Below are 144,179 nucleotides of genomic sequence, written 5' to 3'. Positions count from 1 at the left end.
TTAGATTTGTCAATGTTATCTATGGGTATCCTATGTACAGTATCGTATGTTGATTCAGCTAAAGATAATTACTGTCTTGTAAAGGCTAAAACTACAGGGAAAGTCTATTGGAAAGTAACTGCCTTGAACTTTTAGGAACAACTTAATCTCAGAGAAATAATATCTTTCAGAATTATGTGTACTTTGTTCAATATAAATTAACCAAAATAATAGAAAGTAAAATATACACTTATACAAAGGAGGAAACATAATCTAGGGGCTTAGATTTATGGCATATAGATAGATTAGAGGTCTAGAGTGGGAATCAAACATAGGGTTATCGCCTGAGTGAGAAAATGAATTTACAGGATTTTCTTCATTCTGTGATGCCACCAAAAGTTTACATCCTTCCTCTTGCTAAAGGATGTGTGGTGGGAGTGCCATGGTGCATGAGTGCTCCTTATTGAATGTGAACGTCTGTTGGGAGAGAGCAATATTCCTGTTTCTTTTCCAGTAATAAAAAACAAAGTAGAGTTCATAACGTTTAGAGAATATATTAAGTAAGTGCTTCCACTCCCAATTGCTTCTAGTATCTGTTAAGGCCCCAAGATGTTCTCTCCTTTTAGGGATAAGCAGATTACAAATTAAACTTACAGTCAAGAAGGTATTCCCAGATTAAGTGTGTGGAGCCCAAATTCTGGTAAAACTATGGTATAGTAGCTTAGTCTGAAAAGAAACAAGAAGAGAAGAAGGCCAATTTCTGTGTAATTAAGGAATTTACAGACTTGAAACAAGATGTCAAAGGCACATGGGTATTTGTTAGAGCTCTAGAAAGCAGGCCCAGGACTTGGAGAAAATGCCAAATTCTGCCTGTTCTACAGGCACAAAATAAGCCAGGAGGATGTTGCTTTTCAGGGATACCCTCTGCCAAAGGCAACAACACATGCGTCTTGATGCATATGATGCATAGGATATGTTTTCTATTATAAAAATTGTATATATACAAATTATATGTATATAATTGTAGTGTGATATTTAGCCAGGAGAATATCAAGAGAAAGTGAAATTTCAGGTCTTATAACAATCTCTAGACCAAGTCATTTCTAGCTACGGGTATGAGACATGGTTAATTTAAGTTGACTGTTCCCCTTCAGGCTCCCAGAAAGAAAAAGTAATTCTTACTAGAAAGTATAAACATTTTCCTTCATGAGTATAGAAGATCATAGAAGATACATTATTATTGGGTCAATAGACACTTCTACAAACTACAGTGCACCAAGTGCGTAGTGCAAACACAATGAAATAGTTGTTTTAGCCATTAGGAAAGTCACTTAGTGTATGTTATTTTGATTTTAGTGTTTTTAATTTTGTCAGATTCTTTACCAAAATGTATTTAAACCTTTGCCAAAAATGCTTTTAATCAAAGATGTGAACCAAAAACACAAAGGCAGAGAACCACTTATGGAAGTATCACAATGCACAATTTTAAAAAAATGAAAAAAAAATACCTATAATACTGGGTCTGATCATAGTTTTAACTCCTTCATTATTAATAATTTTATAACGTACTATATAATGAGATAATGGAAAAACAAGAACTGAATTACTGGAGTTCTAAAATTGGCTTGAAAATCACTTTTATATTTTCACACCAACATGTTACATTTATTTTCTATCCATAAAAGATTGTTCACAATGAACTACTGTAGTCAGCAATCTGGTTGGGAATATAATTGGGCCAGTTATCTTTGGCATGTTTTTGAGACAAGAGTCTGTTGCATACCTTACATACATTCATGCTAGAATTATTTACTTTGTCATATATATATTTTTTAAAACATCTTTATTGAAGTATAATTGCTTCACAATGGTGTGTTAGTTTCTGCTTTATAACAAAGTGAATCAGCTACAGATATACACACGTTCCCATATCTCCTCCCTCCCACATCTCCCTCCCTCCCACCCTCCCCATCCCACCCCCCCAGGCGGTCACAAAGCACCGTGCTGATCTCCCTGTGCTATGCAGCTGCTTCCCACTAGCTATCTATTTTACATTTGGTAGTGTATGTATGTACATGACACTCTCTCATCCTGTCACATCTCACCCCTCCCCCTCCCCATATCCTCAAGTCCATTCTTTAGTAGGTCTGTCATATATTTTTAATAATTTTCAGAATATGTTGGTGACTGATTTTAGAAAAAAGAGGTAAATTGCCCTACACATTGCTATTTTCTTTAAAGTGTTCTATAATATTATTTCAACATCCTCTCTTGGCTTAAAAAACAAGTAAACAAAATAATATAATGTTATCCAAAAAAAAAAAGAAAGAAAAAAGAAAAGAACCTTAACTAACTCACAGAAATCTTTAACTTGTTCAGAAATGTGTAGGGATTTTGCTTAGAGTATGTCAGAGAAAATAGTGCAGTAGGGAATTCAGAAGTCCATCCCTCCATAAAAGCAACAAAATCCTGGCAAAAACTGTCAGGATCAGCATTCTCAGAAATCTGGAATCTAACCAATAGCCTGCAGCAACCAGTGAAATGCTTAATAAAAAACAAACAAACAGGGCTTCCCTGGTGGCTCAGTGGTTAAGAATCTGCCTGCCAATGCAGGGGACACTGGTTCGAGCCCTGGTCTGGGAAGATCCCACATGCCGCGGAGCAACTAAGCCCAGGAACCACAGCTACTGAGCCTGCGTGTCTGGAGCCTGTGCTCCGCAATGGGAGAGGCCGTGACAGTGAGAGGCCAGCGCACCGCGATGAAGAGTGGCCCCCGCTCGCCGCAACTGGAGAAAGCCCGCACACAGAAACGAAGACCCAACACGGCCAAAAATAAATAAATAAATTAATTAAAAAAAAAAAAAAAAAAAAAAAAAGCAACAAAAAAACAAACAAAAAACCAAAACTGAATTTCAGTAAGAACACAGAGCATTGTGTTGTTTTAATTCAGTCAGGTCCCATTTCCTACTCACCACCTTGGCAGTGGCCTTGAGGATAACAACCCACACTCCCTGTACAGATGCCATTTCTGGAGGGAGGAGAATGAATCTCATTTGCAAAGGATTGTTTTTGTTTGTTTTGATTTGTATGGTGCCTGGCTAAAAGGGCAATGTTTGTCAAAAGCATTTACAAGCAATGTATTAGTTGCCGCTGCCTGGGGCAGTGGATGAAAGTTGGGGCAAGAAATAGCTTAGGAGCAAAGTCTGGGGAATGAGATATTTGGGGGAATAAGAACTTTAAAAATCTTTGACATATTCCTGGGGATCTGCAAGGTCATGTGTGTGCCTAGGGCTGTGCACTTACTCAGGGAAGACCTGAGGAGGTCCTAAGCTCTCACCTCAGGCTGACCTTCAAGTTCTGCACAAGCAGGAAGTGAAGACTAAGGCAGAGTTCAGACTAGCTGAGCATTAAAGTCATGTCCCAAACACAGAGTGGGTCTACAGACACCATCCAATCACTAGCTGACACTAAGCTAACAGAAGAGAGACTTCAGTGGCTAAATATGACAAAGAATACAGATGTTACAAAATAAGTTCAGAAAAATAACTGAACAAACAAACAAATACAGTAAGTAGCAGAAAACAAACCCTGGGAAAGGGAGAAAATAGATTTTCAGAGTTGTCATTTCATAATGTTTTAAATATCCAGTTTTCAAAAAAAATTACGAGGCATACAGAGAAACAAGAAAGTGTAGCCAATACACAGCAATTAATAGAAACTGTCTCTGTGGAAGCCCAGATATTGAACTTAATACATAAAGACTTTTAATCACCTATTTTGAATTTGCTCATAGATAAAGGACACCATGGCCAAAGAACTAAAGAAGACCATGAGAATTAGGTTTCACCACATAGAGAATATCAGTGAAGAGATAAAAATTTTTATAAAAAGGAACCAAACAGAAACTCTGGAGTTGAAAATACAATAATTGAAATGAAAAACTCACCAGAAGAGTTCAGCAGCAGCACTGAGCATGCAGAGGAAAGAATCCGTGAGCCTGACAATAGGTCAACTGAGGTTGTCTAGTTTGAGTAACAGAAATATAAAAAGAATGAAGAAAAATTAGTAGAGTCTAAGAGACTTGAGATTGTCTAGTTTGAGTAACAGAAATATAAAAAGAATGAAGAAAAATTAGTAGAGTCTAAGAAACTTGTGAGATACCATCAAGCCTATTGACATAGGTATAATGGGAGTCCCAGAAGAGGAGAGAAGGGGGGCAGAATGAATATTTGAAGAGGTAATGATGAAAAACAAAGACACCTCATACTCAAACTGTCAAAAACCAAAGACAAAGAGAATCCTGAAAACAGCAAAGAGAAGCAACCTATCACATGAAGGGGAGGAATCCTCAATAAGAGAATAACACCTGATGTTGCCTCAGAAACCATGAGGTCAGAAGGCAATGGAATGACATATTCAAAGTACTGAAAGAAAAAACTGTCAACCAAGAATTCTATATCTGGTAAAATTATCCTTTTAAATTGAAGGAGAAGTTAAGACTTTTTCAGAAACATGAAACATCCAGAATGGGCAAATCCAGAGGTAGGGAAGTCCAGAGACAAAAGTGGTTGCTCAGGGTCAGAGAGAAGAGGGAATGGGGAACGGCAGCTTAATGGATATGTGGTTTCTTTTTCAGATGACGGAAGTTATCTGGAATTGGATAGTGGTGATGGCTACACAACATTTTGAATATACTACAAGTTACTGAAATGGTACATGTTAAAATGGTGAATTTAAGTTATGTGAATTTTACCTCAAATTAAAAAATAAAAAAACCTACAGTATTCTGCTTGGAAGAAAAACCTTTGCTTCAGGCGTTCCGTCTTCTTTCTAGGTCCAAGGTGCCCACAGCCTCCTCCTCAATATTTGACATTTTCCTACGAATGACTTCCAAAAAACGAACTGCTTTTCCAAATATCATTCTGCTAAAATTCAAGGAAGTGAGAGTTTCCTGTTGTGCTTTGAATCAGTTTGAGGTATATTGTGAAAATGAAGTAGGTTTAAGTAATTCTGAATAAATTATTGTAAAATAATGACCTTATTGTTGGTTAAGTGCAGGGAAAATTGTGAACGACTGAAGTTGGATCCATTTAATTTGCTCTTTGTGGTAGTTGCCAGACTAGCCAGTTCTGTACCATAACTTCCTCAAAGTTTCTTTTAGCAAAAAATTTCTTTCCAACTTCTGAACAAAGGACTCCATTTGGCAAACATTCACAAAATGAGTATATCTGTGCCTCCTCCAAAACACCTTCCTCTGCAGTGTTGATCAGACCTTGTCATCTTCTAGTGGCTCTGCTCAAAAGCTACATTCCAAATGGGTGGTCACTTGAGTTTTAGCCAGTAGACACTGTCCTGCGTCTTCACCACAGTACTCTGAGCAATTTATGCTGGGTGACTTCCAGATGATCATATCTCAAGTTCATTGAGCTGACTCTGTTTTAGCTCCATTCTAATGGAACAGATTACTCTGTTAATCTTTCCTTTCTCACTTGTATTACTCTAGTCTCTTTACACCCTCTTGAGGATATGTCAAAATATTTTGCAGAATTTTTTTTCTATCTTGAGACACAATTGCCACTATTTGAAGTAGAAATTTATTAATAGTGTAGATTCATAATATATTTTTCTCAATAGTTAGAAGAAGTAAGGATTATAATAATTAGTGTAAAATATTTTAGTCACCAGATAGATACGCCTTTCTCTTTACACCAAACAGCCACAACAATTTTTTTTTTTTTGACCACACATTTGGTCCTCTCAAAAAGCATGTGTATTTTGTATCCCACAAAGAAATTTATTGACACATCAAGAAGCAGGTTATATTTTATGAGATTTTGGACTTGGACTTACTTTTTCTTACCAAGAAAAAAATATATATAATTGTAAATTCCTTTTAAAAAATAATTTTATGAAGACAAATAGCTGTTTGATTTGAAATTTAATTTATACTGTAGTAATGAGAAAAAGTTAAATGTCATATGAGTATCTAGGGATAGCCTGTAGTCTTAAGTAATTAACGAGCTGTTTTGGAGATAAATAATGTTCTTAAACTGAATATTCTCTTTTTGTACTAGTTCAATACCATCTTTTAGTAACTGAAGCAGAAGGGTCCCAGAATATTGATGAGAACATCTGGGGCTAGAGTTTTGCTTAATATTAAACACAGTCAATAATAAAGTGACATTTAAAATAAATTCCCTGTATATGTTTTTTATTTAAAGGAACTGCATTACATACTTATTTCTAATATTCTATACTTACTACTGCTGTTATAGGAATATTACATTAAATAGTTACATGTAAAGTGTTGTTATAGGAATATTACATTAAATAGTTACATGTAAACCCAGAGAGAGCAAAATCTATGTATGCAATTCTGAATAATATTCTACTGGCTCTTTATCAAATACAACATTCACAATTACTTATGTGTAAATTATCTACATTGTCTTTTGTCTAAATGTCTCACTCTCACTGCACTGATGGGTCTTGGTAGAATGGGACCACCATGATAGTGAAACTACCTTCCGGATGGGAAGATAGGTCAGAAAATACAGTGTGATTGTGTAAGTGTGAGTGGGTTTGCTCTTGCTTTTGATTATGGATTTTGCTAGCCAAGACATTTGAGAAGTAGTTTACAATGGTAAAAATATGTGCAAATACTCTCTTTCATCAACGTATTTGCAAATATTTTCAATGACATCTTTTGATAATGTTATTGACTTCCATGGGAAAATCCCTATTATTTGTAACTGACTTAACTAACGTTTTTTTCTAAGCAAGCCCATAGTATTAAAGAGTGATTTCTAAGGGTTTTATTTATACGGTTAAGTTAGATTAATTACTAGACTGTAAACTATTTAAGAAGGTCTTACTCATCTTCCTATTCTCCCTGTTGCCCACAGTGGGCCGTCACTATTTGCTGAGCACAAGTGAAATATTTTATAATCACTACATTATCATGTCTGTTTGGCATAAATAGATTTTTATATGTTAGAACTGCTTAAAATTGTGTTCAAAACAGAACTCTATTTCTATGTCACAGAGCTACGCAATTTGCTTTCTAAAGACTATTTCAGTGAACCAATATTCTATTTTACGTCACAGCTGAGCACTGAAGTTCACTCCTTTAGGTGATAGCACTGCTAATTCCCTGACCATCTTCCCCAGGAAAGGAGAATTCTTTTAAGTCTGGTGCTGCACTGTAAACACACTCCTGTTTATTCCAGCTAATGAGAAACAGGCTGTCTGGAAATGTGTCTCTGAGGAAAATGCTGAGCAAATCTTTAGAAAATGAAGCTCACGAGATTGACTGAAAAGATAACATTTGATAACGTGTTGTAAGCAAAACATAATATCAAGCTGGAAAGGAGGCAAATCAGAGACGAAATTTACTTGGATGTGTCCTCTTGGGCTGCGGATGGAGCAGGTAAAGGCGTTGAGAGAGGTGTTTGCATATATGGAGGCTTCGTCCCTTTCCTCTTCCCCTGCAGCCTTATCATGGCCTCCCCCCCCCCCCCCAATTCTGCTGCCTTGCTGGGAATCCTTCCCTGGTCTTCTTATCTCTCCTTGGGATCAGTCAGGCTGTCTCTTCCTCTTGATCTTCTGTTATAAGGTGTCTAATAGTTTGTACCCTTTTTAATTTTCTGGTGCTTCCTGTAGACAGTTTCAAATAGCTTCTGTAGCTGCTTTAGATCCTTTAATTTGAAAAGCCACGAACTTTTGAATAATAGTCTTCACTATTGGAAAGTTTTGCAAGGCTATGCCTTACTGAGCATTGATTTTGTGCTTGGAGAATACTTTTATCCAAAATATAAATTATTTTGCTTAGGGTAAAATTTATAATAGAAAATAAGGCCTGTTTATTTTTCTGTGGCTTCTCATCAAACTCCACATCTCCTGAATCTCTCTTCTCTATGTTCTTCAACTCCTTGAAAGTGCATGAACTACTCGCTGGTCATTAACTTATGTGTAAATGCAAGTGGAACTCCCATTTCAAATAGATTCACTCGTTCATTCTAATCAGTCCTCTAAATTTATTTCTTGCATCTATTCCTTTCCATCCTTTGCCGTCACCAAATGTTGGGTTGTTTTCCTGATGCTACCAAAAGGGCAGTATCAGCAGTGACTCCACATTATCAGGTAATCTTCCTCTAGAAAATATTAATGGGTTTTATTTTTCTATAAGAAGGTGAGAAAGTCTATATCAAACTTCATTTAACCACTATTACTATGTGGTTTCCCCTAGTAAAAAATATCATGTAGTATGATAGAAATTTTTCACTAATTTAAGAATTTGTTTTCCATTTGATAGCTGAAGAACACATGAATTTTCCAGTGTTCACATATGCCATGCAGGGTGTAGGTCCTAAACAGAACTGGAGTGTAGAAAAATAACTTGGTCACCTCCCTGGAAGATTGCTCCTACTACCACTACTACTAGTATAATTTCACATTTTCATGGCAGTTTCTCTTTCCATAGCTTCTATTGCTTCCATTGTGGTAATGAAAAAGAACCAGACTTTTCCTTGTGAATTTTTTAGTGCTTGATCTCATTTGTACTTCACAATTGCTTAATGATAGAGGAACAGCAGGTAATATCAGTGATATTTCAGTGGAGTCTCTAAGAGGTTAAATGAATTACCTGATCAAGTTTACTAGGTTAGTAGCAGACATCTGCTGATTTTGGAATTTGTGATCTACAAATGGCTGGCAGATACAAATTTATGGGCCATGGACCTTTGGAGTTCTGTAGACTTATTTCAAAGAGGTTCATGTCCGCACATACATATCTTTAAATTAAATACATATTATAATGATATCTTTATGAGTATTTTTCAATATGATAAATAAAATACAAATTTATTTTAGGTATTATTGGTTTTAGAATAAATTTGCATTATTATGTATTTCTTAAGCAATAATTACTAAAGATAAAATCAGGGCCATAGTGTCTAGATCCTTTTTTGTTGTTAAGAAGGAATCTTCATATGAAAAAAATGTCGGGAACCACTGCACTGAATCCCGGTTGGGGTCTCTGGGCTGCAGAGAAATCGGAGGAGAAGGAAAGGACCTCTCCTGATCATAACTGAAGAAAGCAAAGCTTCTTTTGCCCCCATTCACCTTTCTTATAGCTTCTCTTCTCATCTGTCACACCCCTGCTCCCTGTCTCTCTTTCTTCCTTCTCCCACTAGGAAAACAAACAAACTTTAGTTTTATTTATTGAAAGTTACCTACATTTTCTACTGACAGTATTTATAGAATGTCTATTGCAGACCTCACCATGGGCTATACACCTTCTATACATCATTTCATTTTATTCTTGTATCGGCCACGTAAGGTGGATATAATTATTCATGTGTTGCACACGAAAAAACTGAGGTTCAGATAGATTAACTTCTACAGGATTACAAAACTGGTGAATTATAAATTCATGATTTAAAATCAGATCTAACAAATCCCAATGCCTACATTCTCTCAAAGATAAATCTTTGAATTTATATAGTTTGAAGCTTAAGTATGAAGCAAAGTAGCCAAGGTAGTACTAAGGTAGTACTAGAATATAGGATTTCATTTTCCTACTTCAAAATGAGCATCTGTTCTTTGAATTCAGGGATTGTGTCTTTTATGTTCATCCTTGTATCTCCAGCACAGTAGCAAAATGTCTGGCATGGACCAAATGCCCAGAGAAGCCTTTTTAACTTCTTTCTCATTCTTCCCACTTCATACATTCAGTTGATCAAATGATGCTTTTGAATCTGTCTCAGAAATGTCTTTCAGATGTTATTTCCCTTTATTCCCATCGCCCCTTTATTTGTATAAGTCCTCGTTATGAACTGAATTTTGTCCCCACAAAATCCATATGTTGAAGCTCTACTTCCCAGTGTGACTGCATTTAGAGGTAAGATCTTTAAAGAGGTAACTAAGCTTAAATGAGATCATAAAACCATATTGGTCTAATCCAATACGATGGGTGTCCTTATAAAAAGAGAAAGAGACCCAGGGAAGCACATACACAAAGAAGAGGCTATGTCAGGACACAGTGAGAAGATAGCCATCTGCAAGCCAGGGAGAGAGGCCTCAGGAGAAACTGAACTTGCTATCACCTTAATCTTGGACTTCCAAGCTCCAGAACTATGAGAAAATACATTTCTGTTGTTTGTGCCACCCAGTCTGTGGTATTTTGTTATGGCAGCCCTAGCAAACTAATACAGGGCTCATAATTTATCATCAAAGAAATTGAAATCATTTTCTAATTTTTCCACTCTCCTATTTTATTATTAGGAGGGAGCCTCTAATTCCCTGGTCTCATGTTTTGATGACTTCCCACTGAGGAGCACAGCTGGCTGCATGTTGTGTGATTAGCAGAGCTCCGTCTCCTATGACCATTCCAAGGAGGGGCTCAGGACATCAAGAAAAAGCTGACTCTGGGAGATGCCTGGAGTCCCTTAGATAGGTGTTCCGATCAAGCTCTGCCTGTGTCTTTTCTTACAGTATCTTTCATTGACACAGACATTATATATATATATATTTTCAACATCTTTATTGGAGTAGAATTGCTTTACAATGGTGTGTTAGTTTCTGCTGTATAACAAAGTGAATCAGCTATACATATACATATATCCCCGTATCTCCTCCCTTTTGCATCTCCCTCCCACCCTCCCTATTCCACCCCTCTAGGTGGTCACAAAGCACCGAGCTGAGCTCCCTGTGCTATGCAGCTGCTTCCCACTAGCTATCTGTTTTACATTTGGTAGTGTATATATGTCCATGCCACTCTCTCACTTCATCCCAGCTTACCCTTCCCACTCCCCGTGTTCTCATGTCCATTATCTACATCTGCGTCTTTATTCTTGTCCTGCGCCTACGTTCTCCAGAACCTTTTTTTTTTTCTTAGATTCCATCTATATGTGTTAGCATACGGTATTTGTTTTTCTCTTTCTGACTTACTTCAGTCTGTATGACAGTCTCTAGGTCCAACCACCTCACTACAAAGAACTCAGTTTCGTTTCTTTTTATGACTGAGTGGTATTCCATTGTATGTATGTGCCACATCTTCTTTATCCATTCATCTGTCGATGGACACTTAGGCTGCTTCCATGTCCTGGCTATTGTAAATAGTGCTGCAATGAACATTGTGGTACATGACTCTTTTTGAATGATGGTTTTCTCAGGGTAGATGCCCAGTAGTGGGATTGCTGGGTCATATGGTAGTTCTATTTTTAGTTTTTTAAGGAACCTCCATACTGTTCTCCATAGTGGCTGCATCAATTTACATTCCCACCAACAGTGCAAAAGGGTTCCCTTTTCTCCACACCCTCTCCAGCATTTATTGTTTGTAGATATTTTGATGATGGCCATTCTGACTGGTGTGAGGTGATCCCTCATTGTAGTTTTGATTTGCATTTCTCTAATGATTAGTGATGTTGAGCATCCTTTCACATGTTTGTTGGCAATCTGTATATCTTCTTTGGAGAAATGTCTTTTTAGGTCTTCTGCCCATTTTTGGGTTGGGTTTTTTGTTTTTTTGATATTGAGCTGCATGAGTTGCTTGTAAATTTTGGAGATTAATCCTTTGTCAGTTGCTTCATTTGCAAATAGTTTCTCCCATTCTGAGGGTTGTCTTTTGGTCTTGTTTATGGTTTCCTTTGCTGTGCAAAAGCTTTTCAGTTTCATTAGGTCCCATTTGTTTATTTTTGTTTTTATTTCCAGTTCTCTAGAATGTGGGTCAAAAAGTATCTTGCTGTGATGTATGTCATAGAGTGTTCTGCTTAAGTTTTCCTCTAAGAGTTTTATAGTTTCTGGCCTTACATTTAGGTCTTAAATCCATTTTGAGTTTATTTTTGTGTATGGTGTTAGGGAGTGTTCTAATTACTTTCTTTTACATGTAGCTGTCCAGTTTTCCCAGCACCACTTATTGAAGAGGCTGTCTTTTCTCCATTGTATATTCTTGCCTCCTTTATCAAAAATAAGGTGACCACATGTGCGTGGGTTTATCTCTGGGCTTTCTATCCTGTTGCATTGATCTATATTTCTGTTTTTGTGCCACTACCATACTGTCTTTATTACTGTAGCTCTGTAGTATAGGACACAGACATTATATTTTAGAAAGCATTTGTATACAATTGTCTCATGTGACTTGAGTCTTAAAACAAATCTGTAACATACATAATATATAATGATGCAATGCATAGCTGACAAAAGAGATGTAGAGGCCAGGTAAATTACTCAATGTCTGATGGACACTGAGGGGCAGAAACAGCCTAGAAGGGCTCTTTTCGAAGCTCACTGCTCTTTCCATTTGATCACATTTAAGAAACACACCAGATTATATTCATTTGCTGTGCACAGTGGAGTTGCCGCAAACATATATTTAATTTATTTGAATTAAACTGCGGGAGAAGGCCCAAGGTAGAAATCATTTAAATTAAGCATAGACTATTGTGTCAGATATCTTACTCACAAGCATATGCCCCAGCCAAGGGAGTCAACCAGGTGGGAAAGAGTAATTTGGGTTTGGTGAATCCTATGAACAGAGATGTTTAATTCATTTCCGGGGGTTTCAGCCATTGATAAAGAAGTAAAATGTGTTGTCCAACCTTAAGTAAGTTAGTGATGATAGAGAAATTGAATACATTAATTTAGGGCTATAGAGAAACATTGATTAAGGAAATGATATTCTGATATTCTGTGTAATTGGTTAATTAGAGCTATTCTCTCTCTGTAAATTTCCCTTGGAAAATTAACAAATTGACCTTCTGGTCTCTATCTTCTCTTTCGAGTGAGATTGTTTGAATAGTGTAAATAGGTTTTCCAGCGCTGGATCACCTCCTCCTATTGAACCAGAGTAACTTAAGTAATCAGGTTCTCATCCTGTGAAGCCAAGGACTGGATACTGGCTCCATGTTAACTTGCCAAGACGTAAATACCTGAATAATAGGAATTCCTCTTTCTTCTCTACAATAATCAAGTCTTCAAATAGAGAAGTTTCCAACCAATTTTTTTTTTTCTCTTACAGCTGTGATGATTAATTTTATGTGTCAGCTTGACTGGGCTAAGGGGTGCCCATGCAGCTGGTAAAACATTATTTCAAGGTGTGTCTTTGAGGGTGTTTCCAGAAGATATTAGCATTTGAATCAGTAGAATGAGTAAGGAAGATCTGCCCTCACCAGTGTGGGTGGACATCATGCAACCAATTGAGGACCCCAGTAGAACAAAAAGGTAGAGGAAGAGCAAATACTCTCTCTGTCCTTGAGCTGGGAAGTCCATTGTCTACGGCCCTCAAACAAAGGAACTCCTGGTTCTCAGGCCTCGAGGCTCAGACTGAATTACAGCCCTGGCTTCCTTGGGTCTTCAGCTGCAGCCAGCAGATCCTGGGATTTCTCAGCCTCCGTAACATGTGAGCCAATTCCTATAATAAATCAATATGGAAATTTATCCTATTAGTTCTCTTTCTCTAGAGAACCTTGACTAATATACAACTATTCTGCTTGTTATTCCAAAACTATTGCTAATGCATAATGCTTATCTGCTCTACAACCTGGCCCTTGGATCTTTGATATTGGGGGCTTTAAGATTACTGTTTCAATAAATAATGAGTCAGAACAAACACAGAGGGCAAAGCCATTTTATGAATTTACACATACTTTGGAAGAGTATGTGTAAACATGTCACAAACCACTGGAATGGTATTAAAAAGGAGCTAGCTCTTCCTCCTTTCTACATGTCCCATTTTATCTCTCTAATTTGTTCTTGTAATTAAGGATATGGTTCAATAAAGAGCAACAACAAATCTTTATCTCAATCTGCTTTGAAAATATTTTACTGCATGCTGAGATTCTCCCTTTTCTGGGCTAGCCAATTGTTGTATATCATGATTAAATTGAAAGGCAATGAAATGTTAGTATAGTTAACCCGTTTTCATTTGATTCAGTTCTCTTTATTTTTGTCTTTAGCCAGAAACAAACAAACAAACTAAAAGACAGTTGTGATTTTCCAATTTCTTTTTGTGTATTTTGATGTCTTTTCTGGATAGATTTCATTTCCTATGCCTGAGTAATTATCATAATGGACAGTATAATTATGTATTTTCTATCTCAGCTATACACGTGAGCAGTGTGAAGGGCATCCATATCTAAAGCCAGTGAAATAATTTCCCTGTGAATGCTAATTTTGTGATATTATAAATGGAATTATTATTACTTAGTGAGAAAGTGTTCTAAATGGACTACAGTTATTTATGTAAGTATCCATAAATGGCCATGAAAACATTATGTTAGATACTGAGCAACTTGGTGGAGAATATCAGGCATTGTTTAAAAACACTAGAAATATAAATTATTCCAGCTATTAGAAGAGGAGTCAAAGGAAAACTATGCTGAGTAGTATGGATACCATTACAGTGTTCATGAGAGAATGCGTCCAGTGATTTGTGACTAAAGTAATTTTGCCAGCACATTAAAAAAAAAAAATCCACTGAATCTCAAGAATGATATCATTTTAGAAGCTTGACTCACCACTATAAGGAGAGGATTGTTTATTTTCATTTTAAACCCATTGTGGAATTATTCATGCTTAAATATACCAAAGTGTTACAATTTTAATCCAGCATAAGGAGTAGATCACAAATGGCTCAAAAAGGGATCAAAAGTAGAATCTAAATTATTGACTGCTTTACATCTTTTTATTTAACAATTCTCTCATGTAGATAAATTCAGTTTTAGGTTACCTTTGCATAGTTGCCAATTGCAACTTTCTATATTTAAAAAAAAAAGGAAATTAAGCATGATATGCTTGACATCTTTTAAAGTGCATAATGACTCTACCTTTCTGAATGTTGGTCACAATGTTACATTTCTAACCGCTTTATTTCTTGAGTTTCCAAAATTTGTTAGTGAAGATTTAGAAATAGTTGATTAAAACTTGTTCTTACAGTTATTAGAATACTAATAGTTATATCAAATTTGTGGGTGCGATAAAAATTTGCTCGCCAAATCTTTAATTAATCTGACCATAATGTAAAATTTTGTTTTGAAGGATTATCTTGTAATGTGGCTTCCCATAACTGAGAATGACAGTAATGACAGTGATTAAGACCCCATTTCTTAGAACTTATGGCATGAATTGCACCTAAGCTTTCACTGAATACAGTAATAATCATGTCACTTATTTCCAGCTTAAAGCATTCCACTAGAATTCCTCTGTTTCTTTGTTTGTGGCATAATCATGGGAAGTTCACCTAAGGTAGAGTAGTGAGTGTAGAAAATTCTGGCTGATTGCAACACTTGGGGACAGTATTTGGCCTTCCAATAAAGGATTACTTGGTCCAAAAGTTTTAGCAGGCAGCATCTGGTATTCAGGATAACATCATGTTTTTCTAAAAACCCTTGTCAGAGTTCTGGCTGAGTAGCATCCCAGAGTATTTGCAGTACTTCTGCCAGCTTTTCTTGCCCAGGCAAAGCTGCACTGTCCTCACGCCAGTGGTATCCAGTTAATACCTGTTAATAGCCTACACACTCTTGTAGGCTTGAAAAAGTGAGACCTTTTTTTGTAGCTTGGGAATAGATGTGAACATAAACTATAATTAATTAATAGCCCACGTGGATTGGCATGAAAAATAATAGCTTCATGGGTCCTTCAAATCTGATCTAGTGGCAAACTTTCAGTGTCAGAGCAACCTCTTGAGAGCCACTTGAGTTAATTTGAAATTAGATGAGTTAAGGAGAGCACGTAAGCTTTCCTTTTATTGAATATAAATCAACTTCTAAAGCTTGGAAGATAACCTTCCCCAGGGTGCTGTGATTGGGGATCCCAGGGGAAAACTTGTTCACACGTGTTTAAAATGCTGATTCAGTGATGGATAATCTTTGAAGGCTTTTATTTTTCGCGCCCCTTGGAGCATCTAATTGTGCAGTTATTCTTAGAGAGTGTTTCTGCATATTTTACCCCATCTTAGGCTCAGCAGCAGCAACAGCAAAGGTCCTTGGGTCAAGACAGGCCTGTGTTTAAATTCTGTATCCCTGACTGGTGTCAACCACTCTAGATGCCAAGTTCCTCCTCCTAAAGTTGGGTTGATACAGGTGTACTATCCCTTATTCGCAATTCTGAAACCCAAACACCACTGAAATTTTTTTTTTCTTATTTGGCAGCAGAAACCTGGCTTGACCTGAATCCGTTGTCAGCAAACCTGACCAGAGCTGACATGAGGTTATTGATAGTTTTTCCTTATTTCGATCTGTGTAGGAATTTATACATTTCACTGAGGTAGTATTAATATTGTGGATTACTGGGAGATAACCTCAGACCCTAAAACTTGAAGATTTCTGAATTCTGAGACATATGTAGCCTGAGGGATTTCACTCTAAAGGATTATGGACCTGTAATAATAACTGTGAGTGTTGATATTCAGAGTCAAAAAGCAATGAGTATTGATTAACAGTGCCCGGACGAAGTAGGGATGCTGCAGATACTTTCCCCCTGTTCCTTCCCAGAGGAATGTCCTCTAAAAAATTATATTCACATGAGACAATTCATTTCCCTCCTTATCCCCCCAATAAAAATGTGATGACATCATTAAAAAAGGATAATTCCGGTTCAGATCTATAAGATGTAACAAACAAACTGCAATCATTAATTTTGGAATGTTTCTACCACAATATTATACTTTTAACAAATTTTATGCCAAGGACGATTTCTTATTGCCTTGCCTTACTGGATACTCAGAGGATATGCCGTGCATTGTGAGCAACATATATTGGAAGACCACAGGGACCCTGAAAAACTGGAAATAACTCCAGAAAAAAACAGAAAAAAATGGAGGAAATTATTTAGAGGGAAAGCCTAAATATTTCAGCTGTCTGTTTGATTAAAAAAAAAATGGATAAAGAGAATGGGCTAAATAGCACCTATTTGGAAAACTGCTAAACCAAGATCAGTGAGAGAACTACTTAGTACTTAGTACTAGAGTGAATAACCTTAAAGACATGTTATTCTCATCCATCAGTTCCAAGTGATGATAGGACCATTTATCATTCTGCTTTCAAGACTGACCATTTTCCAAGTGTATCTTGGCTATTGTCTTATTCATATGAGGCTCTAAATGCCGAAGTCAGAATCAATTGTCTGAAGATACATGATGAAGCAGTAATAGCAGTGAGCGATGTTTGCTTCATCAATGAAGTTATTGCTCTTGCCATGAGTATGAGTAATAGGTTAAAAATGTACAAAGAGGAACTTAGCAAGGAAATTAAAAAGTATTTTCTGAGAAGTCTGTATTTCCAGATACACTATGGCATAATAACAATCATGTCAGTAGTAGTAGTGTTTGGCCAATTAACACGTCAAGAAGAGGACCAGAAAATCAATATAGAAAAATTCATACTGTCAAGAAATGGGACATGTAGGCTTGTTATCTCTCCCCAGAGAGGAGAAGAAATACTACATTTGATGCATGAGATTTTCATTGAAGATTATATTTCAGTGTTAAAGAGATCACTCTCTCTCTTTTTTAACAACATAGACTTGAATAAATGATCCAACTATAATCAGAGGACTATTAACAAGTTCTAAAATGGTGAAAATTGGACAATGACATTTTATATCCTGGAGAAAGAATGTCATGACCTATTCTCTGAGTTTTCCTTTACAGAATGTCAGGACAGTCTTTCTGTATCACTCTAGATAGTAGACAAGAAGAAGCTAGATGGCTGCTTATGAGGGTATTAGGCTGATATTAAAAGAGAATGGAAGTTAAATGTTTGTGGGAGTAAAACAATGCAAGAGAGCAAAGTAGAGGACATCAGTCTATCTGGAAAGAGATTTTACCAAAAAAAAGGTTGTAATTAATGCCCATCATTTCCTTAACTTGGTGACTAATACTTATATCCTCCTAGGAACATCTTAACATGTACTTTGGGAAATAGTGTGCTGTATTAGTGTGATGGTTAGTTTTATGTGTCAGTTTGGCTAGACTATAGCGCTCAGTGATTTAATCAAACAGTAATCTGGGTGTTGCTATGAAGGTATCTTGTCCATGTGGTTAAAATCTACAATCAGGTGACTTTAGGTAAAGGAGATGACTAGGTAATTTGGGGGAGCCTCATTCAATCAGCTGAAAGCCTTGAGAGAAAAACTGAACTTTCTTTCAGGAAGAAGAAATTCTGCCTCAATCCTGCAGCAATAACTCTTGCCTGAGTTTCCAGCCTACTCTTTTGCCCTACAAATTTCACTTTTGCAAGCTCTCATGATCCCATGAACCAATTCTTTAATTCTGTTTGTCTGGAGACCCCAGACTCATATCACTTTCAGTCACTGTATTATGTGCCCTATTTAGGAAATGTATAGACAGAAATCAGAAATTTTCAAATGCCTGGCAGTTGAACCATTCTCAGTCTTTGATAGTTGTAGATTAATACCGTAACTTTGTACTGAGAAGACAGGGACCTACATAAAAAGAATGTTGGTGTATTATTCATGCTGACTGATGACTGAATAAGATTATTGAGGACTTGATTAATTAAAATTTATCTTCCAAATACAGAAAATTTCTTCAATCACGTGATCTTTTTAAAATGGTGACAAAAATTGGAAACTCAAGTCCCTGGCTATATGTATATAATGCCAAACATCTGCAAGAAAACGAAACAGTCAATGGAGATACATAGCATTGCGTTGGTCCAGCATCCAAATAATGTAAACATTGCTATAATTAGTTCCAGGCAAATTAGACAGAAAGACGTTTTTTAAAAGTAGCCTAGTTTCCAAAGGTCTTCTTGTTTAGCTTCGCTATTCTTTAGAGTCCAACACAAATCACAAAACACCATTCATGCTGCCTTTCTTGGCATTGCTCTGTATATGAGCACGAGAGAAAGTTTTGAAATTGAACGAGTATGGGGTTGAATTCCACGTTGCTGCTTTCCATCTGGGGTAATTTGAGATGATCAGTTGGTCACTTTGAGTCTCAGTTTCCTCATCTATAAAATGGGGCTAATGGCACCTACCTCAAGGTGCAGTTGTGAGGGTTGATGAGCTAAGATATGTAATCAGAACTTAATAATGATAGCTTTTAATCTATTTTCTTACCCTAATTATTGTAATTTGCTAGTTTTACATCTGTATTTAAGATCAGTGGATGCAAGGCCAATGAGTGCCGTGAGAGCATCTGTCACAGGAACAAGTCTATACCTTCTTGCAGACAAAATGCCTGTGCTTCTTGGTTCCCTCTTTCGCCTTCTGTCCACTCTTCCTTGAACTTGGTTCCTTTGCACGTAATTTTATTCTGGTACAGGTGTGTCTCCGCATCTCCTTTTTTTTTTTTTTAAGAATCAATTTTATTTATTTATTTATTTTTGGCTGCGTTGGGTCTTCAATGCTGTGCGTGGGCTTTCTCTAGTTGCAGCGAGCGGGGGGCTACTCTTCATTGTGGTGCGCGGGCTTCTCATTGTGGTGGCTTCTCTTGTTGTGGAGCACAGGCTCTAGGTGCACGGGCTTCAGTAGTTGTGGCACGTGCCCTCAGTAGTTGTGGCTCGTGGGCTCTAGAGCGCAGGCTCAGTAGTTGTGGCGCATGGGCTTAGTTGCTCCACGGCATGTGGGATCTTCCTGGACCAGGGCTCGAACCCATGTCCCCTGCATTGGCAGGCAGATTCTTAACTGCTGCGCCACCAGGGAAGTCCCTCCACATCTATTTTTAATCCTCCTAAGAGACATTGACATCTGAGCTCAGTTCTACTGTGCTGGACTTTTTTGCTGCCTCTTGTTTTGTTTTTGTGTATTATTTATTGTTTATTATGTTTTATTTATTATTGTTTTTCCTGATGCAATGCAGCTAAAATGTAGCTCAAGATGCAAGACATTTAAAAATAAATTTCTGTTCAAGATTATTAAATTAAAACTTAATCATCATAACATTCTTGCTTTGTATTTCATTACGAAAAAGCTCTAGATTTTAAATATTTGAAATAAGTGGAAAATGCAGGAGCTAAACAAAGGTCTCATGTGTATACTAATGAGTAAAGTATGTTCTGTGTAATCTCTACAGTGGTCACATACCATATATTTACATATGTCCTAATACATAATGTTTAAATTGTGTGTGTGTGTATATATATATATATAATATATACACACACATATATATAAATATATATAACAAAAACTTTATTCTTATCAGCAGCTACAAAACAACCTTGTTAATCATTTCAACAATGACAGTATTCCCTTTTTTCCTTAGAAAATGTCTTCTTAATGGTGAGCATTTTACTTAGTATGGCTAAAATAATACTAATAAGCAATTTATTTAAGATAATGCAACAGCCAAGAACTTCATGAAATGGCGTCATCATTTCCTGCTCATTCTTTCTCCTTATATATTCCTCCAGCATTAGTTGCCTTCAAATTCAGTCCTAATTTGATTAGAACTTTCTCAGTCACCTATTCCTCATATTCCTATGTATACTAGCCAAACTTAGATAAGGAAAATTTTCTTTGAGTGAAGGGAGTCCATATCTTAAACCAAAAATATTAAATTTACTGCTAAATCTCATGTGAGCAGTAAATCATGTGATGCTCATATGATCATGTGAGCATTAGATTATTTCTTGGGGAAGACATTTCTTTTTTCTGGTTCAAGTGACGTCAGGGCCTTTGCTCTCCAGGCAATAGGTAACTTCCTCCAGCAAATGACTTAACAGTGGAGACTCAGCCATAATCACCAGAAGCTTTAAAGGTCCCGCCAGGCCTTGCAAGTAAGGTGGGGTGATGTTGTCCTGGCTTTGATTTAAATGGGAATGAGCTTCTCAGGGAAGCCTTATTTACCAGTTCAAATAATGCTTGAGAAGTCATCTTACATCCGATGTGCAAAAACTGTAGTACAAAAGAACACTGAACATATTTTAGTGAAACTCCGGTTTTAATGTTCCTTTCCTGACTGAAGAGCTATTTCATTAAAATGTAGTCACTTCACAATTCTCCGTGATAAAATCATCAGAACGATTATATCTAAAATTCAGTATCAATTTGCTATACATTTGTTTTAATTGAGTGGGAACTAGTAGTTTTCTTTCAACCTGTAATGGCTGAATTGTTGATTCAAAAGAAAAGAAAACTATTTGAAAAAGAAGTTTTTCCTTTATTGTTGTTTTTGTCATCAAAAAAGAAGGGTTTATCTTAGAGAAAGATCGGATGAGTGGGTCGAGGAACCATCAGGAGGAAAGTATACTTTGCTTTAATGTAGCATGGGGCGGGGACAGGGAAAGGAAGAAAGAAAAAGAAACAACTATGTTCAACATCCTACACGCCTTCCTCAATTAACCTGTGACAGCTAAATATTTCGTAGGCTAGTTTGGGAGAATAGCATCACAATTTTATTGATGAGTCCATTGACACAGCTAGATTTGTAATGGTTTACTAGAAATTGCACAGTGAATCAATAGGAAAGATAAGGCTGGCTGCAAACAAGCTCCCTGTTTCATCGAGTCCCAGGATATCTGAAAGTAAGGACTAAGAAGATTTTGTTAAAAAGTCTGAGAAAACCACATGAGAACTAGATTACTTGATTCAACCAAGAATCACTACAAAGATACTATAACTAACATAACAGAAGGAAAGAGGGTAGTTTAAATTATTATTTTTAAAATGCAGGTGTTTTAAATAGCAAATAATTTATACAACTTGGTTCACTTGTAATGTACTGCAGATAACTAAATTTCTTTCTCTAGAGTAGAAAAGAAAAGAATATTTTAAGTGGTGATAGGTCTTAAAGTCTTGGGAAGGAAGAAAATATGAAGGTTTATGTCTTCAGCCTTATGTTTGAAGGCATAGTTGAAAATTTCTAAACGAAAATTTAATTGAGTATAATTTTCCACACTTAACAGCTCAAAATCCCACTTTAGTGATCTAATAAATTAAACAACTTTCTAAATAGATGTGTACAAGAATTTATTTTGTTTGCATCTTATTTAGGTAAAGGAAGTTCTTTTTTGCTAATGATAATCTTTTGGGGCAAGTAAAATGTATCATGTTCTCTCTTCTCCCCCAAGATGCTACAAAAATATCACTAGTTCCTAAGGAATGAGAAATGTTTGAAATCAGAGCTAGCGTAAATGCTGCATACCTGTGTTTTTGGCAATATTGTTTAAATGCCATTTTGTGGCCTCCATCCTCTTATCCATTATATCAAACTGCTTGAGACTCTTTTAATCAGGAACACGTCATTTCCTTCTTTGAACAGAGAGGGAGTTTAAATGTTGACATCTCAAAGAAAAGTAACCAACAGTGGATTAAATTTAAGATAAGGTATAATATCTGACCTTAGAGTTTACTAATAACAAGTGTTTCCTAAGCTTACAGGATATTGTAAGACTCACCTCTCATCAGGGTTTGACTCTTAGGGAACACATTCATAGGAGTGACAGAAATTTAGAACTAATAGAGAGCAATGGCTAGCAGCGTGAAACTATCTCACAGTTCAGGGTTTGGGGCAAAATATGTTGGAGGGTATGATTTCAACCTGAAGTCTAACTAGGGATTTACTCCCTTCTCATTCTTTAAGACGTGTGAGCCCACATGTGCGAGCCTGACTTGATTTACCTGTCATGGGCCCAGTGAAGAAGCTGAGACGGAGAGGCAGAGGGAATACGGTCTCCCTCTCCCAGAGCCACCACTTTGGAAAATATGGCTCAGGTAGAACTAACAGATGGAAACAGGAAGAATAAAAGGATCCACTATTTTTCTTACTGATTCATCAGTCAGGAAATTAAAAAAGAAGCCAGCCTGGAACCTATTTCCTAATTGTCAAGTAAAATAACCATAGTACCAATACAAGTCAGATTTTGTGTATCTGAGACTGTAACATCCAGGGAGAGGAGCAAATAAGGTGAAGAAATGCTGGTTAAATGTGTTCACTTCAGTGAATAGTGAAACTATGGTTGTTCTTAAAAGAACAGGTGAGGAGGGAGGTATAAACATTCCTCCTTACCCGATAAGATGAGAAAAAATGTTCTGTCGTGAATAAGATTAGGAAAAATTACTTAAATTTAAACGTGTTTCCTTCCTGCAAGCTTTTTCAAAGACTATAAAGGCTAAACTACTTTGTGAACCTTCCTGAGGGGGGATATACTTGGGGGTCATGTTCAAACTTATTTGGCCATGAAACCCTTCCTTGAAGAGCATCTCTCAGGAGCAATGAATCAAGGGATGCAGTCTGGGAAACACATCACCAATGGAGAACTTCCCTCAGCGATAGGATGAAGAATGTGTGAGTTACCAATCCTTCTTACTCTACGATTTGCCTTCCTCAAGAAGCAAACACTGCAGGGAAGCTCTTGTAATGTCAATGCAAGAGATGAGGGTGGCACGAGCTGTCAAGGCCATTACATTGGGCAAACTCTAGGGCAAGATTCTCATTGTATCCCAAGCGAATGGTGTCCTGGAAGTCGTGGAGCGTGGAGCATCTGAAGGCACTAGAAGTCGATATGGTGACACATTGTTGTGATTTAAGATATATTTTGAAGGCTAACCCAACAGAATTTGTTTTAACTTGGATGTTGAATGTGAGCAAAAGAGAGGAAGGAATACAGGATGACTCGAATGTCTGGCGGAAACATCAGGGTGAATGGTGGTTCACGTATTGAAGCGAGGAACACTGTGCGAGAAGCAAGTTTTGACAGGGACAGGAAATACAATTCAATTTGGGGCTTCGTAAGTATTAGAGTCACATCCAGGTAAACATGTCAGCTGTTCAGTTTGATGTAAGACTCTGATCTGAGGGCCTGTGGAAAGGTTGGAAATATATATTATACTTGTGAATCATCCGATTACAGGTAGTATTTAAAACCACGGAAATGGATATCATTACCTGGGAGGCAGAGTATACAAATGAAGACTGAACCAAGGACTGAGATGGGGGACTCTCAAACACTTAAACATTAGGACATGAGAAGAATTCAGAAAAGCAATTTAGTTGCAGTGGACCAACATAGTAGGAGATAAATTTAAAAGTATGGTATCCCAGAAACCAAGTGGAAAAGAGTTACAAGGATATATGGGGAATCAGTATGTCAGATGATGCTGAGAGTTAAGTGGAAATTATCGACGACATTAAGAGTTAGAGAAATGATGCAGACAGGAAGCATAATATCAAGAGAATTGAGTGAAGAAACATAAATAGCAACTAAGAAGAAATATTTTGAGAAGGTTGCCATGAAGGGGAGCAGAGACCAAGGAAAGGATAGTGAGCCTGTTACTGACCAGGGTTCTTGGCCTCCTTAATCCATAGAAACTGAGTAGAGGCCAGACAAGAAAGTCAGGCAAGGCTTTATTAGGGCCCCTCCTGCAGCAGGGGGGAAGGAGAGCAAGTAGCAGGTCCCCTTGCTTGCTCAGCTCCCTGAGGGGTGTTGAGCTGGTTATTTATATGGGGTGAAGGCAGGGGTGTGTCCAGGGGGTCAGGCTGGAGGTGTGGCTTAGGTGGTCTGCCCGCCCCTTAGGTGGTGCTGTGTGCAGGGGGCATGTGCAGTGCCCTGCTTTTGCTCCAGACCCCCTGTTTTTGCGCCCAGCTCTTCAGAAGTGGCATTTGGGTTTTTGGTTTTTTTTTATCTTTTTGTCCATAATTTGCCCCAACTGCACGTGCACACAGTTATTTTTAGTCCCTTATAGCTTGTATTTTGTATCTTTGTGTTTCATTGCTTGAGGAGAGGTGTGTCCAGGTACAAGCACTGTAGCAAAGGGTCCCAGGTCCCAATCTGTCTGAAGCCTAAGGGTTTTCTTTTTAAGATAAAAGAGATTAAGGCATGTTTATATGCCGAAGGGAATGGTCCAATAAAAAGGGAGAAAATGATGTTGCAGGATGGAGCATAGCCCTTGATTTAATAGGAGGCCATGGGATCTAGTCCACAAGTTGGGGATTTGGTCTTAACCAGGAGCAGTATAGTAGCTAAAAACTACAGACTCTGGTGTCAGATGGCCTACTTTAAAATCCCAGTTTCTTAAAACAACAATGAGATGCCAGTGCACACCTATTAGAGTGGCTAAAATGGCTAAAATGCAAATCACTGACAACACCAAATGCTGATGAGGATGTGGAACATCTCATTCATTGCTGGTGGGAATGCAAAATGGTGCAGCCACTTTGGAAGACAGTCTGGCAATTTCTTACAAAACTAAACATACTCTTGACATGCCATCCAGCAATCATCCTCTGGTATTTACCCAAAGGAATTGAAATCTTATGTTCACATAAAAACCTGTACACAGATGTTTATGGCAGTTTTATTCCTAACTGCCAAAACTTGGAAGCAACCAAGATACCTTTCAGTAGGTGAATGGGTAAATAAACTGTAGTATATTTATACAATGGAATATTGAATATTATTTGGCAAAGAATGTAATGAACTATCAAGCCATGAAAAAGTATAGAGGAACCTGGAAAGCATATTGCTAAGTAAGAGAAGCCAGTCTGAAAGTCTATATCCTGTGTGATTCCAACTATATTACATCCTGGAGAAGACAAAACTATAGGGATGATAGGGATTTGGGGCAGGGGGAGGGAGGGATGAATAGGTGGAGTGCAGGGGATTTTTAGGGCAGTGAAGCTATTCTGTAAGGTACTGTAATAGTGAATACATGACTTTATTCATTTGTCAAAACCTATAGAACTGTATAACACAAACGGTGAACTCAAAACTATGGAGTTTGTTTATCAACTATACAGTTGATAATAATGTATCAATATTGGCTTATCAATTTTAACAAACATACCACATGAATGAATGAAAGTTGTTAATAGGGGACACTGTGTGTGTGTGTGTGTGTCTGTGTGTTGGAGGGAAAGGTGGAATTTGGGTGCTGTCTGTACTTTCTGCTTGATTTTCTATATACCTAAAACTGCTCTAGAAATTGTCTATTAATTATTTCAAATTCCAGTTCCTTGGTTCACTAGCTGTGCAGCCTTTTGGCAAATTACTTAATCCCCATGTTCCTCAGTTTCCTTATCTGTAAAATAGGGATAATTATAGCATTGAGCTTAGAGTATTATTGCAGGCTTAAGTAAATTTATGTATGTAAAATACGTGGATCGGTATTAGTACACATGAAGTGCTACAAACGCATTGGATGTTGCCAGGGTACAGGTAGAGTAACAGAAAAGAAGTTGGAGGCTGATTCCAGAAGGAGTTAGTATGCAGCTGAAGCACTTATTTTCTAAGTAGTGCTATTTGCTCAAAGGTAAAGATCAGAAGCCATCAGTATGAGGAGGGATGCTGATAGTTTGAGGGGAAAAAAGAGAAGGTACAATAGAATCATCTCAGAGCATGAAAGAATGAATTAATGAGGGAGAGTTAATTGTAGACTGCGCTGAGCGTCCGGTTAAATCTGTGATCATTAATTTTAAGTGGATCAGTCAATACGTTTGGCTTTAGGTGTTTGGGTCTAGGCACAGAACAAGTGGAGACGTGATTTGAATTTGTGCAAAGCAGTAGTTTTCCAGGTGATGGTGACTGAGGGGTGATAAGGTAAATTTCAGTGGTTACGCATATAAACACTTGTTATAGTGGTCTGTGAAATACAAACTGGGGAAATGCCCATCAAAACTGAGGAGGTCATGGGAGACAGAGGCCAGAGTTTGGGCTCAGTCATCTACATGTATTGAAAGTCCCCAAACTGAAGTTATTGGTGAGACAGTAAAGCAGAGAAAGTGGCGAGCAACATGTGTAGCTGGCCGTAAGAAGAACTGAGTGACATAGGCTGTGGCAGAATTGCTTCAAAACCACTGAGACTCTTAAAACAGGAAGGACACTAAGTAGAGTGCAGGCAACAAGCAGCCAGGAAGCATCTTTCCCACTTTCCGATCCTATCCTATGTGGATATGAGAGAAGAAGACTCCCCACTGTTGAGAGGATGAGAGATAAACAGTGTTCTCGGGGTATAAGTTGTAATTCCCATTAGAATATTAATCAGAGACTGTGCCAGTGAATCAGATTTTAACCAGTCAAAACCTAAGTATCGTATGAAGGCTTTATCCCAATTATGGTCTAGAGTGTGAGGAAGGGAAGTATTAGGAAGCAGACACTTAGAAAGGTTGAGGTCAGCATAGAGCTACTTTGCCATGTAGAATCTTCTCAGCAGTTTATTTGCAAAGTGAAATATGTATTTGTCGAAAGCATACCGTCAGAATCTTATTCTCTAGCTGTTACCGGTTGTGTTAAACATGGATTATTCCACCTTGTTATTTAGGATATAATTTATCTAAGATGCTATGCACACATAGTTTTATTTTATGTCTCCTCTAATTACCCTAAAAGGTAATTAAGCTGAATCTTCACACAACACCGAGTTGCATGTAGCAAACTAGAAACCTTCACAGTTATATTGAAAACTGACAAAAGCAAGACTGTGAAACCTTTAGTAAAATTGAATCTCAAAGGCTTTCCTGGTATGAGGAACAAAAACAGGCATAAATATTGTGACTTCTGCTAATATTAACAATTTGTTCTCAGGGTGAAGTACAAGTGGGAAATAATAGTATTAAATAGCTATCACATCAATTTCACATAATGTATGTGACGTTTTACATATATAATTGAATTCATAGCATGCTATATTGCTCTGTTTTTGCTATTTTTTATAAGTGATGAAGTGAGAATGAAAAAGATTAAGAAACATGACAAATATATACATAACTTTTGTAAAGATGGAATTCAACCTCTCAGAATAATTGGGGGGGATAAAAAATGTATGTTATAATGTAAGGTTTGTGAGATGGGCTTTTGAGGGTATTTAAACAGTGATGGCCAGGATTTAAGAATAATTGAATTGTATCCTGCCAGCTGTTCCCTTTCCCAGAGATTTTCCTGGGGAGTTAGAATATGCAGAACATATATGACACTGGGGATATAAGATTAATACATACATACATACGTACGTACATACATACATGCATACTTTACATTCCTTCCAGATGCAGTCTGTAGAAATTAAAACTAAATTAGACACCATGTACTCCTTTTTCTATTTGAGGAAAATGGTTGATGATGGACCATTTTGATGGCTCTTGGATACTCATGTCATTAAAAACAATAACACTAATAAATCTCGTGATTTCCACTTCTCGTCAAGATGCAATAACAAGGACTGAATTTTCCCTCCTGCCTAAAACAACCATTAAATGGGCAAAATGTATGAAAAAATGCTTTGCAAGACACTGGACATCACACAAGAGACAGTGATTTCTGAGAGACAGGAAACAAACAAGGCAGTCTTGCAATTAACTCAGTGTATTGCTGTGATTGCGTTTCCATCTGCAGTGCAAGGAGGGGAAACCCAGGCAGAACACTGCGGAGCCCCTAAGTTGAGGAGACCAAGTTAAGAGACCATGGAAACCAAGGTACCTAGAGTTTTGAAACAGAATATTTACCAGGGAGAACAGAACTGAGCAGATAAAGAACTCTGGAAACCTGGGTAGTTCTCCCTTGAGTGTTCAACAGAATACTGATCAGAGTGTGTCTACGTGTGAGCAGACTTTTGGAGTCTGGGGGGAGGGTCATGAAAAGAACTGAAGGGGCTGGAATAGTAACTGCCACGCCAAGCAAACTGAAAACGTCAAAGATTTATGGGGCATTGGGCAGAGTACACAAAAGAGCCTTGCCTCTGTAGGGTGAATAATTTAGACCTGGACTAAGCATGGCTCTATTCCCCTGGAAAAAAAATCTTAAAAACAAAACCTGAAAGGATCAAGCTGTTTCCAAGTAACTAACTGTGTTCCATAATAAAGCACATTTATAGGATTATAAAAAGGTCTAGCTCCCAGTAAGATAAAATCACAATCTCTGGCCATAAAAAATTACCTGGTGGGCGCTTCCCTCGTGGCACAGTGGTTGAGAATCTGCCTGCCAGTGCAGGGGACACGGGTTCAAGCCCTGGTCTGGGAAGATCCCACATGCCGTGGAGCAACTGGGCCCGTGAGCCACAACTACTGAGCCTGCGCGTCTGGAGCCTGTGCTCCACAACAAGAGAGGCCGCGATAGTGAGAGGCCCGCGCACCGCGATGAAGAGTGGCCCCCGCTCGCCGCAACTGGAGAAAGCCCTCGCACAGAAACGAAGACCCAACACAGCCATAAATTAAAAAAAAAAAAAAAAAAAAAATTACCTGGCATGTTAAATGTAGGAAGGCATGACACATGAGAAGAAGAATCAGTTGATCAAAAGTGACTGAGAACTGACAGAGACAGTATATAATTAGCAGGAGGATATTAAACAGTTATTGTATTTATATTATATTTGTACAATATATTCATATATATTGTATTTGAAAGTTAAGTATAGAAATGGAAGTTATAAAAAAGTTATGATGAGATAAAAATTACCCTGCAGAGGATTAAGGGTAGACTAAACTTTTCAGAATAAAAGATTAGTACACTTGAAGACATAGCAATAGAATCTACACAAAACAAATACATAGAGTGAAAAAGAATAAACACAGCATCGGTAAGCTGTAGGACAATTTTAAGTACACATGGTTAGAGTTCCTGAAGAAGAGAAGGGTGTGGGGCAGGAAACTATTCGAAGAATTAATGGTTGAAAATTTTCCAAATTTCATAAAACTGTAAACTCATATACCTAAGAATATGAATTAACCCCAAGTATGGAAGATAGTATGGAAATTCTTCATAAAATTAAAAATAGAGTTACCATATGATTTGGCAGTCCCACTGCTGGGTATATATCCAAAAGAAATGAAATCTATATCTCAAATATCTTCATTTCCATGTTTGCTGCAGCATTATTCATAATAACCAAGATATAGAAACAACCTAAGTATCTGTCACCAAGTGAATGGATAAAAAATATTGATACACGCACACACAGAATTAAACATATGCCAACAATAGCTCAAAAGTTAAGAGAGAAAATACTAAGATTTTTAGGCTAAATGTGAAATGGTGTAGTATCTCATGAAGGTAGACTATAAGTTATAGATGTATACTATAAATCCTAAAACAACCCCTGAACTAACCAAACACAAGAGATAAAATGGTATCATAAAACATATTTAATTAATCTGAAAGAAGGCAGGAAAGATGGGAAGAAGGAATAAAGGACAGATAGAAAAATAGAAAGCAAATAGCAAGATGATAGATTTAAACTTAACCATATTAATAATCACACTAAATATAGTTGGTCTAAATACTAGAAATCAAAGTCAGAGTTTCTCAGGTTGGATGAAAAAGCTAGACCTGTTATTCATAATATTTCCCTACCACTCTAATGCTATATTATAGGTAGGCTCTGCAATGATGTCATCTCTCTCATTCCTGATATTTGTAATTTTTTATTTTGCCTTTTTTTTTTTTTACTGATCAATCTGATTAGAATTTTATCAGTTTTATTTATCTTGTCAAAGACTTTTAGTTCCAATGATTTTCTCTTTTCTGAGGGAACAGGGAAGAATGTGATTTATTTCCCTCCTATTATTAGTTTGCATTATATGACATAGGGAAGGGATTTTGCAGATGTGGTTCAGGTTTCAAGTCAGGTGACTTTGAAGTAATCATAAGGGAGATTACCCTGGGTAGGTCAGACCTAATCAGGCGAGACTCAAAAGAGGTGGTGCCCAGCCTTAGTCGGGGATTCAAAGTCTGAGAAGGATTCGATTGCTGGCCTTGGGGACGTGGGCTGACATGTGGTGAGAGGGTCTATGGAGGGGGCCATGTGACAAAGACCTAGTGACATTCTCTGTGAGCTGAGAATTTTCTGGCTGAAAAATAGCTTATAGGACTGTCTTCAGTCCTACTGCTTCAAGAAATGATATTTTTCAAATAGTTGATACTCTTATATACTGCTGGTGGGAATGTGGAATGGTACAACACATTTGTAAAACACTTGACGGTGATGCATACAGTTATCATATGATCCAACAATTCCATTCCTAAGTATTACCTCAAGAGAAAGGAAAGCATATGTTCCTACTAAGAGCTTCACATGAATATTCATAGCAACTTCATTGTAATAACCAAAACCTGGATACAACCCAAATGTCCATCAGCTTGCGAATGGTTAAACCCACAGTTATAACTCCACACAACAGATTACTTCTTAGCAATAAAAAAGAATGAACTGCTGATATACACTCTAACAAGTTAATCTCAAAATAATCATCCTGAGTGAAAGAACCTAGGCCACAAAAAGTACACATTTTATAATTCAATTAATATAAAATCCTAGGAAATGCAAGGTATAGTGACAAACAGCAGATTAGAGGATGTCCGGGGACCAGGGAGGGGTAGTGGTGGAGTGGAGAGGGGCAGGAGGTAAGAATTCATCAGAAGCACAGGAAAGTTTGGAGAGTGACAGACATGTTTATTTTCTTGATTTTGGTGATGGTCTCATGGGCAGATACTTATACTAAAATCTGTCATATTGTACACCTAAACAGGTACCATTTATTGCATTTCAATTTTAACTTTAAAAAACCGTTTATAAAAATAATGCTTTTTTGTTTCAATCCTTGAATTTGCTATTTTTCTGTCTCCTGAACAGATTCTTGGACTCCTTAAAGTAAAAACAGAATATAAGTACAATAACTTGATCTATACCGAAGTGTGGCTTAGTCTAGTTAAGTGGTGAAAACCTACTATTTGCCTTTGACTTCAGCTTGACATTTGGAACTAATAAGCTGAATGCCTATTTAAGTGCTTTTTTTTTTTTTTAACTTAGCTGAACTTACTCTGCGTGATCAGTGATTGTGAGATATTATAGGTGCCATCAAATTAAATCTCAGGAACAAGAACAAGGCATGTCATGCAGATTTATCATTAGTATCTGACTACACACTTTCAAATTTAGGTACTCGTTCTAACTGTAGCTTGGGATCTGCTTCATATATTGGAATTTTATCAGTCAAATGAAGTATACATAAATGTTATTGTAAAGTCCATAATAAGTGATGATGATTATGAAAGCTGTTAATTTTTATACAAATTAATTATTGAGAACTTTCAAGTAGTCAAGTAAATAGCAAAATGCACTGGCAGTTAACTTGTATATAATGAAGGGAAATATAGATAGAAATTCAATTTTTGTTATCATGAAATCCAATTTAATTACTCCTTTGCTACGTTGCTATATCCAGGATTTACTGGTTATCTTTTTCCCAAATGATTGTGTGAAATAGGAAATTCAAGAAGAAAGTAAGATAAAAACGAACAATCTAAGTGAAGGCAATAATCTTAAATTTGCTGCTGAAATACTTAAAAAGACTTTTCTTCAAACAGGGCAGAAAGCTTCAGTGTGTGGTATTGCTAAAGAGAAATTGTATCATTATCATTAACCCAATCTTCAGCTTCAACAAGAATTAGAACAGAAGTAAGTCTACATTAGTCACTATTCTTGAAGAGAGAAAGGGAAATATAACATCTCAGTGAGAATATTACCAAGAACTCTGCTCTGTTCTTGAGGATGCCTGACCCTTGTAAAGCTCCTTATCCCTGCTTTTCATTTGCTGCTTTTTCTCTGCAGAATCTCAGCCCCTTTGCCAAACAGGGAACCCTTCTTAATTATTGTTTAGTAGAGCAACCAAATCCCTTGACTCTCTTGCTAAATCTCTTATCCCCTTCTTTCTCAGTGAGTAGTAGCAGTATACAGTTATTGCCTCCATGGGCGCAAGTGACAGACTTCCCAGCATTGTTATGATGGTTAATTAAATGAATAAATATATGCAAAGCAACTAGAAGATGGGCGATAAAAAAAAGTATTTGCTATTACACTTATGCATAGGTACTTAATATGTTTTAGATCTATCTGATTTGCATATTTCTATCCAAAAGTCAGCACAGAAGGGAGGCAGGGGAGGTTTTATATTATGTTATTGGCAGGCATTATTTTATTTCAAAATTAAGATAAAATATAGGAATGTACCATGCACATATTATGTGCCTTAACCTTTTTTCATGCTGTGGAAAATAGGATTTAGAATTAGGGAACCCGAATGTGAATTCTTGAATTTTGAGAACTTATACACACACAAAAAATTCATCTCTCAACCTCATAGACTTCCTGTGAAAATGGGTATAGTAGCACCAGATTTGTAGACTTAGTGCCAGGATTAAGTGAAATAAAACATACAAAGAATACGTAATATTTTTTTTAAAAAAGCTATTTCCTTTCTTTTTTCCTCTTTCTTTTACCTTTGTAGGCCTCATTTTATTTATCTGTAAAATCAGGAAGTCAGATTAGATTATCTCTAAGTCCTAAAGTTTATTTGTTTTTTTTTCTTTAACATCTTTATTGGAGTATAATAGCTTTACAATGTTGTGTTAGTTGCTGTTGTATAACTAAGTGAATCAGCTATACGTTTACATATATCCCCATATCCCCTCCCTGTTGCGTCTCCCTCCCACCCTCCCTATTCCACCCCTCTAGGTGGTCACAAAGCACCAAGCTGAGCTCCCTGTGCCATGTGACTGCTTCCCACTAGCTATCTATTTTACATTTGGTAGTGTATATATGTCCATGCCACTCTCTCACCTCGTCCCAGCTTGCCCTTCCCCCTCTCCATGTCCTCAAGTCCATTCTCTACGTCTGCATCTTTATTGCTGCCCTGCCCCTAGGCTCTTCAGAACAATTTTATTTTTTTTTTTAGATTCCATCTATATGTGTTAGCATACGGTGTTTGTTTTTCTCTTTCTGACTTACTTCACTCTGTATGACAGTCTCTAGGTCCATCCACCTCACTACAAAGAATTCAGTTTCGTTTCTTTTTATGACTGAGTAGTATTCCATTGTATATATGTGCCACATCTTCTTTATCCATTCATCTGTCGATGGACACTTAGGTTGCTTCCATGTCCTGGCTATTGTAAATAGAGCTGCAATGAACATTGTGGTACATGACTCTTTTTGAATGATGGTTTTCTCAGGGTATATGCCCAGTAGTGGGATTGCTGGGTCATATGGTAGTTCTATTTTTAATTTTTTAAGGAACCTCAATACTGTTCTCCATAGTGGCTGTATCAATTTACATTCCCACCAACAGTGCAAGAGGGTTCCCTTTTCTCCACACCCTCTCCAGCATTTATTGTTTGTAGATTTTTTGATGATGGCCATTCTGACTGGTGTGAGGTGATACCTCATTGTTGTTTTGATTTGCATTTCTCTAATGATTCGTGATATTGAGCATCCTTTCATGTGTTTGTTGGCAATCTGTATGTCTTCTTTGGAGAAATGTCTATTTAGGTCTTCTGCCCATTTTTGGATTGGGTTGTTTGTTTTTTGATATTGAGCTGCATGAGTTGCTTGTAAATTTTGGAGATTAATCCTTTGTCAGTTGCTTCATTTGCAAATATTTTCTCCCATTCTGAGGCTTTTAAGTTTCATTAGGTCCCATTTGTTTATTTTTGTTTTTATTTCCATTTCTGTAGCAGGTGGGTCAAAAAGGATCTTGCTGTGATTTATGTCATAGAGTGTTCTGCCTATGTTTTCCTCTAAGAGTTTTATAGTGTCTGGCCTTACATTTAGGTCTTTAATCCATTTTGAGTTTATTTTGGTGTATGCTGTTAGGGAGTGTTCTAATTTCATTCTTTCACATGTAGCTGTCCAGTTTTCCCAGCACCACTTATTGAAGAGGCTGTCTTTTCTCCACTGTATATTCTTGCCTCCTTTACCAAAGATAAGGTGACCATATGTGCCTGGGTTTATCTCTGGGCTTTCTGTCCTGTTCTATTGATCTGTCTTTCTGTTTTTATGCCAGTACCATAGTGTCTTGATTACTGTAGCTTTGTAGTGTAGTCTGAAGTCAGGGAGCCTGATTCCTCCAGATCCATTTTTCTTTCTCCAGATTGCTTTGGCTATTCCGGGTCTTTTTGCGTTTCCATACAAATTGTGAAAATTTTTATTCTAGTTCTGTGAAAAATGCCACTGGTAGTTTGATAGGGATTGCACTGAATCTGTACATTGCTTTGGATAATATAGTCATTTTCACAATGTTGATTCTTCCAATCCAAGAACATGGTATTTCTCTCCATCTGTTTGTATCATCTTTAATTTCTTTCATCAGTGTCTTATGGTTTTCTGCATACAGGTCTTTTGTCTCCTTAGGCAGGTTTATTGCTAGGTATTTTATTCTTTTTGTTGCAGTAGTAAATGGGAGTGTTTCCTTAATTTCTCTTTCAGATTTTTCATCATTAGTGTATAGGAATGCAAGAGATTTCTGTGCATTAATCTTGTATCCTGCCACTTTACCAAATTCATTGATTAGCTCTAGTAGTTTTCTGGTAGCATCTTTAGGATTCTCTATGTATAATATCATGTCATCTGCAAACAGTGACAGCTTTACTTCTTCTTTTCCAATTTGTATTCCTTTTCTTTTTCTTCTCTGATTGCTGTGGCTAAAACTTCCAAAACTATGTTGAATAATAGTGGTGAGAGGGCAACCTTCTCTTGTTCCTGATCTTAGTGGAAATGGTTTCAGTTTTTCACCACTGAGAACGATGTTGGCTGTGGGTTTGTCATATATGGCCTTTATTATGTTGAGGTAAGTTCCCTCTATGCCTACTTTCTGGAGGGTTTGTATCATAAATGGGTGTTGAATTTTGTCAAAAGCTTTTTCTGCATCTATTGAGATGATCATATGGTTTTTCTCCTTCAATTTGTTAATATGGTTTATCACATTGATTGATTTGCATATACTGAAGAATCCTTGCACTCCTGGGATAAACCCACTTGATCATGGTGTATGATCCTTTTAATGTGCTGTTGGATTCTGTTTGCTAGTATTTTGTTGAGGATTTTTGCATCTATGTTCATCAGTGATATTGGCCTGTAGTGTTCTTTTTTTTGTGACATCTTTTTCTGGTTTTGGTGTCAGGGTGGTGGTGGCCTCGTAGAGTGAGTTTGGGAGTGTTCCTCCCTCTGCTGTATTTTGGAAGAGTTTGAGAAGGATAGGTGTTAGCTCTTCTCTAAATATTTGATAGAATTCGCCTGTGAAGCCATCTGGTTCTGGGCTTTTGTTTGTTGGAAGATTTTTAATCACAGTTTCAATTTCAGTGCTTAGGATTGGTCTGTTTGTGTTTTCTATTTCTTCCTGGTTTAGTCTCGGAAGGTTGTGCTTTTCTAAGAATTTTTCCGTTTCTTCCAGGTTGTCCATTTTATTGGCATAGAGTTGCTTGTAGTAATCTCTCATGATCCTTTGTATTTCTGCAGTGTCAGTTGTTACTTCTCTTGTTTCATTTCTAATTCTATTGATTTGAGTCTTTTCCCTTTTTTTCTTGATGAGTCTGGCTAATGGTGTATCAATTTTGTTTATCTTTTCAAAGAACCAGCTTTTAGTTTTATTGATCTTTGCTATCGTTTCCTTCATTTCTTTTTCATTTATTTCTGTTCCGATCTTTATGATTTCTTTCCTTCTGATAACTTTGGAGGGATTTTTTGTTCTTGTTTCTCTAATTGCTTTAGGTGTAAGGTTAGGTTGTTTGTTTGAGATGTTTCTTGTTTCTTGAGGTAGGATTGTATTGCTGTAAACTTCCTTCTTAGAACTGCTTTTGCTGCAACCCATAGGTTTTGGGTCATCATGTTTTCATTGCCAGTTGTTTCTAGGTATTTTTTGATTTCCTCTTTGACGTCTTCAGTGATCTCTTAGTTATTTAGTAGTGTATTGTTTAGCCTCCATGTGTTTGTATTTTTTACAGATTTTTTTCCTGTAATTGATATCTAGTCTCTTAGCATTGTGGTTGGAAAAGACACTTGATACGATTTCAATTTTCTTAAATTTACCAAGGCTTGATTTGCGCCCCAAGATATGATCTATCCTGGAGAATGTTCCATTAGCAGTGGAGAAGAAAGTGTATTCTGTTGTTTTTGGATGGCATGTTCTATAAATATCAATTGTCTGTCTTATTTACTGTATCATTTAAAGCTTGTGTTTCCTTATTTCTTTTCATTTTGGGTGCTCTGTCCCTTGGTGAAAGTGGGGTGTTAAAGCCCCCTACTATTCTTGTGTTACTGTCAAGTTCCCCTTTTATGGCTGTTAGCATTTGCCTTATGTATTGAGGTGCTCCTATGTTGGGTGCATAACTATTTACAATTGTTATATCTTCTTCTTGGATTGACCATTTAATCATTATGTAGTATCCTTCTTTGTCTCTTGTAATAGTCCTTATTTTAAAATCTGTTTTGTCTGATATGAGAATTGCTACTCCAGCTTTCTTTTGATTTCCATTTGCATGGGATATCTTTTTCTGTCCCCTCACTTTCAGTCTGTATGTGTCCCTAGGTCTGAAGTGGATCTCTTGTAGACAGCATATATATGGGTCTTGTTTTCTGTATCCATTCAGCCAGTCTATTTCTTTTGGTTGGAGCATTTAATCCATTTACATTTAAGGTAGTTATTGATATGTACATTCCTATTACCATTTTCTTAATTGTTGTGGGTTTGTTATTGTATGTCTTTTCCTTCTCTTGTGTTTCCTGACTAGAGAAATTCCTTTAGCATTTGTTGTGAAGCTGGTTTGGTGGTGCTGAATTATCTTAGCTTTTGCTTGTCTGTAAAGGTTTTAATTTCTCCGTTGAATCTGAATGCGATGCTTGCTGAGTAGAGTAATCTTGGTTGTAGTTTCTTCCCTTTCATCACTTTAAATATGTCCTGCCACTCCCTTCTGGCTTGCAGAGTGTCTGCTGAAAGATCAGCTGTTAACCTTAATGGGATTCCCTTGTATGTTATTTGTTGCTTTTCCCTTGCTGCTTATAATATTTTTTCTTTGTATTTAACTTTTGATAGTTTGTTTAATATTTTTCTTGGAGTGTTTCTCCTTGGATTTATCTTGTATTGGACTCTCTCTGCTTCCTGGACTTGATTGACTATTTCCTTTCCCATATTAGGGAAGTTTTCAACTATAATCTCTTCAAATATTTTCTCAGTCCCTTTCTTTTTCTCTTCTTCTTCTGGGACCCCTATAATTAGAATGTTGGTATGTTTAATGTTGTCCCAGAGGTCTCTGAGATTTTCCTCAATTCTTTTCATTCTTTTTTCTTTATTCTGCTCTGTGGTAGTTATTTCCACTATTTTATATTCCAGGTCACTTATCCGTTCTTCTGCCTCACTTATTGATTCCTTCTAGAGAATTTTAAATTTCATTTATTGTGTTGTTCATCATTGTTTGTTTACTCTTTTGTTCTTCTAGGTCCTTGTTAAACGTTTCTGAACCAACCTTACCCACTGGGGGCAGACACCAAAAACAACAGGAACTATGAACCTGCAGCCTGTGAAAAGGGGACCCCAAACACAGTAAGTTAAGCAAAATGAGCAGACAGAGAAATACACAGCAGATGAAGGAGCAAGGTAAAAACCCACCAGATCAAACCAGTGAAGGGGAAATAGCCAGTCTACCTGAAAAAGAATTCAGAGTAATGATAGTAAAGATGATCCAAAATCTTGGAAATAGAATGGAGAAAATACAAGTCCTAAAGTTTTGTGATTCTGTACGAACACTCAGAATGACCTCTCCCTTCTCTGAACTTTCAGAGAAGCACTTTAAATATACGTAACCTTGTATCATTTTGCACTTAAATATATGTGGCCTGGGGTCATTCTCTAGTAGTGTCATGTGAGTCTCTCATATCTTTCTCCAAAAATGGGCACTATATTGATTATTTCTCTTGTATAGTTTGCCATGCCAAACAGTGCTGAGCATACACTAGTCAAGACCTACTTATTGGCTTATTTAGTATATAAACCTATAACCAGTGAATCAACATCTACTGAAAGGTACAAATACTTTGAAGAGTTGCTAGTGCTATATAAGTGAAAGATTAATTCCACTCTCTTCCAGGCATTCCTGAATACTTTTCTTGGGTCATTGAACATATTTAATGTATTCATTTAAAAGCATAGCAAGGGTGCCTCTTTTCAAGGTCTTAGTGATGGATTTAATGAAGAGTATATCAGAGGAGTCTACAGGGCTGACTCTCAAGCAGGAGATAATAGAATGCAGCTGAATGCATTAAAGCTTCCAAGACTTTACATTTTCTGCCTTACATGACATTATATCATTTTACTCCAGCTCACTTAGAAATTGTTCATTTTGAAAGTGACTGAGGTTGGTATTTTTGAGAAATTGTTTGTTACCTCTTGTTTCCTAATCTCCGTTCTTCCTAAGCTCAAAACATGAAAATATAAGACATAAAGGATCAAGCTTTCTGATGCATAGATATAGATATATAGAATCTCTTTCAATGATTTAAACCTGTGGAGTAGGTAGACCAGGAGACTCCAGATTTATTACCTTTAAGTTTGTGCAGATACTTCCCCCTCTCTCACACTCTTTCAATGCTTAAATCCTAATGTTGGACCTCTTACATCATGCATGATATCTAAATGGGGTAATAAATCTTACTGTAGAGCAAGTAAAAATTGTCAAAATTTGAGACAATATGGATGGACTTAGAGGGTATTATGCTAAGTGAAATAAGTCAGACAGGGGAAAAAAATGCTGTATGATCTCACATATATGTGGAATCTAAAAAAACGAAGAAGCAAGCAAACAAAACAAAATGAAAACAGGCTCATAGACACAGAGAACAGATTGCTGGTTGCCAGAGGGGAGGGGATGGTAGGAAAGGGGCTGTAGGAGAGCAGAGTAGGGCACAATGCCCAGTTAAGAGACTGTGGTAATATTCTAGGAGAGAGATGAGGGTCTGTTGGAGAAAAGTGTCAAAGAGTTCAGAGAAAATTGTCTAGAATCCTGAGATATTTGGGTGGTAGAACAGACAAGACTAGATGATGGAGTCCAGGTGAAGTTTGAGGGAGATAAAGGGATCGGAAATGGTGCCACATCTCTAGCCTGAGTCACTGAATACAGGATGATACCTTTCACTGAGACAGTAAACACAGTAGGACGTTTGGGGGCAAGAAGATAGGATTTCAAGTTTGGACATGATATCTTTGAGGCATCAAAATGGGATTTTCTAGTAACCAGTCAGATATAGATGCAAGGAAAAAATCTGGGTGGAAGAGTGAGTAAATAGAGGGCAAATGATAGAATCCTGGAAAATACCAACATTAACAGGGATAAACACAGGATGAGGAGACTTTGAGGAGTATTCTGGAAAAGGACTCTGAGATTAAAGGGAGAAGAGGCTGAAGAGCACGTTGGAAAGGAGAACTTTAGGAACGTTATGGACTTCTCTCGCTAGATCAAACAAGACATGTCCAGAAACATGTTTGGCGAGACTGGGAGGGACAGAGCGGGAGGAACGGAAGTTGGACCGTGGGGGCCAAGAAAAGACTGGCAGCTTCTTTTTTCTCTGTACATTAAGAAGGGAAATTATTAACTGGCAGGGTTAAAATAGCCTTCTGGAGACCTGAAAATATGCTGAGAAGAGAAAGGGAGGAGCTGGGCAGAACCGAACACCCATGTGACCTTAGAGTCCGTACTTTTAGTGTGACAACAGTCTGAGCAGGTGGCTTATTTTTATTTATTTATTTTTTTGTTTGTTTATATAATATAGTTCATTCGCCAGACCAGAAATATCAGTTAGATGCTTTCTTCTTCAGGTAACAAAAAGCTAAATTACTGTGGCTTAAAGAAATAGTAGTTTATTTCCCCTCGTATGCTAGGAATTCTGTTTGTGGTGCCTGCAGGAGTAGGTTCAGCATCCCCCTGGGGTCAGGAATGGTGTCTTGGTGGTTTCCTTGGCCTTTGGCTCAGGGTTAAAAGATGGCTGCTGCAACTCCAGGCATCACATTCGCATCTAAAGGAGGAAGAAGGAAGGGAAGTATAGGCAATTTTTTTTAATCAAAAAAGCAAAAGCTTTAGCAGAAACTACCTGTTATGTCTAACTGGCCAGAGTTATGCCATATGACACTTATAGATTCAAGAAGACGCAGGAAAGTAAGTATCTAACTTTTCTATAACAAAAACAGAAAAGGGAAATGAGAATCGCGAATGGGTGTTGAATGAGCCCAACCCAAAGTGACATCCACACCAGGTGTCAGTGTGGGGAAGGTGGAGAAGTGGGTAGATTCAGGTTTGGGTTTTTCACGTAGACCCCATGAAAGACAGATAGAGTAAGAATATAAAGGAAGCAGTCAAGAGAGTGTTTGAAATTATAATTTATGGAACTTAAAAGACTAGAAGAGGATTTATCCATAGGTAAACAGTAAAGAAACTAGATGTTTTCAAAAAGCCAAGAACAGCAGTAGTGAGATCAACTAAGTGAGAAAGTTGGATGGGATAGAAGTGTGGTCTGTAAAAGTAGTTTGAATTCGTGATCTCAAATGCTGGAGCTGGTTTATCAAGGTCAGTGATAAAGCAGTAGAATTTCATCTTTGTATATAAAGCAAGTAGAAGCCATTGTAAGTTTTCAAATGGATGAATAGGGAGAGAAGAAAGTAATATGAAACGTCGTCTGTGGGCAGCCTATTCTGATAGCTCGTGACGAAGTATTTTGGAAGCAACAAAGAATAGAATCAACTATGGAAACGTAAGTTATAGCATTTGCTCATAGACTTTCATCGAAGGCCATCCAAGTATTATAATATATTGAACTAGTGCTCAATAAGAATAGTTTCTGCTTTAAAATGTATATGCTTTTCTCATATCGTGAAGTCAACCTTTAAGCCATGTCATTAAATGCCAGTCACACTGATCCCAGATGGAAACGATGGTTGATCCATTCCATGGGCACCTAGTCTTCAAGCCACATCATCCATGAGCTTGGTACTCAATAACTGAGCTCTAAGGCGTATGTCAGTGAATTAGACTAAGCAGATGTGGAAGACCAGTGTTTTAGCTTGTCTTAAATTAAGCGGACCTCCTGATTAAGAATCACAACTCGTTTCCACAAGTGTAGTTTTGAAAGGGAGTTCTGTATAATGATGCCAGATCACTTTTCATAAATCTTCAAACATTGTCAACAACTGGTGTCTTTTATGAAGTCAACAGTGCTTGTAATTAGAGAAGAATTAGCAGAGACCTGCCCGAGGCAAAAAGTAAACTGAAATTGACTAGGAACTGCAATCCCCCTGGGTAGATTCATTCAGAACATTAGAGAAAGATCCTAATTCCTTGAGATTTTGAAATCACTCTTTACTGTTAGTTTTAACAGGGAAACAAATTCAATGCCCTTAATGAACAAGCCAAGTCTGTAGATTTAAGATAAATATCAAATTCCCACTTTTTATGAATTTTTTTTTCAGGAAAAAAAAAAGTTTATCAGGGAAAAACAAAAGAAAACAGCAATCAACTTTAGCCCAGGATCCATTTTCAGTGACAGATATTGCATTAGCTCACCCACCTTCTGTTTAGTGGTGTGTAAACTAATTGCTTCTTTGGCATGCCTTTCCCCAGATTTTATAAAGTTAATGAATGTAAGGTGATGTAAAGGCAAACTGCTCAGCCCTGGAAGCTCAAGTTTTAAATAAGGTTGTTTGAAAGACTATTTCTATTAGTTAAAAGAGAAAGACCTTTTCACAGGGAGATCTAATTTCTTCTAATCTCTCTTGTTTGGTCTCTCCTCATGAGTTTTTCTAGAATTACTGTTAGTTCAGGCTCTGTTTGTCTTACACTCACTTCCCTAGTCTCTACTTTGATTTTTTCATTCAAATAATTGGATCTTAAACTGTAATAAATCCATTTTAACCAAACTTCTTGTTGTTGTTTGTAAAGTTTTCAACAACAGTGTAAAAAAGAATTGGCAAAGCTTGTAACTTGAGAAGTCTCACTTTTTAGATACTAAGCTAGGAAAAGGGATAATAAATTAACTTCTGAGTATGAATTGGGCTTGTCCAGTAGATTGAATCATTATTGAAAAATCTGACCACCTCTTTCCCCTCAGGACTCTGCCTTGATTCCTGTTCAGCCTACACATTAAACCCAAGAATCTCATCTCCAGCTTTCTTTGTGTCTTTGGTTTATGCTTATACGCTTAGCTTCTTCCTCTGTTCCCACTGAACCCCAACTAGGTAAACTTTACAGCAAAAGATTATTTCCTTCAACTCCTTTTTGCCTTGACAATTTTTCAATCATCCTTATACTTGCTGCACACTTTTCTTTTCCCCTAAATTTAGAGAAAATCAGAGAAATTTCCATCATAAAAATAAAATCTGTCTTCTTCTCTAAAGCATTCCCTAATTAAGTGGAAGTAAGAAATATTTCAAAATATTAAAAGTCTTACAGTATGTGCCTGTAGTTCCAAAACAACAGATTGAAAAGTGGGAGTTCCACCCATCCATTTGCAAATTTTTGCTAGCATTGTTTGATTTTGTTGTTACTAAGTTGATTGATTTGGCAAATTATTTTATGGTCTGGGCAAGCCTGTGTTTTCACGTTGCCAACCAACTGGTTAATCCATTAAAGAATCCCTCTGATGGATTTGTTCACGTCATGAAGACAAAATAAGATCGGCCTTTTCATTTTTAAGTCAAGATGTTGGGTGTCATATTTATATCAAAGATATATGTAATGTTTGCTTTTGCTATAACAAAAGATATTTTAAGCAATGTAGCAATGTTCTAGCTTTTAGAAAATTTCTTTAGGTGTTGTACAATTGTTTGCTTGTAGTGTTTCCATTTCTTATAACTATTTGTTTTCAGGGAGCTTAGCACATAATAGATGCTTACTATTTATTATGATTCGCCTTTTCTTGCTGCTGTTATCTATTATAAACTTTAAACTGCTGGATAATATCTGTTAAAATGCTTTCCAGATTCCTAAATAAATAAATTCTGAGTCTTTGCCTCATACAGAGAAATATTTCATCTTATGTATTAACAATGATTCATCAAGAAGGTCTTCAGCAAATGCCAATTACATGAATGGAAACTTTACCTGTGCCATATTTTACTAGTTTTACAACCCTTACATCTTACAGATGTGAAAATTGAGGCTCAGAGAGGTCAAATGAATTGTCCATGGTCATATAATTAACTGACAGTGAATGCGTGTAAGCCTGGGTTTTCTCGTTGTAAGTTTAGAGTAACGTGGGAATAATAAAGCAGTGTTGTTTGACTTCAAAGAAGCAAGAGAACATTTTGTAATGTACCTATGAGGGAAAGGTTCATGAAGAAAGTGGTACTATTTAAATTGATGGGCAGGATTTCAAGAGACAGGAATAGTGTGTATGAGTGTGTATGTGTGTGTGTTTTGGTGGGAGCACACCCAAACTAAAAGGAACAGCATAAGCAAAATCATGGTGATGGGAATATATGTGGCAACTTTGCAGAGACATAATCGACAGTTCGTATTAGATAATATTGGGGAATTGAGCTTTAAAGAAAAGTTGGTTTTAGATTCCAAAGTGCCTTAATACAAGGTGAATGAGTTTAGACTTTAATTAGGAGGTAATAAGGAGTAATCAAAAGTTTTAGATTTGAGGGGAAAATATGATGAATGTTGTGGTTCAGGAGTACTCATAAGATCCATTTGGACTGTGAGACACTTGAGAAATCTAGATTAGGTGGCAGATGATTGCAGTCATGTGAGCTTTAGATGATGGATGGCTGAACTGGGTTGATGAGAGTGACAGGGAGAAAGAAGGACCAGATGTGCCAGAGAGCCCGAACGAGGCCGCCTGTGGTAGATGGACAGAGCAAAGGGTCACATGCATTTTGAACCTGTGAGACAAGAAGAATCATGGTCTCATTTCTAGAATTTAGGGAAATATAGGGGACAGAAGCTGATTTATGGAGGGAAGGTGAATTTGCTTTGAGATATAACTCTTTGGAGTTACTAGGACTTAATGTTAGAAAGAGCAAGTGAGAGTTTGTATTTCTTTACAAAGTGGTTTTGTAGTTAGCGAAATATTTCACCAGGTGACGCAAATGTTGACACCTTGTCCATTTCCACCTCTACCTCTTGGCAAACACCTGTGCCTTCGTTCCATGCATCTTCTTCTCTCATTTCCTCTTTTTCAAGTCCTAACTAAACCACAAAGACTCCTCAAATCCTCACTCTATCATAAAGCTTCTCCTAGTCACCTCAAAGTGTTACCTCCCTTTGTTAATCTTTTTTTTAAGAGTCTTTACTTTTTTAAAAACAGTTTTAAGTTTATAACAAAATTGAGAGGAAGGTACAGAGATTTCCCATGTACTCCCTGCCCCCCACCCATGCATGGCCTCCTCCATTATCAACATCACTCACCAGAATGATACTTTTTTTTTTTTATCAAGGATAAACCTGCACTGCACTGATCATAATCACGCAAAGTCCATAGCTTACCTTAGGGTTCACTCTTGGTATTGTACAATCTCTAGGTTTGGATAAATGTATAATTACGTACATCCATCATTATAATATCCTACAGATTTTTTTTCACTGCCCTAAAAATCCTCTGTGCCCTTCGTCCATCTTTTGTATGATTTAGTGTTTATGGAATTCCTTGGAAAATGAGATAAATGTATTGAATTCTAGAACTGGAAGGGATATGACATTTTATATTTTGCTAGTAAATTTTCTTTCTCATTTCCTGTAATAAGAAAAGTATCTTCTTTATCTCCCCCAATAGCATCTATTCACTGCCAACTCCCAGCTGATGATCACACTTCATATTTTCTTGGGAAAATAGAAGCTATCAGACAATTATTATCTAATCTTCCCAACACCAAATCCACTGATAAACCTGCATCTACCTTAAACTTTATGAAATTCGAGAAATAATTCTATCTTTTTCACAGTTACATCTTCTTCTTGTGACAGTGTTTTCTCTTAGCTTTTGTGAAATCACCTACTGTCTCACTGGCTACTCTTTCTTCATCCCTTTGGCCACCTTCTTTTCCACTGCCATATTGATAAATATTGGGTGGTCCCACAGCTCATTCTTGGACCTCTTTCTCTAGATATACTCACTTCTTAGAAAATCTCATGAGTTCCATTGGCTTTAAATCAATGTATGTGGATTTATACCCAGTGATATATCCATCCCTTAGTACTCCCTCAAGTCCAGGCTTAGATATCAAACTGCACACCTGACACTTCCATTTCCATGTGTGATGATAGATATCTAAAATATCCAAAACAGGAGTTGTGATCCCACCAACTCCTGACAAACTCTTCTTCCTCTGTTATTACCCATCTGTATTTATGGTATCATCATCTACATACTTACTCTAGTCATGAATCTGGGAGTCAGCTGAGATTCCCTTTCTTCCTTCTACTTCTAAATCTGATCTACCAGAAACAAACTTACGAGTATTGCTCTGGCTGCTATATGAAGAATAAGGGACAAGGGTAAAGCAGCAGGCAGTTGAGAGATTTTGCACGACCGTAATCCAGAGGAGAGGTTATGGTAGTTTGGACCAGGTTGCTACTGCGGTGGGGAACAACTGGTCAGAGTTTGTATACATTTAATACGTAGAGTCTATAGGTTCTTCCTGGAGAAGTGTAGTGAAACAGCAAGGCTTTTGGTGTTAATAACTGGAAATGCCTTTTTACTGAGATGGGGAAAACCTTGGGAGCAACAGGGTTTGAGAGAGAAAATAAGGTATGGATTTCAGACAAGATTTCTTTTAGACATTTAAATGGAGAAGTCTAGTAGGTACTGATATGATTCTGGAATTTGGAAGAGAGGGGGGGACTGCAGATAATCATTTATGAGGTGCCAAGTGTACAGGCGGCATTTGAAATTGAAACTGGATGCAACTACTTAGGGCCTAAATATGGATGGATAAGAGAGGAGGTGAGGAATGACTCCTGGGGTACCCCACTATCTAGGGTTTGGAAAGATGAGGGGTAACGTACATAGACATAATTTCCTTATCTCTCTTGACTTACTTATTGATATAGCTTATTTTCTATTTCATCATGGGTATGGTGAATTTCTGGGTATTATCCTTGTTGGCCTCTGTTTTTTCAACTTCCTAATTAATAATCAAAATGAATCATCCTTAAATTTATATAGGCATTTATTGCCTTCTATTTATTTATGATTAACATGATTTTAAAAAATTCCTTTCAAGCAACAGTTAAAGATAGAATTAAAACTAAACACACGATTGAATTGTTATAAAATAAGTAACTTTGAGGGACAAATCCTAAATCTTCAAAACTGGGGGAAAATAGTGTACATCAAATAGATTTCCATGCAGCCACTGATGGTCAATTCCCAATTCATACACTCTACATACTAGGTAAAAGTTGTATAGTACTAGCAATGTATACTCATGAGAATAATGCAACTCATGAGTTTTTTGACCTGAGATCTACTACCATTGGGAGGTCTTTTCCAATAAATCCATAAATTCATTGAAATTGTATGTAATATTTTGTGTTTAAGGGTATTTTTAGCAGAGAAGAGCTACATAGCTTCTTTACATTCTTAAAGAAAACCATAAACTCTAAAACATTATAAACCACTTTAAACATACAGCTTTAAAGTAAATTCTACATTTCTTCCAAGTATAGGCCACTGGAAACTTTAAAAAGGCAATGTTATATTCAGAAGACATAGGGGATAAGGGAACAAAAAGGATAAGAATTCAGTCTTTACTGAATTTCAACAATAGGCATATTCTGAAAGAAGCATGGGGAGAGTTGTTGTTTGAGGGATAAAAGATTAGATTCCACATGAAGGTAAGCACAATGTCAATTCTGGTGTTTTGTGTGTTACCATTTTGTTTTTCATTTTTCTTTTTGAAAAAGGGCTTAAGTTTTTCCTTAGTTGATTTTAGGAGAACATCCCCATTAAATATGATAGAAGGTGAGAAGTTATTTTGCGCTACAGTAAACTATACAGAATGCTCCAGGGTCTGAAAGATCTTGCTTGGCTCTTCTTAACGATGTCCACATTGTGGGTGGGGACAGCCTGGGCTAGAATGGAGAGTTGAAGTCTTGACTAAGAGATCAAAAAGTGGATAGGACAAAAATGTAATGCCTGGGAATCTGGACAGTCGGTCCATCCTGTATTAAGACGAGGATTTGTTCTGTGATTTGCACTCAAGGGAGTTTTCTGCTGCATAGCTATTTATCGCCAGTGTTTTCAGAATTTCATTAAAAATTGCACATGTTAAGCGCAGCTTCAAATAGTTGTTCTTTTGGGAAACAAGTTCTAACTTTACGCCATTTTGCTCTTTTGGAAGACAGTTATGTCTGACTTTACATTACTTTAAAGGAACATTCCCAATTTCAGAAATCTCTGTTCTAGCACGGTGACTAGAGCCCACAGCAAGCAGCGTGAGGTGGGCTGGCGCCTGAGCTTGTCGTTCATTGGGTTTCATGGCAGTATCACAGCTGCTTCAGTAGACAGGCTTGAAATGCTGTCTTTGGAGACCTCTGTGTTTCCATTCTTTTGTTAAATTAGGCGCTTTTAACAATCCAGGTTTTTTTTTTTTCAAGCAATAAATTTGACTACACTTTTTGGAAGTTCTCTAAAATTTTAAAAAGTTGATTTAGGTAACTTTTATTAAAATTTAACATTGTATTTTATTTTCATTTCTTTATAATCTAAGGTTTTTAAAACTTAAAACTTCGTAAATAAATTTACCTGTGGAAATTCTGTTCCTTGACTGTCGGGATTCATGGATATTCTGGCGTGGAAATAAACACATACATAGAATCCAAAGAACCTAAAACAAAATATTTAAAGAACAAAAGTCTTCAAAATATTTAAAGAACAAAATAAATTAAAATGGTGTCTTAACCTTGACTACTAATAACCAATGTTAGAACCACTAGTTAGACCTTTTAAGTGGATTTTGGAGTACACTCTATAATCTAATGCTAATTTGTTTTGTAATATGGACAGCAGTCTTACAAAATGAAAATATATGAAAAACAAATCCACCCACCTGGCTAGTGTCTTGAAGTCACTTATAATGATGAGCTCTCGGAGGTGTTTTTCTGAATGTTCTCTAATGGACTTTCATTCAGAAGTAAATGATTTGGCAGATGGAATATTTTCATTCTTGATTTAATATACCATATTTCAGAATTTTCTTCACTATGATTTCTTTTGCCAGTTTTAGCAGACAGTGGCAGCTGTAGAATTAATTAATGTGCACTCACTTTTGAGCCAAATAACATTAAAAATGGAAATGATAACACCTATATTCACTTATTTAGCCAAATGAAACCTTTAGAACAATGCCAAACATGGAAGTTAAGCAGAAAAAAATAAAGGTTCTCTAAGCAGATGAAATATTCATTATAAAGCCATTATATTATATCTTTCTGCTTTTCTGTGAGAATCTTTTGGACAAATGGTCTGGATAATAGCACATGTTTAGCAGGTGCCAAATGGATGACACTTTATACCTGATGCTAAGCGACCCCTTTAGTTGACTTTCTGGTCCACAGAGAATGAACACCAAAGGTGTTTAAGGAGATTAGGGAAGAAGGACCTCCTAGGGAAACATGTCTGTAACGGGGCTGGGGAAGGGAGAAAAATTCATAGTCTGAGAACAAGGGGAAAAATTAGAAAAAAAAATATTAAAAAAAAGAAATAGATATGAGAACCACAAAACCAAAACAGTTTTGGACTGCGTAATATAGCTTAAAAACATCCTACTGGCACTGAAAATAGCACAGAGTAAAAATATATGCCACAATGACGTTCTTGGTTCATATTAAAATTTAATCATGTTCAGTGTTTCTATTTAACCCAAAGACAACTGATTAATGCAAATGATTCATACACTGAGAATCAGCTTATCCTTAATGGAACTAACCAACTTGGTAGACAGACAGGCTAGATTTTACTCTGAAGGCAGCCATATTCCATGCCAGTGCTGTCCAGTATAAACACAATGTGAGTCCATATGTAATTTAAAATTTTCTGGTAGTAAAATTTAATTTAATTTAACATTAAATTAAATACAGTGAAATAAGTAAAATTACTTTCAATAATATATTTATTTAGGGTATATATCCAGAATATTATCATTTCAATATATAATCAACATTAAAAATCATCAGTGAAATATTTTACAAATTTTTGCCATTCAGTCTTTGAATCCAGTGTATGTTTTACACTTACAGCAAAAATGTCTCAATTCGGATGCTAAATATTCACCTGAAATACTTGATCTCTATTTAGACTTATAAAACTTGCAGTTGAAAGGGAAACTCACGTACGGAAATTGTTCCAAACACACTTAAAAGTTTTCTAAAAATTGAATGGAGTATCGTTTTTAAGTTAAATTTAGGTTACTTTGAAATTAAATCAAATTGAAAATTCACTTGTTTAGTTGTCTTAGCCACATTTCATGTGCTCACTAGCCACATGCAGTTAGTGGTGACAGTATTGGATGGTGCTGCCCTATATGGATGTCTTTAGATGAGATTCTAAAGCCCAAGTAAAAATGGATATCAAAACCAAGGATTCAAGGTTTGGAAGAATTAGATGTATTTATAAAGGACCTGTCATATACTCGTGACTCAATGAATGAAGGATAAATATTTCCATATAAAATCATTTACATTTTTTTATTTTAAAGAAATAAGTTGTAGTTTTTTTTTTTTTAAACATCTTTATTGAAGTATAATTGCCTTACAATAGTGTGTTAGCTTCTGCTTTATAACAAAGTGAATCAGTTATACATATACAATATGTTCGCATTTCTCTTCCCTCTTGCATCTCCCTCCCTCCCACCCTCCCCATCCCACCCCTCTAGGTGGTCACAAAGCACCGAGCTGATCTCCCTGTGCTATGCGGCTGCTTCCCACTAGCTATCTATTTTACATTTGGTAGTGTATATATGTCCATGACACTCTCTCACCCTGTCACATCTCACCCCACCCCCTCCCCATATCATCAAGTCCATTCTCTAGTAGGTCTGTGTCTTTATTCCCGTCTTGCCACTAGGTTCTTCATGGCCTTTTTTTTTTTTTTTTCCTTAGATTCCGTATATATGTGTTAGCATACTGTATTTGTTTTTCTCTTTCTGACTTACTTCACTCTGTATGACAGACTCTAACTCCATCCACCTCATTACAAATACCTCCATTTCATTTCTTTTTACGGCTGAGTAATATTCCATTGTATATATGTGCCACATCTTCTTTATCCATTCATCTGTCGATGGACATTTAGGTTGCTTCCATGTCCTGGCTATTGTAAATAGAGCTGCAATGAACATTGTGGTACATGACACTTTTTGACCTATGGTTTTCTCAGGGTATATGCCCAGTAGTGGGATTGCTGGGTCGTATGGTAGTTCTATTTGTAGTTTTTTAAGGAACCTCCATACTGTTCTCCATAGTGGCTGTATCAATTTACATTCCCACCAACAGTGCAAGAGTGTTCCCTTTCCTCCACACCCTCTCCAGCATTTATTGTTTCTAGATTTTTTGATGGCCATTCTGACCGGTGTGAGATGATATCTCATTGTAGTTTTGATTTGCATTTCTCTAATGATTAATGATGTTGAGCATTCTTTCATGTGTCTGTAGGCCATCTGTATATCTTCTTTGGAGAAATGTCTATTTAGGTCTTCTGCCCATTTTTGGATTGGGTTGTTCGTTTTTTTGTTATTGAGCTGCATGAGCTGCTTGTAAATCTTGGAGATTAATCCTTTGTCAGTTGCTTCATTTGCAAATATTTTCTCCCATTCTAAGGGTTGTCTTTTGGTCTTGTTTATGGTTTCCTTTGCTGTGCAAAAGCTTTTAAGTTTCATTAGGTCCCATTTGTTTATTTGTGTTCTTATTTCCATTTCTCTGGGAGCTGGGTCAAAAAGAATCTTGCTGTGATGTATGTCATAGAGTGTTCTGCCTATGTTTTCCTCTAAGAGTTTGATAGTGTCTGGCCTTACACTTAGGTCTTTAATCCATTTGGAGTTTATTTTTGTGCATGGTGTCAGGGAGTGTTCTAATTTCATACTTTTACATGTACCTGTCCAATTTTCCCAGCACCACTTATTGAAGAGGCTGTCTTTTCTCCACTGTATATGCTTGCCTCCTTTATCAAAGATAAGGTGACCATATGTGTGTGGGTTTATCTCTGGGCTTTCTATCCTGTTCCATTGATCTATATTTCTGTTTTTGTGCCAGTACCAAACTGTCTTGATTACTGAAGCTTTGTAATATAGTCTGAAGTCAGGGAGCCTGATTCCCCCAGCTCCATTTTTCGTTCTCAAGATTGCTTTGGCTATTCGGGGTCTTTTGTGTTTCCATACAGATTGTGAAATTTTTTGTTCTAGTTCTGTGAAAAATGCCAGTGGTAGTTTGATAGGGATTGCATTGAATCTGTAGATTGCTTTGGGTAGTAGAGTCATTTTCACAATGTTGATTCTTCCAATCCAGGAACATGGTATATCTCTCCATCTATTTGTATCATCTTTAATTTCTTTCATCAGTGTCTTATAATTTTCTGCATACAGGTCTTTTGTCTCCTTAGGTAGATTTATTCCTAGATATCTTATTCTTTTTGTTGCAATGGTAAACGGGAGTGTTTTCTTAATTTCACTTTCAGATTTTTCGTCATTAGTGTATAGAAATGCAAGAGATTTCTGTGCATTAATTTTGTATCCTGCTACTTTACCAAATTCATTGATTAGCTCTAGGAGTTTTCTGGTAGCCTCTTTAGGATTCTCTATGTATAGTATCATGTCATCTGCAAATAGTGACAGCTTTACTTCTTCTTTTCCGATTTGGATTCCTTTTATTTCTTTGTCTTCTCTGATTGTTGTGGCTAACACTTCCAAAACTATGTTGAATAATAGTGGTGAGAGTGGGCAACCTTGTCTTGTTCCTGATCTTAGTGGAAATGGTTTCAGTTTTTCACCATTGAAGACAATGTTGGCTGTGGGTTTGTCATATATGGCCTTTATTATGTTGAGGAAAGTTCCCTCTATGCCTACTTTCTGCAGGGCTTTTATCATAAATGGGTGTTGAATTTTGTCGAAAGCTTTCTCTGCATCTATTGAGATGATCATATGGTTTTTCTCCTTCAATTTGTTAATATGGTGTATCACATTGATTGATTTGCATATATTGAAGAATCCTTGCATTCCTGGGATAAACCCCACTTGATCATGGTGTATGATCCTTTTAATGTGCTGTTGGATTCTGTTTGCGAGTATTTTGTTGAGGATTTTTGCATCTATGTTCATCAGTGATATTGGCCTGTAGTTTTCTTTCTTTGTGACATCTTTGTCTGGTTTTGGTATCAGGGTGATGGTGGCCTCGTAGAATGAGTTTGGGAGTGTTCCTCCCTCTGCAATATTTTGGAAGAGTTTGAGAAGGATAGGTGTTAGCTCTTCTCTAAATGTTTGATAGAATTCACCTGTGAAGCCATCTGGTCCTGGGCTTTTGTTTGTTGGAAGGTTTTTAATCACAGTTTCAATTTCAGTGCTTGTGATTGGTCTGTTCATATTTTCTATTTCTTCCTGGTTCAGTCTCGGCAGTTTGTGCATTTCTAAGAATCTGTCTATTTCTTCCAGGTTGTCCATTTTATTGGCATAGAGTTGCTTGTAGTAATCTCTCATGATCTTTTGTATTTCTGCAGTGTCAGTGGTTATTTCTCCTTTTTCATTTCTAATTCTATTGATCTGAGTCTTCTCCCTTTTTCTCTTGATGAGTCTGGCTAATGGTTTATCAATTTTGTTTATCTTCTCAAAGAACCAGCTTTTAGTTTCATTGATTTTTGCTATTGTTTCCTTCATTTCTTTTTCATTTATTTCTGACCTGATCTTTATAATTTCTTTCCTTCTGCTGGCTTTGGGGTTTTTTTGTTCTTCTTTCTCTAATTGCTTTAGGTGCAAGGTTAGGTTGTTTATTCGAGATGTTTCCTGTTTCTTGAGGTAGGCTTGTATTGCTATAAACTTCCCTCTTAGCACTGCTTTTGCTGCGTCCCATAGGTTTTGGGTCGTCGTATCTCCATTGTCATTTATTTCTAGGTATTTTTTGATTTCCCCTTTGATTTCTTCAGTAATCACTTCATTATTAAGTAATGTATTGTGTAGCCTCCATGTGTTTGTATTTTTTACAGATCTTTTCCTGTAATTGATATCTAGTCTCATAGCGTTGTGGTCGGAAAAGATACTTGATACGATTTCAATTTTCTTAAATTTACCAAGGTTTGATTTGTGACCCAAGATATGATCTATCCTGGAGAATGTTCCATGAGCACTTGAGAAAAATGTGTATTCTGTTGTTTTTGGGTGGAATGTCCTATAAATATCAATTAAGTCCATCTTGTTTAATGTATCATTTAAAGCTTGTGTTTCCTTATTTATTTTCATTTTGGATGATCTGTCCATTGGTGAAAGTGGGGTGTTAAAGTCCCCTACTATGATTGTGTTGCTGTCGATTTCCCCTTTTATGGCTGTTAGTACTTGCCTTATGTATTGAGGTGCTCCTATGTTGGGTGCATAAATATTTACAATTGTTATACCTTCCTCTTGGATCGATCCCTTGATCATTATATAGTGTCCTTCTTTGTCTCTTGTGATAGTCTTTATTTTAAAGTCTATTTTGTCTGATATGAGAATTGCTACTCCAGCTTTCTTTTGATTTCCATTTGCATGGAATATCTTTTTCCATCCCCTCACTTTCAGTCTGTATGTGTCTCTAGGTCTGAAGTGGGTCTCTTGTAGACAGCATATATATGGGTCTTGTTTTTGTATCCATTCAGCCAGCCTGTGTCTTTTGGTGGGAGCATTTAATCCATTTACATTCAAGGTAATTATCGATATGTATGTTCCTATTCCCATTTTCTTAAATGTTTTGGGTTTGTTATTGTAGGTGTTTTCCTTCTCTTGTGTTTCTTGCCTAGAGAAGTTCCTTTAGCATTTGTTGTAAAGCTGGTTTGGTAGTGCTGAACTCTCTCAGCTTTTGCTTGTCTGTAAAGGTTTTAATTTCTCCATCACATTTGAATGAGATCCTTGCTGGGTAGAGTAATCTTGGTTGTAGGTTCTTCTCCTTCATCACTTTAAGTATATCCTGCCACTCCCTTCTGGCTTGCAGAGTTTCTGCTGAAAGATCAGATGTTAACCTTATGGTGATTCCCTTGTGTGTTATTTTTTTTTTTTCCTTGCTGCCTTTAATATGTTTTCCTTATATTTAATTTTTGACAGTTTGATTAATATGTGTCTTGGCGTGTTTCTCCTTGGGTTTATCCTGTATGGGACTCTCTGTGCTTCCTGGACTTGATTAACTATTTCCTTTCCCATATTAGGGAAGTTTTCAACTATAATCTCTTCAAATATTTTCTCAGTCCCTTTCTTTTTCTCTTCTTCTTCTGGGACCCCTATAATTCGAATGTTGGTGCGTTTAATGCTGTCCCAGAGGTCTCTGAGACTGTCCTCAGTTCTTTTCATTCTTTTTTCTTTATCCTGCTCTGCAGTAGTTATTTCCACCATTTTATCTTCCAGGTCACTTATCCTTTCTTCTGCCTCAGTTATTCTGCTATTGATCCCATCTAGAGTATTTTTAATTTCATTTATTGTGTTTTTCATCATTGCTTGATTCCTCTTTAGTTCTTCTACGTCCTTGTTAAATGCTTCTTGCATTTTGTCTATTCTATTTCCAAGATTTTGGATCATCCTTACTATCATTATTCTGAATTCTTTTTCAGGTAGACTACCTATTTCCTCTTCATTTGTTAAGTCTAGTGTGTTTTGACCCTGCTCCTTCATCTGCTGTGTGTTTTTCTGTCGTCTCATTTTGCTTATCTTACTGTGTTTGGGGTCTCCTTATCACAGGTTGCAGGTTTGTAGTTCCCGTTGTTTTTGGTATCTGTCCCCAGTGGCTAAGGTTGGTTCAGTGGGTTGTGTAGGCTTCCTGGTGGAGGGAACTAGTGCCTGAGCTCTGGTGGATGAGGCTGGATCTTGTCTTTCTGGTGGGCACGTCCACGTCTGGTGGTGTATTTTGGGGTGTCTGTGGCCTTATTATGATTTTAGGCAGCCTCTCTGCTAATGGATGAGGCTGTGTTCCTGTCTTGCTAGTTGTTTGGCATAGGGTGTTCAGCCCTGTAGCTTGCTGGTCATTGAGTGATGCTGGGTCTTGATGTTGAGATGGAGATCTCTGAGAGATTTTTGCCGTTTGGTATTACGTGGAGCTGGGAGGTCTCTTGTGGACCAGTGTCCTGAAGTTGGCTCTCCCACCTCCGAGGTACGGCCCTGATGCCTGGCTGAAGCACCAAGAGCCTTTCATCCACATGGCTCAGAGTAAAAGGGAGAAAAAATAGAAAGAAAGAAAGAAAGGAAGGAAGGAAGGAAGGAAGGAAGGAGGAAGGAAGGAAGGAAAGAAAGAAAGAAAGAAAGAAAAGAAAGAAAGAAGCTATAATATAGTGAAGTAAAATAAAGCTATTGTAAAGCAAAGCTATACAGACAAAATCTCCCCCAGAAGCATATGCATATACACTCACAAAAAAAAAAGGAAAAGGGGAAAAATTAATATATCCTGCTCCCAAAGTCCACCTCCTGAATTTGGGATGATTCGTTGTCTATTCAGGTATTCAACAGATGCAGGCACATCAAGTTGTTTGTGGAGCTTTAATCCGCTTCTTCTGAGGCTGCTGGGACAGATTTCCCCTCCTCTTCTCTGTTCGCACAGCTCCTGGGGATCAGCTTTGGATTTGGACCCGCCTCTGCGTGTAGGTCGCCTGAGGGCGTCTGTTCCCCGCCCAGACAGGACGGGGTTAAAGGCGCAGCTGCTTCGGGGACTCTGGCTCACTCAGGCCGCGGGGAGGGAGGGGTACAGAGGAGGCGGGGCGAGCCTGCGGCGTCAGAGGCCGGCGTGACGTTGCAGCAGCCTGAGGCGCGCAGTGCGTTCTCCCGGGGGATGTTGTCCCTGGATCACGGGACCCTGGCAGTGGCGGGCTGCACGGGCTCCCGGGAGGGGCGGTGTGGAGAGTGACCTGTGCTCGCACACAGGCTTCTCGGTGGCGGCAGCAGCAGCCCCAGCGTCTCACGCCCGTCTCTGGGGTCCGCGCTGATCGCCGCGGCTCGCGCCAGTTTCTGGAGTTCGTTTAGGCGGCGCTCTGAATCCCCTCTCCTTGCGCGCCGCGAAACAAAGAGGCAAGAAAAAGTCTCTTGCCTCTTCGGCAGCTGCAGACTTTTTCCCGGACTCCCTCCCGGCTAGCTGTGGTGCACTAACCCCTTCAGGCTGTGTTCACGCCGCCAACCCCAGTCCTCTCCCTGCGATCCGACCGAAGCCCGAGCCTCAGCTCCCAGCCCCGCCCGCCCCGGCGGGGGAGCAGACAAGCCTCTCGGGCTGGTGAGCGCTGCTCGGCGCCGAGCCTCTGTGCGGGAGTCTCTCCGCTTTGCCCTCCGCACCCCTGTGGCTGCGCTCTCCTCCGTGGCTCCGAAGCTTCCCCCCTCTGCCACCCGCAGTCTCTGCCCGCGAAGGGGCTCCTAGTGTGTGGAAACCTTTCCTCCTTCACGGCTCCCTCCCACTGGTGCAGGGCCCGTCCCTATTCTTTTGTCTCTGTTATTTCTTTTTTCTTTTGCCCTACCCAGGTACGGGGGGAGTTTCTTGCCTTTTGGGAGGTCTGACGTTTTCTGCCAGCGTTCAGTGGGTGTTCTGTAGGAGCAGTTCCACGTGTAGATGTATTTCTACTGTATCTGTGGGAAGGAAGGTGATCTCCGCGTCTTACTCTTCCGCCATCTTCTCTCCTCCCCCTAAGTTGTAGTTTTATATAAATTTCATTTATGTAGGACATATTGCCCTTATGACCTGATGAAGATGTTAATATAGGTGATAAATGTCAGGTGATAGTGAAGCAAGGTATATTGATGTATACAAGAAACTTGTAGAGAAGGTGAATTATTTGAAGTAATTATTCAGAAGGTCTACAGCTGCTTCATTTCCTTTTATGGAAACTTTAATTTCAAGGGGACAGTAAAAGATGATCCCTTAAATATAAAATTGTTTATTTATATTTATATTGTTTTATTTAGAAAAAAGAAACTATCTGATTAGTGATTAACTGTGTCAAAAGGGAAAATAGTTCATTCTGCCTTTAAATTAGGAAAATGTATAATCAAATCCTTAATGTATGATATCCTGTATGGTGAGTTTTTAAAATACATTTCTGGGCATGTATGTGATAAACAAATCGTTTTCAGTTCTCTCACACATATGTGATGTTTAACTATTGAATGGTGGAGATTTTTCAAAAAGCTGTTTTGAATTATATGTGTAGAAGTTGCCTGTAATTCAATTGTGAACTTGCCTCTTGTAACTTTACCTAGTTATTTCATGTCTTATCTTTAGCATAAAATTATGCAAGACAGAAACTAACATGAATGTTTCCCCAAGAAAAATGGTTTTCTAAAAGTGTTTTTCTTTGTTTCCTAGTTCATAAATCCTGGAAATGTTTTTGAAAATAATGCCCTAAAACATTACATAATATTTGCAGTATTTAAAAGTTAAAAAGATGATAAAAAGATTGTTTTTCTTTACAGTAACAGTAAATTTTATCATCTTACATATACATAGATTTGTAGATAAATCCATTGTATGATTTCCAAAATACATGTTTCATATGTATTGTTGTATTTGATCCATATTTCATTTTTTGGGGTCCGCAAGGCCTTCACTGTTATCATGCTTTTCTAGACAAGGAAAATCAGGTGGGGAGGCTAAGTGACTTACCCATGGTGGCTTGTTAGCAATAGAACTAGACCCAAAACCCCAGCTTACAAGCCAGGATTTTCTCCACAATTCCTTAGAGCCAAGTCGCAAAGTATTTTTAGTATTCCCACTCACTCCGTGTCATTGAGAGCCAACAAATAATGATTTACATAAGACGATAAAGCGATGTATTCTATAGAGAGAAAACTGGGCTTGGATAGTTTTGGAGAAAGAAACAGAATCTCTGAAATTGACCTCATTATTTGAGCTTCTTCCCAGGAAACTTTTCTATATGTATTATATTTCCTAACTATGCTTGTAGAGACTTCATGAGTTTATCTTTTCTGTATTATTTTTCTTCTGAACTTTGTTGGGCAGCAGGGTAGCAGTGGAGCTACAAGTATAGCCTTTAGAATCTGGCAGGGATCATTGCCCTCAGACATCAGTAACGGGGCCCCTGCTCAGGGCCCCAGGCTTTTGTGATCCAAATAAAATTAAAGTTTGAGAAGCACTGCTCTAGAAAGCCCCACCCTGGTCCTCTTAGATGCCCCCTGTGAGCAAGGTGGCTATAGCTTCAAGGAAGGAGCCAAACCCTCTCTTTTTCAAACTGCACTCCAGGTACCTGGACCCCAAATTCTCTGAGCTAACAGCTCTTAATTTCTTTCCGGGACCTGGTTTGGTTTCTTTTCCAAATCAGCCCTTCCTGCATGGGTCACACCACCGCTGTGAGCTCTTCAAGCCCTGAGCTGGCCAAGGCTGACTGTTTGTGGTGTGTGTAGACAGCCTGGTGGATGTGACAGCTGGGACACCAGGAGTGAATGCATGTGGCTGCTTGTGCCACAGGACAGAGGCCACACTGAGAAGAGGTGGGCTTTGTTCCTGAGGATACCAAGGAATCTAGACATCCAGATTTGAACCTGATCTTCTAGGTTCTTATGAAGCAGTTTTTGTTAGGGTAAGAGTATCTGAGTTATTTCATTTAAAATTGATTAACAATTTGTCAAAATATTTAGATGTGTGGTATATGAGCCTTCATTTGTACTTTTGACTTGCATCTTTAAAAATGTTAGAGGTAGACCCTGCAAGCAGAAGTTGAATCCTACTTCAACTATTTAAGTAACTTTATAAATTTAAGCAAACATCCTTTACAATGTTCTGCTTCTTTGTCTAGAAAGGAGGAGTGATGATAGGACCCGTCTCTCCAGTTTGGTGCACCAAATATTGTGGTAGATGTAGAGTGTTTGGCCCAATGCTCAGAACATTTATGAAGTGTCTTCTCCCCCACACATGAGCTATTATCAGTTTTCCTTCTCATGGGTCTAATGCTGATATTTTGGCCATGTGATTGAAGTTATAGATAGAAAGATAGTGAAGCAGACCCTGTTTGGTTTAGGATGGATCATTTCTGGGCTGCCAATGAGATGTTAACTGACAGTCAGTCTTAACCTCCAGTTAACTGAACGAATCTTCATCCATGACTGAGTAACAGGACCAGAGTGCGTGATGCAGCAACCTCCTTGAGTTTCCCTCCTATTTCTGGGAGAAAGAAAAGCATCTAAGGCGGTTGTGAAAGGCATGGGAGGTTCTTTCTTAAGCACTGGTTCTGAAGTGCTGTTACTTCCATCAGAGCTCTCATACTTCCTTCTCCTTCCAGGTAGGGAGTGGGGGAGATCCTGCAGCCCAAGTAAGATCCAAGAATCACAGGGAGAGAAAAGATGTTCCCAGTGAGACAGACAGGAGTTGAGTGGAATATCCAAAAGGAGAGGAATAACTAGACTTAAGGAAAGCAAGAGATGAAGTCAGGGAAATGAAGCATCTGTCAGGCTAACCTGAAGAGAGAAGGGAAGTACAGGTACCAAGCGAATCTCTGGGGAGATTGCTTCTCTGAGACAGTGTGATGTGTGTGTGTGTGTGTGTGTTGCACATGCCTTTATTTTCTGGGTGTGTTTGGGTGTGTCTGCAGAAGCTGCGAAGTGTAGGTTTAGAATCTTGGTGTGGATAATAATTAACATTCGTGAGCCCAGGGGGAACTTTACCAAATGCAATTCTGGCACAAAAGCTTTGCAAGGGAAGGCTTTATTTATTTTGCATTTTATAAAGAAATGTTAAATTCTAGTGAAAAAGTCTGTTTCTAGATATTTCTATATAGCTTTCACCAAAAATATTTTAATAAACCTTTCTGTCATCTTGGAGTTTTTCTCATGCTGAATTGAACTCTCATTTCAAGGAATATTTCTAGTTTGAAACAAGATCATCCCTGTGTGACTATAGCATTAATCAGTGTCATACATTAAGGTGTAAAATAACATTTTAAGCATGATCTTTGGATTACAGATTTGTGTAACAACCCACATGGGTTTGAGGAAAACTTGCTCAGTGTTACATCTGGAATTTAAACTTGGAATTTTCATTTAATTGGGCATTCATTCAAGATGCTTATTTAGATTTTTTCCCCCATCTATTATACCATACCTATGAAATTTGGTTCAGGACATTGGCTTTCTTTCCCAGCTATACAAAGCATATCATCAGATGATAAATCAATGAGATTCTCAGACATGAGAGAAAAATCAATGTTAATATACCAACTTTTCCCTGTAAATTTGAAAGACCTCCTTATGGTCTGAACCCATGGAGAGCCACTCTGAACATCCTGCCTAGCTATTTTGTTGTAGAGCCAAAACACTGGAGAGATGGTCTCAGTAATGTTCAGTGAACACTGAATTAATGGATACTGGAACCATGCTACTCTGAAATTGTTATAATATTAGGCAATCAACAGCCTGATTTTTTAAACCATTTTCAATGAGGCTTTATATAGCTTGAAACAATGTGCTTCATAAAACTAACTCTTACAGAGGAAGGAGGTGGTATGAGTCTCACCTCATTTCTAAAGGTTTAGTTTGCTTATACATAATAATATATTTTATTAATTTCAATAAATATTACTAAAACCAAAAAAATTACTAAAACCATTTACTAATATATGTTACCAGTGATACTATTTTCTTATAATATTATATTTAATTCTTATTATTATCTTATTATTATCAAATTACTTATTCTGTCAGACTCTTTACCTGTGTAGTTTTACCACTGGGCACTCACAAAGTAGGTACCAAAATGGCCAATAAACCCATGAAAAAGTACTGATTAGTGATCAAGGAAGTGCAAATTAAAATACAATAAGATACTACTATACTCCCTCAAGAATGATAACAATTCAAAAAGATGGTCAGTACCAAGTAGAAGAATTCTCCCTCACGGCTGGTTGGTGTGTACATTGCCACAAATATTTTAGAAAGTTGTTTGTAATTGTCTGTGAAGACTGTGTGGCCATGCATACTTTGTGACTTGATAATTCACTCCCCGTTACATAACCAGCAGAAGTGGGTGCACAGGCACCAAAGACATGCACGAGCAGGTTCATAGCAACATCATTTACAAACAATGCCAAATATCAAGGATAAATGGATGCATAAGATGTGGTATATGCTTGATTAAATTTTAGAAACATAATATTAGATGAAAGAAGCCATACACACAAAAATGCGTACTTAATGTAAATATCTCTGAAACAAGAGAAAAGGTTTTTAACTTCAAGCAGCTCTAAACTATGTATGTGCTTATATAGTCACTTAGATTTGGACTTGCATCTGATTGACAGACGATAGCTGTTTTTTAACCTCTTCTGAAAGTTTGGTGATCTGAATGGTCAGGTGTGGATATTAAAGATACTACACTGACCTAAGAAGGAACTAGCTTTGTGGAGTTATAGACGCTTGTAATTATACACACAAAAACATATTTGGGGGACATCTTGGGGCATGATTTCAGTAATTTTTCCCCCTGTGTGAAGTAAGTTACTCTGGTTTGCAGTACAACATCATTCTATAGAATGTTAAGTGGAAGTAGATGCTCCCTACTTTTCATGTGGAAGTGGACCAATGTCTATAAAGAGTGACAAAGTTAATAATGATTTTTTAAAAAATCTATTTATAAACATTTTCTGGATCTATTTATAAACATTTTCAACAGAAGAAGCTAGAGGGTTAGAAGCCGTGATAGTAGTTACCGTTGGGAAAGAGGGAAGCGATGGGGCTTGCTAAGAGTCGTATGGGCAGCTTCTAGCGTGCTCACGTGGGTACCCGCTTGTCACTAATTCACTGAGCTATGCATTTACGCTTGTTGTGCTTTTCAGAATGTGTTACCCAGTGTATTAGTTTCCTAGGGCAGTCATAACAAAATACCTCAAACCAGGGGGCTTAAAACAACAGAAACTTACTCTCTTACAGTCTGGAGGGTGGAAGTCAGAACTCTGGAGGGTGTCGACAGAGTTCTGGGACTCTAGGTTGAATCCTTCTGTGCCTCTTCCTAGCTTCTGGTGGTGGCTGTTGTTGCTTGATGCTCCTTGGTTTGCAGCTTCATCACCGCAGTCTCTGCCTCTGTTGTCACATGGTGTTTTTTCTTTGTGTTTCTGTCTTCGCATTGTCTTCTCATCAGGGCACCAGCTCTGTTCCACTATGATATCATCTTAACTAATTACACCTGGAACTACCCTGTTTCCAAATAAGGTCACATTCTGAGGTGCTTGGGGTTAGGACATCAACATATCTTTTGGGGGGATACAGTTCAACCCATAACACTCATCCAAAAGAAGGGAAGAAAAAGCTCTGATCTCACCACCTAGCTGTTAATTTTGCTATATTCACTGTCAGGTTTCTTTCTCTCTGTATCTATTCATAAATCATACTATACACAGTTTTGGATTCTTTTTTTCACTTAACAATACATTCTAAAGATATCTCAAAGTTATCACACATTTGGCATCATATTAATGCTATGTAATATTCCATTTTAGGGATTACATAATTTTTTAGCTAATTTCTTAGTCTTGTACACTGAGGTATTTTCTAATCTTTTTATTAATATAAACACTTCTGAGGAGAGCTTCCTAGTAGCTCAGTCATTGGATATATCCATAGTATTTTTTGAAGTTAATTCCTATGTGGAGAAATTTTGCGTGGCACTAATGCACAATTATATGTCTTTTGATGGCCGGTAACAAATGGGAGTCTAATATACTAGTGTCAGTTTCCATTGCTATCAGTGGATGTGAGAATGCTTGGTCCTCACACCTACCCACTCCAACACCCAGTATTATTATCCTTTTTACTTTTACCAAATTTTTTAAAGAAAATGGCATCTCACTGTTTTAATTCCCATATTGGTTACTTTTCAAAACTTTCTTGCATGCACATTTGCAGCTTCTCCAGTTTACAATGGTTCATTCATCCTTCCTTTTTTTAAATCTAAGTATAGTTGGTGTAATATTATATATCATTCATTCTTTTTTGTATAATGTTTCTTGTGCTTAATTTGGAAAGTTTGGAAAGCCAAATTTTTGTTACTAAGTCTACCATTTGAAATAATTCCTAGGCTTTTTAACTTTAAGATGAACTATAAAAATAAAATCAGAATTGACAAAAGATTGTCAGTTAAGACATAAAATGCAAATCAATTTTTAAAAAATGGTCTTTACCATTATTTATTTTTTTTTTTAAAGACTTTTTTATTAATTGATTGATTGCTATGTTGGGTCTTCGCTTCTGTGCGAGGGCTTCCTCTAGTTGCGGCAAGCGGGGGCCACTCTTCATCGCGGTGCGCGGGCCCCTCACCATCGCGGCCTCTCTTGTTGCGGAGCACAGGCTCCAGACGCACAGGCTCAGCAGTTGTGGCTCACGGGCCCAGTTGCTCCGCAGCATGTGGGATCTTCCCAGACCAGGGCTCGAACCCGTGTCCCCTGCATTGGCAGGCAGACTCCCAACCACTGCGCCACCAGGGAAGCCCCTACCATTATTTTTTAAATAAAACGTTTTTAACACAAAAATTAGAATGATGTAATTTCAAATTGAGTTTGTTATATTGAATAAATATAGCTTTAATAAAGTTTACTGTAATTGTTCTTGTTTTTCTTATACTTCGACAGACAATTGAAAATTTCATTGCAGGCTAGCAATGTTTCTCCGACTGGTAATAATTTTGTTAGGGCAATTTGCCACTGCCCGCAGGCCACATTCTCGTAAAGGTGGGCCACTTTGAGAGGTCTCTGAGGGTAGAGTTTTGAAGGTGACTGGTTTCCTTTAGGTGTTATAAGTATGATCCGATGATACGTTTGGAGTGGGATGTTGTCAGTCATGATTATGTAGGAGAATGTATATTTATTCTTAATATTATCATTATGGCCTCTGAATCACTAAGGAAAGTCTAAATGTCACCAGATCATGAATTTAGATGTAAGAGAGCAAAGTCTCAGCTTGGAGAGAAGCCCTCTCTTGAAGCCACACTTGTGGACTCCTTTGGGAGGCATCCTTAAAAGCATTCCCTTCCTAAGGCCGTGATCAAAGGCTGTGCAGATTCCATATGGCAGGTGCACCCGAAGCCCAAGAAGGAACTGCCCAGCGGGCCTTATCTCCACTCTTGCTTTTCAGCTTCACTGTGTGAAGTTGTGTTACCACTTCGTGTGTCCTCTTGCTTTCTCTAGATTTTTCCAGCCTTAAAAACACTTTAAGAGAGTGTTTTTTCCAATGTGAATTGCCCGTTGCTCTCTGATAGCAAAGCCTCTCTACACAGAAGGAACAGTCTGGCTACTGCTTTTTAGCCTTAGCTTTTATTTGGCCTGTTGCCAATACAACTTGTCCTGTTACCATCTTTCAAAATGATTCAAGTGTACTGTGGTTTATGCCAAAATCAACATGAAAACAAGGCATAGCTTATTCTGTTTGGGTTGACCGAGCTCTAATATATTGTTGTTTTTCTTCTGTCTGTACATAGCCTTGCATTTCGGCACTTTATCTCTCGCAGGTCCAGCCAAAGTATGCTTCTAAAACAGACCTCATTTTCCTATGGATGTTTCTTTGGATGTTCCTTTGGTATTCGATGTGTATTCCAAGAAGTCCCTGGAGATTCTTATTAAAGCATTTATTCAGATGGAGAACAAATTTTCTCCCATCTTTATCCTTTCTTTATCCTTTTTTAATTAAGATTAATTCATTCTGAGTCAAGTCCAGTGCTGGGCCAGTGGCCGGCACATGCAATGTGCACAATGTAGAAAATTGCTGATAAACTGGAAGCTATTCTACAAATTCACAGGAAATGAGCTAATTTTCTCAGAAATGTCATATAAATTAGTTTTTACCTTATTCAAGAAGACTAGGGTGTCACCAAGAAAGTACGTGATACGAGATCTCACACTTAGGTCAATGTCTTCAATGCTAAGCCTGTAAAAGAGCATTTAGGAAAGGGTTTACTTTACATGAAATCATGTAATTTATGGCACTGGAGCACAAGTCTGTTAAAAAGTCAGCCATTGCACTGGGAATCATTTCTTCCATGTTGAGTATCCCTTTCCTCAAACCCCCAAGAGAAGTTATAACCATTGTTATTTGGATTTATGATGTTTAGCAAAAACTAGAATATTTTAAAACTCAAAGAATGTAATGACTTAATGGTTAAGAATTTAATGATTTAGAGAGAGTGGACAATCCTCTGACCTGGAAGAGGGCAAGATGGCAATTTCACAAACAGCACCTTGAATAGATGCATCCAGCAGTTATTGTTATTTCCACTTCCTTTCAATTTGCTGTCAAGGGGAGTGATTCCCGTGACGTTCAGAACTTGCCTGTCCTCGGATGAGGACGCAGCAGGAAAGGCTGCCCCAGGTGACAGGTGGGGCAGTTACAGCTCCTTGTCAACCTTAATCCCACCACCCTATTTAAGCCAACGTGCCCACCGCTTGCAGCTGGAGCATTGTGTTTTGGGACCTAATAGGGAACTGAGGTAGGGTGCCTAGATTTGTTTAGTTACATGATATGGAAGTCAATCTGACATTCCTCACAAGCTAGAATGTATATTTAGTATCTGATGAAATAAATTTTCTCTCCAGTTCCTATGTCATATCCATCCTTTGAACACATCTGAACTGGAAGTGGAAAATATCATCTCATGAAAATAACTATATACCTTAACTAAAATGAAAATTATAATTGTATGGTTTTGCTCAGGTTTATAATATGTGGTCTCATATATAAAATATAATAATTAATAATAATAGTAATAATAATATCTATTTCATATGATATTCTGGGTTCAGATCAGAGTGAGACACCTGAAATCTCTACCTTTAGAAGCTTCCAGTTTCTGGACTATGTCTTCTAGATGTCAAAATCTCAAACTAGTTCATAAGCTGTGAGACCTAACGACATTTTAAACTACTTTGTGTTATTTTATAATTAAATAATTTAATTTGTGTGCAAAGTTAATGAATTTCTAAGAAAGAATGTCAAGTTTGCCTACTTTGGACACTAGTGGGTGGTTAGTAGTAAGATTGGTCTTCACATCAAACATAAATTTTATTTTGATGGTAGAAAGACTGTTCCCTATTCAAGCAAGAGTGGGATTCAGACAATTCCTGCTTAGGTTTGAACATTGGGTCTGATACACAGTGCCCTATGAGTTAGAGAAATCCTTTAGCTTCTCAGTCCTTTACCTTCTTCACCTACCAAATGAGGCAATGATAGTGGTCGGTTCATAGGATTGTTGGGCAAAACTAAGTACGAGAGTAAATGGAAGGCCACATCTGACTCATAGTTCCTCAGTCAGTGCTTTTACATTATTATGTGATGTCACATGTTTAGGCAGTTGTCTTATAATAAGATAAAACTCAAGGATGATTGAGCACAAGTGAGGTCGTACTCATTTGTCATTTGTCAAAAATGTATTTTGGTAGTCTAGGTTTCAGACTCTGCTAAAAACTTGGATATAAAGAAAAGAAATAAAAATAAGATATTCAGAAGAAAATGAAGGAGACTGATATTAAACAAGTCCTTAGGTAAAAATCAGAAATGCTATAAAGGAAGGAAATACAGGTTTACTTTCTTTCATTTCATCTTAAATTATTGAGACTTGTACCCCATTAATTTAGTTTTATACCAAAAGGCCTCAGGATCTACTCCAGGTTACTTATGGGAAAGTGTATTACCCTAACCGTAGACTCACTGCTAATATAGAATCCCACAGAGATAATGGGCTCTAGCATTTACAGGTTTCGGGGATATTTAAGAAAAGACACTGTTAAACTGAGCTTCCTGTCTCAACTCTTCTTAGTGGAGAATCAAGATGCTTCAATCTTGTAAGAGCCACAGTGGAAGAAAGTGAAACAATTACGTTTACTTTTTTATGATCTCATTGACTGTACTTCTCTTTTTTGAAGTGTATTGAATAATGACTTGTAGAACATTTTAACCCCCATGTGCCTCAGGACGTAAGTATGCAATAGGGTATTATGCCTCATGCTTTCATATATGAGTAGTGTCCATGATGAGAGAGGCCTGGTGAAAACATGTTATTTTGTTTAGTTCAGTTCCCTGGAGTAAGAAGATTTTGGATCCTGATTCTAAGCGGAAGGACAATTTCATACAGTATGTGAAAAACATTAGTTTTACTATTATTACCCCAAATTCTTGTTATATGTGGAAAGACCCCTTTTCTGATCAATGATGCATGGAATAGGACCCAGCCTGTCCAATGGCTTTTCTCTTTTTACATGTAAAACAAACCAGCACATCTTTAATATTGGCTTTGACGGACAGACTCAGAGAATAGATCTAAACCGCAAAAGCAATCAGAGTTCAGTGGAAAAGAGCTGTCGGGCTGGGAAAAGCCTCCACTGTGTTACTGTCCTTTAAAATCCTGCTTGTGCCCGATGATGCTTCAGCTTCGTTAAGAAAACGTTAATTATCCTGCCTGAATTCTTACATTTCCAAAGAATACGCTTAACTCCTTATTGGTTGAGTATAGTTTCTTTTATATTTGTTTAATTTTAAAAATTTATTTGAATTATAACATTTGTTTTATAAAGTAAATCAATGAGTTTATACAAGCAATTTTAAAATTATTTGGGTTTATAGTAACAGCTCCTTAGGTATATTTACTCTATTAAGTTAAATTCCATTATTGTGAATTAGAGCGTATTTTTAAGATAGGGAAATTGAAAGCACAGTGCAGGCCCTCAGCTAATTGTCATGTCAGAAACTTTTGTCACTGTCACTCTAAGCTCTCCTTGCATTCGGTTCCTTTTGGGAATCTCTACCCATCGAGATAAGTTTGCAGAAAAGGATCCAGCATTGATGTCTTAGTGTCGTCAGCGTTGCCATTTATCCTGGGCGAAGGAAGAAGCAAATTATGTTACATGTTTCTATGCTAACTCATGAAATATGTTTTCTTTCCGTTGGGACTTAAAGAAAATGTTTAAAGGAAGACTTCTGAACCATAGCACTCAAAACAGAACAGGCTTGATTTTTCAACTTTGAGCCCAAATGTAAATTCATCTTTTTTCTGCTCTTGCAGGCAATATACATGTAGTAAAAAGTACACTGGAGTTGAAGCGCTCCCTCTTACTATTTATGTGATCCTATGATAATTCCCCATCCTGACTTATTTCCCTCGTAGTGGAAGAGATTCTAATAATAATATGTGTCTGTGTGAATTATTTAACTACAGAATGATTGGCAGAGAAAAGCATATTAATAAGTATTATTTAACCTAAGTTGTTTTGATTACAACTTATGTTGAATTAGTTTATGCATTCAAAGCATCATAATTGTCACTAAAAATAAGAAGGGCAGAAGCTGTGTTTTCTACTTCTTTTGTGTTCCTTTAATTTTCAACACAAAACCAGACTTCCGAAAGGTTCTTACTGAATCTAGTAAAGTTCACTAAATGGTAACATCATCAAATTAGATCTTAAAATATTAGAGACAAGTCTAGAAAGATGTAATAAATGAATAATCCAAGGAAAAACTGTGCTTTATAGTCATTAATTTTACAATAATTTTGAAAATTGATACTGAGTAGCCTGACTTTCTTGCTCTTTTCCATGACATGGTTTATCAAAAGCATTCTAGTGAAATCATCTCTAAGATCAATGATCTCAATCTTGATTTATAAAATAATAGCCTATTTGCTTTTAAGACAAATATGTTCTGAGTTTTAATCATTTTAATTGTGATATTTGATGGTAATTTGTGCTGGGACTTTTATAGTTTTAAATTAAGGCTATATTTCCAAGAATTGCGTTCCTAAATTACTTCCTGGGAAAATCTGGTGGACTTGTTTGTCTATAATGTACCAAATCCCAGATTAATGCTGAAAGATATACCATTTACTACCAATAGACCTTTTCTGGACATATTTTGTCATAAAGCTTTAATTTTTCTATATTAATTTCTATTAACTACCCAAACAAGAATCTGAGCTTGAGGCTCGAAAAGAATATCATTGGATATGTCTAATTTTTAGCTACAAGGCACAGAATTAATTTAAGACTCAAATGCTTTGGGGAGAGATATAAATTATTTATAACATATATGCCAACTAATCAAGATTAGGTTTGAAAGCTGTCCAGCAGGCACTTTCCTGGTTGCATTTCCTGCTCCCCAGCTTCATGAACCTCTCTTGCTTTCTCAACTGATTTCATATGTGTTTGTGTGTGTTTGTATTATGCATAATACATAATCAGTATATATTGTATGTTACACACACACAATTTTTGACTAATATATGAGCCAGCCCTACTCTACTTTTACTGTTACTGTTAAGTAATTCTCTCCTAGCCTCTCTCAGTGTTAGTTTGTTCATCTTCCTTGATCTCTAGACCCCTATATTTTGCACTGTGTGATATTGGATTTGGTGATGGCACAGAAGAGGAAGAGGGAGGGGATGGGAGGGAAAATGTCTTTCCATCACCCTAAGATCCCTGTTGCTCCTTAAGTCCTTCCCATCTTGACTTTAAATGCAGCCTGTATGCTACACAGTCTGCCTGAGAGTATAAATATTCATCAGTCATCTATTTCACATTCATCTATTTATCTGTCACCTCTTTAGAAAGGAGACTTGAGGAAGCTTATCAAAAATTATACAACAGAATTCAAATTAGACAGATTAGGAAATTTGGTTAAAGGGAAAGTTTGAGTAGGGAAATAAGATGAGGGTGATGGTATTTCAAGTTCAAAAAAGTGCCACCTGTGATTTTGCTGCAGGTTCCCTAACAGCCATATAAAGAGAAAACCCCATTTACAAGATTAACGGTCTCTGTCATACACCAGGTAAGGGTGAAGAGGGAAAATAGGAAAAACAGAGTAGACTCTAGACAGAGGAATGGAAGGCTTCCTTGATGCTACTCTTTCCCCATCATCCTCACACACACACACCAGGTGGTGCTCTGGTGACAGGAAGGTAGGGGGAGGGCATTCCTCTGCCCTGTGCACACAACCCCTCCATACCCTTCCCCGAGCCCATGCTCCTTTCCATAAATATTGCACCGAAACTCTAGTGCAGTCCAGTTCCTTGTCGCACTCAGCGAGCCGATCACTACTGATCTGGCTGGGCATCCATGCTTTGCCTTAGTGTCATTATATCAGCTTCTGTCGTCCCGATCGCCTATTTCCTAACATGAGTCTCTCACTTCACCACCTCGTGTCTTCTCTTTCCTGTATCAAAACAAAAACCTATAACAGCAACTCACTCAGTCACTCTGCCAGCAACTTGGATGAGGGAAGATCCCTATGCCCAGTGCCAGGATGGTAGTTGGGTGTGGGGAGACATTGATCTAGAATCACAAGTTGGAATTGTATAAATATATTTGTTCCACCTACTCAGGGAAAATGACAACAGCTCTACCTTGCCTGAAGTCTAGATATGTCCAGAGGAATTTAGCAGCCTCCACCTAACCCAACACTGTAAGGTGCCATGTTTTGTCTTTGAGCTCTGTGACATTTTTATACTCTGCGTGGGTAGGCGAGGGTATTTCAGGTAGTACAAAGGGTCTGCTAAGAACATAGCTTTCAACAGTGCCCAGAGTACCTGTCCTCAGTACCAACGAGGGAAAAATAACAACTTACCCTCTGAGTTACTTCGGCATAAGTACATGTTACTTTTCACCTTCCTAAAACATAGGGATGCTGAGGTCTCTGAAGACTTAAGTAAATCAGCACCCAAACCAGAAAAGACTAGAGAAATAAATGATCATGTATCTTTTTCTCTCTCTGGCCCTACTCTCAGCTTTCTTAACAACCAAATGAAAGAAAGATATGTAAAGATTAGTCACATTATTTACTGTAAAAATTGTGCTCACCTGAAATATCCAGATGATTGTCATAGCAGTAAGTAAAATTTTCCTTGATTTATTTCAAAATTTACTTTGCTTCTTTCTGTTCATAGACACAGACTCAAATGACGTAGAGTAATACTTCCTTATGATTTACGGTGAAATAATTTTTTAAAAATAGAAATATTTAAAGATGAGAACTTTTAAACCATTAAAATAGTAATATTACAGTATTATAATATAACACTATATTATAATAATAATGCCAATAGAAATTAAGACAGGAGAAAAAAATTTCATGCACTATCCTGGGTCATCAAGAAATCAACCTACCAGATGGCTTCGCAGGCAAATTCTATCAGGCATTTAGAGAAGAGCTAACACCTATCCTTCTCAAACTCTTCCAAAATATAGCAGAGGGAGGAACACTCTCAAACTCATTCTACGAGGCCACCATCACTCTGATACCAAAACCAGACAAAGATGTCACAAAGAAAGGAAACTACAGGCCAATATCACTGATGCACATAGATGCAAAATCCTCAACAAAATACTAGCAAACAGAATCCAACAGCACATTAAAACGATCATACACTATGATCAAGTGGGGTTTATCCCAGGAATGCAAGGATTCTTCAATATATGCAAATCAATCAACGTGATACACCATATTAACAAACTGAAGGAGAAAAACCATATGATCATCTCAATAGATGCAGAGAAAGCATTTGACAAAATTCAACACCCATTTATGATACAAACCCTCCAGAAAGTAGGCAAAGAGAGAACTTTCCTCAACATAATAAAGGCCATATATGACAAACCGACAGCCAACATCGTCCTCAATGGTGAAGAACTGAAACCATTTCCACTAAGATAAGGAACAAGACAAGCTTGCCCACTCTCACCACTATTATTCACCATAGTTTTGGAAGTTTTAGCCATGGCAATCAGAGAAGAAAAAGAAATAAAAGGAATCCAAATCAGAAAAGAAGTAAAGCTGTCACTGTTTGCAGATGACATGATACTATACATAGAGAATCCTAAAGATGCTACCAGAAAACTACTAGAGCTAATCAATGAATTTGGTAAAGTAGCAGGGTACAAAATTAATGCACAGAAATCTCTTGCATTCCTATACACTAATGATGAAAAATCTGTAAGTGAAATTAAGAAAACACTCCCATTTACCACTGCAACAAAAAGAATAAAATATCTAGGAATAAACCTACCTAAGGAGACAAAAGCCCTGTATGCAGAAAATTATAAGACACTGATGAAAGAAATTAAAGATGATACAAATAGATGGAGAGATATACCATGTTCTTGTATTGGAAGAATCAACATTGTTAAAATGGCTCTACTACCCAAAGCAATCTACAGATTCAATGCAATCCCTATCAAACTACCACTGGCATTTTTCACAGAACTAGAACAAAACATTTCCCAATTTGTATGGAAAGACAAAAGACCCCGAAAAGCCAAAGCAATCTTGAGAAAGAAAAATGGAGCTGGAGGATTCAGGCTCCTGGACTTCAGACAATACTACAAAGCTACAGTAATCAAGACAGTATGGTAGTAGCACAAAAACAGAAATATGGATCACTGGAACAGGATAGAAAGCCCAGAGATAAACCCACGCACATATGGTCACCTTATCTTTGATAAAGGAGGCAAGCATATACAGTGGAGAAAAGACAGCCATTTCCATAAGTGGTGCTGGGAAAACTGGACAGCTACATGTTAAAGAATGAAATTAGAAAACTCCCTAACACCATACACAAAAATAAACTCAAAATGGATTAAAGACCTAAATGTAAGGCCAGACACCATCAAACTCTTAGAGGAAAACATAGGCAGAATACTCTATGACATACATCACAGCAAGATCCTTTTTGACCCACCTCCTAGAGAAATGGAAATAAAAACAAAAATAAACAAATGGAACCTAATGAAACTTAAAAGCTTTTGCACAGCAAAGGAAACCATAAACAAGACCAAAAGACAACCCTCAAAATGGGAGAAACTATTTGCAAATGAAGCAACTGACAAAGGATTAATCTCCAAAACATACAAGCAACTCATGCAGCTCAATATCAAAAAAACAAACAACCCAATCCAAAAATGGGCAGAAGACCTAAATAGACATTTCTCCAAAGAAGATATACAGATTGCCAACAAACACATGAACGAATGCTCAACATCATTAATCGTTAGAGAAATGCAAATCAAAACTACAATGAGATATCATCTCATACTGGTCAGAATGGCCATCATCAAAAAATCTACAAACAATAAATGCTAGAGAGGGTGTGGAGAAAAGGGAACCCTCTTGCACTGTTGGTGGGAATGTAAATTGATACAGCCACTATGGAGAACAGTATGGAGGTTCCTTAAAAAACTAAAAATAAAATGACCATATGACCCAGCAGTCCCACTACTGGGCATATTCCCTGAGAAAACCATCATTCAAAAAGAGTCATGTACCAAAATGTTCATTGCAGCTCTGTTTCCAATAGCCAGGACATGGAAGCAACCGAAGTGTCCATCAACAGATGAATGGATAAAGAAGATGTGGCACATATATACAATGGAATATTACTCAGCCATAATAAGGAACAAAACTGAGTTATTTGTAGTAAGGTGGATGGACCTAGAGACTGTCATACAGAGTAAAGTAAGTCAGAAAGAGAAAAACAAATACCATATGCTAACACATATATATGGAATCTAAAAAAAAAAAAAGAAAAGAAAAGAAAGAAATGGTCAGAAGAACGTAGGGGCAAGACGGGACTAAAGACGCAGACCTACTAGGGAATGGACTTGAGGATACAGGGAGGGGAAAGGGTAAGCTGGGACGAAGTGAGAGAGTGGCATGGACATATGTACACTACCAAACGTAAAATAGATAGCTAGTGGGAAACAGCCGCATAGCACAGGGAGATAAGCTCGGTGCTTTGTGACCACCAAGAGGGGTGGGATAGGGAGGGTGGGAGGGAGGGAGATGCAAGAGTGAAGATATATGGGGACATATGTATATGTATAACTGATTCACTTTGCTATAAAGCAGAAACTAACACACCATTTCAAAGCAATTATACTCCAATAAAGATGTTAAAAAAAGAATAGAAATCAACCTATTCCTACATTTTTTTCATTCAGTCTTTACTCACAGACTTCATATCTATGCAGAATTAAAATCAAGGCCTAAGCATTGTTTTAAGTAGTATAGTCATTTTCTTATTTCATAAATAAGTGATAACATTTTTTAAAAAATTTCATTACATGGTTAGTATATGAGGTTAATGTTTTATTCTTAAGAAAATATGTATAGCTTGATTTTATAGTAATGATTGATAAACTAGAGATCCAGGATTACACAAAAATGCCATGTAATTTTAGTTTTAAAAGTCCAGACTACAGATTTTTTTAAAATTTATTTTTCTGTTGCTTCTTTGTCATGTGGTACTTTGTTATACAAATTTTGCTGAAGGCAATATCTTTAGGATTCCATAAGCACTAGGAAAGCCAATTGTTATGATTTTATGTTCCCCTCTTTGAGTTTATTGATTCTACAACATATTCATTAACTCTTCTTTTACTTGTTCAATTATGTTTCTAATTGAAATCTGTTTTAGTAAAATTTTTTTTGTAAATTATAGGAAAAAATGTTTCCCAATGCATAATAAATGAAGTCTATATATTAAAAACAAAAGCTTGACTAGGTTATGTTGGGAAAAAAATAAGCTGCTTTGGAACTATGTATGGCCAATGTCCCTTGTGTACCATCCATCTAAGTTATAAGAACAGAAGTAGGTAAGATGGTGAATTATCTGGAGTTGGAGGGATCACGGTGATAAGAAAAGGGAGGAATGCGGATGGTGGTGGACTAATATTTGTGTGTGTGTGCGTGCGTATGTGTGTGTGTTTTGTTGTTGTTTTTACTATGATAGGTCTGTAAATAGGCTTTTCAAATAATTTTTTGTATGAAAATTCCTCATTATGAGGTATGTTTCTATACATGCAAGAGGAATAGCTGATAGGAGAAGAAAAATAAAGAGCTGACAGATGAAACAGGGTATATATTACAGGTCTCAGAGGCAAGATGACTCTATATGTCCCAGAAGTACTGGCTATCGTTAAGTATGTAAGAAATCTTAGAAATAAAGTCAAAAGAATTATAGATGAAGGAGGATTGATAGCTATTATATTATTCCTCTTAAATTTCATGTTATATATGAATATCAATGACTATGTGGTTAGACATAATTCAGTGCAGTTACTTAGTTATCACAAGGTCAAAGCTTTGACCATCTTGAGTTCAAGGTTATTACTGCTGGCTTTAATGATAATGAAATTATTGTAATAATTCGAATAACTACCAATTATCTACTGTTTCCTCTGTCCAGGTACTATGTTTTACACCCATGTTTTCCTTTAATATGTTCATAATAATCTGAAGTAGACATTCTTATCTGTGTTTTTTATATGAAGAATTAGTAGGTGGTGGGCCTGATTACACTAAAAGCATTGACCCTCTGCATCAAAGTAACAAGAACACACAACAGGAGAATTACTTGGTAGCAGCTTTTTGTCAATGTCAGTGAAGTTCTGACAGGCTGCAAATGTGAAAGTGTAAGGAATAAACTTACATCCTTAGATTAAGGGATAATAATAGACAGAAAAAGAAGATTAAACTAGAATTCAGGAATTTTTTTTTTTTTTTTTGGCCACACTGCATGGCTTGCGGGATCTTAGTTCCCTGATCAAGGATTGAACACATGCCCCCTGCAGTGGAACCGTGGAGTCCTAACCACTGGACCGCCAGGGAATTCCCTAGAATTTAGGAATTTCTAAACATCGTTGTTCTGAAGTTTCAGTTTAAAACTGTTTTCTTATGACCTCTAAGTAGTTATTAATATTTTTTCTATATTAATAATTATAAATTTTATCTGAGTTTTAATCTCCTCCTCTTAAAATAAAGATTTCGATGTTGTCTACCAAGGACAATAAATATTATCTACCAAGGTTTTATCTACTAAGGAACATAATAGTATATTTTCATAATAACTTACCTCATAATATAATAAATCTTGAAGTTTAGTATACATTTTTAAAGTTTAGCATAAAGATATTTTTAAGTTTTTGTCTGATAAGTTGCTGAGTGCCATGTGGTCTCTAATTTTAAAAGATATCCCACAGTAGGGAGCACCAACAGGGACAAAATGTCATTTGGTCACAAGTGCTTTCTGCTTGTTTACTATACTTTTATTTCTGCTTAATCTGGTTTCTCTTATTTTCCTGACCAGATTCCGATGATATCAAATATTGTTAGTAATAAGTATTTATCAAATTAATGCCTATAATTCTTTTTTTCAGCATAAATTTACAAAAAATACTTCTGGTCCAAATAAGAGAGCCTAACATTATTTGTCCAAGAGAGGCTCTGGGAACATCTTCCTTTTTGTTGGCCCATTTCTCTGTTGAAGAGTCTGGAAAAGGGCTTTTTCAGAAAGTATATTTCCCTTACATAGCAATCCATAGATAGGGTACTATAAAACTAAGCCTCGTTAGTCACCAAGTATCTGGCAACATGGTCTACTATTTGTAGCTTTACCTTCATAGGAGTGACCCAAACACTTTTTTTTTTTAAGGACTGGAGTTTTAATTTTTTTCAGAATATGTGGTATAATTCATATTTGACTAAAGTATTTGGCTTTGTGTTATTAGAAATTATAGCAAATCATTCATTACATAGAAAAATATATTTTTATATATGTAGCATAATGATGTTGTTTCTACCTGGTCCACTTGACATTCCTTGACCTATATTATCATGATGCACCCGTTTAGAGCATCTACATTCACGGGCATTTCAACTTCACCGTACAACTCAGTGGTTAAGTGCACATAATGGTATTGCTTGCCAAATTCATACATGACCCCAATAAAAATTGGGAGTAGGTATCATCTTAAATTTCATGGTATAGATCCAAGAGTAACATGAATAGGAGGCTGAGCTGGGACAAAGTCCTACTTATGCAAATAATTCAGTTGAGTGATGAGTTTGACCCATCACATTAGAATTTTGGAACACAGACAGAATCGAAAAATTCAGGACAGTTGCTAGAGTACGTTTGCAAAAAATAGACTTAATTTAAGTATGTGTTTTGAACCCATGGTTTCTTCAAGGTACTTATATTTGAGCTAGAGATTGCTAATAAAAACTATTTATGCTTAATATACCACATTGTGGAGTTTAGTTATTGATTAAAATGTAAGATTAGAAGGGAGCTGAAGAGACGGTTTGGTTCAGACCATCATCTCCAGGCAGATCTCTTTCAACACATAGAAACTACTACTGAAAAAAAAAAGAAAAGGAAAAAGTGTCTGCAGTGGAAGGTTTGCTGTGACATTGCTATGGCATTATAATGGATTTGGGGAATTTGAGATTCACTCTACTGATACGTGATATACCCATGTATTACCAGGCACAAATATTATTAATTGAGTTACAGTAAGTTCAGGAGAAAAATGTTAGCTGCTGGCAGGAGTATCATTTATGTGAATAGTATTTTACCCAAAACCATTCTAATACAATTAAAAAATAAATTATTGCAAATGAATAAGAAGCAATACGATAAACAGAACCACATAACCTACTTGACTTTTGTTTAGCATAAATCTAAGCATTTTTCTTTCTTTTTTAAAATATTTTTATTGGAGTATAGTTGATTTACAATTTGTGTTAGTTTCAGGTGTACAGCAAAGTGAATCTGTTATACATATACATATATTCACTCTTTTTTAGATTCTTTTCTCATATAGGCCATTACAGAGTACTAAATAGAGTTCCCTGTGCTATACAGTAGGTCCTCATTAGTTATCTATTGTATATATAGTAGCATGTATATGTCAACCCCAATCTCCCAATTTATCCCTCCCCCCTTACCCCCTGGTAAACATAAGTCCATTTTCTACAACTGTAACTCTGTCTCTGTTTTGTAGATAAGTTCATTTGTACCCTTTTTCTAGATTCCACATATAAGCGATATCATGTGTTATTTGTCTTTCTCTGTCTAAGCATTTTTCTTTGGCTTATGATTCCTGATTGCTGTCTTCCTTTTCCTTCCCCTCTAATTCTCAATATATTTTGTTAAACTCACACCCTTTTTACATCTTTGATTAAGACAGTTTTACCATTGCTAATTGAGTCCTTTGATACGTTTAAAGAAATGCTAGACAACACAATCTCTCCAGGAAATTCCTAAACTCTAACCTTTCAGGGTCATAGAGAGCAGTTTGTTGTTTTGGAAAGTGACCTCAGTTCAACTCTTCTCCAAACAAACCTTGGGATGTTATCTGTGTATTGTCTCAGGAGACTTCACTGCTAATCCATAGAGATCGACAGTAGCGTGCTTTATCACTTTGTAACTTTCTGTGAATGACATTCATAGGGAAGGGAATATATGCATCATGTAGAAATGACTCAGAGATTCTGTGGACCTTCTAAAAATGCTACGATGATCAATAAATGTCTGTAAGAAAACATAAAAATGAAATATCAAACTCCAGTTGGTAAAGCTAACATTTTAAACTTTAAATTTCTAATTAAATCTAGATATTTACTATATTCTCATTCATTAATTAATATGGCCTTCAGGTAGCTATTCTAGAAAGACAAAAGTTGCAGAAAAATCTTTCAGTGTTTTATATTGAGAAGATGTGTTAGAATATCTTAAAATTGCAGAATGATTTCAGTGTCATTGAATATTTTTATAACAATAATTAATTTTAGAAGTTAACTTGCAAAGTAAATTTTTAAAAATTTCATATAGCATGAGATAGGCTATGTGAAAAAAATTTGATGTTTTATTTCCTTACTTGTGAACTTCAGTGACATGGTCACTCATAAAATCAATGTGGTTTATTGGGGTTGAGGGAAAAGCTACAGTCAATTCTAGGAGTGTGTTAAGAAAACATTGTAGCTTCTATCTATCTATGCTACAAAGCAACTTCACAAAGGTGCTTGCTGTTTTATGCACCATTTTTTCTCCCAAAGGCCCAAACATGAAGATCTCAATATGGCCCCAGCTGTAAAAGCACATCTGCCAGTTTAAATTAGATTGACAGCTTCCGATAATAAAGGAGCAAGTTTCAAGCCTCCAGACTCCTTCCACACATAGTAGCCAAAAAAGTCCCATTCCAAATTAAGTTTATCCTGAACAATTAAGGTTTGGATCGGTATCTAAAAGTTTAAGATCACTTTATCTAATATATTGTTGGTGCATAATTTCAATACATATTTATTTCTATTAAATTGTTTTCTCCTTTGTGCACTGCGATTTGTTTTCAATTTATCAATTATAATTTGCATTTAGACAATTTTCAGCTAACTCATCAAGTTATAATATTATTTGGAATATGATGAAGTTTGATCATTGTTACCCATAGTAGTTTTGTTTGCTATCAAAGAAAACTTGAGTTATGTAATTTACATTTTCAGTTCAGCATGCTGCCATATGGCAAACGCATAGATGTGCCAGAGGCACGATGATATAATGTGCATGTACAGTTTTGTAAACCACAGTATATATTTGCAGCCCTTAAAGCAGCTTTGTAATGCAGAAATAAATTCTCTAAAATTAGACACCAGGAGACAGAACCATCGGACATTTTCCCAGAAGCAGTTGCCAGATGACCCTGCCCCCTTCAGGCCCTTACCACTACTCCTGTATTATTCATGAAGCATTAGTAAAATCAAACTGTGCTACTCTAGGATCAGTCAGCAGTACCCAATGACAAAGCTCTACTTTACTGGGCCTTATTAGATACCCACATCTACGAAAATCAGTGTTGGTGGAAGAATCTTAAAGGCAGGCTGACTTGCAAAACTCAATCGTGTTTGGATTTAATACCACAAAGCAATGCAATGTGACTAAAATGAACTATAGCTATTTTTAGCAGTAAATTCTATTGAAGACACTCTTTTTTTAAAATGTGGTAAGACATTTTCTTATTTTGCTAAATAAAGATTAAAGCACCTTTTGAATCTTCTGTTCTTTGAATTATCATCCTGTTTTTTTAGTTTCCTTTTATTTTTCTCTCTTTGAATGAATACAGTGTACTTCATCTGTGTTTCCTACCTCTTGGTGTAGCACCACTCTCAAATGGTAATGACTTTATTTTTTCTCAAAAAAAATTTTTTCAGGAATAAGGATATTCTTTACTTTTTCTTTTTGGGAATTATAATCCTTGATAGGACAAACAGAGCTTAAAATTTCAGAATTTCACTAAAGGAACTTTGTTTTTTATCAAAACATCACTAAACCAAATTGTCTTTTGAGGCAGAGGTTTTCAGTTATATTATTGACACAATACTGTATTGACATCAGTAGTGAAGGGCAATGCAAGTAATTTCTTACTAATAATAATGGATGTCGTTTTGTGAATTGGTTTCCAGTCGTTACCATAACGATGACAGACTTTTTCAGAAGCATTCCAGAGTGTGTTTCAGTTGAGAGAGGGAGGGTACCATTAGTGTAAGTGTGCTAGGAATTGTGCATTGCATCGAAACCATCTTATCTCCATTGGAGGCTAGAGTGAGTAACCAGCATGGTATACCATGAATAGTGGATGAAGTTGTGAATTATTGTAGCGCTTTTGAGATACCGTTTTGTAACCTATACTGCTTTTAAAAAAATTTATTCAAGGGTAAAATGTTGATAAAGGAGAAGACATAGAGAGATGAACAAACAGGAGTAATATCAAAGTGTCTAGGGTGTTACCACAAAGTCTCTATGCATACTACGGTGACTTAATAATTGAAGACTACAAATTGCTTTCAGGGACTGCTTGAATGATTTACAAACATCATCCTGGAATAAGTCGAAAAGAACGTGGGGAACTTTGAACACTTATTATAAAAACTTAAATGCAGAAAAACATGGTAGTTATTTCATGTGAACTAGAGTGATACTAAGAATGATGGCAATAATCAGTAAGTCAAACGAAAAGTAGTGACGTAATTCAGTGTTTAATATTTCTATTCGTATTCATGCATGTTAAAAATCTCTAAAATCGGGCTTCCCTGGTGGCGCAGTGGTTGAGAGTCTGCCTGCCAGTGCAGGGGACACGGGTTCGAGCCCTGGTCTGGGAGGATCCCACATGCCGCGGAGCAACTAGGCCCGTGAGCCACAATTGCTGAGCCTGCGCGTCTGGAGCCTGTGCTCCGCAACAAGAGAGGCCGCGATAGTGAGGGGCCCGCGCACCGCGATGAAGAGTGGCCCCCACTTGCCACAACTGGAGAAAGCCCTCGCACAGAAACGAAGACCCAACACAGCCAAAATAAATTAATTAAAAAAAAAAATCTCTAAAATCTAAATTTTCTTATGCAGAGAACAAAACATAAGCTACTTATTTTTATTTTGCAGAAGTTGGACTTGCTTACTTTATTAGTGCTAACTGTGAAGTAAAGGCCTGAATGAAATTATTTTATTTATTTTTAACTTTCAGCATGGAAAATGACAAACATATACAAAAAAAATACAGACTAGAGTAATGAAGACACATGTATTCTTCAAAACTATCCATTTGTAGCCAGTCTTGTTTTATCGATTCCACCAGTCATTTCCCCACAACCGTATTATTTAAAGCAAATCCCAGATTATATCATCGCATCCATAAATATTTCCATATGCAGCCCTAAAATATAAGAATTATTTTCTCATGCTATCAAAATGCAATTAATTTACCTAAAATGTATAATAATTACTTTTTATGACATTTCAGGTCGATGTTCAAATTTCCAATGACCTCCTGAATGTAGTAATTTTTCCACATTTGATTGGAGAATGTTTCCAATACTGTCCATATTTCATAATGACTCAAATGTCTCTTAAGACTCTTTTAATCTATAAGTTCTCTTTCATCTCTCTCTCTCGACTTTTTTTTTTCCTTTTTCACGTGCAGTTTATTGTTGGAAAAGCCAGGAGGTTATCCTGCGAAGCTTTCTGCAGTCTGAGCATTACTGACTTGATCCCTGTGCTGTAGTTTAACAGTCCTCTGATCTAGAGAGGTGATCGTACTTAGATCTGTTTTTCTTTCATAAGACCAGCTTCATGAGTGGTAATGTGATTTTTCAAGAGGCCCATGATACTTAAAAGTCTCTTATTTTGTGATGTTAGAAACATTTATGCTCAATGCCAAGATCTTTCAGTATGTATTAATGTTGCATAACGAGGCTATTTTCCTTCTATTACTCCTTCTTCACTTATTAATTGGAATACTTCTAAAAATAGAAACTTCAGCGTATCTGTTATTTGGTTATTGGTGGCACAGTATGTATAGGAGAGGCAGGATAAATGTTTGATTATATCCCTTTATGTGCTAGCTATTCAAAAGAATGACTTAGTTCCCTGTCATCTGGAGGTGACCAGTTGGTTTAGTTTGTTCTGTGTTGCTTTAGATCACTTACAAACACTTGAATATGTGTTTAATTTTTGATCTGTTTATACTCAGATTTCCTGTAATGGGCCAGGGGAGCCTCTTCAGGATGGTTGCTGAGGCCTTTTGGCATATAGCCCTTTCAATCTTTTATAATTTTCTTGATAACTGTCCTGAAAGATGTCCTAGTGTTTACTTAACCATTTCTTGACTAAGACCTGGAATCAGCCATTTTTTTTTTCAAGAATCCCTAGTTCCTTTTAGTAAAAACAGATCTTAGAGCTTGATATTAAATCTGGGTGATACCAGGGGTCCTTGATATTGAGTGGGTCATTGTTTCTAGACTTTTTCAGTGGCGGGAGCTAGGAAATATAATTTTAAGATAAAATACATCAGTAGTATATATTGATACTTGCAATTCAAAACCAAGACCATGGGAGTTTTGTTTAACCCCTTCTGTTTTGCATGTTTTTCTTCTTTTTCCCAAACAGAGAATTCTAATTCTCAATAATACTTGATATTTTATCCTTATCATACCACATAATTACTCACCTTTTTTACCCTACAATGTATGTACAAAAATCTCATAGTAACAATACCAACACCAATTGCAAAAATTGATTACTGAAAATAGTTTAAGGTTTTTTTTTTTTTAATATTTATTTATCTATTTATTTGGCTGCGCCGGGTCTTAGCTGCGGTATGCAGGATATAGTTCCATGACCACGGATCAAACCCCAGCCCCCTGTATTGGGAGTGCGGGCTTTCTCTCTAGCTGCAGTGAACCGGGGCTACTCTTCGCTGTGGTGCCTGGGCTTCTCATTGTGGTGGCTTCTCTTGTTGTGGAGCATGGGCTGTAGGTGCGCGGGCTTCAGTAGTTGTGGCACACGGGCTCAGTTGTGTCTCGCAGGCTCTAGAGCACAGGCTCAGTAGTTGTGGTGCACAGGCTTAGTTGCTCTGCAGCATGTGGGATCTTCCCAGACCAGGGCTCGAACCCGTGTCCCCTGCATTGGCAGGCGGATTCTTAACCACTGCACCACCAGGGAAGTCCCCCCAGTTTTGGGGGTTTTTTTATCTTTACATTATATCACTTTGGTAATGTCTAGGCAGACGGTTGTGTTTTAACATCATTTATTATCACTCTGCCATCAACCGAATATGTATTTAGTTTTCTTTATTCCATTTTATTTTAGATTGTTTTTGTTTGTCATATGGTTTTGTAAAAAATTTTGTATTTTTACAAAGTCAAGTCTATAAAACAAGATATGGTCAAAAAAGTCTAGCGTCTCACCCTGTCATATCTACCCTATTCCTTGCCTCTAGCTTTAGCTAAACATTTTAAAAAGTTATCTAAGGACTTCCCTGGTGGCGCAGTGGTTAAGAATCTGCCTGCCAATGCAGGGGACACGGGTTCGAGCCCTGGTCCGGAAAGATCCCACATGCCACGGAGCAGTTAAGCCCGTGCACCACGACTACTGAGCCTGCACTCTAGAGCCCATGAGCCACAACTACTGAGCCTGTGTGCCACAACTACTGAAGCCCACGTGCCTAGAGCCCATGCTCCACAGCAAGAGAAGCCTCCGCAATGAGAAGCCCCTGCACTGCGACAAAGAGTAGCCCCCGCTCGCCACAACTAGAGAAAACCCGCACGCAGCAACGAAAACCCAACGCAGCCAAAAAAAGAAAAAAAAAAGTTATCTATCCCTTCATTATTTGTTTGATTAAAAATACAGACACATATACAATCATGTTTTCTCCTTACTTATATAAATGGTAGCTTATTATTATATATCCATTTCTCTATTGTTTCCTTATTACAATAATCCCCACAGGGTTATTCCTTATGAGGCTACATAATCCATAGTTTATTCACTCTCCTGCTGATGGACTGGTGGATTGTTGCCATCTCCTGCTATTAAAATTAGTCATTTAGTAACTAGTCATGAATATAAAATTCTTCATATTTTGCAAGGTACTGCGGTGGTAGTTTTCCAAAACAGAATCGTTGAGTCAAAAGATTCATACATATATAATCTTTTAATGTCTTAGAGCCATTTCCATTTTTATTGCGAACTCATTATTATTCTAGTTCATTTTTCTAAAAATATTGATCTTTTTCTCTTCTTATCAGAGAATCTTTATATATTAAGCATATTAACATTGTGTCTGTGATATACATTGCAAAATTTTTTCTGTTTTATATTTGTCTTTTTATTTTATGTGTGATTGTATTTGGCATGCCAAGATTTTTAAACACCATCATTTTTATAATATCGACTTATGTATCTTTATTGTTAATTGATTTTAAGTCATACATAGGCCATTCACAAGTTACAGAAAGTTTTGCACATGTAGTTACTCCTGCTGTATTTTAAGTTGTATTTTTTTAACGTGTAATTATTTTATCAACTTGGAATTAATTTTGGTGCATGATGTCAGGAATTGATCCAACTTTTCCTTTTTTCAAAAGGCTCAAGATTTATTTTTAGAAGTCAGTCAAAGATAATCTGCAGTTCTCTCAAAATATAAAACAGTCACTCTTTGATCCTCTGTTTTAAAGACTATTAGTCATTGGCCATACTAGGTCAGAGACTAAATTTTTTTTTTTTCAAATCCTTTGGAAGATTAATTATATAGTATCAATTTATTGGATTGGCTTAAGTTTTTTACTTTACTCTGAAGTGTATATAATGACTTTTAAGATGACCCAGCAGCACTATGTAACATTCTTGATCTTCTTTTGTCCTTATAGCCAGGAGTTAGCATTCATAACATATTCTTCTATAGTTTACAGCCAGCTACAGACATACTTAAAGGAAAATTCCACCTCCTTCATGAACTCATGCCATTTATTTGTACGGTACAGAATCACCCTGTAAACATTTTATACGATGGTCTGCATTTTGGAGGCAACTAAATAAAGTGCCGAGGGAATCATCACTTTTATTATTCCTTCCAACAACACATTCAGAGTCAATTAGTACAGGAAAATTATGATCCTCCCTTTATGCATATTAGATGAGTGCCTCTTCTGTGTGCCAAATGGCACTGGGTCTGTGGGGCACGCAGGAGGTTTGTAAGACTGGATGCCTTTGTCTCCCTCTCCTCACTGTCCCATTCAGGGGTGGGGAGAGAATGAAACTGTCCTATGCAAGCAAGGGGGCTGATCCTGAGGTATGGGTCCAGTGGGACCACAACTAAGGTGTTGCATTCTACTCAGGATAGTTCCTAAAAACAACAAGACTAATAGCTGTATTTATTGAGCCCTTAACATATTCTCAGCACTAAGCCAATCAGTTCACATGTGTTTCTCAATTAATCTTAAACCACTCTGTAATGTAACATATTCTACACGAAGAAGCTTTCCTCAGACCAACTATATATATTGCCAAAGATTGTAGAGTAAGTAACGTGCCTAGAATGTAAATTCAGAACTATTTGAGTTGAGCCTGGGCTTTTAACCACCCTGCTGAATTTTCCATGATCGTATCACTAAAACTGAGCCCCAGCTAAAATGCTGAGTGTTTGCCAAGAATCAAATGCAAAAACAAAATATAAACACCAATCAAAAGTGAGTAAGAGTACAAATGAGAGAAGCAAAGTCAAGTGTTGGAGGGGAGTGGCCTCATGGTAGATACTGATCCAGGAAGACATTGGTTACCCACTTTGGGTGACTCAGAACACACTGGGGGGCCCATAACCCAGTATCTGAGGATTTGGAGTTTGATTTGTAAGGGTATGCTCTGGCATTTACATAAAAGTTTAGTTTGGACATATTCTCAGGATTAGTTGGGACTTTCCCCAGGTGTTTTTAACAGGGGAGAGTACGATAATATTCATTTAAAATAGGGAAAGACTGAGGTCTATCCACAGTTGAATATGTTTAACCCCTATTTTTATTCAGTTATTTTTATTTGGAAAAAATACTTATTTCTGAAAGTAAATGTTTTAGTTCAAGAATGAGGTGACCCTAGAGGTTTTTATGAAATTATTCTGCATAATAAAGCAGAAATTTGTATGTGCCATAGTGAGTGAACTATTCTATATCATGGAACCCCTTATGTAGTGACAACAAATGCCATTCTTTGCCTTCTTCCACAGTATTTTGTTTTAAGTTTCTTAGCACTCTTGGTGTGGCTTCAGAAATTCTCTGCAGTGTGTCATAAAGTGAGTTTTGAAAGTAACTTGTAATTTATGAAAAGTTGGCCATTGATTATTCATAAGAAATACATCATTTTTCCTGTTGAACAACCTAGATTTGAAAAACTCACAGAAGTTTATAAAAAAGAAACAGAAAAAGCTTAATTAGTTGTACTTGTAAATAAAATTTTTTTGGCTAAAGGGTGACTTAAAGCTTTTTAAAAATGATATGTATTTAGGAGCAAATGTTAAACATCAAGAAGCAAAGGAGGTTTTGAGGAACACCCACATTAATATGATGAAAAACATTTGGAATTGGTGTGTTGAAGAATAAACACAAATTTAAAACACATAATCTATATTCAGGGAAATGAGGATCAGAAGTCCTACACCAATTCCCTGACTTTACTAAAAAGTTGTGTTCTATTTTTCTATCTGATTCTTCTTGGGGCTACTATACCACTGAACTATTTCCATGTCCAGAAATTGTTCAGTGAAATAGTGCTTTCTGCTTAAAACAGTTTTTCCACAATGCCTGAAGTTACTTAATACATCTTGATCACAAGGATAAATGCCATGTTTAGCAGTTTTGATTTTGTTTTGTAGTTATTATTTTCTTTATGTCTTCAAAAAATTTTAATATCTTATCATTTTGGTATGGAAAGCCTTCTGAAGTAATTCTAGAGAATTCATTTACCAATATTCCGTATCTAAGAGAGATTTTTACTGTAAAGTCCTTAAAAAATATCTATAGAAAATTATTCATATATAGCTCCAGTTCATTTAAATTTAGAGTAATGGAAAACTTATACAGTAGATAAAATCTTCCTTTAAAAAAACAGGGAGAGAATTAATTATCTTATCTATCAAAAAAAAGAGTAAATTCTATTTTTTTCACCAGAAACCACACACATAAATGACTAAAATTTCTGTGGTGGGTTGAGAGAGAGTAACTGAAAAATGGAAACTAACGCATTTATTTGGTCAAGCCGGAGGAGAGCAAAGTCCCCCAGGTCCTTGACACCGTTTGAGTTCATTCAAAATGGTCTTCAGGGGCTTCCCTGGTGGTGCAGTGGTTGAGAATCCGCCTGCCAATGCAGGGGACACGGGTTCGAGCCCTGGTCTGGGAAGATCCCACATGCCGCAGAGCAGCTGGGCCCGTGAGCCACAACTACTGAGCCTGTGCGTCTGGAGCTTGTGCTCCGCAACAAGAGAGGCCGCGATAGTGAGAGGCCCGCGCACCGCGATGAAGAGTGGCCCCCGCTTGCCACAACTAGAGAAAGCCCTCGCACAGAAACGAAGACCCAACACAGCCAAAAATAAATAAATAAATTTATTTTTTTTAAAAAATGGTCTTCAAATAGTAATGGAAATGGTATGTGTCTCAAAGGACACTTAAACTGTCGTATCTGGAGTGGTGGGGAATGAGTTATGAAATGAGTTCAAATATTCAATTGTTTGGTCAGAATGGTGAAATTAGACAGTAGCAGTTTTCTCTATTGATTAGTATTTATTACTTTTTAAGATGTAGTATTTTAGTAATGATGCTCACATTTGTTGTTTTCATATGTCTTATTATGAGAAAAAAATACACTAAAATCTATAAAGATTTTTTAGGTAAAAATACAAATGACGCAAACTGATTGATTAAATAAAGTCCCAGGGTTTTAAATAACTGAGAATACTCAGTGTCCACAAAAGTATGGAGAGACAAACATTCTCTATTCTTGATGCTGAGATAACAAAAGTTGTAACTAATGTAGTATTTTCAGAGGTCATTTTTAAACTACTCTACTTATTTCCTGACAGTATGATCCAGCCATTCTGCTTCTAAAAATTTATCCTCATTTTACCTCATACAGGTGTGAAAAGATGTATATACAAATATATTCACTTAAGTTTTGTAATACGCAGAAAGGAACAAATAACCCACATTTTACCAGAGGTGGTTTTATAAATTTAGGTTTATCATGCAATTAAATGCTAGGTAGCCATTGAGTATAAACTAGATCTACCTATTTTAATATGGAGAGATGGATAAGACACATTATTGAATGACAGAAAACACTTTCATATCTGTAGTGAGAATATAAAATATTACACAAATTATCTTTGAAAATGGGATTTGCATGTGAGTGTGTGTGTGTTTAAGTGTGTATTTGTGTTGGGAAAAGCATCTTATACATAAATGTGCGTGGTTTGTATTTTTATGATAAATTTACATTTCCCAATAATTCTTTTGGGAATTTGAATTTTTCTTTAAGATTTTCATCTGCACATTATTGAAGTAATTTCCTTTGGGTAGCAGCATGCCTGAATTATAGATAATGTGTCAGAAATGAAATTTAAAAATGAAGTAAAGCTCATTTATGCTAAACCCTGAAAACTAAAGTGATAAATTTAAAAACACAGATCAAAGAGCAGAGTTTTAATGCATTTAATTACCATGCCATATAATAAAAGAAACCGTATGCTAAGGAGAGTGGAATCAGGCTCATTACAGTTCTTTGGTTTTGTAAAATTTAAACAAGTATCTTTCTGCACCGTTTCTGTTTATCATCTCAAACAATGTAAGAAATATAGAAGGTTAACAGGGTAGATAAAGGATTATAGAGGTAAGAAAAGCAGACACATATTATTCTCACATATTGCATGTATTTATTATAAGAGGTTTTACCATCTTCAGATAAATGCCATTTTTAGCATTATGCACATTTTTTTAAAAACTAAAAATAACTTAGTTTTCATTGAAAGGCATTATTATAGGATTTGAACTGATTATTATAATTTATAATGATGATGCTTCAACTTAAACTCTTGACATCAGAGAGGTTCAGAAGGGGTTTAGTACTTACAATTTAGGATTCCAGAAAACTCTGAATCAGTTTTGTCCAAGGAATTGTCTACATTGGTCAGGTTGTGCAGTGGACCGAACCACAGGCATACAGACAGTGTCCGGGTTAAGATTTCAGGCTTCGGGGACAAGTGGCCAGAGGGCACGTGCTAACTCAAACTCTAGCTTTTTCAATTTTCATCGTTCATAGAATGAGATTTCAGTCTCTATAGTCTTGTACTCTTCAGTATCATATGCTGTATGAGTCTAGTTAGTCAATACGAAATTGATAAGGAAGCAAATAGGAAATACCAATTAAATATGTAGGGAAAGGTTAATTGCTGTGTTCTAATTGTGCTAGGGACCAAGTCATGGAAAAATGCAGCCAATTCAGAAAATGTAGATATTCTGTAGGCAGTTTGAATCAATGAAGAGCACCGTATGTAAGGCAGTAGGAATGGTGGAGCCTGTGGCAGATACAGATCATGTCCAGCTGCTTGTTACCATTTGGGAATGTGGATCCATATGGAAAGATTTTTTCTGATCTTCAAGAGAAGTCAAAGATTAGGAACGATTCACAAAATTTCCAAATTTTTAAAATATTGTGCTGGTTAAACAAAATATGCCTGTGGGCTAAATCCAGGCTGTGACTTGCCCATCAGCAGCTCCTACTTCCAGGATTAGGTCTATGAAAACAAGCAGAATTAGTGGTATAAAGTCATTTCTGTTTTTGGTGCGTTTGTGGTTTTGTAGATCACCTCATGGGAATGAAATGAAATGAAACATAAGCCTATTGATCACACTTACTCAATGTCAGAAAGGAAAACGAAAGAGAAAATTGTGGACTTAATTTTCTTGAAGCAACTACATAGCTGAGAAAGCGGAAGATTACAGTTCAACCAATTTGCAGTACTGATTTTGTAGTCTCATACACACTGTATGTTTGAAAGATAATCAATTATATGTAATTTTTGTGTGTAATGAGGGGACTCCATTACTAAGTAATACCTGTTTATCCTGGCTTGATACTAACTCTCTAAATTACAATTCTCTCATCTAACTCCAGGTTTTTTCTTTGCAAAAAAGAGAGTGACTTTTGAATTGTTTCATTTAAAGCAATAATTAAATGAAATATATGGCAAAGTGACAGGAAGCATGAAAAACAATAAGTAGCTGCAATCATTTGATCACATCCACTGTCGGTTACAGCTAAAATGTATGGCAATAACCCGTGTGTTCTGCGTGTGCGCTTTTTTCACAAAAAGCCAGCACTTGGAGAGCCTTATATATTAAACTTACTGGACACACAGAAGTTTATTTGGGAACACTGCTATGCTTGCTGCAGTGGCAGACTTTAACAATGTCTGTTCAGATGTTGTGTCCTGAATATTCTTATTTATACTAAGTAAAGTACATATATATATGTATACATACATATATATATAATTTCAATCAAATGTATTGGCAAATATTTTCATATAAAATTAAAAACTAACAGAAAAATGAAGAATTTGGTAAAATCTTAGACTTATTCCTCATGCCATACAAAGAGGGTTTTTTCAGCACTTAAAGAAATATTAATGATTTCAAGGTAAGATTTATAATAACACAGAGAGGAAAGGATTGTTGAACTTGTTTTGTTGATTTAATCAAATATAAACACTCATGCTAAGGTATTCAGATGATGATAAATGGTACTTGAAATGATCCAAACTTCCTATGTTCTTTAATGAAATTAGTCAAATGTTTGCCAAATTTTCTCCTATAGAAATAACAGTATGAGTGTATTATCATCCAATTTATGTTAATAGTCCAATCTCAGATGCCTTTCATCTCTTCTTTTATGATCCCTGGTTGCTCACCTGCTGTCTGAGGGTGTGGTGTCCATGAAGACAAATGGGATCATTAGACTGATAACAGACACAGCCTCGTAGGGCCATAACCCAGGAAGTGAATCAACTACTCCAAAAGTTTGAGTTTATATCGTATGGATAATACCAAGTCACTGGAAAAGTTGATTAAAATTGTTTTTAGCACTTTTAGTTTTCTGATGTGTTTGTTTTTGTTTTGAGAATCTAACATACACCCAATGTTCTTAGTCTTACCTTCTGCTTCTGTAATCAGCAGAAGAATAACCCTAAGACTTCATTCACCATGTGAAAGAAAAACACTGCTAAACTGCCAAAGCCAGTGACCATCTGCAGCCTCTGAGACACTGAGTCTGTATTTGTGATTGGAGCAGGCAGGACACAGGAAAATGTGATGACTTCCACATACAGCAGGAAGTGAGAGATCAGGAACGCTGTCTGCCCGCTTTACTGCTGCATCCAAAGCCTGAGGACACATAAGTGCTCTGTCAATGTTTGTTACATGTATGTTGTTAAATATACAGATTCCTAAAGACATACTTTTCTATGACACTTTGTGTTTCATAAACTAGAAGTTTCTCCTTATACAAATTACACATTTTCATTCTTAAAAGGACAGAGACATATTAGGGAGTAAGGACATTTTAAAAGATAGCTATCCTGGTTCACCCATTAATAATTTGTTATAACATTTGTTATACAAATTTAAATTGTAATAAACTCTGCTTGCATTAGTTACACAGGGCGCTAGTTAAGTAGCCAAAGAAAAGTGTTAAACTGAATTTACTGGGAACTTTCTGAATGACTACCATTTACCTAATCTTTTAAAAACAGCTTTTAAAAATTACATATATTATATATACACATATATACATATACATATATACACATATATTCATAATTTTAAATTATTCAAACGTGTTTGATGACTATCATATGTGAAGAATGTAAGATTTTGGAGAAGCTTTGAAAGAAGTATATTGTTCTACTTGTTTTTGGAACCACAGTATTTGCTGATGATAACATTGATTATTAGGATTTTCTAGGAATCATTGATTATTAAGATTTTAATATAAACATTATTAAGGTTTTTTATTGATATACATTACCAAATTTCCTCATCAGTTTTTTTTTCAATTTGTTCTTCATTATCTTGTGTTTTCCTTTTTTTTTTTTTTTTTTGTTTGAGGTTAATTTGTCCAGTATTGAGCCCGGTCCCACTGGTCCCGCCCAGTAGCCACGTGGAGGTGCAGGGACACGGATTGGTCCAGCCATTTCTTCACCCCCCTGCTCTGAGCATACGCCTCCTTTATTCTTGCTTTTTAATGTTCTTGACCAAAAATAGGGTAGAATTATGTTTTATTTTTTAACATATCTTCTGTTCTAGTGCTCCATTTATAGACCTCTTTGTTGCATATAAAAAAGGAAAACTACTGGTTTATTGACCTTTAACTTTTGAACCATTAACTTTGATATTTCTCCTTTGGCTTAAGTCCATAATTCAGTGTCATGTATCAATATTACAGAGCAGTGCATTTATAATCAGTCCCCAAAAGCTTGCAACACTAGTCAACTTGAGCCTTAATAAGCTTTGCTTAAAAAAGAAAAAACAATTCTGTAATCTATTAAAGAATAAGTTGACACATCTTAAGAATGTTCTGAGAAATCCTAAAAATTTTTCCTGTAAATTTCTCCCATTAGCTGATTTTCTTCTAAAGTAATATACAATCAGGAAAAAAGTAAGAGTATGCAACATTTTTATGAATAGAAGCCTCATAAAGAATGGATCTATACTATGCCTGTGTCTATAGGACACCAGTTTAGAAGTTGGATCCCCCAAAGTAGAGTCATATGGCATCTTAAGAAATAATTGAATTTCTAGTCAAAGTATAGTATAGTGATGGTTTTTCCTTCTGAGAAGTCTGTTTCTGTTAGTTTATCAATATATGTCAAGTTCATGAAGACAGACTAGAATTACAGTAGATTCATTCTACACTGAATGCAGATCCTAGGTGGGACAATTTTTGATTTGTATCAAAAGATCAAGATGATTTATATATAACCTTCTGAAACTAGGAAACCTGTTTGTTTAAGTCCTGTGTCATTTGGATATCTGTTTTATAGGTTATGCTTTATTTTTAAACATCATGTAATAGTCTGAATATTTTGCCTAATTACTATAAGCTGCAGTTACTGTTAGAATCTTTGAAAAGTCAAATCTTTTTGGTTCTATGTCACAAAAGGAAAGAAAATATTATTTTGATTTCTTCAGAGAAATATCATATTCAAAATGTGATATACAACAACTGATACATCAGCAAATGAAATAACTTTAAAGAATAAGTCTCTTCAAATAACAAACACAGTGTCAAGACCAAATAAATCATCTAAGCTGTATTGTATCGCTTCCCTTTCCCTGGGACCTTATGTAAGTCTGTACTTAGTTATACGACTAACTTTTACACATAATAAAACTTCCTCTGACTCTTCCTTTTACAAAGAATGACTTTATAGTACTATTGATGTCTGATAGATTATTTTTGATATGGTATCTTGCTTGATCACAGCTGGTTTCAAATTACCTCTAATCCAAAGATCTAATAAAGTGAATATATTTCTCTAATTACCTTAGATCAAGTGATCCAACTGATTTTCATTTCTGATATTTTAAAACTTGGAAATGTTAATCTGTAGTCTTAATTAAGCCAAGTAAATGTAGATGACATCTGTTCACTGTATCACAATTTAAAATATCATAAATATATTTAAGTTTATGATTACACACTAATGTCAGCATTCTTTCTAATTTTTGTAATCAGTATTAAACATATAGTATAAACATTAAGTACATGGGTGTGAAATTGAGAGCTTAATAAGCTCTCATTGTCATTATAATGATTATAAGGGAACACATTTATGTAAAGGTTAAATTTAAGCTTGGAAATAAAAATTTACTCCTAAAATAAAAACTTGCTGTTTGATTTTATTGATCAGTTAGCAAAATCAACTGTATTCATTTCCTAAAGAAACAAACAGTGCATCACCACTTGAATTTTTCAGATATTTTCCTTTAGAGTTATACCCATTGACTTTTGTTGCTATTATTATTTGTAGTAACTATTAGTATTAATATTATTAGGAGGGGTCAGCATTTTTCCTTAAAGGATCAAATGGTAAATATTTTAGGCTTTGCATGCCTGAGATCTTTGTTGTAACTACTCAATTCTACCGTTACAGCTGAAGGCTACCATAGAAAATACATAAATCAACAGGTATGCCTGTGATTCAATAAAATTTTATTTACGGAAGCAGGCAACTGGCCCACAGGTGATAGTTTGCCAATCCCTATATTAATATCACTTTATAGTTTTTTAGTGTTGTCACATATTCACAAACTAATTAACACAGCAATCTTGTGTTGCCTAGATAGAGATATTCACTTTTTGCAGATGAGTAAAAAAGAGCTCAGACTACTTGCACATACAAAGCAAAATAAATGAGACTCAAGGCTCCAGACTCTGTGACAGATGCTTCTGAAATCTACTGTCTTATAAAGTGAGCCACTCTGAAAGCCATCATTTATATATTATTTAATTAATAAAAGTCCTTCTTTCCATTTAGTTGTGAACTTTGTCATACCAGAGCATGATGACAAGATCATAGTACAAGCTAAAGAAAGACCACAGGTCAGATCCCAGCCAATGGATCTGACATATGCTTAAAATTTAGGAATGCAAGGGCTTAGCCATGTTCAGGAAGATTAACACAGGCACAGAGGATTGGATAGCTGTTGTTACTTAATTAAGAAGAGTCAATTCCTTATCCAAATATTTTAAAAATATTTGTTGAATAAATTAACAAATGAACAACACTGAAGCCATGATTAAATATGTTCTGAAGGAAATGATTAGGAATAATAGCAGCAATATAATTTATGTACATACTAAACCATGTGGACTCCATTTATTCAACAATCACAAAACGATTATTGAATACACACTTCAAGTCACATATTCCACCAGAGCTGAGAGGATACAGGGAAATTTTTCCATGCTCAAAAGGCTAAAATATAAAGGAGGGACATGGGAATTTTTAAGGGCAATCAAAAAAAAAGTGTACGTTAGACATGATTAAACATGTAGTTTTTAAAAGGTAAATGACTGATAGTGTATTTTAAAATATATATACTTGTCAAAATATACTTTATCTTTTTTAATCTATCAAGTGATCATCAGTTAAAATGTTGCAGTTTTATTGAGGTGGATATCTTTTAAGAAAAAGAAGAAATAAATTAAAGAAGCCTATAGAAAAATAATCAAAGTTTCAACCTGAAATAAAGACAGATGCTAAATACCAAAGTCTTTTTGACACTTCTAAGACAGTTATTTTCATGGTTGTATATAAAAAGATTGTAATATATATTTAAATACTGTACCTTTTTAAAGTTTAAATTAGTATAAAGCTTACATTTGGCAATATATTAAAACCTGAAACTTGAACATGTTAATTATTTTTACTGTAAAAATGTACAACCCAGAGTTTATCTTTTAAAATGAAAACAGAAGTTTTTATTAAAAGCATAATATCACATTTAATTGGAAACATTACATTAATTGCTTATACAAAATAAATTTATGCTCTAGGTATAATATTTATTTTAAAATTAGAGTTAATAGTTTTATTATTTGAGCGCTTCATCACCAAAATTTGTTATAAAAAAATTTATGTATGATATTAAAAGCTTCTGATTTTTATTTCCTGCTTTTTTATTTGTGGAAAGGGAAATGAGAGGAGATATTTTGATATGGGTGGAAAAGTTAAGAAGCATTTAAGATAACTAGGATAGAGATCTCTACAATATTCAAGATGTAGTGAAAAACTGGTAACAATGTTTTTAAATTCTTTAAACTATTAGCTTAGACAGGTTTCCTGAAATATGACCAAGTGAATAATCTGTTGTATATTCTCAACTAAAGACAATCACAAATTTTTTCAAATTTGGAATTCTTTCAATACAATTCTGCTTTCAATTTGTGCAAGATAATATACGTAGCAAGATGGGGAAAAGGAGAGAAACGAAAGAGAAAGAGAGAAAATTAAGGAAAATTGTAATGTTAAGCAGGAACATTTTTGAATGCATAAAATCTTTAGGTTCTTTTAATATTTTCCTTCAAACTAATACATTTGATGAAAATTCTTATCTTGTCCTCCCTTTCCCTCAGTTTCAATTAATGATGTGTAAATGGCTGAAATTCCCCTGTAACCATATGACTTATGTACTGCAAGTAATTTGAAATTATACTTTCTCTTTTATTTTCTTGTACATGCATGTCTTTTCAGTCAAGTATTGCATTGTCTAAGTAGTTGGTGTGGTCATTTATTTACTTTTTGCCAGCAGGTTAGTGTGAGGCTCTTTTGTAGATGTTCTTAAAAGTTCTGAACTTAACTGCGCTTATTAAAGAAAAGCTTCCTACATGCTTAATTACATGTACATTTGAACTGCATTAAATTAGCTTAAATTAGAATAACTCAAAGTAAAAGAAACACACCACAGGATACTTTTTAATTTTTTCTTTCAAGGATACCATGTTTGAGGAAAAGTACAAGACGAAGAGTAATCTCTCTGGAACATGAAGAACAGGATGGAACGGATTGCAGATACTAAGGCAAGCCATTAGTGTTTCCTTAGCAATTTCTGGTTTTCCCATCTAAGCCTTTATTTCAGATTTACCTTTTCAAGGCCAAGTGCTGTGTGTCTCTTTCTTTCCTTTGATTATTGAATTGTGATCCTTGAAGTCTGATTAGTCTGTTATTCAGTTCCTCAGTCATGAGAAGAATGAAGTAATTATTGGGTTTTGTGGTGGTTTTCCTTTTTTTTGAGGTAATTAATCTTAATGGTTGTTGGGGGAGAGGAAATGCAGGGTCAAGAGATCCTCAGGCTCTAATCCTAAATTTCAGTAGCTCCAGTGTGATCTCTGGCTAGTCAGCCGACTCCCTGTACTTCAGCCATCTGCCTGAGAATTCCCAGGACAGATGCACAGCATCACGGGAGACCAAGAAATACTCAAGAGATTCCTTGAGATTTGAAAAGGAAGCTGAATAAAACCAGATTATAAATGAGATGAAAAGGGGTAAGAAATAAATGGTCAAATGAAAAGTGCTTATGTTACTAATGAGAATTGACATGATCTTCTGAGCTGCTCACTAGCTCATATTTTAGAATCTTTTAAAAAAATGTTACTTTTCCTCAACAATCTTATTGCTATCAATGTTGAAAAAAAATCAGAAAAATATGAGGATATAAAATATGTCAGAAAACATGCCTGCTATTTACAGAGACTACAGTAGTAGTGAAAGATTAAAGTGTTTATTTATTCGTTGATTTGTTCAAGAAATCGTGGCAGCATTGTTGCTGCCTGCCAGGTGTGGTCATGGCTGGCCACTTGATCTTTTTTCTTCTTCATTCGTAAACTGAGAATTATAATTGCAGCAACCTCATAAATGTGCTGTACGAAGTAAGTGTATGAATGCATGCAATGCTCTTTAAAAGGTACGTGGAGGCAAAGTAATAATACTCAATAATGGAAGATATTTTTATTATAATTAAGATTAATGTTTGTTTGAAGAGATGAGAGGGTTTAAATAATTACAGGTAAAGCACTCCGGGCATTCAAAAGAGGATGAAATTATTTCTTCCAAATGCCATCGAGATGCCTCCCTCCTTTTCTCGCCCTATCTTCGCTCTTCCTCTCTTGTCACCTCAGGAGGTCGTTTGACTGGGAAAGAGTTGGAGTTTTTCATTCACACAGACCCTAGTTTCTTAGGTCTACCCCTTAGAACATCCTTCAGCAAGCTACCTGATCTCCCCAGGTACCTGAACGTTCTCAGTGATCATTCCGATTTTCAACTGTAAAATCATCTCAATGTGTGTTTGTGCCTCTTTGTCAGAATAGGGGGAAAAAAAGCATCCTACTCCCATAGGTATTGGAATTTATGGTTATTTTTCTGTTTGTAATTATTTCATGCTGACTATGGTGACTGTATATTATATTAGAGAGAGAGAGAGAGAGAATAAAAAGTACAGTGATTTATTAATGTGATTTTGTTCATTATAAGTAAGCTTTTAAAAATTCAGTAATGATACAGTAATATTAAAAAAATTATAACCTTAAAGCTCAGGGAAATAATAAAATATATTAGCCAAAACTATATCTGGAGCAACATCTAGGGTCCATCAACCTAGACCTTTCATTTTAGTATTTAAAAAATTAAAATTATTCCCATTATATCCTCCCTTGAGTAAATTTGTGTGCCCATCCAAATGCATTCCATCATTTGAGTGATTCTCTCCCACTTCTAAAAAGACAGGGAATAGATTCATTTTCTTTATCCCACCCTGCCCACCCCCAGTTTTCAAACTATATGTACATACTAATGTATGTATATTAGTCAAAGGATACTTACAGTATAATGTAAATACTTTCCAATAATCTGGTTCTCTTCCACCTGGGTACATTGTAGGATTGTCGTTTTCTGACCTGTGTGGTTGGAGTATGGTCAAGTGTAAGTTGAAGAAGAAGGTTTAGGAGCCAGCTGTCTTATATTCTTTCATGAGATGGTCAGTCAGGTACGGCCACAAGAGGGGTCACAGGAGAGGCAGGAACACAAAGTTTATTATACTCACAGGTCCTAGAGAGACAGTCAGTGCTCACCAAGAGGGGGGCCAATGGAAGGAGCGCCAAGGGAGCGTGCTCAACCAAGCAAGTGGGAGCTGAGAGAAGAGGGGGAGAAGGGGAGGGTCAGGGAGAGAAAGTGGGGAGGGAGGGAGGGGCCCTTGGGCAAGTGCTTTACTGGGGGTCGGGTTGGACTACCCACGTGAAAGGCATCACGGGTTTCCTTGATGTATCTGATGTCACTAGGTCACGTTCAGGACAAAATGGGTTATTTGTGGCAGGGGCCAGCCAGCCTTACCACACTGCTGCCCCCGGTCATCTGGGTGGGGTACTCACAGCCTATTTGCAGGGATGTTGAGGCAGCAGGAAACTAGGAAGCTCTAAGTTTACAATACACAAGCATATGATGTGTTTTCATTTCCCAAATCGGTGACAGAAAAACAGATATAGCAAACTTCATTCTAATCTGTAATTTCAGCATTCCACTAGGTTTGGCGGTAATAGCTTACTCAAGTAACGTTCACTAAAGTAAAATGAGTTTTACTTTCAATGACTTTTTTTTTTACGTCCACAAGTTCTATTTAGATCTTTTTCAAATATGTTTATTCTTATTTTACTATCTTGTTCCTTCATTATGACTCCTGTGTACTTTTTGATCTTTTTGAACACTGTTATAGAGCCTTTGAGGCTGCTCTGTTATCTCACGTCCAGGGACTTGTAATCCATGAGCTGGTTAAGTTGACTGACTCCAGTGTCAGACTGTCTAGGTTCTCATTCCACGTCCGCCATTTACAAGGTGTGACCTTGGGCAAGTCATGTAATGTTAACTAGGATAATAGTGCCCACCTCAGGGGGTTGTTGTGAAGATTTGAATGGTTTTTGCAGTCAGAGTAGACCTGAAAGAACCTAGTGAAGAGCGTGCAATTTTCACTAAGTTTTCAACTGGCTGGGACTTGGCTTCTTTTGCCTGATTGTTCAGGATTTCTGGATATTTTCTTTTCTTCCTTTAGCAAAGCCATTCATTAAACTTGTAACACTTTATCTAGAATCTTTAGGTGTTTGTGGTTAAAGGGTTTCAGGGTAGCCAAGCCTGGCATGTTATTGGCAATAGAATCCATTCAACTGGATATTTCTTCTAGTTATCTGTCAGGTTCTCTTAAAATATCTACATTGAGGTAGAACTATATCAGTCCATACAGCAAATGAAAATAATTTAAACTAACATAATTGAGGCAACCTCTTTTGTATTTTCCAGGATTATGCAAGTAGTTCTTTCAATTTAGAGAAATCAAATATTTTTATGAAAATAATATCTGCTTAGGATATATTTTCAATAGATACAAACATAGAATTAAAATAAAATAACCAAAGATTTTTATAGGGTATTTTTTAAAAAAATCTATTTCCTTACTCTCAGTCTGTATTTTATTCATTTACTCAAAAGACCACTAGTTTGTTTTCTTTTTTTTTGGTCAAATTCATTTTTAGAGAAACTAATACTAAGGTCAAAATACTCGCAATAATAAAATAATTTGCCAGAGAATTTACAGTACATATTTATCATAATTGTCTTACAGATTTGTCAATAAGCTGTTTTAACAAATTCTAAGAGATTTTGTTCCCCCCTTTCTCTTCCTTTCAAAAAGAAAAAAATTAAGTTCATCCATTTCTGCCATTGTAAGAACTATTGTGATTAATTGTTCTCATCAAATCTGGCCAACTCTGGTAATATAAACCATGCGGTTTACATACTAAGGCACTTCTTAGCAATGAAAGTTTCTCTTCTGAGATTTGAACTGAAGGAAAAGATCATGAGGATACTAACTAGAGAACACAGCATGATTAAAGACCAAAGTTTAAAAACAAAAGTTTAATTTTTCACGTGGTATAGCTTTACACTATTTATATCAATTTCAGTATTTCACCTTATGTCCCCAAGGGTTTATGAATTATTCAGTATCACCAAGGGACAGTATCTAAAGAAACAGCAGTTAATAGGAGCATCTTTTTCTCAAGTGTAATACATGCCTATTTTTACAAAGATTACCATAAACTGGCCTAAAATTCATCATGTATTTTTAGTTAATAGAATATTAAATATATTTAATTTTATTTTATGTGTGTATAAATAGATACAGATGTACTACTCTAGTCACTTATATATATACATATATTTTTTTAAATTTCTCTGCGTTAATTCCAATTCAGTATTGTATCCTAGAGTTTATTATCTGTCTGTGCAGGATTGCCAATGTTCCCTTATTTAATAGACCTACTACACTGCATTTATTCTTAGGAATAACACCAGTTAATTTATAATTGTAGAATGAAAGTGATCCACTAAAGATGTATACTGACTAGATTACAATACATTTCATGGGTTTGTGTGAGTGGTCAGGAAGTTCCAAATTCACGATAAACATGGAGCCAGAGTCATTACTATGGTTCACCCTTAATCAAGGGTGACTGATGGCTTCTGCCTCACGAGCTGTTAAGAAACCCCAGGTTCTTTCTCCTTTAGCACCTCTGGGAAGTTCAAACTACTAAAGACCTGGACCCAAAAAGGGAACCTTCACCCCAGCCCCACCCCTTAATCTCATTGAAAGCCAAACCAGTCTCCTTTCCCTGTTTGCTCAACATTCTGGGACCTGACTGGGGACTCCCCTGATCTCCCCATAAAGCCTCATTAGGTGATGAGTAAACCTTTTCATACCCTCTTGAGGCACGTATGGCATCATCTGTCCTGACATCTGAACAGGTAGTAGCTGGAGGTCCACCCACTATTTTTGGAGTCTCTGCAACAGGTATTATTTAATGAGATAGTAAATAAAGAGGGAAGAGAGGATTTTAAGGAGAAAGGAGTAAATCTAGTTTTGGTCATGATGGTTCTGAAGTGCTTTGGGGATATATAATTGGATATTATATACCCAATATATAATTGGGTGTGTCACTGTTGGCCATGGGTATGGAGATTGGGAGTGAGTCTGGGCTGGTGGCCATTTGAAATCATCAGCATACACATGGTAATCAAGGGCCTGGAGATGCAGAGATCACTCAGGGGGGTGAATAGAATGAGAAAATAGAGGGCCAAGCACATTGCTTCTGGGGAGTTCTATTCTGTGTTATTTAATACTCCTTACAGATCATTAATTTGAGTTTGGTAGGGGCTTATAATCAATTGGAAATACCAATGAAGCTTGACCTGCTATTTAGAGCTGTGTGGTTACACTTGAGGCTGTTTAAATATGATGCTTATTCATCAAGTTTAAAAGTAAATATATATTCTTATTCAAAACTATACAGGGATAAATTCTAATAATTAATCCTTTAAGTCAATCCCTAGATATCCTGGTGTCTACATCGTAACCAAGACAACTAAATACAAATTTCAGGTTTGAGTTCCAGGCAGTAATTTCTAAATCTCCCCATGGAATTCCCATGTGCACCCAAGGTTCTGAAACATCACTATAGGTGAATTGACATTAGTAGAAATAAGAAATTTTTAATTTTTAAATTTATATCTTGTTTCAGAATGGATTTAAGGTATTGCATATGGCTCTGCTGATTAAAATATAACTGCTGTCTTATCAAAAAATTAGTTAATCTACTGATGCCTTAATATATCCATTATATAGTTAAGAAAATTGAGGCTTAGAAGGATCAAGTCACTTTCCGCAAAATACACACCTAGTGACTAATGGAGAAGTAATTTAAAACCAAGTTTTTCCGGTTACTTTCTAAGTTAATTCACCTAGACAGCATAGCTCAATGAGTCAGAGTTTAGGAATCTGGGATTTTGAATATTTTGTCCATAAAATACCCTGAAAATTTGCCATATTCAGTTTCCCCTTCTCTCAAAATGCATGTAAGATAATATTAAATTGTAGAATTTTTAATAAAACATGATTCAATAAGAACTATACAAAGTTTATACCCTTTTATTATAAGGGTAACTATCTTTATCTTCAAGATAAAGTTCAAATATTCTACCAAACAACCATGAGTATTTTGAAATCTATTATAATGTCTTCCCATATCCATAGCTTTTATTTCTGAGAAACAATTATAGCTTTAGACAACTTCAGATATAATTTCTGACCTCTTATACCAGCAGGTTTGACATTTTACTTATTCTTCACTTACTAGCAGGAAATCCCCAGAGTTTCTTTTTTATGAAACAGCTACAAAATATTTAGTTCAACTGCCATTAAAACATCATCTGTTCCATTTTTGTTACTCAACTAGAGGGCCCTTAAATTCTCTAAATACAGGGATCATATTCTATGACAGAAAGATCAAGTTCTTCCTGGAAAGTTTTCAAAGGAGAATTAGCCATAATGGTTTAGTATAACTAACATGATGATTCACATGCTAAATTGGGTTTATAACTTTGTATCATTATAAGAGTTTTATTTAGGTTACAACATCTCTTGGAAAAATATCAAAATGTAATTCTGAAGAAAAATTCTATAGTCACATCTTCCAAATAATTAGATTTTGGTCACAAATAATGGTCAATTAGCTATTTCCGTTATTAAGAATGACTTAAATTTGGGGGCATAAATTTCTTTAGGTTATGCAATAAATGTGTTGTAACTAATTTTTCTCTCATAGATAACTTTTCAATCCATAGTTGAGTATGAGAGGCAAAGATGGTAAACTACAAGTATTTGAAACTGTTTAGATTAAGTAAGGTAACTTTTATTTATAGTTTTTCAGTTGCTATCTTTCTAAATTTCTTCAAAATATTTAAAATATTTTCATCTTTCCTCCTCTAAGTTATAAAAGCTAGGAATATTAATTAGCTAGAAGTTAATATATTCAATGCTATAAGTTATACTGAGTGAAGAGTCTTGTAAATTTTTTCATTAAACAAATATGTCATATAAGTGATGATTGAATACTCTAAAGTCAGTGCTTACTACTACAAAATCCTGGTTTGGGGGTCACACTGATTGGCTAAGAGTAATTTCATCCATTTGCCAGTGATTGGTCCGGGAACCTAGGCCCAAGCCAACTGGTGTATACAATCAGCTGGGCATGTGAATTGGTTCAGTTGCTTAGAAAAGTGCCCGGAAGAGAATAAACAGATGAGAAGCATCTGTAAATGAATGGATATGGTACCAAGTTTATCCCCAATGTGACACGGATTTCTGGAAAAAAAGCTGTTCACTCTTAATAATGAGCCTCTGTAAAAACAGTTGCAATGCTTCTTTCTAGGCATTATATTTTTTAAATTATGAAAATGTTGCATTTAAAGAAAAAGGAAATAAATGGAGTAAATACCTTGATTTCCACTTTCTACTGTTCATACAAAATAACAGTAGCCATCGTGTGTCATATATGCATATATATGTATGTTATGCATTTTTTCTCATTAACATAATTATTTTAACATAATTGGAGTTATAGCTGTTCTAATTAAACAATTCCATTTTTCTTACTAGTGCTTTAATACTATTCCTTCAAGTTAATATACCATACATGATGATGTCATTTGATACTCTTATATATTTAAGGTTTTATAATTAATCTTAAACTTCTAGCCTCTAGAAATGTGAGAAAATAAATTTCTGTTGTTTAAGCCACCCAGTCTATGATATTTTGTTTTGGCAGCCCGAGCAGACTAATATAATAGTTTAAACTATTAAAATCAGTAAGTACACAGAGTATGTATAAAGAGACAAAATAAACATCCAAGTCTTTTAAAAGAAGAACGACAATAGGGCGGATTTGCCCTACCAGATATCAAGACTTATTACAAAGCTACGATTATAAAATCAGTAGCTATTTCTGTACTATGAAGGACAGGTCTCAATCTGTTAGAAAGAGAATGACAGGGGCATAAAGAATTTTCCTACAACTGTCTCCCTTGGTCACTTAGCATAACTCTCAAAAAGGGTGAAAAATGGGCTTCCTTGGTGGCGCAGTGGTTAAGAATCCGCCTGCCGATTCAGGGGACAAGGGTTCGAGCCCTGGTCCAGGAAGATCCCACATGCCGTGGAGCAACTAAGCCCGTGCGCCACAACTACTGAACCTGTGCTCTAGAGCCCGCGAGTCGCAACTGCTGAGCCCACGTGCCACAACTGCTGAAGCCCACGTGCCTAGAGCCCGTGCTCCGCAACAAGAGAAGCCACCGCAATGAGAAGCCTGCGCACCGCAACGAAGAGTAGCCCCCGCTCGCCGCAACTAGAGAAAGCCCGCGTGCAGCAACGAAGACCCAACACAGCCAAAAATAAATAAATAAAATTGAAAAAAAAGAAAAAAAGGTGAAAAACACCAACAAAAACAACAGCAGAACTCTGAGTCAGCACCAGTTGAAACACTTTAGTTTTCGGTATTAACAAAATTTGAAACATGTTTTCAGCATTAGAGCTTATATTCATCTCCCTGTGCTTCTGCCTATATTCCCTTTTATTGAACTAAATCACTCTCTATTGACTCAGCATGTAAATTCTTTAAGGACGCTGGACAATTATGTTCTCTCTAGAAGTCCCTAGCCAAGGATTGCACATTTTATTTCTTCCCTCTCACTATATAAATCAAACCCGTTAGACTCTTAATTGTATTTGCTGTTCTTTTTTGAATGCCTTCCTGTTCCTCTGATTTCTTCAACGTAGAAAAAGAGAAAATACCATCTCAAAGTGAATTCTAGTTCAGGTGTACTTTCTTGTTTGGAAACATCCTGTGGCTGCCAAGGTGATTTTTAGTTTTTTTCTCCAAATTGTCACACTGTTTCAGTGCTATCTAATTTATCATCTGGTGTCCTCTCCCCTCTGTCCTGTTCGGTTTGACAGCTTTCCAGTTGTCTCCCTTCCACTGAATGCCTGTTTCTGATTATTTTTCTGCAGACACACTTCCTCACATTATTTCAAGTTGAATCTCATTTTTTAAAATTTTCACCATATTTCCAACTTCTCTAGGCTTTTTTCCCCTCACTTTCCATTTGTATGGGTGCTCAGCACACCTCTGCACACTTTATGGAGAAACTTCTGCACCTGTTATTAACACTTTATCAATTCCAGATATCCTGTGAAAATATTTAAATAAGATTGAATAGGAAGCAGATTACTGCGTGCAAAGTCATTGTCAGTCATCATCCTCTCTCATTCACTACATAATTTCAAGTCATTCTGAAATAACCTAGTTAGAAAATGAGACTATCAAATTCTCATCTAACCTCCCCCATTTAATTTTTTTCTAAATTTATTTATTTTATTTATTTTTGGCTGTGTTGGGTCTTCATTGCTGCACGTGGGCTTTCTCTAGTTACGGCAAGCGGGGGCTACTCTTCGTTGCGGTGCGTGGGCTTCTCATTGCCGTGGCTTCTCTTGTTGCGGAGCACGGGCTCTAGGCGCTGGCTCAGTAGTTGTGGCACACGGGCTCAGTAGTTGTGGCTCACGGGTTCTAGAATGCAGGCTCAGTAGTTGTGGTGCATGGGCTTAGTTGCTCTGCGGCATGTGGGATCTTCCCGGACTAGGGCTCGAACCTGTGTCCTCTGCATTGGCAGGTGGAGTCTTAACCACTGCGCCACCAGGGAAGCCCCCCATTTAACTTTTAATGTATTCATTTACCCCTAGGGTTTCTTTCTATCTGTGAATCTTGTGGTTTATCCAAATAGAGTTTGGTCTATAATGTCTGTTTAATAAATATCACTAAGCTTCTGATTACATATCTGAACATTAACTATATTCCCCTGGAGCCTGGGTGGATTTAGGCCTTAGAGAAATAGAAAACATCCCAGAGAGAGTCAAGGTGATCAGTGAGAAATATCAAAGCTCCTATACCATTATTTCCCCACGATCCATCCAGACTCTTATCTTGGAAATTAATCTGAGGGCACTGAGATATTTTTCCCGTAGAAATCTGGGAACTCTCCTATTTTTTTTGCAGAAAATAATGAGTTAGATATATAAAGAATAAACAAATACATAGACTGTATCACTGGTGTGGACAGAATTACACGGTATGTAGTCCAGGTCACTGTCTTGATATAGGACCTTACGTTTTGATTCAATCATGTGAATATTTTAATAGAATTTACCAGTGCTAGGCACAGTAGAGAGTTGAAAGAAACAGAACAAAACAAAAAGATGCTCTTCTGTAGGAACTCACAATCCACTCCTGAGTATCCAAAATATCTCACAGTTCACAGGAAATATAATAAATAAGCACCAAATGTTGCTTGGTTTGGAGGTATGGAAGGCAAGGCAGAAGAAAAGAGAGGAGAGGAGAGGGGAGGGGAGGGGAGGGGAGGGGAGTGTGCGCTGGGTGCTCCTGCGTTGAGGTGTTTGTCGCAAAACCCAAGTTTCTCAGTTGAATATGTAAAATGAGAAATGTTCTGCTTTCACAGTGAATGCAGATGTTTTTACCGCTGCGATATGGGGAAGGATGATAGAGTTCACTCGTTCTTGCTTTTTTTATGGTGTGTCATTGACTCTTTTTATTAAATTGAAGTATAGTTGATTTACAGTGTTTCAACTGTGCAGCAAAATTATTCAGTAAATATATATATATATGTATATAGTATACATATATATATTTCTTTTTCAGATTCTTTTCCATTATAGGTTATTACAAGATATCGAATACAGTTCCCTGTGCTATACAGTAGGTCCTTGTTGTCTATCTCATTGACTCTTAAAAGACTGATGAAATATACAGCTTCTTTCATCAGAAAAATGACCACACAAATATACCAAATATTGCATACAAGTTTAGGAAACCCTTGTGTATTGGTCTTCTATTCCTTCTAAAACAAATTACCACAAATTTAGTGACTTAAAACAATACAAATTTATTATTTTACAGCTCTGGGGGTAGAAGTCCAGTAAAGATCTTACTGGGCTAAAACCAAGATGTGAGAAGAGCTGTGCTCCTTTCTATAGGCGCTGCAGGGACCTGTACTCATTCAGGTGTTGGTAGCACTCAGTCCCATGAGATCATAGGACTGAAGTCTCTGTTTCCTGTCACCTGGGGATGCCTTCATTTCCTGTGGTCCTCTTTCTGGTCCTTGCAGGAATTCCTCACTTGAATAATCTAAAGGAATCTCGACATTGCCAGATCCACACCCTTAATCACATCTGCAAAGTCCCTTTTGCATTGGAATATAACATATTCACAGCTTCCTGGGATTGGGGCATGGACATATCTTAGAGAGGAAGGTATCATTCTGCTTACACTACTTTGTGATCTAGAACCCAGCTATAGGCCTCCAAGAAGTACTGCGAAATCTAGGTTAAAATCCTTGAATTACTTGATTATTTTCTCTCCCTCTCCTCCACTTTTTTTCATTCTGAAGAATTCCCTAGTTACCAATATATTTGACATTTCTTTTGGGGGGGATTTCTTAACAGAAAATTTCTACATTTCAATCACCAATACGTAATCAATTCAATCATGATATTAAAACCACATAAACTCCTATCCTGTTTAAATAAAGTAATATTAATATATGTCACACAACATTTTGGTACTGCCATACCCCATACTGGTGCTGAGGACCATTTGTCATAGTCAACAAATAAACTATATTTTCAGCTTTCGAAAAATGTACTGGCAGCTGTACACTACTGACACCTCTGTACAGTCCGTGACCTGTACCCTATCCCAGACTCTTTTTGCCCCCTTAGGATTTTCACTGCTTCTTGTTGTGAAGTAATGGATGCAAGAGGCAATCCTGCTGTTAATCCATGTTTTGGCTTCAAATCCCCTTACCCAGGCTTGGCCACCTCCTCACTACTGCCCCTGGCTCCGTTCCAGATCATCATTCCATTCCTGACCCATTGTAAAAGGGTCTGTGCCTTGAGAAATGTAAAAGCACTTAAAATACCAAGCAATATTCACATTCTTTGTCTGTTCAAAACAGTCTTAGAAAAATGTAAATAATTTAAATGAGTTTGAAGAATATATGTGGAGTGACAGAAATGCATCATAATAAACATTTTTTGTTTAGTTTATAAGAGAACAGTCATTGTCTGTGTCTGACAGAACTACTTAGTTGAAGTAGCTTTTCATTGTTTGCAAATGAAACCTGGAGTGGATTATCTCAACATTTAGAAATCCACTGTTGCTATCCACTGGGTAAATTCTGATAAAGATGAACATTTTTAATGTAAATAAAAGAGGAAAAGCCATTATAAAGGTTAGAATAGGTGATAATTTAGTGAAGGTTCGAAGATTGACCAAAAAATAATAGGAAAGTAAAACCATCCCTCAATAAACTAGAAAAATGTTCTACAATTTTGAGGGATTAAATTGAAAATGTAGTCCAGCTCTTCTAAAATCATTAAAAAGTGATGCTTACTTATTTTTTTTAACAAAATCTCTCATGAAGGACAAAGAGTAGATTTACAGTAAGTTTATTAATGCCGGTTTTGTTTCAGTCAATTGCTATTGTCATAAATCTTTCAGTTCAACAATAGCAAAGGAAAAGGTGAGTAGACAGATGAAATTTGGATGCAGTAGGAGAAATGGAGGACTCAGGTATTTGATAAAGTTAATGAATGTCTCCTATGAATATTATTTAGGAATTAAAGAATTCTTTATTTGATTCTTTTGATGTGGCTGATTGGCAAGGGTTGCATCAAAACAATGGCAACAGCAAAATGTATTACTTAATTTTAAATCATGCTTTTTTTCCATCCATTTTTCAGTTTGGGGGATGGAACACGCAAAGTAAAATACTTATTGGGATGCTCCTCATTTGAGGATGGGTGTGTACATGGTCTACTTTCTTTCAGCTTTGACTGCAGTAGTGGTGTAGCTGCTCGTCATTAGCAATACCTAAAGGCCTGAGGTCCTTCTCTGAAATTTGGTGTTGATATAAGCAGCACTTTCCTCTGAAAGTGAAACTCACACTATAAAATAAACAAACAGTATACTTTGTAGTTTACCAACTGTACACATGGTATGTGTGTATTTATTTGTTTGTTTGTTTATAATCTACTCTATATCTATGCCATGTGCTCTAAAATAAATTACCATTGCATGTTGCTAAGGTTTCAGGAATAATCTTAGTGGTTCACATGTGTCTTTGCCTTATTTCAGCCTATCTCTTTGTCTTCAGTCCTGTAGACTCTAAATTCTGGTTATCAGAGCTTATATATTAAACACAAACACGTAATAATCTTGATCTGTAAGCTATATAAAATTAGTATTACAATACCCAATATTAGGGGCTTTTACACGTAGGGTTTTCTGTTCTTTTTTTTAATTTTTAAAAAGTTTTATACAATTTTTAAAGATTACATTCTACAGTTATTACAAAATAGTAGCTCTAGTCCTTGTGCTGTACAGTACATCCTTGTAGCCTATCTTACACCCAATAGTTTGTACCTCCCACTCTCCCACCCCTATATTGCCCCTCCCCACTCACTGGTAACCACTAGCTTATTCTCTGTATCTGTGAGTCTGCTTCTTTTTTTTGTTATATTCACTAATTTGTTGTATTTTTTAGATTCCACATATAAGTGATATCATGCAGAATTTGTCTTTCTCTGTCTTACTTATTTCACTTAGCATAATGCCCTTCAAGTCCATCCAGGTTGCTGCAAATGGCAAAATTTTGTTCCTTTTTATGGCTGAGTAGTAAGTATTCCATTGTGTATATATATATATATATATATATATATATATATATATGTATGTACCACATCTTCTTTATCCAGTCATCTAGATAAGGACACTTAGGTTGCTTCTATATCTTGGCAATTGTAAGTAATGCTGCTATGAACATTGGGGTGCATGTATCTTTTCAAATTAAAAATAACATAGGGGGCTTCCCGGGTGGCACAGTGGTAAAGAATCCGCCTGCCAATGCAGGGGACATGGGTTTGAGCCCTGGTCTGGGAAGATCCCATGTGCCACGGAGCAACTAAGCCCGTGTGCCACAACTACTAAGCCTGTGCTCTAGAGCCCATGAGCCACAACTACTGAGCCCACGTGCCACAACTACTGAAGCCCGTGTGCCCAGAGCCCATGCTCTGCAACAAGACAAGCCACCACGATGAGAAGCCCGTGCACTGCAACAAAGAGTAGCCCCCGCTCACTGCAACTAGAGAAAGCCCGCACGCAGCAATGAAGACCCAATGCAGCCAAAAATAAATAAATAAAATTAAAAAATTTAACAATAATCACATAGTTATTTTTAAAAAGTGTTTTGTAACACCTAGTGTTTTATAACACCTAGTTAACACCTTACAAGCTACTTTAACTTTTAACCATCATTTTAAATTTTATCAGTATAAAAATATTAATGCATAAAATTATGAGAATTATGAATAATACAAAGGAAAAAGATTCTCTATTGCTACACCCAAGAGGTAAAGACTAAGGTTTTTGTATGTATCTTTCTATGTACTTTCTATGCTTACCATGTCTAACAATGCAACAAAATGAGATTTTAACATTATAATCTATATAATCTGTGAAAGTTCTTCAAACATTTGAAATCTTGAATTTCTTCCTTAAATGGTAGTGCCCCAACATATCTGAATATCTATTTGTTAATAGCATGAAGTAACAATCTCTGCCCTTCTGATTCTGTAATTCATATAGCTTTACTGGCATCTCCTCTATTTAAAATAGATGAATCTGTCTGTCCCTATTAGTAGCAATAGTGGTTATTTCTGTTTTCTTTACCCTCAACAAGGTTATTACTTTCTATAATCTTGAGGTATAACTGTAACTTTATAGTGTAATTTATATTACTAGTACTTAAGCTTAGCTAGATAGAATTCTCAAGGATGTAACTCACTTTTGATTAAATCTCTCAACACATACTGCAAACCAAATTGTCAAATAAGATTATACATTTTGGCATTTGTTAGATGTTTACAGCTAAATATAGTTGGGTTTTTTTTAACTTTTTAAAAAAAATTTTATTTAATTTTATTTTTTTTATATTGCAGGTTCTTATTAGTTAGCTATTTTATACATATTAGTGTATACATGTCAATCCCAATCTCCCAATTCATCCCACCACCACCCCCCCACAGGTTTTCCCCCCTTGCTGTCCATACGTTTGTTCTCTACATCTGTGTCTCTATTTCTACCTTGCAAACTGGTTCTTCTGTACCGTTTTTCTAGATTCCACATAATATGCGTTGATATACGATAATTGTTTTTCTCTTTCTGACTTACATCACTCTGTATGACAGTCTCTGGGTCCATCCATGTCTCTACAAATAACCCAATTTCATTCCTTTTTATGGCTGACTAATATTCCATTGTATATATGTACCACATCTTCTTTATCCATTCGTCTGTTGATGGACACTTAGGTTGCTTCCGTGACCTGGCTATTGTAAATAGTGCTGCAGTGAACACTGGGGTGCATGTGTCTTTTTGAATTATGGTTTTCTCTGGGTATATACCCAGTAGTGGGATTGCTGGGTCATATGGTGATTCTAGTTTTAGTTTTTTAAGGAACCTCCATAGGGTTCTCCATAGTGGCTGTATCAATTTACATTCCCACCAACAGTGCAAGAGGGTTCCCTTTTCTCCAAACCCTCTCCAGCATTTGTTGTTTGTAGATTTTCTGATGATGCCCATTCTAACTGGTGTGAGGTGATAACTTATTGTAGTTTTGATTTGCATTTCTCTAATAATTAGTAATGCTGAGCAGCTTTTCATGTGCCTCTTGGCCATCTGTATGTCTTCTTTGGAGAAATGTCTATTTAGGTCTTCTGCCCATTTTTTGATTGGGTTGTTTGTTTTTTTAATATTGAGCTGCATGAGCTGTTTATATATTTTGGAGTTTAATCCTTTGTCCATTGATTTGTTTGCAAATATTTTCTCCCATTCTGAGGGTTGTCTTTTCATCTTGTTTATAGTTCCCTTTGCTGTGCAAAAGCTTTTAAATTTCACTAAGTCCTATTTGTTTATTTTTGTTTTTATTTCCATTACTGTAGGAGGTGGGTCAGAAAAGATCTTGCTATGATTTATGTCAAAGAGTGTTCTTCCTATGTTTTCCTCTAAGAGTTTTATAGTGTCTGGTCTTACATTTAGGTCTTTAATCCATTTTGAGTTTATTTTTGTGTATGGTGTTATGGAGTGTTCTAATTTCATTCTTTTACATGTAGCTGTCCCGTTTTCCCAGCACCACTTATTGAAGAGACTGTCTTTTCTCCATTGTATATCCTTGCCTCCTTTGTCATAGATTAGTTGACCATAGGTGTGTGGGTTTACCTCTGGGCTTTCTGTCCTGTTTGATTACTGTGGCTTTGTAGTATAATCTGAAGTCAGGGAGTCTAATTCCTCCAGCTCCATCTTTTTCCCTCAAGATTGCTTTGGCTATTCAGGGTCTTTTGTGTCTTCATATGAATTTTAAGACTTTTTGTTCTAGTTCTGTAAAAAATGCCATTGGTAATTTGATAGGGATTGCATTGAATCTGTAGATTGCTTTGGGTAGTATAGTCATTTTCCCAATACTGATTCTTCCAATCCAAGAATATGGTATATCTCTCCATCTGTTTGTGTCATCTTTGATTTCTTTCATCAATGTCTTATAGTTTTCTGAGTACAGGTCTTTTACCTCCCTTGATAGGTTTATTCCTAGGTATTTTATTCTTTTTGTTGCAATGGTGAATGGGATTGTTTCCTTAATTTCTCTTTCTGATCTTTTGTTGTTAGTGTATAGGAATGCAAGAGAGTTCTGTGCATTAATTTTGTATCCTGCAACTTTACCAAATTCATTGATTAGCTCTAGTAGTTTTCTGGTGGCATCTTTAGGATTCTCTATGTATAGTATCATGTCATCTGCAAACAGTGACAGTTTTACTTCTTCTTTTCCAATTTGTATTCTTTTATTTCTTTTTCTTCTCTGATTGCCATGTCTAAAACGTCCAAAACTATGGTGAATAATAGTGGTGAGATAGGGCAACCTTGTCTTATTCCTGATCTTATTGGAAATGGTTTCAGTTTTCTACCATTGAGAATGATGTTTGCTGTGGGTTTGTCATATATGGCCTTTATTATGTTGAGGTAAGTTCCCTCTCTGCCTACTTTCTGGAGGGTTTTTATCATAAATGGATGTTGAATTTTGTCGAAAGCTTTTTCTGTATCTATTGAGATTATCATATAATTTTTATCCTTCAGTTTGTTAATATGGTGTATCACATTGATTGATTTGCATATATTGAAGAATCCTTGCATTCCTGGGATAAACCCCACTTAATCATGGTGTATGATCCTTTTAATGTGCTGTTGGATTCTGATTGCTAGTATTTTGTTGAGGATTTTTGCATCTATGTTCATCAGTGATATTGGCCTGTAGTGTTCTTTTTATGTAACATTTTTGTCTGGTTTTGGTATCAGGGTGATGGTGGCCTTGTATAATGAGTTTGGGAGTGTTCCTCCCTCTGCTATATTTTGGAAGAGTTTGAGAAGGATAGGTGTTAGCTCTTCTCTAAATGTTTGATAGAATTCGCCTGTGATGCCATCTGGTCCTGGGCTTTTGTTTGTTGGAAGATTTTTTAATCACAGTTATCACTGATGTTGGTCCACAGACCGGAAAGGTTTAAACGATATTTATAGGACAGTCCATCCAAAAACAGCAGATTATACTTTCTTCTCAAGTGCACATGGAACATTCTCCAGGATAGATCACCTCTTGGGTCACAAATCAAGCCTCAGTAAATTTAAGAAAATTGAAATCATATCAAGCATCTTTTCCGACCACAACGCTATGAGAATAGGAGTAAATTACAGGGAAAAAAATGTAAAAAAGACAAATACTTGGAGGCTAAACAATATGTTACTAAATAACCAAGAGATCACTGAAGAAATCAAAGAGGAAATAAAAAAACACCTAGAGACAAATAACAACGAAAACGTGACGATCCAAAACCTATAGGATGCAGCAAAAGAAGTTCTAAGAGGGAAGTTTATAGCAATACAATCTACCTTAAGAAACAAGAAAAATCTCAAATAAAGAATCTAACTTTACACGTAAAGGAATGAGAGAAAGAAGAACAAACAAAACCCAAAGTAGAAGGAAAGAAATCATAAAGATCAGAGCACAAATGAAATAGAAACAAAGAAAATAATAACAAAGATCAACAAAACTAAAAGCTGGTTCTTTGAGAAGATAAACAAAATTGATAAACCATTAGCCAGACTCATCAAGAAAAAGAGGGAGAGGACTCAAATCAATAAAATTAGAAATGAAAAAGGAGACGTTACAACGGACACCGCAGAAATACAAAGCATCCTAAGAGACTACTACAAGCAACTCTATGCCAATAAAATGGACAACCTGGAAGAAATGGACAAATTCTTAGAAAGGTATAACCTTCCAAGACTGAACCAGGAAGAAATAGAAAGTATGAACAGACCAATCACAAATAATGAAATTGAAACTGTGATTAAAAATCTTCCTACAAGCAAAAGTCCAGGACCAGAGAGCTTCACAGGTGAATTTTATCAAATTAGAGAAGAGCTAACACCCATCCTTCTCAAACTCTTCCAAAAAAAATTACAGAGAAAGGAACGCTCTCAAACTCATTCTACAAGGCCACTATCACTCTGATACCAAAACCAGACAAAGACACTAAATATAGTTTAGATCTGGCCTAGGGGTAAATCAGTCCTGTCTTTATAATGAAACACTGAATTTGAAACTAGAAGTTTGACTCTTGTTCTGTTCTACCACTAACTCACCAGATGGTAGCTGAATTTAGATTCTCTCTCTAAAGAATGTGATGAACAGTGAAGGTCTCTGATAATTTTGTGATGGCAAGTCTCCTCTTATAATTATCATGTCTCCAAAGTAACCTAGAAGGACCTGTGAAAGTTGTCTTGCAAACGGTAAAAGAACAGTTCTAATTTTTTAAAAAAGAGGAAGTTTATATATATCTACCCTACATCTTTTAGTGACTGAAATATTTATTGATTCCAACAAAGTATGGATGCTCATATAAAGATTACCCGTTAGTCAGTTATTTCCACCACGTATGTTCTCTCTCTCTTTCTCTCTCTTTCACACGCACACACACACACGCACACACACACACTCATGGATATCAGTGTTAGTATACAATGCCTACAGGTATCGGTGGTCAGCCCAATGTACAAAGTAATAAGGATATTTCTGGAACTTTTGAAAATTTAATATTATCATGGAGTTGTTCTTCCTGTTTCCTCAAGGGTTTTCTAATTTCCCTAGCATGGTAGGATGAATAATAGTCCCTCGGAAGATGTCCACATCCCATCCTAATCTCTAGAAGCTGTGAATGTGTTACCTTACATGACAAAAGGGACTTTGTAGATGTAATTAAGGATCTTGAAATCAGGGGATTATCTTGGATTCTCCACATGGGCCCAATATAATCACAGGAGTCTTTTAATAAGAGGTAGACAGGAGGGTCAGAGTCAGAGAAGGTGATGCGATGATGAGGGAAGGAAGGACGCAGGACAGCGGAGGCAGGTGTTGGAGGGATGCAGAGCTACGAGCCAAGCACTGCGGCAGCCTTGAGATGCTGGAAAGGTAGAAAAACAGACTCTCCCTAAGAGCATCCAGAATGGGCCCTGTCGACAACTTTATTTTAGCCTAATGAAACCCATTCCGACTTCTGATCTCCAGAACTATAAGACAATACATTTGCATTGTTCGAAGCCGTTAGTTTTGTAGTGATCTGTTACAGCAGCAAAAGGAAACTAAACACCTAGCATTTGTATTTGAAGCTTAACTCTCCAATTTTATCAGGTGATGACTCCAGTGAATCAGTATCTTCCCTAAATACATTACTCCATTGGGAGTCTCAAACAGGCAATCTATATATCCTTATTTTGGAATGTTTGTTTATCCCAGGAAACTCTACACATTCATTTGCCTTCATAGAGTACATGCAATAAATTGGTTTTCTCTTGGCTTTCAACAGACTGAATCGCCACTTTTTTTTTAACCTTCACACTAATTGAAACTGGTGAATACAATCCAAAAAAACAGTGGCTTTTGCTAGGAGACATGTGTCTAACACAATAATATTTGGACACTTTAGCAAATAATACAGACCTTTGGTCACTTTAACAAATCACATTTTCAACACATGCATAAGTATATGGGTTGGCCAATAGGGAGGGCACAGTCTTGAAGACCACGAGTAAAAATGTGAAACAATCATTTTGACAAAATTACTAAAAACTCTCTGGTAAATACAGTAGCAGATTAGAAATACCTGATCTGGGGCTTCCCTGGTGGCGCAGTGGTTGAGAGTCTGCCTGCCAATGCAGGGGACACGGGTTCGAGCCCTGGTCTGGGAAGATCCCACATGCCACGGAGCAACTGGGCCCGTGAGCCACAGCTACTGAGCCTGCGCGTCTGGAGCCTGTGCTCCGCAAAGGGAGAGGCCGCGATAGTGAGAGGCCCGCGCACCGCGATGAAGAGTGGCCCCCGCTCGCCGCAACTGGAGAAAGCCCTCGCACAGAAACGAAGACCCGACACAGCCAAAAATAAATAAGTAAATAAATAATAAAGAAATGTTCTAGGACTAAAAAAAAGAAAAAAAAAAGAAATACCTGATCTGTTGTTTCCAGTGTTCCCATGAGATGTGTATGAAAATTCACAAAAGGATAAAAACTGGAAATACTAGTAAAAAAGAAACTTCATGTTTGACTCTTCATTGACTGGATTCAACAGAGATGAATGTATTTAAAGGAACAGTTTTGGAATAACCACTCAAATCTCTACCGTCTCAAATAGAACATTACTGAGATCCTCCAAGAAGATGTGACAATCATGGACTCACTCTTTGTATGCTACTACTTCTATGAACCAGGGGGAGTGCTTGCCAAAAAGGCAGGCAGCTGCCTTTTATGTGAACAAGAACAGCATAAAACTGATGCCTCATCCTTTGTCAAAAAACAAATATATATATATTTCTAAACCCATTTAGAGTTAAATTTCAGTACAGCATAGATGGGAAAAGAAAGAGATGGGTGGAAACACATGGCGCCTTTGGATGTGTAGTTAACAATCAGTGTGAGACACAGAGACAGAAGCTGTAAAGCTGTAACAGCAGAGAACTCACTGGATATGTTCTTTCAGTTACTGCATTGCATAAAACACATGGAAGGTCTCCTCCAGAGGACCCATACCTCTTAGCTGATGTCTTTCACAGATGAATGAATGCTTGGTATCAAAAAAGCTAATCTGTGATAATATTTTGGCTTAAAAATTAGGAGAATGTATTAGAAAACATTTGAGTGTTGTTCCTTTAAAGAAGATGCAAGGATACATATGTTCTAAAATAGAGAAGCAAAGTATCAATTTGAGAACGGCCTGGAAGGAAGGCAGAGACAGTGGTCAAAATACAAAAACAATCAAGAAAGAAAAAAACACAAGACAATCAAGATCCATGTTGGGGTGCATTAAAGAGTGAAAATGTGACTAGAGAAAACTTAGAGAAACAGACTGTGGTAGGATAAACCAGAGAAAAATCATCCAGCATAAAAAATAAAAGGCCAAAAAGAATAAAACTCTGAGACAGATTAAATTTCTGGAGTAGAGAGAATGAACATCAAATCAAAAACATACAGATGATACCAAGGATGGAGCCAGAACAATAGAAGCAGATAGAATATAACAATAAGACAAGTTTCCAAGGCCTAGATTGTTTGCATCTTCTGCCCCCATTCAAGACCCATGGGTTGCCCTATCTTGCATGTCTTCAGCTATAAATAGAGCTTCATTGATTGCTCTGCAGTTTTTGCACTGGCACAGCCATTTCCTCAACCAAGAGAAAATGAAAGAAAATTCTTTTCATTCTGGGTCATCATATTTTCTTTTCTTTTATTCTGGAAGTTGGTCATATACTTATGCCTGTCACCCACCACATGTGAGAATTCCTTCTAAAATAAACACCCTTCTATTTTCTGTGCTATTGTGTATGGCATTTTCTTGTCATACCACACCTACCCCAATAAAGCAGTGTTGCTAAAACTGTCAATCTGTATCATGGCTGCTTAAACATGGGTTACATGTTGTATTAAGTTGAAATCTTCAAGCAGTTGCTTTCTACCCAATATATGGTGGGGGTAATAACATTCTTACTGGTAATCTTATTAGAAAATCATTATTATTAAATGGAAATTTAAAAAGACGAGGCCAATTATGTGATTAGGAAACTTTTATATGTGTGTCTTAATTACATTCCAGCATTGTCCTTATACTTGGCAAAAATTGTATTTGAATTTGAATACCAGAGTAAAGAGCTTTCTACTTTGATTGTTTCCAGCATTTATGTTACATTAATTGACATTCTCAAAAAAAGAGGACAGGAAAGCAAACAAATGCTCTGTTTAAGGTCAACAGTTACCACTTTTGTTGTTTGGACAATAATATGTTTAGGGTGCTAATTGCAGTTAACGTTGTCATTACACATTAGTCTGAAGTATGTGTTTCTCCAATTTCCTGTAGACAAAAAAAGCACGCTTCACTGAACTGGTTTATTTAAATTTCTGAAAATAATTTAACAAGTTTCACATTTTATTGACCTAAATACAAGGACAAGGACTGTCCTCTCCTGTCCAATGCTACTTCTTTTTACTTAAATCCTACGAAAGAAATGAAACGACTTAATGAACACTGAATTATGTATACCCCTTGTAAAATAATACGGGCATTTGTTTATTATACTTCAAATAAGATTGTTTGAAATATGATATCTGAGCATAAAACTCTATAGTTTCTTCATGAGATTCAGAAATGGATTTGGATTGATTTCTCCAATATCCAAAGTTTAAGTATAATGCTTGCTTTTTCTAACAGAGAAATAATTGGTTTATCCATTCAGTGTCTCCAAAATTTAGATTAAAAATTAACTGCTGCAATGAATACCTAGATAGTATGTAATCAGAGCCAGAATATCTAGGCAAAATTAAAGATTCAAACCCTCAACAGTATTTTCTCCTTGGCATTTCTGTTTAGCCACATGAATTCCGCACATATTCCAAGAATCACCTGAGTAAAACAATAACGTTGTATTAGTAACATTCCACCAATATTTCTCTAAATGTATTTCAATTTTCCTATAACTTTCTGCCTTCTGGTGATCTCTGGTCTCCTTGCAGCAGTGTCAGCATATTCATGGTAAAATATCATGAAATAAAGACTAAGGATGATAATACGAAGCCCAAGTTAGAGTGACTGTTGGAGTTTTGTGGGAAATGACATTGCAGCTACTCTCCTAGGTTCTGACAAGTATGCAATTAGCTCTTGTCACTAAAGTCTTTCCCATCCCTGGTGATTAACTGAGCACTTCCCATGGCAGGCTGTTCTCTGGAGAGTGTTAAACACACCTCTGAAAGAAAGAGCCCCAAATACCTCTTTATACCATTGATGGCACTAAAGCCAATGGCAAAACGTCCAGACTTGACTTTACAACTTGACAAACAAATAAAAGAAACAACACAACTCTAGTGTTTCCAGAGGATTCCAGGACACTTCTCTTAAAAGACCTGCTTTTTGTAGACACAACATTTGAAATATATTGCCAAATTTACACTTAATGCTATCTTGAAAAATAAAACAAGTAGACTGTTTACTGGAAGCTTGTAGCACCAAGTCCGCTTTTTGAATGAAAAGGTACAAAAAGTGTTTTCGTGTGGAAATGAAGGAACTGATAGCCAGTTTCCAAAATGACTTTGGCGAGATTCATTTCACTGTGACTCCATCACATCAAGTCTCCAAAGTGGCTGAGGTTTCAGAAAGAGAGTGACTTTTCTTTTGGGGTTCAGGAAGCTAAACTACATTCAAACAGCAGCTCAATTGTTTCTATGTTTACAGTCTCATGTGTGGAGACATTGTCTTCAACCTCTAACTCCCATAGACATCAGCTCTAACGCAGTAAAAAAAGTCCAGGACAGCTTCCTGCTCACAGTGGCAAACAAAACAATCTGGGAAAAAGGTGCTGGGTACACGTTACAGAGACCCAAGGCACTATTTTTCCATTTCTTTTCTTATGTAAATGGAATAAACCAAGAGACTAATAATCTTGATTGAATTTGATAGGTAACTTCTTTAGACTTCTGATTCCCCTTTTTCAGATGTTCTCATCTCATTTTACCTTTTAAAATCTTTACTCATCAAGTATTCTTGGCCTTCTCTTTTTGTGAATTGTCATTTAGATGAGCTTTTGCAAGACCGAGTATTCTTTGGAATTTTTATACAGATGAACATATGTATTTGTGATTTGGTCTCATAATATCACTTCCTTGGGCTCTAAAAAATGTACTTGGCTTTTAGTTTTTTGGGTTTTTTTTTTTTAAAGTATTTGTTTATTTATTTATTTATGTCTGTGTTGGGTCTTCGTTTCTGCGCGAGGGCATTCTCCAGTTGTGGCAAACGGGGGCCACTCTTCATCGTGGTGTGCGGGCCTCTCACTATCGTGGCCTCTCTTGTTGCAGAGCACAGGCTCCAGACGTGCAGGCTCAGTAATTTTTGGCTCACGGGCCCAACTGCTCTGAGGCACGTGGGATCTTCCCAGACCAGGGCTCGAACCCGTGTCCCTTGCATTGGCAGGCAAATTCTCAACCACTGCGCCACCAGGGAAGCCTGGCTTTTAGTTTTTTTATGCAGCTACTCTTCAACTATAGAGTCAAATAGAATTTTGTTTCCATGGCCATTCATGTTGCTCTTCAGAACTTAATATACGTGAAGGACGGGAATTAACACTGCCTCGTGGAGATAATTGTGTTGAATTTTTGGCAGTGACTTAGTTCTGCACTTTCAAGTGTTGGCCTTGCTGCTGCCTCTTTTCTTGTGTTTCTTTTTCTTTGACTTATTCTTTCAGCAGTTGTAAAAATGACAGAATATTAGCCACAAATAATTTTAAATGGTATGCAAAACTATAATTTTTAATAGCTTTGTTAGAAGGATGAAAGTTGTTAATATTTTCACATTTAAAAATTTAGTTGCCAGCAAATCACTTTACTTGATGTTTTAGGAAGACATTTCCAGAATTTTCAGTCTTTTTTTTTTCCACCTGAAAAGACTCAGCCCTAGAGGATTGATTCTAACAAAACCTATCCCCCCAAAATTCGGACAAATTCATAAACTATCACCAGTAGAGAGGTAACATTGTGATAAACCATACAATTTTTTTTTTCTCTAGGGAAGAGGTAACTTTAAAGTGCAGTTGCTATACAAACAGTAAACATAATAATTATTTACAAATTTGGGTATCAAAATTGTGGAATTTGAGCAGAAAAGTACTAAGGTTGGGGAGAATGCAGAGGAAAAAAAAAGACACAAAGAAAATTTAAACTGATATGTTTTTCTGACCCAACTAGAAATATGTGATGGTTACACAAGGACACACACATATGTAAAAATTCATTGAAAAAGAGGTAAAAAAATTCACCCAGCATGCAGCTCTGCAATATTTAGGAATACATGCTCAATATACAACTAAAGATATGCAAACTAATTTATGTAAAAAGGATGGTTTTATTGGTGATGTGTAATGGCCAAATATTAGGAACATCTCAAATGTCCATTATGAACATTTTTGAAATTATGAAAATTAATTTTTGCTTATATACATAATGAAATTATGAAATTAATTTTTGCTTATATACATAATGGAATACTATGCAGCTATAAATTTACATAATTTCAGAGGAGAATATTCAATGATATTTAAATGTTTTCACAGTACATTAATTATTAAATCAAATTACAAAAGTATGTCTACAGTATAACCTAAGTTTTAAAATCAAATTTATGGATCTATTAGAAGCAGACAAATTTCCTAGAAGATATATATACCAACTTTTAATAATGCTAATAACTTTGATGAGATTACAGGTGACTATTTTCTTCCTTGGGCTTTTGTGCATTTTCCCAATATACTATAGTAAATAAATGATTCTAATAAAAAAATATAAAAGCAATATTATTTTAAAAGATAAGGAGACATCATTATTGCTCACTCCTCTGTCAGTGAAAGACTGTGTTTCTGGTCCTGCCTCTTCCACCTTTGAGGTCAGCTCCTTCCCAGCATATCTGGGTGGCTGCTGTTCTCCATCTGGTCCAAGTGTGAATAAAATAGTACTTCTTGCTGAGATAAGGGAAACTGGTTTCAAAGGAAGTATGAAAAAAAAGTGCTTTTTCACATTAGTATTAATAGCTTGACAGCGTGTTAGAATAGAATACGGAAGAAAAATAAAGAGTAGAGGAGACCTTCAAGATGGCAGAGGAGTAAGACGTGGAGATCACCTTCCTCCCCACAAATCCATCAAAAATACATCTACATGTGGAACAACTCCTACAGAACACCTACTGAATGCTGGCAGAAGACCTCAGACTTCCCAAAAGGGTCTTGGTGCTCCGGCCAGGTGTCAGGCCTGTGCCTCTGAGATTGGAGAGCCGAGTTCAGGACACTGGTCCACCAGAGACCTCCCGGTTCCACATAATATCAAACGGCGAAGGCACTCCCAGAGATCTCCATCTCAATGCTAAGACCCAGCTCCACTCAACAACCAGCAAGCTACAGTGCTGGACACCCTACGCCAAAGCACTAGCAAGACAGGAACAAAACCCCACCCATTAGCAGAGAGGCTGCCTAAAATCATAATAAGGTCACAGACACCCCAAAACAAACTACCAGACGTGGTCCTGCCCACCAGAAAGACAAGATCCAGCCTCATTCACCAGAACACAGGCACCAGTCCCCTCCACCAGGAAGCCTACACAATCCACTGAACCAACCTCAGCCACTGGGGGCAGACACCAAAAACAATGACAACTACAAACCTGCAGCCTGTGAAAAGGAGACCCCAAACACAGTAAGTTAAGCAAAATGAGAAGACAGAGAAACACACAGCAGATGAAGAAGCAAGGTAAAAACCCACCAGAGCAAACAAATGAAGAGGAAATAGGCAGTCTACCTGAAAAAGAATTCAGAGTAATGATAGTAAAGGTGATCCAAAATCTTGGAAATAGAATGGAGAAAATACAAGAAATGTTTAACAAGGACCCAGAAGAACTAAAGAGCAAACAAACAATGATGAACAACACAATAAATGAAATTTAAAATTCTCTAGAAGGAATCAAGAGGAGAATAACTGAGGCAGAAGAACGGATAAGTGACCTGGAAGATAAAATAGTGGAAATAACTACCACAGAGCAGAATAAAGAAAAAAGAATGAAAGGAATTGAGGACAGTCTCAGAGACCTCTGGGACAACATTAAATGCACCAACATTCGAATTATAGGGGTCCCAGAAGAAGAAGCGAAAAAGAAAGGGACTGAGAAAATATTTGAAGAGATTATAGTTGAAAACTTCCCTAATATGGATAAGGAAATAGTCAATCAAATCGATGAAACGCAGAGAGTCCCATACAGGATAAATCCAAGGAGAAACACACCAAGGCACATATTAATCAAACTAAAAAAAATTAAATACAAAGAAAAAAATATTAAAAGCAGCAAAGGAAAAGCAACAATTAACATTCAAGGGAATCCCCATGAGGTTAACAGCTGATCTTTCAGCAGAAACTCTGCAAGCCAGAAGGGAGTGGCAGGACATATTTAAAGTGATGCAAGAGAAAAACCTACAACCAAGATTACTCTACCCAGCAAGGATCTCATTCAGATTCGATGGAGAAATTAAAACCTTTACAGACAAGCAAAAGCTAAGAGAATTCAGCACCACCAAACCAGCTTTATAACAAAAGCTAAAGGAACTTCTCTAGGCAGGAAACACAAGAGAAGGAAAAAACATACAATAACAAACCCAAAACAATTAAGAAAATGGTAATAGGAACATACATATCGATAACTACCTTAAATGTAAGTGGATTAAATGCTCAAACCAATGGCTGAATGGATACAAAAACAAGACCGGTATATATGCTGTGTAAAAGAGACCCACTTCAGACCTAGGGACACATACAGACTGAAAGTGAGGGGATGGAAAAACATATTCCATGCAAATGGAAATCAAAAGGAAGCTGCAGTAGCAATTCTCATATCAGACAAAATAGACTTTAAGGACACTACATAATGATCAAGGGATCCATTCACGAAGAAGATATAACAATTGTAACTATTTATGCACCCAAAATAGAGGCACCTCAATACATAAGGCAAATGCTAACGGCCATAAAAGGGGAAATCAACAGTAACACAGTCATAGCAGGGGACTTTAACATCCCATTTTCACCAATGGACAGATCATCAGAAATGAAAATAAATAAGGAAACACAAGCTTTAAATGATACATTAAACAAGATGGACGTAATTGATATTTATAGAACATTCCATCCAAAAACAACAGAAGAGACTTTCTTCTCAAGTGCTCATGGAACATTCTCCAGGATAGATCATATCTTGGGGCACAAATCAAGCCTTAGTAAATTTAAGAAAATTGAAATCGTATCAAGTATCTTGTCCAACCACAATGCTATGAGACTAGATAACAATTACAGGAAAAAATCTGTAAAAAATACAAACACATGGAGGCTAAACAATACACTACTAAATAATCAAGAGATCACTGAAGACATCAAAGAGGAAATCAAAAAATACCTAGAAACAAATGACAATGAAAATACAACAACCCAAAACCTATGGGATGCAACAAAAGCAGTTCTAAGAGGGAAGTTTATACTAATACAATCCTACCTGAAGAAACAAGAAACATCTCAAATAAACAACCTAACCTTACACCTAAAGCAATTACAGAAAGAAGAACAAAAGAACCCCAAAGTTAGCAGAAGGAAAGAAATCATAAAGATAAGATCAGATATAAATGAAAAAGAAATGAAGGAAACAATAGCAAAGATCAATAAAACTAAAAGCTGGTTCTTTGAGGAGATAAACAAAATTGATAAACCATTAGCCAGACTCATCAAGAAAAAAAGGGAGAAGACAAATCAATAGAATTAGAAATGAAAAAGGGGAAGTAACAACTGACACTGCAGAAATGCAAAGGATCATGAGAGAATACTACAAGCAACTATACGCCAATAAAATGGACGACCTGGAAGAAATGGACAAATTCTTAGAAAAGCACAACCTTCCGAGACTGAACCAGGAAGAAATAGAAAATATAAACAGACCAATCACAAGCACTGAAATTGAAACTGTGATTAAAAATCTTCCAACAAACAAAAGTCTACTTCACTAGTCCCAGATGGCTTCACAGGCGAATTCTATCAAACATTTAGAGAAGAGCTAACACCTCTCCTTCTCAAACTCTTCCAAAATATACCAGAGGGAGGAACACTCCAAAACTCATTCTACGAGGCCACCATCACCCTGATCATCATACCAAAACCAGACAAAGAAGCCACAAAGAAAAAAAACTACAGGCTAATATCACCGATGAACATAGATGCAAAAATCATCAACAAAATACTAGCAAACAGAATCCAACAGCACATTAAAAGAATCATACACCATGATCAGGTGGGGTTTATCCCAGGAATGCAAGGATTCTTTAATATATGCAAATCAATCAATGTGATACACCATATTAACAAACTGAAGGATAAAAACCACATGATCATCTCAATAGATGTAGAAAAAGCTTTTGACGAAATTCAACACTGATTTACAATAAAAACCCTCCAGAAAGTAGGCATAGAGGGAACTTACCTCAACATAATGAAGGCCATATATGACAAACCCACAGCCAACATTGTTGTCAATGGTGAAGAACTGAAACCATTTCCTCTAATATCAGAAACAAGACAAGGTTGTCTACTCTCACCACTATTTTCAACATAGTTTTGGAAGTTTTAGCCACAGCAATCAGAGAAGGAAAAGAAATAAAAGGAATTCAAATCGGCAAAGAAGTAAAGCTGTTACTGTTTGCAGATGACATGATACTATACATAGAGAATCCTAAAGATGCTACCAGAAAACTACTAGAGCTAATCAATGAATTTGGTAAAGTAGCAGGATACAAAATTAATGCACAGAAATCTCTTGCATTCCTATACACTAATGATGAAAAATCTGAAAGAGAAATTAAGGAAACACTCCCATTTCCCATTGCAACAAAAAGAATAAAATACCTAGGAATAAACCTACCAAAGGAGACAGAAGACGTGTATGCAGAAAACTATAAGACACTGATGAAATAAATTAAAGATGATACAAACAGATGGAGAGACATACCATGTTCTTGGATTGGAAGAATCAACATTGTGAAAATGACTATACTACCCAAAGCAATCTACAGATTCAGTGCAATCCCTATCAAACTACCAATGGCATTATTCACAGAACTAGAACAAAAAATTTCCCAATTTGTATGGAAACACAAAAGACCCCGAATAGCCAAAGCAATCTTGAGAAAGAGAAACAGAGCTGGAGGAATCAGGCTCCTGGGCTTCAGACTATACTACAAAGCTACAATAATCAAGACAGTATGGTACTGGCACAAAAACAGAAATATAGATCAATGGAACAGGATAGAAAGCCCAGAGATAAATCCACGCACATATGGTCACCATATTTTTGATAAAGGAGGCAAGAATATACAATGGAGAAAAGACAGCCTCTTCAATAAGTGGTGCTGGGAAAACTGGACAGCTACATGTGAAAGAATGAAATTAGACCACTCCCTAACCCCATACACAAAAATAATCTCAAAATGGATTAAAGACCTAAATTTAAGGCCAAACACTATAAAACTCTTAGAGGAAAACATAGGCAGAACACTCTATGATGTACATCACAGCAAGATCCTTTTTGACCCACCTCCTAGAGTAATGGAAATAAAAACAAAATCATATGGGACCTAATGAAACTTAAAAGCTTTTACACAGCAAAGGAAACCATAAACAAGACAAAAAGACAACCCTCAGAATGGGTGAAAATATTTACAAATGAAGCCACTGACAAAGGATTAATCTCCAAAATTTAGGAGCAGCTCTTGCAGCTCAATATCAAAAAACAAACAACCCATTCCAAAAATGGGCAGAAGACCTAAATAGACATTTCTCCAAAGAAGATATACAGATTGCCAACAGACACATGAAAGAATGCTCAGCATCACTAATCATTAGAGAAATGCAAATCAAAACTATCACCTCACACCAGTCAGAATGGCCATCATCAAAAAATCTACAAACCATAAATCCTGGAGAGGGCGTGGAGAAAAGGGAACCCTCTTGCACTGTTGGTAGGAATGTAAATTGATACAGCCACTATGGAGAACAGTATGGAGGTTCCCTAAAAAACTAAAAATAGAACTACCATACGACGCAGCAATCCCACTACTGGGCATATACCCTGAGAAAACCATACTTCAAAAAGAGTCATCTACCACAATGTTCATTGCAGCTGTATTTACAATAGCCAGGACATGGAAGCAACCTAAGTGTCCATCGACAGGTGAATGGATAAAGAAGATGTGGCACATATATACAATGGAATATTACTCAGCCATAAAAAGAAACGAAACTGAGTTATTTGTAGTGAGGTGGATGGACCTAGAGACTGTCATACAGAGTGAAGTAAGTCAGAAGGAGAAAAACAAATACCATATGCTAACACATATAGATGAAATCTAAAAAAAAAAAAAAAAAGGTTCTGAAGAACCTAGGAGCAGGACAGGAATAAAGATGCAGACGTAGAGAATGGACTTGACTGGTCCATTCTGGGAGGGGGAATGGTAAGCTAAGATGAAGTGAGAGAGGGGCATGGGCATGTATATACTACCAAATGTAAAATAGATAGCTAGTGGGAAGCAGCTGCATAGTGCAGGGAGCTCAGCTCTGTGCTTTGTGACCACCTAGAGGGTGGGATAGGGAGGGTGGGAGGGAGATGCAAGAGGGAGGACATCTGGAGATATATGTATATGTATAGCTGATTCACTTTGTTGTAAAGCAGAAACTAACACACTATTGTAAAGCAATTATACTCCAATAAAGATATTTAAAAAATAAAAATAAAGAGTAGAAATATGAAGTTAATAAATAATAGTTTAAGTAAACAGCACAATATAAGTAGCAGACCATTTATAAAGAGCAGAAGAATGAATTAAGACATCAGATAACCCCTTAGGAAAACTCCCAGGTGGAAAGAGGAAAAAAGAAAGAAATAGAACATATAATAGAAAAGTTGATATGCAGAATTAAAGTATAAGTTCTGATATCTAGACATGAGTCCCCAAAGAGAGAGAAATGAAATTTCAGAAAAAGAAATCGTTTTTTTAATGAAGATAGATTTTCCAGAATTAGAAGGGAAGAAAATTAAACAATACAGGTTAGAAGGCCCCTTAGAGTGCCAAAGGAAACTAATAAGGGGAAAAAATGTGAAAAACAAACACCTAGTCAAACTACAGTAAAATTTTAAAATGTTAGATTATATTAGAAACAGAAAGCGTATGCAGAGATTATTATTTCCACAGACCAAATATTAGTTTAATAACATATTTTTCAACAATTCTAGATGCAAGATGACCGTGGGTTAGTATTTTGAAAGTACTAGAGGAAAATAATGTAGAACCTAGAATTTCATATTCAGTCAAGCTACCCATCACTTATCATCATTATTTTTAAATAATTTAATGAAAATTACTTCTAAGCATTCAAGGCCTGAGAAATTTTGCCACACAAAGACCAACATTGAAAACAGTTTTGGATAAAGTAATTTAAATAAGGGGAAAGAAAAATCCAGGAGATGCTTAAAGAGTTAAAATAACAGACATAATTCCAAATACATCCATACTTAAAATAAAACTATATTGACTCAACTCACTAGTTAAAAGACGAAGATTGAGAGTTTGATTTTAAAATTTCCAGATACAGGTTCTTATTTACCAGAAGACACCAACAGCGTAAGAGTACTAAAAATACTGAATGTAAAGAGTGTAAAAAGACATATCAGGAAAGTACCAAACCAAAGAACGTTACTGTAATGTGTTAAAGCCAGGTAAAATAAACAAACAAAAACAGAACATGAGGAGTAGGGAGACTCATTATCTTATGATAATACATTCTATTAACTAAGAGGATATAGCAGTGTTAAAGATTATGCATCTAAAACAGCCTGGAAATAGATGAGGCAAAAGTTGGTGGAATTACAGGAGGAAATTCCTAAGAGCTCATAATTAAAACATTTTTCTTAATAATTATTGACAGGTAAACAAAAAAATAGAATATCTAAAAAATACAGTTAACAAGAGTGACCCGCGGATACATAGAGTTCTATAGCCAATAATTTTTTAAATATGTTTCCCCTCTAACTCTTAGAACATTTATAGAAATTGATCAATACTAAGCCAGAAAGAGTCTCAAATTTCAATGAATAGATTATCATATAGTATGTGATTTTACAAGTCAGAAGTTAATAATGAACAGAAAAATAGTTTTGCTTTTTCAGCTCTCATAACTGAAGGAAAATGCTATGCAGCAATAACCATCAGAGTCAGCTGCCTTATTTTTGTTTTCTCTGTTTTTTTTAATTGCTGTTTTACTATTATCACATTTTCTTCATAAATGTTGAGAATTTTTGTCTGTCCTTCTGTCATTTGTGTATTGCTTGCTTTGTTAATTTACTACCCATTAACCCCCCCAAAGTCTCCCTCTTTCAGTCTCTTATTGATCTTCATTTTTAAATAGTAGAATAGGCATTTAGGAGTTTATATTATCATTAAAATGGTCTCATCTAGGTTTTGCGTTGCAAACCTCTGAGTTTGGACTTCTTACGTTTCTAACATCAAAACAAAGACAAGGAATAGAAAAATCAAACCAAACAAAGCAAAAACTTGAGTTAAAGCAATTACTTAAGAGAGTTAAGTAACAATATACATAGAACGTCAGTGGATATTTATCATTGAAACCAATAATGGGGAAATGGGAAAATTTACAAAAATACATTTATAAAATCAATAAATATACAATTTCAATCTCAGATTCTACAGAGGGTGACAAATTAGAACAAAAAATTTTGTGAGTATAATACACAATTTCCATGATAATTGCTAATGTATATTCTATGACTTGGTCAACAAAAGTTTTCTTTCCTGTGACAAAATAGTTTTTAAGTGGAACTCAAGAGGAATGATTAACACTGCTGATGCCTCCCTGTAATTACTCAAAATTACTCTTCTTTTCCTTTTTTCCTAACAGTTTTTACTTTACTTGTTCAATGCCAGCTGGAGGGTAAATGGGTCTGCAGCAAGAACTCTTAGAAGTAAATGAGAATTCATGGGGGACACTGAGCTTTTCTGGCTGGTCATTTGCTTGATTAGTTGCATAGAGCATATGTGTTCATGTTATTCTGAGATTTCTCTTGTGCATACTTTCAGATCATGTGTCCGTTTTTCCATATGTTTCTTATCCGTATTCTTTCTTCCCCTTGGAAGGAAAAAGTTGCCTGTGACAACTGAAGTTATATATTTAGTTCATTTATATTATTTGCTCAGACGTTCTTTTTTTCTTCCGGAATGAGGTGGAAAGTAACCAAAATATATTCCTGCATCAGCCAAACGTCATCCTCGCTTCTCTCCGCTAGAAGTTGTGCTTCACTTTTTAAGACTCTGTGCCAGAGGCCAGAGAAGATTTAAGCTAGAGTCTCAGTTAAGATGATCCACTTCTTCGCAACCCCAAATCTCTCAATCAAGATTATGTTACTTTTCCAGATATGTATGGAAAACTCTTCTCACACACACACACACACAGAGCATGTGCCCTTACCTGTGAACACACATATATTTACAAGAAAAATAATTTCAAACTCTCGCTTCATTTTTGAAATTAAGACTGTCTCAGAAAACAGAATATATGTGTTCACAAATGGCTCTTATTATAGTTTAAACCTACTTTGGCTCTTCTCTTTTTTTATTCAGTTTTTCATAATAAGAATAGATTTCCACTTGAAATTTAGGGACATGATTTCGAGTTTGTTTTCTCTTGTCCACATTTAACTAAGTTAATAATATCCTTCACCAAATAAAATCCTACAGAGTGAACATCGAACCATCAATTCAACAGTTTATAGTCCAGTGTCTCATTTAGTAACATATGTAAGATCTTTGTGCTAGTTATTAAGCTATTTTCTTTTTTTTTTAATCTTTTTTTTAAAGGTTTATTTTTATTTATTTATTTATTTAGGCTGCGCCGGGTCTTAGTTGCGGCCTGCACACGGGATCTAGCTCCCTGACCAGGGATGGAACCTGGGCCCCCCACCCCCGCCCCGCACTGGGAGCGCGGAGCCCTACCCACTGGACCGCCAGGGAAGCCCCGAAGCTATTTTCTCTCCGTTTCAAATCCTGCCCCCTCTGCTCCGCTTGGCTCCCTGCGAACCACATTTCCCTTTTGCCAGATGGTTCCAGCTGCGCCAGGTGTCGAGAGACAGCGCTAGGCTGGAGAAGATGGGAGCTCTTCATTCCCGTCTTCCCCTCTGTCCTGTCAGTCACCCGGCGATGCCCCATCCCCTGGCTATGGCTAATTGGCAGATTTCCCGGCACTTTGAGAATCAACCTCAAGGTGCTCCTTAAGGAGCATCAGCCCCTGCTGGCTGGCTCACCCTCCTCTTAGATCTAATCCCAGCTCCACGGGCCTCCTCCCTAAGCTTCTGAGGCACGAGCGCCAGCCCAGTGGTGGCCACCTTGGAGATCTGAGTCTCAGCTCCCGCAGATTTCTAAGTTTCCAGACTCTTCCCTCTATTCTCCAGTCCTAGTGATGGCCGCTTTGCCACTTCTCCTCTTCAATATGCGGTTAATAGTCCTCTGTATCACATTACTCCTAGGAAAAGGCAATGCTGCCCTTTCTGTCCCTTGACTCAGCACTGGCGCGATGCTCGGCGCTCTCGTGTGAGAGCAGAGACCCCACCACTTACTGAAGAGCAGCTATTGTAACACCTACACGTAACCTATATGTATAACCTACATACGACATACAACTGTCAGCAAATATTGTATATATTTTAAGGGAATGACGCTTGGGACAGAGGCTCCTAGACACATGATTTGGAAGTTATTTATAGTATGTCTTTTAAGAGTATTAGCTAAAATTTAAAGGGTACTGTAGATAAGATGAGTTTGCTAACCAACTTACCCATCGAACCTATTAGGTATATGTATTATCAGAAATAAAAGCCACATTTAAATATACAATTGTAAAACCTACAAATCATTCTGCATATTTTGTTCATAAACATTGAGAAGCATTAGTCATTTATATAACGTTAATTATTTTCTTCTCTGCCAGCAACCAAGGCATATAAATAAGTACATGTGAAGTTACAATGATTAAAAAATAACTATCTGAAATTAAGATGACTGTACTATCACACTTAATTTTTATCTTTTTTTAGAGCAGTGTACACATATAAAGAAAAGCCAAAGTCAAAATTACACCATTTTCAGGGACACACTAACCATTGGGAATTAAGCCACAAATTAGTCCAGTGTACTTCCAGTTTGCAAGGTATGTACCTTCCCTTCACCGTGAACACGTTCTTAGTCTTTAGCCACCCCACATCCCACCAGTGTCGGTAATTCATCACCTGCCTCGTCTCTGACCATGCCACCGACTTCAGGCACCTCCTGTGAATGGAAACTCAACATATTTTATGCAGTCAAGTCCGACAGTATTAGACGCACAAGAGAGCGTGGAGAGGGGCAGGTGGAAAAAGCAGCTTGGCACCAGGGCCGAAAGGGGAAGATGTGGTAGAGACTGGAGCTGCCTTAATATGACCATTTCCCCCTCATCCTTACAAACAGGACCTAGAATGACAACGTTCTCAGTCATAGGGCTGTGTATTCCCCAGACACACTTTTAACCATGTAACTAAGTGCAATTAATGAAGCGTAATCAGAAGTGTTATACGGTACTTTCAAAAAAATGGTTCTGATGAACCTAGGGGCAGGACAGGAATAAAGATGCAGACGTAGAGAATGGACTTGAGGACATGGGGAGTGGGAAGGGTAAGCTGGGACGAAGTGAGAGAGTGGCATGGACATATATACACTACCAAACGTAAAATAGGTAGCTAGTGGGAAGCAGCCGCATAGCACAGGGAGATCAGCTCCGTGCTTTGTGACCACCTAGAGGGGTGGGATAGGGAGGGTGGGAGGGAGACGCAAGAGGGAGGGGATATGGGGATGTATGTATATGTATAGCTGATTCACTTTGTTGTACAACAGAAACTAACAGCATTGTGAAGCAATTATACTCCAATAAAGATGTATTTTTTAAAAAAAGGCAGTGGGTGGAAATCACACTTTGGGTAGGATAGATTAGATAGGAATAGAGCAGCACTTCTGCAGAAAATAATTGAAATCCAGGTAAAATACAGAAGCAAAAGGTTTAATGGCAGTCGAGAGACAAGAAGGGAGGTAAGAGAGCTGAATGTGTTCCAGAGCTCAGCTGAGCTGGGAGGGAGAGAGCTGGGCTGTCAGGGATCGCCCTGCTGATGAGAGCAACAAGCCCAAGAGGAAAGGGTTAGGCCCTTCATGGCTTCCTGAGGTGATGTAAGCAAGAGACTACAACCAGAGAAACACCGCCTCCCCCGGTTCCATTCTCCCCCCTGGAATGGGCACCCGTTGAAGGTCGGTGGATCAACGCAGGTGTGGGCGTGTGCCACAGTGGAAGGGGCCCCGAAGGCTCCCGCAGTTGTGTGGACCATGGAGTTCGGGGGATGTGGGGGGGTGTGAAACGGAAGGGCAGGAGTGGAATGTAGTGGGGGCTGAGTCAGGCTGGGGAAAAATAGCCCCCCTCCCTTCATAAGGAGACCTCGGCAAGGCCTCAGATAAAGAGATTTAGGAATGAAGGCACTGCAGCTAGGTATTTAAATATGTGAAATGCATGGCCCGTCAGAGGGGCCCAAGTCCTGACTTGGCTGTCCGCTGGCTGTGCCCCAAATTCGAGGTCTGTCAGGGAAAGCCTCGGAAATTGCCTATGGTCAGGCACGAGAAAGCACACAGAGGCTTTGAATCAGGAGCCAGACTCCTCAGAGGTGGAATAATTTCTGCATCGCCTTCTACCCTGGGGTGGACGGACCTGGGCAAGAGCAGGGGGCTCTCAGCTCTGAGCCCCCAGAGGTGCTGCCCGAGCACAGAGGAGACCCTGGGGTTAGGATAGAATTTGGCAACCCCAAGCACGTGGTTAACTTTCCCCGGAAAATATTGCCAAATTCTGGGCCCCATGGGGCAGGAGATGTAAAAGCGAGGTGGGAAGCCTCTGAAAAGCATATCAGAGCTATCACCAGTCTTACAAGACAAAAATTACTGTTCAGCACCTGAAATGGGGAGGGGCCGTGGAGAATACCCAGAGCTCTTGGTTGAGTCCGGATCAAACTCGAGTAGAATAAGCATCAGTGGGGCTGCAGTGTAGCCGTGATTCAGAGCAGTGCTAACTAAGCCTCTGTTGTTTTAGCGCCGCAGCAGCAAAGATAAATACTGTCTGGAGGAATATATTATCACCTTAAGCCTCTTAACTGTTTTACTATAGAATAACTTGCCTTTAATAAAAGTTGCTAAAGCACGAAACTAATATCAAGACCAAAAATAAAATAAAGTAAAATAAAATAAATAACATAGAAGCAGGCTCACAGATGATTGAGATATGGGTGCTACCTGACGAGGACTTCAGAATGATTATGATCACGACGTTGTTACTGTTTCTGGTGCGCTTTATTCCTTCGTGTAATTCCCTGTATCTACCTGGTATAATTTCCTTTAACATTTCTTCTAGTGAAGGGCCGTCAGTGACGACTTCATTAAGTGTCTGTACGTGTGACCCTACAAAATGTGGAGCAGCTGAAACGCCCATGTACTCCCAGAGGGCATGTAAACAGGTGCAGTCACGGTGGACAGCCAACAGTTTCTCAGAAAGTTCAACACATTCCCCCCGGTCCACCCATTGCACTCTTAGGTGTTTATCCAAGAGACGCAAAACTCCAGTCCAAAGATTTGTACACAAATATTCAGAGTAGCTGTATTTGTAAAATCCCAAACTGGAGATAACCCAAGTATATACTTATATTGGGGGAGTGGATAAACAAATTGTGGCATATCCACACCAAGGAATACTCACCAGCAATAAAAAGAAACGATTATTGGTGTACACAATATGGATACATTTCAAAATCATTTTTCTGCATGAAAAAGTAAGGCAGAAAGAGTGCATTCTGTATGATTCCATATTTATATAAAGTTTCAGAAAATTCTGACTAACCTACAGTGACAGAAAGCAGATCAGGGGTGATTGCCTATGGTTACGAGTTGAGAGAGAGATGGATTACAAAGGGGAAAAAGGAAATTTTCTAGTCTAATTAAAATGTTCAATATTTTGATTGTGATGATGGTTTTATAGGTATATATATGTCAAAAATGACCAAATTGTGCAACTTAAAGATGTAAAGTTTATTGTATTTTATATTCCAATATAAATTACGATAAAATTATATCAATTTTCATATATAATATATAATTATATATCAATTATATCAATTTAGATAATCTGTATTCACTATTTTTTTATACTATGTTAAATTTCAAAATGAAAATGTTAGCGTTTAATACATTTTTCCTATACCTGCTCTTTGATACTTTCTACTTTTTCTCCTTAAAAAATTTAATTTTACATAAATGTTGGTAAATTAAAGTTTCTTATAATTGGGGCACACTGGAATTTTTCAGTCTTTTTATAACCTCAGTTATACATATAAATTAGTTGTTCTCAACCAAGAATGGAGTGTGGCTTTGCCCCTTTCCTTCCAGGGGACACCTGGCAAGGTCTGCAGACATTTTGGGTTGTCACAGCTGGGAGGGTACTACTGGCATCTAATGGGTAGAGGCCAAAATGCTACTAAATATCCAATGATACACAGCACAGACCCTACCCCTGCCACCAAGCAAGGAATTATCCAGTTCAAATGTCAGTAGTGCCAAAGATGAGAAACCCTGATGGAAGTTATTTATTTATTTACTTGTTTGTTTATTTATTTATTTTATTGCGTTGAATGGTAAAGAAACAAGTAGAAATGAACTAATGTAGAAAAAAAATCTATTTTAAATGCAGAAAAAAAACCCCAATAAATACTAAGTTGATTTTGTTTCTTAGTGATAGAATAAAGTGAAAATTTGCTATTTAAGCTACTCTAGGAAGTCCACTCATTTCATGTAATGCAATATTATAGCACCTTTTGAAGATAAAAAAGACTTTTTCATTCCAAATAACAGAGTAACTCCTAAGGAGACTTAGAATAACTCCTAAAAATGTTTCCAGTTAGCAGTTACATTTTTATAAAGCTAGGGGCCCTGATGACATTTTTTAGTAATTTAAATGATGATAATGTCCTAAAATATTTAAAACAATGGAAATCTTAATGTGAAATGCCCCCTTTGGGTTCCCCAGCCCTTCTCTCAATACGTATCTCTCAAACCCTCTTGTTTTCATTATTAGTTTCTCAGCAAATTTTTCCATGGAAAGAACAAAGCAAGTCTCAGGAAAGTTATAGCATAATAAATAGAATAAGAATTTACAGTGTATTATGTAATATTTTGGTATCTTTCTATTACTTTAAAAACTATATAGTTAGCATAAAAACCATTTCACAGGATCAACATAGTAAATGTTTTTATGAAGATGATAAATTCAGTTATAGTGGATAAATTCAGACATTATTTCTCATAGTAAATTTTTAAAATTTCTATTCTTAAGACAATCTGAACCTTCAGAAATGTCCTATATTTAGTTCTGTTACTTTCAAAGTAAAAGTTATTTGCCATTTCATTATTTTGTTATCAATCTGGAATAGTCATTTAGGGGAATGTCATAGCTTTAACTCTGTTGATGAATTCTAAACCCACTCTAAAGTTTAGACACAAACATAGTAGCACAAGACTAATTTCAGATTAGATATGGGGTATCTTTCTTAATGTTGTTTTAGTTTGCCCAGTGGGAAAAGAGAAACTCTGAAGCTTAATCCTGTTAATTAGCTTTTGGCAAACATAGCTACAAACAGTTTAAAAATCCTATCTCACTCTAGTGTATGGAAGTTTAATAAAACATGCTGATAGCTGTAGCTTGCCCTTACTTTTCTAATTTTAATCACCCTTCCAACTCATTATTGCTGTGGCTCCTGTTCTGCAAAGCAGAGAATTAGAGGAAAGGTGGGGCTAAGGGTTATTTTTTTAAAGATTAAGTGTTTATTCAAAGGGCTAACCATATCACATTAGCTCTACAACGTCTTCTGTCAATTCATGGTTTTAATATATTGTGGAATCTGAAGAGACTTTAAGAAAATAATGTCCAAAGCTGACTCCCAGTCATGGCACCAGGAAGGGCTGAGAATCACTTCTAAGTATAATCAGGAAAGAAAATGAATTCACCGGACAACCAGGCAAGCATTGCTTACATTGAACCTAGTTCTTATAATCAACCTTGAAGAGTTTTGTAGCTCAGTGTGTTTAACCCAGAGGAATAGCTGATAGAAAACACCACAATGAAAGAAATACAGCAAGAGACAAGCCAAGGAATTGTCTAGTAGTTGTGAAAAGAACATCAGAGAATGCAATTCCCGTGAGCTTTGTCTGTGTTCCCTAATTATTTTTAGGCGGCAAAGAAAAGACTTTGCGCATTTGGATGAATATCCCTAAAGGAAGAGTGTATAGACATGTTGTAAATAAAATCACTAGACCTCTGATTTTAGGCTTAATTGTCTTAAAATAATAGTAAGACAATTGCCAACATGTTGTAGGCAGCAGATTTTACATTACAAATTTTCCTCATTCATGTTTTTGTATCATTAAAGTATATTAAAAAATAACCCTGCACAGGAATTTCTGTAACCAGCTGTACCTCTCATCGTTCAGTCTTCCTCTTTTCTCTTCCTGTTTTCTCTTTTATTAATTGTTTCCCAGTTTATTTTGGTCTCTTCTGGATTCTACTAACATTTATTGAGAACTTCGTATATACTAGGCATAGGGTTAAGTGCTTAAAAAATGTGTTTTTCCTTTAATTCCCCAACGATCTCATGTGCAGGCACTATTACACACCACATAGTTGTGAAAAATGAGACTTAAACTTGTAAGTTTAAATAATTACTCAGTCACTCAGCTAGTCAGGGACGGAGCTAGAATGTAAAAGCACAAACTCTGCCTCCTATCAGCTTTTACTTACCCCTCACGTACTACTGCCTCTCCCAGTGCCTTTCTTTGGCCTGAGTGACAGCGATGTTACCCGAGTCTCAGGGCTCATGTGTGTATTTGTAAAACTCCCATACTAAACCTCCTCTCTGAACTGCCTAGATTTCTTTGGTCTCGAAAGCAACTTGAAGAAGAAAGCAGAGAATTTATTATGAGTAGCTTTATAGCAAAACATGATAAAGTATTACCACTATTTTTATTGTAAACTTGATTGAGATTACTTTTGCATAGCTTAAACTGCCTCAATTTTTAAATTTAAAAATGGTGATTTGCATTGTTACCCCAAGGGGAAGCTGAGATTATTCCAGGAATGTTCTAAACTCTTGTTTATTTCATGGTAGCTTTCTCATCCAAGAGAAATGCCACTACTGAAATGAATGCAGATTCTAGCTGAAAAAAGAGAAAAGGATCATTTTAGTCTCCCCAAACTGAACATCTGTCAAATGCAGGGGCAGTACAGTTACTGGGATCACATATGGCCACCATATTCATTCATGAGGATGCTAGAGAACTAGTAACTTAGAAACAGATGCGTGCATGTCTGGGAGAAACATCTTTGGTTCAACATACTTTTCTGAATGGCAGGTACTACGCTAGTTGTTCCCTTTCTAGGTAATTTTACCGTCTATTGTGATTTATAAATAAATCAGCAGAGTGTGAGTCTCTGAATGATATTTATATATTTTAATAATATATTTTCATGTGTAATTATCATGAATATAATATACTCACCTGTTGGTTACCTCATCTTGCTGTTCTCTCATGCAAAAGTCACACACTAACTGCTGCCCTAACTCTATATTAAAATAGACTAACCTTCTAGTAGAAAAGAATCCTAACCATGCAAGGCCCTAGTGACTCTGTTCCAGAGTTTTATCTCTGAACTTTATTAATGGTTAAAACATCTTAAAATTTAGATAACTCAGAAAACTGTGATGCAACCAGGAATTGCTATCATAGCACATTGTTTGAGAACATCTGCTGTTAACCCTGTGTTTAAAAGAATGCTATCCTGGGTAAGTCAAAGCTGAAAGATAAATTCTGCTCTTCACATCCGTAGCACAAAAGATTTCAGTACTGGGTACCGTGGCTGAGTGTGACAGTCATATGTGACATTAGTGTGACAGCCAAGTAATCTGAAATAGTTTAGGTAAAAAGGAGGTATTGTTTGCAGGTTAAGATCACTCATGGGATTGAAGGGAGTGTAAACTTACAGCTGGATGTCAGGAGCTATGAGAACAAAGGAAAAGTCTCTTATCTCTTAAATCGGCTTTATGCTTTGCTGCTGCAGTGCAGCTTCTAGAGAATGACAGGAAACATTGGTTCCACCACCTGTCAACCTCAGATTCATGAGGCCTCCACCGCAGAGGGATGGATTCATGCCCAGCAAACCCAAAGAAAGACTCATATGCACCAGCTTAGGTCACATGCCCATCCCTCAGTGAAGTAACCGTGGCCATGAGAGCGTGTAGCCTGTGCTCTTAGCTAATTAGCACAGTGCCTCAGTGGGCATAACATCTGTCACTTACTTATATACCATTGCCAGGTGCACTTTTGAGTAATGTGCATATATGGGAATGGCCTTCATCTAACAATCCTATAGGACAGGCAATATTATAATCATACTCTTTTTACAGGTGAGAATTAACTGAGGCCCAGAGAGTTTAAGTAACTGGTTCAAAGTTTGCGTAACTTGCTTAACTAATAGTACAACAGAATTCGAACCCAGGCAATATTTGAGCTTTGGTCCCATTTGAAAGCAAATGGAGAAGAGGGCTTTCGAGATCCTTAGAATACTGTAGGCTATTAAAGAGTGGTCCTGGCGGGCAGCGGGGAGGGGGGTGATGGGTAGAGTTTTTTCTTAGTTCATCATTTTACTGAATGCTGCCTTTTAGAGCCATGACTATTTGGCACTTAATCAGGCTTCAAACTTGTGCTGGCCCTAGGTTTTGCCTCCAGTCCTCTCTGTGTGTTTAAACTCAAAACCTCCAAGTTACAAGCAATGGGCAGATGTCCTCAGGGCAATTATTGGCTTCAGAGCATGGTAGCTTTTGTAAATTATACTTTCTTATAATTTTTGATCTCCTGTTTTCCAGTCTGTATGTACATTTAATGACATTTTATGATATTCTCTTCAGCCTAAAAGTTGACCTTTACCAGTATGAATTGCCAGAAAATGAAGCCCTATGATATTGGGTTGGCCAAAAAAGTTCATTCAGTTTTAAGTAAAAATAAAAGACATGTTTTTCATTTCACGAAGAAATTTATTGAACAACGTATTCACTAACCGAACAAACTTTTTGGCCAATCCAATATATTTTATATGTAAATAACAACAACAAATATTTTCATTAAGAGTGAACACTTAGTACAAGTTGATAAACCTATTGTGTTATACAAAGATATGTACAGGAATTATCTAATTCTTAGCAGAACTGTGATTTGAGAAGAAATCAGTATCTGTAAAAACTCCATATTGGTAACATCCATCTGCTGGTAGATTTGCAGACTATTTAGTGCTTATAAATGATGGAAGCCTATTAGAAAAGCTAAATGTGGAGGTTGCATTTTTTTTTTTTTTTAACCTTAGTATAACATTGATCCATAGTTTTAAATTGGCCAAGGGCATGCTTGTTTTTGGATGTATATTTTGTCCAAATGTATTGAGTATGAGTGGTTGTGACTGATTTTCTTCGAGGTGGACAAACTGGGAGATGAAGAGGTTGGAGGAGTAAAGAGTTCTTCCAATGCCTGGGAAATAAAGGCAAAAGTAGGACTTATTTGAGAAACTCTAAAAGTCAGTTCATAATGGGTGCCTCGTAAAACAGAAACAATTGTCTTTGAGGTGCAGATTGGTTTACGGTTCCTTTGGCTATAGTGCAACTGACATTAGCATCTAAGGGAAGTATGATCTGCTTCTGTTTTCGTAAATATGTGGAATGCATTGGTAAACTTATGCTTCTGGTAAAAGCAACTAAAAATTTTATATAAAATATGAAAAAGTATCTTTTTAATGTATCTGTATGTTGACAAAGTCAGGAGTACTAAGGCCAAGGCCTGAGTGAAAGTGCGAACGCTGAGAGGCTTTGAAATTATTTCTTTTTCTGATCCAAGTGAACTTGAACACAAGTTTTTACACACTTTGCAGAGTTTTATGATAGAAGTCATCAGACTCCCGCACCTCAATAATTCTCAGACTCCAAAAGGGCCATAGCCTGAGGGTGAGGGAGAATTAGAGATAATTCCATTCTACCACAAAGGACGTCAAGGAAAATGCCTGCATTGTCATACTTCTCCTGAGCAAGGGGAAAAGAATGTTCCCTTGAGAACATGTAGTGATAAACCTGTCTTCTCAGAAGATGACGGCCTGAATTCACACCACCTGAGTGACACACACACAAACTAAAGCTATAAATTTGGCTTAGTGAGTCTGGACTGTACCTACAGAAGCAAATACCAGTCTGTTCTGGAGAAAAACATCCCAGGCTTCAAAGTGCTTCCACATATAAAGTTTCAAGGCAAATTGAGCACCTCACAGTAAAATAAAATCACAAAAACATATAAAGAAACAAGGCAATCTAAACACCAGAAGAAATTACAGCAGCAAAATCTAGGGCCTGCAAAGACACCATTCAAGGGAATTATAAGCACTTTATAAAAGCAGAAGGAAGTTTAAAACAATCATAAAGAACCAGAGGATTGGGGGGAAGAATCAAAAGAATTCCTGGAAATTAAAATAAATAAATAAAACACTTTAAGTTTTAAATTGTATTATCAAATAAAAGCTGAAGAAAATATCCAGAGTTTGGCCCAGAATAATAAAAGAATTAGAAAGTATAATGAAAAGATTAAAGACATAGAGAAATTTAAAAACCTAATAGTTCCCAATGGAAAGGAGGGAGAGAATAAGGCAGAAGTATTATCTAAGGGTATACTGGCTGAGAACTTCCCAGAATTTGAAAGAGACCAAATTGTATTAATTCAAGAACCTCAATGATTTATAAATGAAAATAAATATAATATAAAAGCAAATAACTAAAAAACAAATAAATAACTCTACCTAAAACACATAATAGTGAAATTAAAAACACCTAAAGCAAAGGCCAAACACTTAAAGCAGCTGAAGAGAAATTCTGATTATTGAAATAGAGCAATGATTAGACTGACATCTGACATTACATAAAAAATGAAAGCTGACATCTGACTGACATTACATAAAAAATGAAAGCTTAGACAAAAATGGAATAGTATCTTCAATATGCTAAATGAAGATAAATGTTGACCTAGCACTCTGTAGCCAATAAAAATAGTCTTTTTTAGGAAAGAAGGAAAAATAAAGACAACTGCAAATAATCAAATAAATCCATATTAAATAAATTGTAGACAGAAAAAGATAATGTTTCCAGAAAGATGGGCTGAGATGTTAGATATTGCAAAGCTAAGAAACGTAGGAATATGTGGGGAAATCAAAGCC

This window comes from Balaenoptera ricei, chromosome 21 (genome assembly GCF_028023285.1).
Source record: "Balaenoptera ricei isolate mBalRic1 chromosome 21, mBalRic1.hap2, whole genome shotgun sequence".
NCBI lineage: Eukaryota > Metazoa > Chordata > Mammalia > Artiodactyla > Balaenopteridae > Balaenoptera > Balaenoptera ricei.
Note: the sequence above shows the minus strand (reverse complement) of the source record.